Source organism: Panthera onca, chromosome E3, assembly GCF_046562875.1.
Source record: "Panthera onca isolate mPanOnc1 chromosome E3, mPanOnc1 haplotype 2, whole genome shotgun sequence".
NCBI lineage: Eukaryota > Metazoa > Chordata > Mammalia > Carnivora > Felidae > Panthera > Panthera onca.
In genome coordinates this window covers 11,848,506-11,992,684 of record NC_138354.1, presented here as the reverse complement: position 1 = coordinate 11,992,684, position 144,179 = coordinate 11,848,506, and the positions used below count along the sequence as shown (strand labels likewise).

The following is a 144,179-nucleotide window of genomic DNA, read 5'->3' as shown; positions in this document are numbered from 1 at the left end:
TCCGCCCCCATTATTTTGTTCTCAGCTTTATCGAGGTACGACTTACAAACGACAAAATGCACGCACACTGAGCCTACCGTTTGGTGAGTTCTGGCAAGTTCATGGCCTGTGAAACCACCACCACCGTCAGGATGGAGAACATTGCCACAGTCACCCCAGAAGTACCCTTGCGGCCCCTGACAGCCGCCCCTCGTCCACACACAACCCCAGACCCATGCCGATCTGCTTTCTGTCACCATAGACGCGTTTGCTTTCTCTAGAACTTGATCTATACGGCACACTCAGTTCATATTCTTTTGTGTCTGGGTGTTTCCCTCCCCCCCCCTTTTTCACCGGATGTGTTTTCAAAATGCATCCACACTTTCTGTGCATGGGTATTGTGTTCTTCGCCGGGGCTGAATAGCTTTGGGCTCGATGGACGCCGCACAATTGGCTTCTTCGTTCACTTGTCGACGGATGCTTAGGTTCATTTCTGGCTCCAAAGCTGCTGTGAGCAGCTCAAGCACAAATCTTTGAGTGGACCTGTTTGTATTTCGTCGGGGTAACTAGCCAAGAGTGGAATTCTGGGTCGCGTCGCAAGGATATGTCTCACTGTGAAAGAAACGGCCCAAATGGCTTCCAGAATGGCTGTACCATTTTGCAACCCCACAGGCAACGCAGGAAAGCCCCATTTGCTTTGCCCCTTCACCAATACTTGGTATTGTCGACCTTTTTCATTTCTGCCACTCTTTTGGTTTACTTCTTTTTATTATTTTTATTTATTTGTTTTTAGTTTTCTTTGCAATAATTTATTTTTGAGAGACTCAGAGAGACAGAGCATGGGGGGGGGTGGGGAACGGGTGCAGAGAGAGAGGGAGACGCAGGATCCGAAGCAGGCTCCAAGCTCTGAGCTGTCGGCATAGAGCCCGACACGGGGCTCGAACCCACGGACTGTGAGATCATGACCTGGGCAGAAGTCGGACGCTTAACCGACTGAGCCACCCAGGTGCCCCTGTTTCTGCCATTCTAAGTGGATACGGAGTGGTAGGAACAAATTGCTTTTTTAAAAAAAATTTTTTTAAGTTTATTTTTTATTTTTGAGAGAGAGAGAGAGAGAGAGAGAGCACAAGCCAAGGAAGGGCAGAGAGAGAAGGAGACACAGAATCCGAAGCAGGCTTCAGGCTCTGAGCTGTGAGCACAGAGCCCCATACGGGGCTCGAACCCACAAACTGTGAGATGATAACCTGAGCCGAAGTCCGACGCTCGACCGTCGGAGCCACCCAGGCGCCCCTGAGCAAATCGCTTTGAACTTCCTCACACTCGCCTGCCCTCAGTCCTTCCAAAAGGAAATGCTCAAAGAGCTTTTTTTATAGATGACACGAGAAAGCATATCGTGGGTCGGGCCTGGCATACAATAGATGCTCAATAAATATCAGCCCCCCTTCTCCTGGCCGCAGTTCGCAAGCCAGCTGCACATCCCCTCCACCGGGGAGCTTTTAGAAGGCCCATCAGCCAAATTAGAATCTCTGGGGAGGCCTGAGAGGGGCCGCTGTGTTGGGGGAACAAAGCCTTGTCGGCCCCGGCACCGGGCCCGGCCTGGGTCCGGCCACTCGTAAGTAGCAGCTGGTGACCGCCGCGACCCCGAGTGTTTGAGGTTTGCATGTGTGCGAGCGAGTGAACTAGTGGTCAGAGCCTGCCAAGCCGCCTCAGTGGCCTTCGAAGGCAGGCCGGCCAGAGACAGGCATGTTTGCAATTTCCGAGGAATCTGCAGGGTGGAGAGGGAATGTGCAAGAAGAACGTCTCCAGCCCAGCAGGCCGTGGCAGCAGGCGGAGTGGGGATCACGGGCAATCAGGCACAGCCGCCTGGAGAGGCAGCCGTAACCCACTCTGTCGCTCCTTAGGCCGGCTTTGTGTGGTTTAACAAGGCTTTTCCAGTCTCTCCTCCGCAGCCAGCTGGCAAAGCCGTGGGATCAGCCAGAGGGTGCTGCCGAGGTGCCCTTCTGAGGACGGCAGTTATGCCCAGAGCCCCTCCGCTGTCCTGACAGCGTGATGCACGGGGAGGGGGCAGCCTCCCCCGCCCCCTCCAAAATAAGACACCCCTGCTTTCCGCACGCCCCGAAAGCCTCTTCTGCTCCCGTGACTGTAGTTTCTGGAAGGGCTTTCCTGCCTGTCGTTCTCAACAGCTGAGTCACTTTCCAGAGAGTTAGAGCAGGGAGAAGGACTCTTCCCCAGACGGGAGGTCATACACAGTCTTTGTCTCAGCCTTGTCTTTCCTCCCACACCAGACCGCCTGTTTACTAGCTGCCGGGTACCTGGTCGGTGACTAGAACTAGGCTGAAGCCAGAATTTCTGGAGGATTTGGATATTTCACACTCAGGGGCTGAACGGAGCCCATGGCACCCAGAATACGGGTAGAGGACCCCCCTCCCTCCATTCCACACACCACGGCTGTGAAGGCGACCACCCCAAATGCAGTGACGCAAGATCACAGCCTTTCCCTGTGCTAACAGATTCCGTGGGGCGGGAATTTGGACAGATACGGTGAGGACGGCTTGTTTCTCCACTTCATGAGGTCTAGGACCGCAGCTGAGAGTTGTCAATGGCTGAGGGGCACTGCAGAGGTCGGGGACCGGAGTAATCTAGAAGCTTCTGTACTCATCAGGCTGGTGCCTGGGGTAGGACGACTCGGAAGCTGGGCCCAGTGGAGACCATCAACCAGAGCATACGGCCTACGGGTGGCCTCTCTATGTGACTTGGGTTCCCTTACAAAGTGGTGGCCTCGTGGCGGTCAGGCTTCTTACATGGAGTCAGAGTCCTAAGAGGAAGTCAAGGGCATCAGAAGACACGTCAGGTCACCTTTGTCATACGTTATGAGTCAAAGCAATCATTAGTCCTCGTAGATTCAAAGCGGAGGGACGTTTATCCCACCTGTCAACAGAAAGGAGCCTCATGTATTCTGTGTTAGAGTAATCTGTGCTTTGATTTGAAATATTTTTTTGATGTTTATTAATTTATTTATTTTGAGAGAGAGAGAGAGAGAGGGCGCGAGCAAACAGGGGAGGGGCAGAGAGAAAGAATCCTAAGCAGGCTCTGAGCCGTCAGTCGAGAGCCTGATGTGGGGTTTGACCCTCGAACCGTGAGAACATGACCTGAGTTGAAATCAAGAGTCGGACGCTGGGGGCCCCGGGGTGGCTCCGTCGGTTAAGCATCCGACTTCGGACCGAGTCATGATCTCATCGCTCGTGAGTTCAAGCCCCGTGTCGGGCTCCGTGCTGACAGCTCGGAGCCCGGAGCCTCCTTCGGATTCTGTGTCTCCCTCTCTCTCTGCCCCTCCCCCGCTCATGCTCCGTCTCCGTCTCTCTCTGGGAAGCCGAGGAGGGCTGGGATGGAGAAGGAGCAACTCCAGGCTCCCGTGAGTCACTCCGATCCCTTCTGGACGCCTCCCCGGGATCCCTCACGGGCGGCTCCCACTCCCTGTGCTGCTGGATTTCAAGGGGAGTCAAACAGTTGGGCCTCAAATCCCACCCTGAAGGCTTTTCAGTTTGCTCCTCTCCTTGGCCCCCGGAAAGGCCTCACGGGGCCAGCTCTCAGGAGAACACTGTTCCAGGAGGATCAGAAAGGTGGTGGCGAGCTGGGTGGAAAGGGGAGGGGACCTGCGGGCGGGGCGACCCACGAGGCGAGCGGGCTAAGGCTGCACGGAGGGGAGAGGAGGGCCGTACCTCCGAGACCAACGAGCAAGATTTGGGAGGAAGGGGAGGGGGCCGCGGCCACTTTCCAGAAAGACCATCCGCTAGATCAAACACACGGCCACACTCCACGTCAGGCTACTGAGTACGTGCAGATACGGTTCCTCCCGCCAAATGGCTTTGAATGACTCTAGCATCCCAAGCCCGTAAAAATCACATCAAAAACTGAGTCAGCTGTTCTGAGCTTCCTATTCCTCATGGGCCCCCCGAGTGTGGGTGCGGGTGTGGGGGGATGGGGGTTCCTCACCCCCCCGCCCCCCCACGCCTTCGTTGCACAGGAAACGTATGAATTTTTAAACCTGCAGGGAGCACATTGTTTGTGATTACCCTAGACCTTGACAAGGAAGCGCGACCATAAATTTTGAGATGAACGGCCGAGTGCTGGAAGCCTGCCTCTCTGCTTGACTTCAGTAACTTATCTCAATGAATCCCCAGCAGAAAGCATCTTCTATACTTCAGTTCTTGAGAAGATGAGACGTGAGTGCTGGGGAATTATAAGACAGAGGGGCTTTATTGCAACAGTGAACAAGCTGAAAATTACAAGGTAATGGAATCTCAGTAGGAGGTCCCCGTACCCTGCCATTAGCTAACTCAGACAATGATTGCGGCAGAATAGACGGAAGGGTCTAGAAGCCCCGTGCGGGCTTCTGCACTTTGCAGCCCGGATGGAGTCGCGCTTGAAGGCCCAGAGGGTACACCTGGTTGCCGGGGGCTTTGGCCCCGGCAAGGGTTTGCTTTCAGTCCCCGGCGGGGAGAGCACACGGGGTCAAAGCTCCCTTCCGGTCTCCAGGATCACCTGCCTTGAGGATCCTTCCTCCCGTCGGAGATGGGTTCGCTCGGAGCCCCGGCGATGCACGGAGGCTTAAAGAGTGTTCGGAAGAGGTAAAGCATCTGGGCCAGACCTAGAGGAGATACTGATCTCCGGGGACATAGCTCTGCAGGTGCTACCTCCCGCGCCACTTGTGGGCTCACTGAACCATGGGACAGCCCGAGAAGGGACCCGGGTCCGGAGCCACGAAGGCTCCAAGGCTGTGACGGAAATACGGGGGCCAAGGTGTGTGCCCTGATGGTGGGGCGGTGAGAATGCGATCACACCGCATGGAATTTGTATACCAGGTGCCTGGCTGGTGTCCGACACACCTTTTCTCTGACCCTTGCCACGACCCCTCGGATCTTACCCCCATTCTGCACGAGAGAGAGACGTTTGTCCTCTTAGCGCACCACAAATTTGGATAGCTTCATCCCAGGAAATACTGTTTACCAAAAGGTGGCTCTTTGGGGATCATCTTTATGACTTCGGCCCTCTCCGTGTATTTCGACTCAGTGCGCCCAGCTTGCCCACGCTTAGCTTAGGTGAATGCAGCAGAGGGGTGGGGCGCAGCCTGGGAAGAGCCAGGCACTGGACCAGGCCGTGTCCCTCTCGCCTGACCCAGCTAAGAAAAGTAGCAGGTGCAGCGGCGGGCCGCAGCTTCTGGAATCCAACAGGAGGCAGGAGAAGGCGGCAGACCTCACAGAAGGGGGAGGGAGGAAGGGAGGGAGGGACACAGCCTGGGCAGTGGGGCATTCTGTGGGCGTCCTGCAGCTGGCTGGGGTGGGGAGGGGGGAGTAACCCACAGCAATCGACACCCTCGGCTGCGACGTGTCACTGGGGACTTCCCGTCCCTGGGAGGGGCTGCTGACCAGAGCCCAGCAAGGGCACGCTCAGGGAGACCGGCTGGTAGCACAGAGCGAGGGTAGACTCTGTTTCTAGAGCTGAAACCGAGGCAGAGAAATGAGGCTGGAGCTCTCTACAAACGCCCCATGTGTGGGGGGCTGGAGGGCAGGCTCCTGACTGCAGAGCCAGCATGCCTGCAGGGGGGCTGGAGGGGCCGGTGGACGTCCATCTGTCCGCCTGTCCGCCTGTCCGCAGCCCCAGCGGCAGGGAGAGGAAGGCCGGGGGGCGGGGGGCTGGGCACCGCGCCTAGCAAGCCCCGCCCCCAGGGCCAGCGGCCGGTGCTTTATGTTAAGACGACAAAGGTTTGCTTTCAGTCCCAGCGGGGAAAGCACGCAGGTCAAGTGTCTGCACAAATGAGCCAACAGCGCCGCTGAACAGCCTCCGTTGAGCCCACCTTTGTCTGAAACTCCTGAGTGCATGCTAATGAGAACCGTTTCCAGCTTGGGTTTGTAAGCGCCTGCAAACAAGGGCCGGGCTGTCATCCCCAGTCAGAGGTAAAAATGCGGCTAATTATGTAAAATGGGATGGAGCGCTAAGCCTAGAACCGCTGAAGGGGGAAGAGAGGAGGAGAGGGTGGCTTGCCATTGGGGGAGGCTCTCTGCAACTTGGGGGCCTTTGGTGTTCCTTTTTCACTTTGTTCCGAGAAGGCTTGGCTGATGCCCCGGGTGTGGCATTCAATTCAGTTCACCCACCATTTCCTAGGAGAAGTGTACCTTGGAAGAAAACAAGAAGAAAGGAAGGAAGGAAGGAAAAGGGAAAGAGGGAGGAAGGAAACATGGAAGGAAGGGAAGGAAAGAAGGAGGGAGGGGGAGAAGGGAAGGAAGGAGGGAAGGAAGGAGAGAAGGAAGTGAGGGAGGGAGAGAAGGAAGGAGAGAAGGAGGGAGAGAAGGAAGGAGGGAAGGAAGGAAGGAAGGGGAAGGAAGGAAGGAAGGAAGGAAGGAAGGAAGGAAGGAAGGAAAGGGGGAAGGAAGGAAGGAAGGAAGGGGGGAAGGAAGGAAGGAAGGGGGGAAGGAAGGAAGGAAGGGGGGAAGGAAGGAAGGAAGGAGGGAGGGGGAGAAGGGAAGGAAGGAGGGAAGGAAGAAGAGAAGGAAGGAAGTGAGGGAGGGAGAGAAGGAGGAAGAGAAGGAAGGAGGGAAGGAAGGAAGGAAGGGGAAGGAAGGAAGGAAGGAAGGAAGGAAGGAAGGAAGGAAGGGGGGAAGGAAGGGAGGGAGGGAGGGAAGAAAGGAGGGAAGGAGGGAGAGAAGAAAGGAGGGAAAGAAGGAAGGAAAGAAGGAAGGAAGGGGGGAAGGAAGGAAGGAAGGAAGGAAGGAAGGAAGGAAGAGACCCAAACAAGCAAACCCTCAAACAGACATTCTCCCCACTAATTTGGATATCATGCTGTGCACACACTTTGTGTGCACACTTTGTTTTCCTGAGTGTACCTGCCTAGTCACCAGGACGGAGTGACCTGTGTTCCAATGTGTGCTGTGAGTGATCTAGAAAGAAGTGTCCCTCCTCCCCATTAAAATAATAATAATAATAATGAAGACTGCCTATTCAGAGCCAGGAACTGTAACAGAGTTTGTCGTGTGTCACCTTGTTTGGCTCTGGAATCACACAGGAGGAGCTATGCCGGCCCTGCGGTCATTTCCAGACCTCACGGCAAGTGCATTTCCTGCTCAGATTACCCGCTCACTGTGTCCGCAGGTGGGGCTCTGCTTCTTGTGGGACCCATGCTGGCGGAACAGTCGCGATCTTGCCCGTCACTGGTGGCCGTTCTAGATAGAAAGGAAGCTCTGGAGAGCGCACCCCAGCAAGAGGGCTCTTGTCTGAAAGCGAGGGACGCTCCGTTCCGTTCGCAGCTCCTTCCATGGTCGTCGCACGGCCCCATCCTGCCCCAGGAGCGCCCGACGCACGATCCCACCTTGTGTCCAGAAGGCAGAGCGTGGGACATTCTCGGTCAAAAGCACCAATGGACACCAGTGGCCCCCACAGTCCTGAAAATAATACCGGACCCACGGCATCGGCGGGATCATCCTTCATTCTACGGATGAGGTTTCCAAAGCTGGGACAGCTTGATTCGCTGAGCCAAAATCAAGGGTTTTCATGGCTTCCTACAGTTTTGCTTTTAGTATCCGTGACTCTGTTGCCTGGAAAAAAGCCAACCTGTGGGTAGATCGACAAAACTGAGCGTCCCAACCTGAAAGCTGGTTCCCTTGCGGGGTCTTGCCCACGTGGCTGGCCACTTCGCTGGCCTCTTTCCTGTGAATGTCTTTTTACGACGCCGTTCCAACCAGCATGAGGTCTCCCAGACAAGGGTCCCATAGAATGTTAGTTCCATTCGATACCAAAAAGCGTCCCACTGGGGCGCCTGGGTGGCTCGGTGACTAGCAAATGATATTTACCAATAGCTTGAAGGCAGAGCCCGTACCTGTGTGAGTCTCTCCACCTGCCGTACCGAGAATATAGCATAAACTCGGTGTGTGATATAATGAATACCACCATCCCTGAATTTTCCTGTGCCGGAGCCACTGCAGGACAGGAGTTTATGGTCTGTATCGCTTAAAATGCAGTAAATATCAGTGCCACTCATTAACGTCTTGGTCCCGTGTGTCCTTGTTAAGATAGCATCCAGAAAACCAAAGCCGGTAGGTTTACGGCACGTCGTGTGCTATCAAATGCCGTTTGGTAATCACAAGGAGATTTTGGAGAATCTGTTTTGGAGAATCACAAGGCCTGTTGGCAGATTCAAGCCTTGAATGGAACGCTTTTTTTTTTTGAGTTTATTTATTAACTTTGAGATAGAGACAGGGCGAGTGGGGGAGGGGCAGAGGGACAGAAAGAATCCCAAGCAGCCTCCAGGCTGCCGGAGCCCGACGTGGGGCTCAAATCCCTGAACGGTGAGATCATGACCTGAGCCGAAATCAAGAGGAAGACGCCAACTCACTGAGCCCCCCAGGTGCCCAGGAAGGCAGTTTTTAAATCTCTAATGCCAGCCTGACCAGATAGTTCTCATCTTCATTTTCTAGATAACTACAAGTTAGATTAGCCTGCCTGGTCAAGATCACAATGCCGGTACGAGACTGAGCCTGGATCCCCACCTGGGCCCTTTCACTCCACTGCTTGGCTGCTCTCTGCCAGATCCCCTGCAGGAACCAAAATAGACCTCACAGGAGCATCGAGGGCACAGGCTTGCAAAGCTCAGGGTAGCCATAGTTTCACTCTTAAATGGGGCTTCCAGAGCTTTCTATCCACGCGATCTGTGCACGGAGGTCAGTGGTGCCCAACCTTGACCGGACAGCAGCAACACCCACGGAATGTCGTAGAATGCCCCTGTCAGTCTGTGCCCCCCACCCCAGTGAGATCAGAACTTCTGGGGTGGGTGCCCGGTATTCGGGGTTTTTTTTTTTTGAAGCCCCCCAGCGATTCCAATGTGGAGTCGAGATTGCGAACCAGCGGCATGGGGCACTTGCTTGGCCTGTGGGAAGGACCCGCTTCGCTCTGAGAAACTGTAGCCCTCACCTTCGCCTTGGAGCGTGAGATTACACCTTAAATATGTGTATTTAAGGGATTCCAAATCCTTCGGCAGGGGCCAGAACTTTGGGTTTGGACTCTCCAACGTTCTGCCCTTACGGCTGTCCAGCCTGGGGGACGACTGCATCTCTGGTCTACAGTGTTGTTTTGTTTTGCTTCGTTTTTGTAATTGAGTCTATAATCATGCCCTCTACACAGGCTGGTGTGCAGAGGAAGGGAAGGAAATGGACACACGTTCCTTGTTCCGTACTTGCTGTATAGCAGGTACTCAAACACGACGCTGTCCCTTTCTCTTCCTTCACAGGTCCCTCTTCTCCCCTAGGTCTAATTTAAAATGAATCAGTAATCTTAAGCATATTAAGAATTCCACGGCTGTGTTTAAAACTAAGGTTGGCGGAAATCCCGTGTTGGGACCAGGGAAGACCTAGAGTCAAGTGACGGCTTGTACCATTTTCCGTTGGCTCGGGCAACGTTATTAGTGGTGGTGCCATTACGATGGCCTTTGTTTAACTGGAGGAATCGGAGTCAAGTGTTCACTTAAATCAGTGAAGTTCAACGGAGACAAATATGTGTGTAGAGTCTCCATTCATAGATGCGCTAGTTGCTGGCCCGACTCGCTAAATTCTAATTAAAACCATCCCGCCAGATGATTTTATTTTATTCCTTTCAACTTGCAATTAAAGCATTTGCTGGCCAACTATCCGGAAGAAATGAGGAAAATCTGCTTAGGTGTTTGCAGAAGAAAATGGGATGAAGGCCCCTGAGGTGGTGACGGGTGCGTTGGTAGTTGAACAAGATTGACTCCTCGTTGGTTGGATACGACTCTGGGGGGAGGAGTTGGCTGTGCTCTGGGATATCGAGTTAGCTGGATGCCAGGTTAGTTCGAGAATTCGGTTCTTCACGGATGTATTGACTGCCCGTCCGTGCCCGGGAGCAGGACCCTGATGTGAATCACCGGTCTCGGAACGTGTGAATGGCAAACCCAAGCACGGGTGGGGACCCACACTCTCAGGACTTTCTCAGGATGCTGTACCGTGGCCTTTCCCCCTTTGCTCTCATTCTCCTGGTTGGGTTGGTTCCAATTTCCTTGTTGTGTTAATGATCCCTCACTTAATGACTGTAATCAAATGGGCACCCCCCCCAGAATTCTCTCAGATTCTATTTGCCCTGCACTTAGTGGCCCTCTCTTGTATCCTTCTAGATACCTGGGGGTAGGACTTAGCCAGATACTCACCTAGCGCTAGGTTAGCTATCACACAGACTATGGAGGTCACCATCCTTAATGCAGAGACCGCAGTTACAAACTTATAAGAAGAACGCTGAGGCCCCAGTAGATAAACAAAGACATAAATCCTTAACAACATGAAAATACGAATGACTCAGAAACAAAACAAATGAACAGAATAAAGAAGAAACAGACCAAAACGCCAGACTCAAATACAAAGAACAAACTCCCAGTTCCCCCGACAGGGGTTGGGGAGGGGAAGGGGATTAAGAATGAGGAGCGCTGAGTCGAGTATAGACCTGTTGAATTATGGCCTATTCATCGTATTATGTTGTATACCTGAAACTAATATAACATATCAATTCAACTGTACTTTAATTTAAAAAAAAAAAAAGCAAATGTTAACGATATGAATGACCAAACATGTTTAAAATACAGATGAAAACAAGCATGAGATACTATTTTTCACCTATTTAACAGCGGGATTATCGTACTTCAGAATGTTGGTGAAGGGGCACATTCAGATGGGCCGATAAGAGTAGATATGGGTATCAGGCCCTCCACCAACAAGCTCAGGGCCCAGAACAAGGGTCCAACTGGAGGCCCACATGTCATGTGTCTACACAGGTCAAAGTCACAAACAAAACTAATGAACTGTTAAATATTTTCAGTCTTCCCACCTTGACAAATAACGCCTTCCCAATGAGTTGGATGAACTTTAACTCCTGGATTCCCAAGACTTCTTTCAAGAACTTTGGATAGGGAGAGTGAGCCCTAGGCCCCCAGCCCTTGGCCTGTCCTCCATATTTTTCCCGCCCCAGCTCCATCTGCATTGTGAGGGGTTTTGTGTGAGTGTATGTGGACACCCTGAAAGCACCTTCAAGATCTTTCCAGGTGCCTACCCACCCCACAGACAGCAGGGCTAGGGGTATGGACATGGCAGTTGAGGTCTGCTCTTGAGAAAATGGCCCCAGGGAAGAGACGCCGGAGCCCTGGAAGCAGGCGTGAGAAACTGAGACAGGCATTTCTAGGACTCCTAGGAAGAGTCTAGGAGTCAAGGGTCATGATTCCCAATGCATTATCTCCTTGGCCCATGGAACCCTTAGTCAATGGGGAATACCATGACCCGAGGAAGGTCAAAGAAGGGCCCAGGAAAGTGTGGGACCAGGACAGGGACTCTTCTTGCCAGGGTCAATAGTGATGGTATTATCTCTCTAGGAAACAACTAAACAATACGCTTCCACAAATTAAAAATGTGAATAGTCTTTGATCCAGACACCCAATCTTTAATTAGAACTCTATACAGAACACTAAACAAAAAAGTGAATTAATACCGATATCTAAAATATTGTTTGGTAGTGTGATGTATCATTACCCCTCACCCCCCAAAAGAACCCCACAGCCTAAATGTCTAACAATAAGTCGGTTACTAAGTTATTCATGGCACCATCCAAATAAGTCCGACGATGTTCAGTGTCAAAAATAACAATAAATTATTTAATACATAATGTCAGGTGACAGATTTAAGTGAAGTGTTTTTGTACGTAATGGAGAGCGGTAATTAAAAAAAATAGATCAAGATGTGAAATTTTCCATACATCACTGGAGGTATAGAAAAAAATACGTATTTTTTTAAGTTTATTTACTTTGAGAGAGAGAGTGAATGCACGTGAGCCAGCGGGGGAGGGCGTAGAGAGAGGAGGAGAGAGAGAGAATCCCAAGCAGTTTCCGTGCTGTCAGCGCTTTGCCCAGTGTGGGGCTCAAACCCACGAACCCTGAGATCATGACCGGAGCTGAAATCAAGAGTCAGATGCTCAACTGACTGAGCCCCCCAGGCGCCCCAAAAAAACATTTAAACGTGAATTCGCCCGAGTAGAATATTAACTGCTGTTGATGAAGTAGGTAAGGGTGAGGGAATGAATTACAGGTAACATTTTTCTCTTAATGTTGGCCTTTGTTTGGAGAACGTTCTAAATAACAGCTTATTAATTTTGCTCTCAAAAAAAAGAATGTACAAATTATTTTCTATGTTTGGAAATGGAGCTGAAAAACGCAAGAGAAGTCATTGTCATGGATCTAGATTTTGGCTTGGGGATGGGTTCATAGGTGCTTACTGCATTGTTAAAAATAAATAAGTTAATATACAAACAAAGTAAGCAAGGACTTACTTGCGGGGAGCAATGATCAAGGTGTGTCGTAAGCCAGAATTATGATTAATCTATTCCTGGACAGCCGAGGTCCATGTAAATCCACATGAAATTTCATAAACTAAGGATAGAAATAGAAATACAGGGCCAAAAACAAAGGAGAAGTGAAGATTCGCTGCCTAGGAGGTAAACGCCGTTGATCCGAGGTTTTTCTCCCGAGCTTACTGGCAGGCACAACAAGGAAAGGCCACAACGGGCACTTCTTCCTGTTTGTAACCAGCACCTACTGAGGTATGTCACTTCGCATGATGCTGTGTTCATCTGTCGTTTGCGGGCGCACTGCCTTTCTAGAAGGCGTCCTTGTCTCTCCATTTCTGGTTCAGTTTCTGAGAGTGACGCAATAAAAAAAAAGGTTGGACTGAGCTCTTTCTGACATTTACTATACCTGCGTGTAAGCTGTTGAATCGAGACATTTCTCTGTCCTCCCAGGTCCCAAGGAGGCTCAGTGTTGCCCCGAACGGGCACTTTGCAGCAACCAGAGAGGAAAAAATGTTTGTCCCTGCTCTGAAGGTGGGTACGGAGAACAACTGACGGGACAGCCTGAATGGGGAAAATCGAGAAGACGTAGGATATCTGTGGGGCAAAGTTTGTGGGAGGAAATTTTCTGAACACAGGGCAGGAGACGGCGCTGAGTTCATGAGTCCCCAAGACGGCCATTACTTGTGACATGGAAGGCAAGTTCAGGGTCCCCCCAAGTCCACCCTAAGATTTGACCATTTGCTAGAAGGACTCATAGAGTCACTGACAGTCGCTAGATGCGATGTTACAGTTTATTATGGTAAAAAGATGACGATTAAAATCAGCCCAAGTGGCGGAGCATTCCACACGTGGGGCTTCCGGTCATCACCTTCCGCTGGAATCACAGCAGCACTGCCTTCTCCCAGCGACAACGTGTGACAATGCGCTCGGAGTATTGCCAACCAGGAAAGCTCACCCAAACCCTGAAGTCCAGAGTTTCCATCAGGGCTTCAGCACGTGGACATGTGTGACCACCCACGTGGCTTGACCACGGTCTGGGGCCCTTCTAGAGTTTGCCCTCATGCTGCCTGGCCCAAGGCCCTGCCCGTGAATCACATACAGTGACAGTGTGGCTCAAGGCCCCCACGTAAACAAAGATGCAGGTCATTCTAAGGTTTTAGAGATTACCTCCCCTATAGGGATTAGAGAAAAGGCCAGATCTCTCTTTGGGTAAAGTTAATTCTTTTTTTTTTTTAATGTTTATTTATTTTTGAAAGAGACAGAGTGCAAGTGAGGCAGGGGCAGAGAGAGAGAGGGAGACACAGAATCCGAAACAGGCTCCAGGCTCTGAGCCATCAGCACAGAGCCCGAGGCGGGACTTGAACTCACAAACCCAGAGATCGTGACCTGAGCGGAAGATGGGTGCTCAACCGACTGAGCCACCCAGGCACCCTGTTAATTCTTTTTTTTGTTTGTTTGTTTATTGATTTATTTTTTGAGCGAAAGAGAGAGGCAGAGAGGGAGAGAGAGAAATCCCAAGCAGGCAGAGCCTGACGCGGGGCTCAAACTCACGAACTGTGAGATCATGACCTGAGCCGAAACCCAAGAGTCGGACGCTTAACCAGCTGAGCCCCCCGGGTGCCCCTGGGGAAAGTTAATTCTTGACTACACAGACAGACATACTCAGATGCTCTAAAGCCAGCTGTACGTGCTGTCATTGGGTATGAAGGGATCATTTGGATTGTTGCATATTCAGGGACTGTACATCGCTGTCCCCCTTTCCCACCCCTTTCGAGTGCGAACAATCCAGACCCGAAAACAACACAGGCCTTGTGAAAGCAGCGTTTCGAAATAGTAGCGTTGCAAGCAGAGCTCCCCGGAGAGGAATTTCTGGAATGGAGTCAGATGTGCGCCATATTTATTAAGGGGTACCTGTGGGCAGGAGAATGTTAGCCCCACGAATGCCTACCTTAAGATCCCTGTAACCTGTGAATGTGTTACCTTGCACGGTAAAAGGGGCTTCGTAGCTGTGAATAAGCTAGGGATCTTGAGATGGGGAGGTTAGCCTGGATTATCTGGACGCGTCCGATACGATCACAAGGGCTCACACAGCAGGGAGGGTCAGAAGTCAGGAGGGGTGGGAAAACAAGAAGGAAGTGTAACGGTAGAAGCAGAGGTCTTCGGGGGGGAGGGGGTCTGAAGATGTTTGCGAAGTTGCCGGCTCTGAAGAGGAAGGAAGAAGCCAGGAGCCAACCAAGAAACCCGTCTCAAGAAGCCAGAAAAAGCAGAGATTCTCCCATAGAGCCTTCGGAAGGCCCGTAGCCCCGCCGGCATCTTAATTTTAGCCCAGGGAAGCTTCCAGAGCTATGTGTGCTGTTCGAAACCACCGCGTTGGTGGTCTTTGGGAGGGCGAGGAAGCAGGTGTGGGGCGAGAGGCAAGTCCCACAGTGATACTCAGGTCTCCAGGGCGGCCTTGACCGACTGTCGGGGGAACCCTGTGGTGAGCGAACCCTCCAGGGCTGTCTGTGATCAGGCCGGGCCTTCAGCCAATGCTGCCGCAGGGGCAATGGCCCCCCGGTAAGGCCTGCCCGCCGGCTGTGACCCCGGCTTACAGGAAGGGGCATCTGTGCGTTACAGCCCACAGGGCACTCAAGTTGGCATGAGAACCCCGTCCCACCCCCCGCTTGGGTCAGAAGGAACCGAAAGGAGACCTGTCCCCTTGTTCTCTTTTGGGGGCAAAAGCATGTTCGGGAAGGTTCCGGCAGACGTGAAGCCTTGCATTCGTGCAGACAGAGAAGAGGAAGGCTGTTTGGGGGGGGGGGGGGGTTGCTGTTGAAGCTTATGCCAAATTTGTGGCTCCTGGGTCTTTACATTTGCATAAAGGGGCTGGGGCGGTACCAGGATACAACCCTCAGAACAAGTCAGGGCAGTGGCTACAAGACGCTAAAATGCGAATAGTCTAAAATGCAAATAGTCGCAGCCCGCACGCACGCACCTCATTGTTGATTACTGAGACCCCTCCTGAGCGCTTTAGGGTTTTGCCACCCGGAGTGTGGGCTGCCCTCTACGCCCCTTGGGAGCTCATCAGAAATGCGGACCCTCAGGCTTCACCCCAGACCCCCCCACCCCAGGAAAGCCCATTTTAACGAGATCCCCAGGTACTTTACAAGCTCATTAAGGTTTGCAACGTACCGCCTTCCACATATTCACCCTTGACATTCTCACCGAAAGCCCTAGGAGGGAGGGGCCGTCGTTATTCCAGTTTTACAGATGATGACATTCGGGCACAGAGAGGTTATGTGATTTGTGGAAGGTCCCACAGCTGGGAGGGGGTGACTGGTTTTGTTGCAGCATCTGAGCTCTTTTTTTTTTTTTTTTAAGTTTATTTATCCATTCTGAGAGGGAGAGAGAGGATCCCAAGCGGGTTCCACGCTGACACAGGGCTCGAGCTCCCGAACCGTGAGGTCATGACCTGAGCCGAAATCAAGAGGCAGAGGCTTAAGTGACTGGGCCACCCAGGCACCCCCAGAATCTGAGCTCTTAAGCCTTCCAGCTCCCCAAAAAAAAGTGGCTTTGGAGTTGCGCAGAGCTGAGTTCATGTATCAGCTCCTTCTTCGTGGCTGTGTGCCTCCAGACAGGGTGCGGAACCTCTCTGAGCTGCTGTTCCCTCATCAGGAAAGGGGCTCAGGAATCGCACGTACTTCATAGAGCTTTTGTGGGCAGGATAAGAGAAGGCTTGTGAGGCATTTAGCAGTCAGTGTTCGTTTCTGTTACGACCGCTGGGACTGTCCCCATCTTGGCCACGATGCGGTCCGTGTTATCAGCACCCTCGTCATTGCCATCGTCGGCATCAGATTGCCAGGGTGAGGACCCAGGGTCACGGGGGACAGGACCTGCAGGAACTGAGCAGAAAGTCACCCGGGGTGGAGCGGCCACACGGGTGCTGACAGCCGCCTCGGGGCGCTGACCACAGAACCTGTTTCCTCAACTCCCCCTAAGGCCCGGCGAGGTTTGTGACTCGTGTTCTGGACCCTTTGCTGCCCACCCAGAGTTGCGAGCCCGGACTAAATATCTTCCTGGGATAGTGAACCGGAAGGCGGTGTTCTCCCCAAGGGGCGGTTGCTGTGGAAACAGGTGCCCCCCGGGGACCAGGACAATGCTGGCAGAGGCTTGACTCCTCATCTCCTAGAAAATAACTGTCCACTTCTGCCTGGGCCTGTTATTCCCAGGGGACGTTTGCCAAAAAAGGCACACGCCGTCTGGCCCGCATCCTCACCATCACCTCTTGGCTCTACGGCTGTCGGAAGGAGCGTGTCCTCTGGCTTGTATCTGTGACTTTGCAGCCGGTGCTCGCGGGCTGGGTTACGAGCGGCGCTGACTCTTTGAGGGTCGCTTTTTATCGATCTAGCCCTGCGTTTCCTTGCCGCTCCTTGCCAACACCCCCTTATTTTCTGGGCCTCCTCCAATGCGCACTGCCACCCTTATTTAAAAGAGAGCCAGAGTGTCCGAGGCTTTATTTAGCCCGGGAAGGAAACTCTCAGGGAAGGGAACAACGTGGGTCCAGATGGCTCTGTTTCCTGACGTTTGCCCTCCTAGCAGGTGGAGGGGTTCTGTTTGGATTCCTGCTGTTTCCACCGCCCTTCCTTCCCGAGGGCGTTCGCATCTTTTTTTAATCCATTGATGTGCGTGTGTGTGCGTGTGCACACGCACAGGGAAACAACTTTCCCTTGTTTTCCTTAGCACAGCCAGACAGGTTAAAAAGCACTTCACAAAACAGCGAGGAAAAGCAAAAGAGAAACAAAGAAAGTTATAGAAGCAGAGTACCCGTCCAGAGCTCCGGGACAGGTGCTTAACGCTCTCATCCCAGAGTTCTGGCTCCTTCTCTGGGTCCTTTACGCCTTCAGGGTCAGGCTTCCTCCCTCTGCTATGACCTCATCGTGAGGAGCTGGTTTCCCGGGGAAGCCTTGAGGCAGAGGCCAAGAGGAAGGGTTCTAACCCCGCTCTCCCCAGCCAACTCCCCAAAAAGAAAGAGACCATTCTGGAAGAGAGCGGGACATAAGAGGAAGTGTTGTGTCCAAGCCATCCTGGACCTAGAGGCCCCCTCTGAAATATTTCTACAGATGGGACTGCGCTTTGTGGTGAGTTGAGGTGAGCCATTGTCATGTCGTCTGGAATTTCTCCTGCTTCGAAATTAGCCAGACTTCCCCTGTCCCTCTCTCTTTCCCTTTCTTCCTTCTTTGCTTCCATTTATCTGTACAATAAATACCGAGTTTCAACTGTGTGTGAGGTGCCTTGGTATGGGGCCTTGATTGGAAAATGTCTGTTTAGGGGGCACCTGGAGGGGGGCTCAGTAGATTAAGCATCTGACTCTTGATTTCGGCTCAGGCCACGATCTCACGAAACGTGAGATCGAGCCCCGTATCGGGATCCGCCCTGTTGTGGAGCCTGCTTGGAATTCCCGGTCTTCCTCGCTCTCTGCCCCTCCCCCACTTGCACGCCCGTTTTCTCTCTCTCTCTCTCTCTCGAAATAACCACAGAAACTTGAAAAAAACGTTTACTTTCAACACGTTCTTTTTGTTTAGGCTCAATAACACTATACCTCGCAAATACTGACACATCTCTCCCTTTCTCGAGGACGTAACCTTCTGCAACTCCACACACGGATGCGTTCTCGCGGTCTGTGCGCCTCCGCGGGCTTGTGTTTGGGGAGACACACGCGCCAGAGTGCGTGTGCACGCGTGTGCCTGTGTTTGGAATCCACTTCTCTGTCCGCGTTCGCTTTAGGTCCACTGGCCCGCATGCTCTTTGGAGGCAGACTTGCCGAGCCTTCAGCAACTCAGTACCTGACCCACCCTGACCGCTCGACATGCCCTGTGCCATCACCCTGCGGGGAAACTTATACAGTTCTTAGGGGCCCCGGGAAAAGGAGCTGACCGGATACCTCAGGAGGGTGGAGCACAGCTGTTTCTCATGATTCAAGTTCCAGAACAAGCCGTGCACCGCGGGGAGCCCTCTCTCCACTAGGTAACCGGGGAGGGAGGTGGCAGATGGCATCTCTGTTTCTCCGCTGAACCCTCCCCCACACTAGAGCCCCACGTAGGCCTGCTTCTTATCTCCACTCACCGTTCTGGGGACTGTTCATATCAAACAAAGCTCTCCGCCAGGTTTCCCTTCCGAGCAGGAGGGGGCTCTCAATCAAGCAACCACCAGAAAACGGCCAGTCTGCTCTCTCCGTTCCCCAGCAGCCCACGTCGCCTCTCTGCATCCTTCTCCTTAACTGCTCTCCCAGGCGACATCCATCCCAGACATCTGCGACATCTACGGCACGAGCTGCCTGGATGCCAGGAGCGAAGAGCCCACGGGATAATGAGAACCATTTGCCTTTATGGAGTGCCTTTCTTTCGAGGATCTCCAAGTACCTTTCAGACACTTAAATGTTATCTTTGCAAATGGGGAAACTGAGGACTAAGTAAATTAAGCCTTTTCCTCCGAGACACATGGCTGAGGACGTGAAGAATCCAGCCCACCTGCTCCTCTCCTCTCAGTCCTTCCGAAAGAATGCAATTTACAAGCTGGGAAGTGAGGCTATCACAAAACCCCGGAGCTCATTTTCTTCTTCTCTCCTTGACTGCCCTTCTTCCCGTACCAGCTTCTCCTCCTCCTCCCAAGGGTCTGCATGCACTCAGCGTCCAAGGGTCCTGCCCTCGTGCAATTCCGGCAGAGAGCTGGGCTCCAGGAAAACAGGGGCAGGAAGGTCATTGTAGAGGCCAGGCAGGAAATGGCCTCCCCGAGATTTGTTCCTACCTTAGCTTAATCCATTCATCTTGCGTGTGTGTGCATGCTTGTTGGGACACATGAAACATCTTCCGTGGGTCTGACCCTACGGATACGACAGAAGACAACACACACGTGGCTTCTGTCCCCTGGAGCTGGCAGCAAGTCCCATGCTAATACCGTGCCCACCTCCATCTGTATACTGACACAACCAGAGGGGTCTCATTTTCTCTCTTGTAAACCAAAGCATTTAGTTACCACTTCCACCCACAGGAAAAGTGTGAGCCAAAGGGCCAGTAAGTTCCTGGGATTATAAAGAGCATTCCGTTTATGAAAAATACCTTTTTTGGGACAAGAAAGACCATTACAACCTTGATACATTTTTTCTAATAATGAGTCTACATAACAATAGTAATAAGTATTGAAGAAAATAGCCACTATTTTTATATATATGGGGTAAGTACTCAGTATTGAGCTACATTCTAAGCCCTGTATACACATGATCTCATTTACTCCTCATATCATTTTTCTGAGCCAGGACCTACTGCTATCCCCTTATATAGAGGAGGAAACTGAGGCACAGAAATGTTAAAAAGTTCTCCTGGGGAATTTCACCAGGTATGAGCTTAGGATTTTAAGTAATCTATCACAAATTCATTCTGCAACTCTGAGAGGTACTCAGCTTTCCATGATGAAAGGCAGGTTTAGGAAATTAAGCCCTTGTTAAGGCACACGGGTTGCGAGGAGACAACATAGGTGGAATCACGGCTGGCTGTCCCCACAGCTATGACTCTTAATACCAGTGTCCCCTCTGGACATCGAGAGGCCGCCTTTATGCTACCGTCCATGCAGTGCCTAGCATGGTGTTAACCCACAATACACATTCCATAAGCACCTGCTCATTAAAAAAAAATTTTTTTTAACATTTATTTATTTTAGAGAGACAGAGACAGACAGAGCGTGAGTGGGGGAGGGGCAGAGAGAGAGGGGGAGACACAGAATCCGAAGCAGGCTCCAGGCTCTGAGCTGTCAGCACAGAGCCCGACGCGGGGTCCGAACCCACAACCGTGAGATCATGACCTGAGCTGAAGTCCGATGCTCAACCGACTGAGCCACCCAGGGGCCCCCTCATTCTTTTTTATTGCGTTAGTAGATCCTAAATTAAATCCGGATTTCAAATTCCGTTATCCACATTCCTGGGAGTAATAACATGGGTAATTCAAAGGAGTGTATAGTTACTTAATCATGGATGCTTTGCTTTAAAAATGCATTTGTGGGGCGCCTGGGTGGCTCAGTTGGTTAAGGGTTAAGCTTCCGACTTCGGCTCAGGTCATGATCTCATAGTTGGTGAGTTCGAGCCCCACGTCGGGCTCTGTGCTGACAGCTCAGAGCCTGGAGCCTGCTTCGGAGTCTGTGTCTCCCTCTCTCCTTTCTCCTCCCCCACTCATGTGTCTCTATCTATCCCCAAAATAAATAGACATCTAAAAAATGCATTTGTGTATTTATGTTTGAGTATGGATTTGTTATTTATGGGATTCATGTCACTTCTTACAAAATAAGGAAGCTATGGCCTGATGGTCTGACTCAGGAGAAGCTGGGAGTAACTGTATCACTCCCTCCCCAGTGTCTTTCTGTTTCCAGCTCCCATGGGGGCACAGATGTCATCTCATACACTGAAGTCACAGATTGGCCATCCTGGCTGTCCTTGGCTTGTGAAGGGCTTCTGTTGACTTACAGGGTGAGTCTGCTAAGTGATTTTCTTCTTCCTTCCTTCCTTCCTTCCTTCCTCCCTCCCACCCTCCCCTCTGTCCTTCCCTCCCTTCCTCCCTTCTCTCCCTTCCTCCCTCCCTCCCTTTCTTTCCACAGCTTTTATTATCCTTGTCAACATTTCAAAAATGAGGAGATTATGTCTAGATGTCTGGTGTCTCCTGAAAAACTCTAATATCCGCCAACATAAGCCCCACACTTGCACTTGGCGGTTAGCTGGAGCGAATTAGGGAGCGGCTTCTCTCCTAGACGGGCCCGTGCCCTCCACGTGATCTCAATCTTCGCCACACACTCTATCGCCTCCCCGACACCAAGGCTGAGTGTCAGTTACCACCCATCCTCACGTCTATGCGCTTGTTTTCCTGACTCCCAGGCAGCGCCTCTCAGTCCTGTTATAGATCCAGCAGCCGAGGCGTCTGGGTGTGTGAGCCCCGTCTCCGATGATGCGGACCACCCGGGGCGGGAGGAAGAATGCGCGAGATGTCACTCCAGCCCGTCCCCAGGGTCCACCTGCCTCGTGCCTTCTCCCTGCCGGGGCACCAGTGAGCGCAGCATGAGATGGAAAGGCTCTGGGTCCCCTGTCAAGGCCATGGAACTTTCCAGCTTCTCTCAAGCAACCCAGGAAGAAGAAAATATTAACCTTGAAAGTTAACTGCCACAGGAGTCCCCTCTATGTTGAAACTTCTCAGGGGCGCTTGGGTGGCTCGGGTGGTTAAACGTCTGACTTCAGCTCAGGTCATGATCTCACCGTTTGTGAGTTCGAGCTCCGCGTCGGGCTCTGTGCCGACAGTTCGGAGCCTGGAGCCTGCTTCGGATTCTGTGTCTCCCTCTCTCTCTGCCCCTCCCCTGCTCACGCTCTGTCTCTCTCTCTCTCTCTCCCTCAAAAATAAATAAACATTTAAGTAAGTAAGTAAATCACTCAATCAATCAAACTTTTCAACTAAAATAACACCCCTTCTATTAAACCACTTAGGAGGGAGCCAGTAGTCCTCATCCAAATAATGTACGGAGCTTTTTTTTTTTTTTTTTTTTAACTCCGGTGTGCTTGCTAAGTGACTTATTCCTCTCCACGAGAGCAGTGAGTGACGTTTGGTTGGAGAAGAGAAGAATCCCATGCCTTATTGCATGCCAATGGCGTGTAAATGGGGTCACTGGTGCCACTGCTAACGAACCGGAGACAACTCTGTCTTGCCAAAGTGGCCACAAGTCAGCAGATCGGTCAAGTTGTGTCGAGACACCGACGGACGTTTCTGCCACGTTTGACAGAAGTTGGCTGCTTGTGTGGGTTTTTTTGTGGGAGGTTGAATTAGCGTTCCCAACTCTTCATTCTCAGAAGAGAATTTCTGTCTCCGTGCCTCTTTTCCTAGGACTTTGAAATACCTTCCACTAGAGTCCGGGGAGTCTATGCCAACTTTGGACTCGACCGTGCAATTCGCTTTCATAAGGCGCTGACAGTTAAAGAAGTTAGCAAATTTCCACCAGCCCTACTGAGCATCTGCCCTCTGTAGTGAGCAAAATAGATAGACATAGACCCCCGGAAGCTGTTGGTCCTTCAGCCTGGGTCTCGGGACGAACGTGTGGGGAACAAGCTCGGATCTAAGGTAGCCCCTCCGAGCCCAGCTAAGATCGGCCGAACCACAGCCAAACCTCAACCCCTAAGCTTGAAACAAATATCTGTTGGTGCGAGGCCCTGAGATTTGGTTGGTGGCTTACAACAGCTCACAGAAAAACAAAAACAAACACAAAACGAAACAAACAAAAAACCCCAAGCACACCTGGATAATACAGCCAGTAAATGGCGGGGGGGACGAGGTTACTGGTTCGACTCTGCAAATCATTGAGGATTTTGATTATGCCATACAGTGTATGGGCTACAATTTTATCATTTACTCCACAAGAGCACTTTTCCTAAGATTTTGTTTTGTTTTGTCCTGCCGTTTTCAGGGTGTTGCTGTGCTGGCACGTGCTGGTCACTTCACTGTGCGTTCCGCTAAACCGATACGTCTCCTGCGATAAGTGAAGGCGTCCTCCTCCGTGGAATCTCTTGACGGGAACCGCAAGTTTATCAGAAAGACGAGGAAGTGTGGCGGGACCCAGGAGAAAGAGCGGGTCGCGTAGGCATTTCGTAAGTTGTCCTGGGTAAGGTAAGCCCCTGATTTTTCTCACTAAGAGAACCCAAGGTGCTCCAATCCACCCAGCTTCACCAGCTCTGCTTTTCCGTCTACCTAATTCCGTCAGCCCCTGTTATCTTCATTCCATGGGCAGCTTCGAGAACGAGTCTCAGTGGTCCTCTTATCTGTTCATTTACAGTCATCTTGTTGGGGTCACAGATAAGTACCCAACTCATTAGGCGCTGACCCCTACTGGAGTAATCACCATAAACCACCTCCCAGTTCAATTGATGTGTAAACTATTTAAGGACAAGATGAAATGGACAGGAAAGATTTTCTGGTTTAGTTTAATTGCTTCTCAGGTGGCCTCTCATTTACCAAGCTCCGCTACAAGTATGAACCAGAACTACCCTAGTGAAACTAATATAAAAGACCCAAGTACTTCGGGGAATACAGCTTGATTCCACACGGCCCGGGGAACCTGCCTTTGCCAGATTGAAAGAAGGACTTTTTCAGCCTCCTTGGTTATGCCGGTGGTGGTCCTTCTCTCCTCCGCGCGGGCATGACACAGAATTGCACTCTCTTTGCATTTGATGAGCGGATTATGCTGCCCACAAATCCCTTGATCTTTCAACTATATATATAACACAAAAACAGATGGTGATGTTAAGCACGAGTCAGGTTGCCTCTGCTGGGATGTCTTCCCTGGGATGCAGTTGAGGCATCGAGGAAAAAATGACCTAAAAATATTGCCACGAGCGGGAAACAAGATTGGCGGAACTCTGATGGCTGCTGATGCAACATGGTGCTTCCGTGAATGGTTGCCTCTGCCTTTGTGTGTGTGTGTGTGTGTGTGTGTGTGTGTGTGTGAAGTTTTTCCTAATAAAGATGAAACGTTTGTAAATCTGCGGTCATATCAACTCCGATTTGAACCCAAATCTTATCTGGGGACTTACCCTGTGTCTCTTTGGGAGGTTTTTTTTTGTTTGTTTGTTTTTGTTTTTTTTTTTCTTGAACGAAAGAATGGCTGTTAGGAGACACCGTTTCACAAAGAACATTGGACCCTGGTGTTCTTACACTTTTGCTACTTTGTCAAGCCGTGGAAACAACTGTTTCAGGGTATGACTATCATGTATGTGCAAGTGAAATGCTCTTGCCTTTTAATCTTTGCTGTCGTCTTCCAATTGGTGGTTTTTTGTGGGGGAGGGGAGGCAGGATGGGTGCAGGGGGTCAAAAGGTACAAGCCTCCAGTTATAAAATAAGTAAGTCGTGGGGCACCTGGGTGGCTCAGTCCGTTGAGTGTCCGACTTCAGCTCAGGTCATGATCTCACAGTCTGTGGGTTCGAGCCCTGCATCAGGCTCTGTGCTGATGGCTCAGAGCCTGGAGCCTGCTTTGGATTCTACCTCTGTCTCTCTGCCCCCTGCCCCCTTCTCTCTCTCTCTCTGCCTCCCTGTCTCTCTCTCAAATATAAAAAATAAAACATAAAAAATTGTTTAAATAAGTAAGTCGTGAGGATGTAAGGTAGAGTGGGGTGACTACAGTTAATATTAATGGTATTGCCATGTTTAAAAGTTGTGAAGAGAGTAGATCTTGAAAGTCCTCATCAGAAGAAAAACAACAAAAAAAAAATCCTTTTGCAACTACGTTTGGTGACAGATGTTAGACTTATTATGGTGATCATTTTGCAATGCATACAAATATCCGATCATTATGTCGTGCACTTGAAATTAGTATACCTCAAAAATGAAAATTAAGTTTTAGAAGATGAAAAGCAGGGATCACGATATCAACTTGGTAGGGTTGACATGAAGACTAGATTATACGTAAAATGCATAACATGGTGAAATAGGTGAAGTGTGATGGGGCGCCTGGGTGGCTCAGTCAGTGGAGCATCCGACTTCGGCTCAGGTCACGATCTCACGGTCCGTGAGTTCGAGCCCCGCGTCGGGCTCTGGGCTGACCGCTCAGAGCCTGGAGCCTGCTTCCGATTCTGTGTTTCCCTCTCTCTCTGCCCCTCCCCTGCTCATGCTCTCTCTCTCTCTCTGTCTCAAAAAAATAAATAAAAACATTAAAAAAATTTTTAAAAATAGGTGAAGTGTGGAGTGATCCAAAGTGTTGATGGCCTCACACTGCCCAGGTGACCATCAGCATGGAAGAAGGGTCCAGAGCCCAAGGGCCTTGCTCCCATCCATCATGGAAAGTGTCAAGGGCCATTTCCCCATGAGAAAATACTCTAAGCTTTTGGATCGTTTTCGGGACAAGGCTGGGGGGTGTCCATTGAATCTGAAAATGCTATGCACGGTTTTGCCCGTGTGCCTCTGTGCATTTTTTCTGGAAAGATAGTCCATAGCTTATATCAGATACTCAAATGAGTCTGTCTTCATTCATTCATTCATTCATTCATTCAACAAATACTCTTTGAGTGTTTATTCGGGCCTAGGTGTAAAAAGTATACTAGTGAATAAAACAAGACAAAACACCTGCCTTTGTGGAGTCTAATTTCCAGTGGACCTGAAAAATTTTAAGAATCACTGATCTAAGCAAACCAGAAAGCCCACGGAATGGGGTTTTAATGTGCTAATAGCTCTCTTTTGGATGCATTGAGTTACAGACTCGAAACACCTGTCCGACTGGGTCAGATATGGTTTCCACAGCCATATATATTCAATATTGTGGACACCCCGGGAAAGAATTAATGAAAATTTACTGATTATATTTGAAGCCAGCAAGTTTCCTCTGAGTACCCCACTGTGGAACTACAGGACTAAAGGAAGGTATTAAATACGTGGTCAAGCAAAAAACAGCAACACAAACAAATGAAAGATGTGGGTGTTTGGGGATCAGAGGAGCCCGTGTTCAGATCTTCAGCTCCGTAACTACGAAAGATTGGACAAGATACACAAATTCTTAGGGAAACGGCGTCCCCTTGAACCAGAAATATTAATCGTGCAGGGCTGTCGTGCATATGAAATAACAAGACTGGTAGTCAGTAAACATTAATTCTCTAAGTCTAAGGTAATGATTTCTATAACGTTGGAATCACTGGCCTGTAAGTGTAAAACACACACACACACACACACGCACACACACACACACACACGCATGTGCGCGCATGCACATGTCTTTTAATGTTTATTTATTGTTGAGGGAGAAAGAGAGAGAGAGGGGGCATGAGAAGGGGAGGGGCAGAGGGAAAGGGGGACAGAAGATCCTAAGGTGGCTCTGTGCTGACAGCAGAGAGCCCGATGTGGGGCTCAAACTCACGAACCATGAAGTCATGGGATCAGGACCTGAAGCTTAACAGACCGAGCCACTCATGCAACCCCACACGTGTTTTTGATATTGACAAGCACGTGACAGACTTTTTTTTCCAAGTCAAAGGACTTATAAAACACAAATAAGCTCCAATGAAAGCACATACAAACACACGGCTATCGATTACCTTCTTTAACTTAATCAAGGGATTTTAATGTTTATTTACTTTTGAGAGAGACAGAGACAGAATGCGAGTGGGTTAGGGGCAGAAAGAGAGGGAGACGTGGAATCCGAAGCAGGCTCCAGGCTCTGAGCCGTCAGCCCAGAGCCCGATGCGGGGCTTGAACACACAAGCCGTGAGATCATGACCTGAGCCAAAGTCGAACACTTAACCGACTAAGCCACCCAGGCGCCCTTTTAATCAAAGGATTTTAAAAACAAAACAGTAAAGGGGCGCCTGGGTGGCGCAGTCGGTTAAGCGTCCGACTTCAGCCAGGTCACGATCTTGCGGTCCGTGAGTTCGAGCCCCGCGTCAGGCTCTGGGCTGATGGCTCAGAGCCTGGAGACTGTTTCCGATTCTGTGTCTCCCTCTCTCTCTGCCCCTCCCCCGTTCATGCTCTGTCTCTCTCTGTCCCAAAAAAAAAAAAAAAAAGTTGAAAAAAAAAATAAAAACAAAACAGTAAAAAAGTTTTAGTGTCACCATAAAACTTCTTGAAATGGAATACATTTTGCTTAAAAACATATATTAAAAACTCAATGTGTTAGAACTTACATAAATAAATGTGTCACAATATATTGTTACTTACAGAACAATATATAATCACAGGAACTTATAGAGTTAAAAACTCAATATATTTTCTTTACTTTGTCAATTCTTTTTTTAATATAATCTTTTAAAGTTTATTTATTCATTTAGAGAGAGAGAGGGAGAGTGCAAGCAGGGGGAAGGCAGAGAGAGAGAGAGAGAGAATCCCAAGCAGGCTCTGCACAGTCAGCACAGAGCCCAGTGTGGGGTTCGAACTCACAACCCGTGAGATCATGACCGGAGTCGAGATCGGGAGTCAGACGCTTCACTAGCTGAGCCCCCCAGGCGCCCCTTTATTTCCGCATTTAATTTGCTTCATCTCTGATGCTCACAGCCCTGGAAGAAGGGCAGGAAAGGGCTTTGGCTGCAATTTTCAGGAGCAGATCTGAGACTGGGAATGGGGCAGCGACCAGTCTTCTGTCCCTTTCCAGCCTTGCCGCAGGTCCTGGAAAGCAGGGACCTGCAGTCATCACCCACTAATCCTATTTCCTCTGGGTCAGCGGGAGGGAGGTTACAGCAGGCAGAACTTTGTAGACAGACAAAGCTGAGCCTCCCTGTGACTGCCGGAGCCTCGTAGCCGAAGCTGGATGGCCACCGGAGGGTATCTGCACCCCCTTTCCAAAAGCATCTCCGAAGACTTGAGGCTCAGACCTGCCAGCCCTTCCTTTTTCCCTGGAAAGAGATTACCCAAGCCCTCCAGTTGAACTCACATTCCATGGTGAATCAGGAGAGAGGATGAGACTGATTGATTGATTGATTGATTCATTCATTCATTCATTCATTTATCTTAAAAATTATTTTACTTAAAATGTAAATAGCAAATATTCTGTCACAATACATATAATTGTCCAAAAAAAATTATTTTACTTAAGTAATCTCTACCCCCGACGTGGGGCTCGAACTCACGACCCCGAGATCAGGCATCGCATGCTCTTCCCACTGAGCCAGCCAGGCGCCCCTAGCGGTTGGAATTTTGAATCGGATAGTCCTGGATTAGAATCCCAGCTGAATCTACCTGTATATGAACATAGCGCTTACTCTCTCCCAGCCATCTGCATGTGAGAAATGGAGACCGTGATTAAAACCTCCGAGCGTGTTGAGCATTAAGGGGGGTGACATGTGTAGGTGAAGTTCCTGATGTCTTTCTCCCAGGGCTGCCATGTACGGTTGTACAGGTTGGGCCTTGCTCAAAAAGGCTATTCCAGGGGGCCAAGTGGGGATGGAAATCCAGCCAGTGCCTGGATCCTGAGTCTCGTGCTCTGACGGGGGCTGCAGCCGGGGCCGGAGAAGCGTCTCACAGTAATTGGTACACTCAGAATGGACACCTCTTCCTGTCTTCGAAAGGCTCTGAACGCCGTAGGTGGGTCCTGCTTTCTTTTGAATCCCCTCCTTTTGATCATTTCCCCCTTAATGAACACGGGGCATAAAATCTACTACTCTGAGCCACTGACAAAGTTCCGGGGGCTGCTCCGCCTCCATGCACTGGACGGCACCTGCTTCTAAGCAAATGAGAGGAAGAAGATTTCTTGTTACCTCCAGGGCCCTGATAAGGATTGGTTCTGTCTCCAAATGAAATACCCTTTAAATGGCCCTTAAATTGCATTGCTTGTCTCCGTTAAGTGGAATCCTATGGACGATAAATCTGACTTGAGGGGCCTCAGTATAATTTGACTGAGATGCTACAAAGGGTTTACCAAAATGTAAAGCATTTGTCTATGGAAAATCGATGATGGCCCCCAATCCAGCTCACTCCTCATTTTCGGATAGCACGCGTGCACACACGCACACACACACACACACACACACACACACTTCGGGTGCGGTGGCCAGGGTCTCGTGTTGCAAGGACTCCATGGGCGTCGGGTGTGGCTTTTGTTGACGAATGATAAGCAAGTTCTCAACTGCAGCGATGCTAGCACCTTTCACGCGCTGTTTCTAGAATGCCAGCTCCTTCCAAGCCAGCCGCTGACCTGGAGAAAAGGGAGAAAAGAGCCAGGATTGTGCTCGAACCCGTGACCCTGAGATCAAGAGTCGCATGCTCTTCCCCTGGGGGAACTAAAGCTCTGAACGAACAGAAGGAAGCAAACCCGAGACCACGGCATGAATGGGCGGCTCGGAACATCCAATGGCCCAAAGGGCCAGTTGCCCCCTCACGTGGCTCCCTTCCTCTGGGGTCACAGCCTTGTTCCTCCAGGCAGGGAGACAACAGAGGATCCTTAAGACAATAGAGAAGCAGAAGAAAAAGTCTGGAAGTAAATACTATAGTTATCACTCGGTTCAAAGAAATCACTGGGAAACCAGAAGGTTCGAAGAGCCGGGAACGTGGCTCTGCCCTCCCAATGCCACCAGACAGCCAGGACTCAGGCTGCACAACACAGTCCAAGAACTAGCAGGGACCTATTTGAGAGGGGACACAGGCGATGGCTCTTTCTATGTGGCTCAGGATCCTGTACTCCTGTAATCTCCCAAGCCCTCCACGTCCCCTCTTAAGAGCCCCCCCCCCAGGGCCCCCCGGTACTCTGAAAAGATCAAAGGACAGAAATGAGGAGAGGGCAGTCCTCGCCGAGGCTGCGGGGAGGTTTGACTGACATAGTGTTTGCCACATTAAAGGAGAGGGTTTTTAATGGCATGAAAATGTCTTTAATCACACGAGCTAAACTGTGCTCAGTGCAGGTTCAAGGTGATAGAGATGTTCTTGTTCTACAACTGCATTTTCATCTCACTTAGATTAATTCATATTTTAATTGCTTCTCTCCCTGATTGAAGTGTGCGCGGAAAGGAGCGCTCTGATTCCTTTGATCTCGCTGTTCTCCCTGCAAGGCCAAGGTCAGGCAGGGGCCCTGGAGCAGAGCAGGAGGATTTCCAAGAAGGGCTCCCGGAGGCAGGCGCCGCCTTGTGAGCAGGGGCACGCTCCAGGGGGAGAAAAGGCTGGTGGGGACGGGATAGGGGCAGGGCTGGCCCCACCAGGCTAAAGCCGGGAGCACTGTGGCTTTTTCAACCAGCGAGGGGCAGCGGGCAAGAACAAATATGGTGACTTCGCCAAACCGAACCGTTGCTCAACACATTGCCCTGAGCCCTGTGGTTTGGACCCCTGCTTTGGGTTTGTCTTCAGGCCACGACATTAATAAGACTGTAGCTCACGCTAAACATCACCTGGCAGGGTCCCCGGGTCTTCTGGTCCCAAAGTGTCACCTTGCCCTCTAGTAGGAAAATGCAAAACAGCCCACCTGCAAAAGCTCTGGGGTTCCGGAGGGGCTACATGTCTGTGTCTTGTGGCCCCTCTTGTTCTGATATCCTGTCCCTGCTCCCATCTCAGGGTGGTGGCAGTAAAAAAACTTCCCAGGCCCTCCCCACCAGCAGGGACTGCCCATAGGCCAGCAGCCCTCCTGGTTCCCCAGCCATGTGTGCCCCCGTCTGGGCAGATCATTTCCTGTCTTCCTGCCTTCTTTTCCTATGTTTGCCTCTCAGGGGTGTTGGAACAAAGTGCCACGAACTGGGTGGCTTAAACAACAGAAATCTATTGTCTGTGCAAGTCCGAGATCAAGCTGTTCGCAGGGCCATGTTCCCTCTAAAACCTGCAGGGGAGAATCCCTCCTTGCCTCTGTCTAGCTTCGGTGGTGGCCGTCCATCTTTGGGGTCTCCTTGGCTTGTGGCTGCCACTCCAATCCAATGCCTCTGTCGTCACACGTCCACTGTGTGCCTCCTCTGGCTTCACATGCCCATCTTTCCTCTGTGTGTGTCGGTGCCCCCAATTTCCTTTGTCTTCTCAGGACACGAGTCATGGGACTAGTTCCCACCTTCATCCAACGTGACTTCATTTTGACTTGATTACATCTGCAAAGACCCCATTTCCAAATAGGGGCACATCCATCTGTATTGGGGGTTCATACCCACACCTATTTTTTTGAGGGTGCAACATTTCCTCTCTTCTGGAAGACTTTAAATCCTTCCTTCCTCATTGGGCCGAGAAGTTTAGTTTTGCATGTTTGTGCTCCAAGCCACTGGGGCCGAATGGACTATGTGATGGGGGTCAGGGGGGATTAAAGAAGGCAGGTGGCAGGACACGGGACATCCAAAAAGACCCTCCAGTATTTTCCCAAAGAAAATCTCTTCCCTCCCTAGGATGGGAATCTTGCTTAAAATAAGTTCAGTTTCCCACTTATCGATAGTCATTACTCTTTAATGAGCACCCGCCATGGGTCTGTTTTCTTTTCTCTTTCTGACTCTCGTATTTGTCACCGCAATGCTGAAAATGGGACATTATCATTTTCTTTTTTTTTTTCATTTTATTTTTTCTTAATGTTTATTTATTTTTGAGAGAGAAAGAGAGAGAGAGCGTGCACAGAAGCCAGAGAGGGGCAGAGAGACAGAGGGCGACACAGAATCCAAAGCAGGCTCTGGGGTCCAAGCTGTCAGCACAGAACCCGATGCAGGGCTCGAACCCTCAAGTGTGAAATCCTGACCCAAGCCGAAGTTGGACGCTCAACCGACTGAGCCACCCAGGCGCCCCGGGACATTATTATTTTCAAAGCTCGGGGACTAAGGCTCCGGGATGCCTAGCAATGAGCAGGTGGAAAGTGACAAAGCCAGGGTAGAACTCACTGCTGTTCAGCGCCAGGGCCAGTCCCTGTAAGGTGCGATTGATTCCGGCTCCCTCACCCGTTGGCGGACCGTGCCGTCCATCTCCCCTTCCCCTTCCCCATCCCTGGGCCCTGCAGTGACCGCCTATGTTAGCTTCCCGTGGCTGCTGTACCAAATCACCATATACTGGGTGGTTTAAGGCAATGCACGTTTGTTCTCTCACCGTTCTGGGGGCCAAATTCCGAAATCAGTTTCACCGCGCCAAAATCAAGATGTCGGCAGGGCTGTGCTCCCACTGGAGGCTCTAAGGAAGGATCGGTTCCCGGCTTCTTCCAGCTCCTAGTTGCCAAGGCTCCTTGGCTTGTGGTCACATCGTTCTAATATCTGCCTCTGTGGCTTTCCCTCTGTGTGTGTGTGTGTGTGTGTGTGTGTGTGCCCAGTATCTCTGCTTCCCTCTTATAAGGATACACATGATCACATTAGGGCCCACCGAGATAATCCCCATGTCTGCCTCCTTAGCTTAGCAAAGATCATTTTGTAGGAAACATTCGTGGGTTCTGGGGATCAAGACGTAGACTGAGCTTCAGGGACCATGATCTAGGGTACCCCCCTGTCCTTTATGGCTCTCTCCTGACTGCTTTGTGGCTTGCAGGCAATGGGTTTCTTGCCCTTCTGGCCCCTTCCAGCAGTGGGAGGTGGAGGGTGGGGGGGAGGGGGGAGGAAGGGAGAGGTTCTTGTGTGTGGCTTGCACCACAAAGAGGCATCAGGGAGCTCTCTCTGTCTGGGTTTTATAAAATGGTTGTAATAATGCTTGTTTGAAAAAGGGCTGGAGATCACGTCCTGAGGATGAACGTACAGGCTGTTTTGGATGGTAGATGGCTGCTTTGAGCCTCCAAGATCTCGTAAAATGGGGGTCTCGCAGAGCCGAGACGAGGAAATTATTGTCCTGCTGGGGAAAAGCGTTCTTCGGAGTGAGAAGGGGGCGGGAGGATGCCTGCATGGGGACCAGTGACGAGGCTGATGGCGTGGCCGCTACCGGAGGACAGACAGGCGGCGCCTCCCCACTTGCCACCTTACGGGACGACAGCCATCGTTGCAGATTGGTCGCCAGGGCTTGGGTTAAGAAATCCCCACACGGTCCTCCAGCTTTTCCGCAGCAATACCCGATCTTGCAACCTTTCTGTCACTTTTCTGTTTTAAACGTGTTTACCCTAAGCTGATGGCACATCCCCAGTGGTCTCAAAGCATAAAGCTTTTTTGGCCTGAGACGTTTTGGGATGTCGTGGTGCCATGAGTTTCGCAGCCTGGTGGCCAATGCCAGCTCTCTAAAGATAAGGCTCTGGAGGAATGAATTTGGGGCTCTTGATTTGAGATAATCAGTGGCTGTCTAAGTGCTCGGCAGGTGCATCTCTGGGTCAAATGAGGCGGGCTGGATGTGACTGGCTTCAGCTGAGAAAACAATAAAGAAAAAATGGGAAAGCGCCTTCACGGTAGAGACAGGATGTGCCCACTCTTCTGAGTCCCTGAGAAGGTTGACTGGGAATGGGCAGACATATTATTTCTGATCCACGCTGTGGTGCTTTTGAAAGTAGAGGAGACGGTTCTCATAATTCCGCTGGAATCCCAGGCGTCTGTCCAGACTGTCTCCATTTCCTGTCTGTGAAGAATGTGCGCTTCTGCACGGCTGGCCTTGGGCAAAGCCGGGAGGTAGATTTGCTTACATTATTCTCTTCCCGCTCGCTCTGTTCTCCTCTGCCTGGTGTTCCGAAAGCCATCCTTCTGGAACTCGACGGAAACCGTTTCTCACGTCTTATTTTACAATCCAGGAGGCTAAGAACCCAGGAGATGGCGACTTGTGGTTCCACGGTTAACATGGAGTGGGGTTAGGACTTGTCTCCTCAATCCAGAGGAGAAAACAGGTGCTCTTTCTGGCCGTGACCGGCCAGGGTCCGGCACTGCCTGCCCCGCGGAGCCCAGCTCAGCTCACTCGCTGGGCTTCTGTCCTCTGGCCTCCAAACTTTGGTGCTCAGGTGAGGTGACTGATGGGCAGCTGATGAATTAGCGAATGCTATCATGACATTGCCCTTTGGGGACGACCGCACATTTTCTCTAAAGGGCTTCCGTAGCGTGTCTCCGTGCAAAAGAACGGATCTTGAGCTTTGGCATTTCACCTCCTGGTGGCAGATTTAGCCAAGAGAACTTCAGATATGGGAGGATTTGGGGGGGACACACATACATAATTTCTGGTATTCGTGCGCAGAAGGAGACAGCAGGAGAGAGCCTAAGAGTGTATCCATGGTGGGGAAAAGGGAGGAAGGGTAGGGCATGTGAGACCGTGACCTGAGCCGAAGTCGGCCGCTCAACCGACTGAGCCACCCGGGCGCCCCCGGTTGCACTTTTGATCCTCCTTTGATACTGATTTCTTGCCCTCAGATTTCACTCAGATGTGTTATTCCTAGTTTAACTTCTTTCAGTCTCTATCCCACATGCCAAGTTGACCTGCTAAGACTCCCTACTCTAGGCGGTAACTTCCCAGGATTTCTTTTGCCCTGACTCTATTCCTTATCCTCACATGTATGGTCCCACCTGCATTCACGTTGACAGATACAGAATTCGGAATGCATTCCCGTGTCTTTCTTCTCCTTCTACGTCCCAAAGCCTGGCGCAAGTTCAATCAATATTCATCGAAATATACATATACACATATATTTGTATTATATATATACACACACACACACACACACGTATACACATATATATGTATTATATATGTGTATGTATTATTTTGTATGTGTATATGCACACATATATACACATATACGTGCATATACATATACATATATATATGATTTTTATATATGCTATTTGTATATATTAGTGTGTATATATACATACATATATATGCATTATGTATATGTGTATGATTATATATATACACACATACGTATATATACATGTATGTATATATACGTATTATTTTGTATGTGTATATGCACACATACATACACGTTTATGCACATATACATATATACGATTTATATATACACTATTTGTATATATTAGTGTATATATATACATGCATATATATGTATTATGTATATGTGTATTATTATGTATACACATACATATATACACACACATATATATTACATATGTATTATTCTATGTGTATATGCACACGTATATACACATATACACACATGTATTCACAGACATACACATACACACACATATATATACAATATACATACACATATATACATATGTATATATACAATATACATATGTATATATACAATATACATATACATATATACAATATACATATACATATATACAATATACATATGAATACATATATATTCAACATACATATATGAATATGTGAATCAATGGATTTCAGAGGGTCCATTTGTAGTGACTCTATTGCTGTTAGGTGTGGTGACAAGGTTTGACAAGCCCCATGTCAACATGGATGCTCTGGTCAATAAAAGTGCTTGCATTGGGAAAACAAGGCATGATTCTTGACACGAGGACTGCCTCGTACACTGAGGATGCAGGACTATAACTTTAAAGATAATCTTTCCTGTCGTGACCCGCCCCCCACCTCACCCCACCCCAGCTTGTCCAGCTTTAGATACATTTGCACATCCTGCCTTGATTTGATTAGCGACAGATGCTATTATCTGAGGAAATCTAAATTGCCTCTTCCTGCGCTAATGAACTACTGTACCAAGTACGTGGGCGATTTGAGAACGAGATAGATTTATTAATGAGCACCTAATTAAAGGGACAGTTACAGAGTTCAGGTGGGGGGGGGTTGGAGGTGTGGGGGGGGGAGCGTTTCTATTTCTTATAAAGATTGGCACTTTCCATGGCAAAATTACAATGCTCTACACCTAGTTTAAGGTTTTCAGTGCGACAACTTAGAAACCGAATGTAGAGTGAAGTTTAATTAAATGTGGTAGAACGTGACACCCTCCTTCCGGCTGGGGGTCAGGTCTATGGGACCTGGGAGCCTCTACACCTGCTACCGACCGTCTGCATCCCTGGGAGGCCTGCCATGGTGCCCATCAGAGGCCCATGATAACAAAGTGGAATGAGTGCTGCTTTTTGAGGCATCTGAGAGGGAAACCAAAGCCCGGAGAGGCTTGACCTCCATCAAGGCCACTAGAAGTTTACTCCAGTGCCACGAAGAAGGAGCATCGCAGAAAGGTCGGTTCGCATGGGGCAGTGGGCTGCAGGAGAGAAGCAAAAGGGAAATGAGGCCAGAGAAAAAGCAGATTTCTTCAATGAAGACAATCCATCCATTTAAAAAAGTCATTCCCTGAATTATCTTTCATATCCCAGCTGCCTTCCATTGCACGGAAAAGGGGTTCTGCGTTCTCTTCGCGCCTCCAGCCAGGAGGCAGACAGAGAGGCTGGGCGAGAGAAGCTAGTCCTTTAATTCTGTTAACCAAAGGTACTGTTTAAAATGACTGGTTCACAGGGCGCCTGGGTGGCTCAGTTGGTCGAGCGTCCGACTTCGGCTCAGGTCATGATCTCACGGTTCATGGGTTCAAGCTCCGCATCGGGCCCTGTGCTGCCAGCTCGGAGCCTGGCACCCGCTTCGGATTCTGTCTCCCTCTCTCTCTGCCCCTCTCCCGCTCATGCTCCGCCTCTCTGTGTCTCAAAAATAAATAACACGTTAAAAAAAAAAAAAAACTTAAAATGACTGGTTCACCTGCAGAGGCCCTAGAGTTCAACGTCCCTAGAAATATTTTCTTATTCTTCGAAGACTCACACAAGGATTTCTCAGAGAATGTTGTGGCTTGGGTTACGGTGTTTGCAACAGACGCAGAGAACAGGAGAGGCATGTTTTCCAGCCCTGTATGCGTGAGAATAATCTCATCCATTTATATAATGAATAGTAGTCTATTCCACGAGATTTCCCCAGTCGGTCCGCTATGTCTTATTTTATGAAATAAAGAGAGGTGCTCAGTGAAATCATCAGCTCCTTCGTTGCAGAAGCCGGTGGAGGTTTAAAATTGGTCTCCCCTGGTAAGAAATCATGACTGCCTTCTTACGCAGCTACAGCGGAGAAGTTACATAGCCGAGAGATGCCATATTTCTCCCGGGCTTACAAATAGCAACTACAACATCAGCATTCTGAGTTTAAAAAGGAGGGGAATAGATTGGCCCCAACCTAGCCAACAGGTTCCCCAGAGAGAGGGACCAACAGTCCACATGCGTGGTTTTAGCTCAGGCTCGTAAGAAACAGTGTCTGTATCTCCATCAGTTCTGTTGTAGCTGGTGGGCCTTTGAGACAGGGTCCTCTGTGCCGGGCAGCTATTTGGGGTGATGTCACGCAAGAGGCAGCATCTGCTTTGGACCAATAGACACGACCGGGGGTACAGGAAATAGTCTCACACCTCCTGGGGAGAAGGCCTGGTGAGAGGTGCCAGAAGATTGAGGTTCAGATCTGGGGTCGTCACAGTGGGAGACGTCCGCAAAACCCTCCCGGAAAGAGGGAAACAGACGGGCGACCAACTTCCCAGTGGACTAGAGTCTGGGAACCAAGCTGGGGTGGGTGAGAGTAGCTGTCCTGCCCATTCCACAGAAGGGTCAAGGGAGACTGAAAAGATAGTATCCGAAGGTGATTCTGGAGTTGAGATGCAACCAGACTAAACCGACCGAAGTCTTGGTTAGGGGGGAAAACCATTTCACGCGAGTCAATGGGAAAGCACAGATCCCTACCCTTCAGTGAGGTCAGTGTGGAGCCCTATCGTCAGAGGAGATAAACTCCGTCAAGCCTACTTTGAGAACCACTTCTCCAGGGATGTTTGTGCTGGGGAGGTCGGGGATACAAGTGTCCAAAGGTACTCTGGGGGATTTTGAGATGGCGTGGGATGGCTTCTCCGGAAAGAGCAGATTTCAGGCAGTCCTACGTGCCGACATCCCACAGATCCCCGACGTGCCAGGGCAGGACATATGACATCTCCCTGCCACCAAAGACACCGTGTCTCTACTAAGCTGCTGATGAGAGTTAAGAAACGCAAATCTCTCTTGGGGTGCCTAGGTGGCCCAGTTGGTTGAGCCTGATTTCAGCTCAGGTCGTGATTCCAAGATCATGGGATCGAGCCCCATGTTGGGCTCCACACTGAGCGTGAAGCCTGCTGAAGATTCTCTCTCTTTCTGCCCCCCTCCCCCACTCTCTCACTCTCTGTCTCTCTCTCCCAAATTAAAAACAAAGGCACTAAAAAAAGAAATGCAAACCTCTCTCCGTTCACTGACGTGAAGAGTCAGATCTTAGAATGCAGGTCTGCCAGAGGACAAGGGCTTTTCAACTCCGCTCTTGCAAAAGGGAGACCAGAGAGAGAAACTTATTTTCCCGGGAGGACCCGGTAGTGAGTGGAGGACGTGGGTTCAAATTCAATCTCTTAACACCCTGACTCTCAGTGAAAAAAAATTTCTGAAGAGAAAGGGTGTCCCATGTCATGCCGCATCCATCAAGAGCTCTATACATTCGCCAAAGGAGGAAAGTGAAATAACGGGGTGGAGTTTCCATGCCTGGATCCCGCGATCTGTCACTTCTCCACAGGATCCTAGATTTTCCTTTCTTTACGTCAAGAGGAAATGACTGCCTTTCAACCTGGGCATCCCAAGAAGGAGGCTTTCTGGTCTCACTCTTTTACCGGAAGCTGAGCACAGGGTCCTCTTCACGTCAAGCTGGAGTCAAGGTTCCAGGGCCAGCCCTTGAGTAACTGTCGCTTCCCTGTCATTGGAGGGGCAGGAGAGGCAGAATCAAAGAAAACTATCTCTTCTTCCACAACCACCGTCTGTTGTCATACTCTGCTCCTGAGTCAGGTACATAAGAGGACAAGGACGTAAAAGAACAAATTCTAACAGAAATCCAGAGGACTGGGGGGGGGACTAATAACACCCCACCAGCCCCCCTGGCACACGATACTACTTAAATCACAGATGGAATGATAAAAATTCTAACAGGAAAAAATGGGTAGATATGTCTTCATATAGGTCCTCCCCACTCGGGATGGAGAAGAGTTGTGTCTTAATAACTCATCTGAAAAGTGTTTTATCAGGAAGGTGGAGGACAGGACTCTAGCTAGGGCCCCCAAACCTCGCCTCACTGGACAGTTCCCCACTGCTGTTTTCTATGGTTGTCCTTATTGCATGGGGAAGATCTGACTGGAAACGCTTCAGGAAGAGCATCTTTCACATGTAGGACCCAGGTCACTTCCGCCCCCATGGAGCGTGTTCTCCATGGACTGGACTCCACGCAACACATGGGCTTGGTAAAGAGAGTGGCCCCTTCCTGAACTAAAGTTCCGGGTTCTTATTTTATATGGCCAGATTGGCCAGAGTTTTAATGAGTTGGGTGGAGGGATGTGATGGTGGTGGATGTGGGTTGGAGGTTTGAATCAGATCGTTACAAAGAAATGTCGTTATCACAGATTTTCAGCCTCACCATTATGATGAAATTGATTAATCATTTAGACAGCTTGTATTTATTGAGCCATTGAGCTGACTACAAATATGGCTGGTCCCTACACTCTTGGAATATTAGAGACTCCCTGGGAGACAGAGAAGAGACCAATATTATACTTAAAAGTTGACGCACTGGGATGAGTGCCACACGGAAGAACGCCATGGTTCTCCAAGAGCATGGTTACGTGAAGCCAGCGTATGGGTTGTCCAAGAGCATGGGTACGAATCCAGTCTATGCAGGAACCGGACAAGACTTTCTGCCTCACTGTTTTTCACTGCTCTTCTCAATGAGCGGATTACTCAACCCAAGCTTTGAACCCTAACAGTATTTTGGTTTTGCAGAGTATGTGTGCCTGGGATGGCATCATTTTTAGCACATACTTGTCATTATTGAAGGGATGGGGGTTCCAGTGACTGAGGGCAAGACCTTAAAGGTACAGTGTCTGCTTCTTCCCAGAGCAGGAGACTATAGTTAATGGTTAAGTTTAGTGCCATTCCACTGAGACCTGTATTAGGCAGGCTTTCCAGAAAAACAGAACCAATGGGATATATGTAATTATATAATTCTTTATATGATATTATAATATAGATATAATAATATATTGATATTATAATTATGTTATAAAATAAAATATTGTGTAATGTTGATAAATATTAATAGTTGAATATGTATTAATATACAGAGTTGTTAATTATAAATAATTATAATTAATAATAAGAAATATATTTATATATATAATATACAGAGAGAGAGAGAAAGAAGAGAGAGAGAGAAAGAAAGAAAGAGATTGATTTTAAAGAATTGGCTCATGCTATTATGGAGGCTGGCAAGTCCAAAATCTGCAGGAGAGACCCAGGTAAGAGATGACATTGTAGTTCAAGTCCAAAGACCACGTGCCTTGGAATTCCCTCTTGTTCCAGGGCAATCGGTCTTGGTTGCATTCAGACCTTCAACTGATTGGATGAGGCCCACCCACGTGAGGAAGGGCAACCTGCTTTCCAAAGTTCACAGATTTAAATGTTAATCTCATCCAAAAAAACATCCTCACAGAAATATCCAGGGTAATGTTTGACCACATATCTGGGCACGGTGGCCCAGCCAGGTGGACACATAAAATTAACGAACACAGCACCCTTCGAATAAGCTCAAATATTGCGTGAAGAGGGAAAAGTCGAGGGGCTCTGTGGTGTTTGGAGAAGCTCTTGGAGGAGACGGGAGTGAAGCTGAGTGTCATTAGAACAGGAAGAATTAAGGAGGAAAGCAGTGAACACGGTGAGGACAGAATGCTCATTTTCCAGCGTTTCTTAAATCGAGAACATCTGGCACGGAGACTAAGACACAATCAACACGTTCACTACAAACCATAACCCTGGGGCAGGAGTGGGTGTGTGAGGGAACACAGGGCCCTGGAATATTCCTTACTGGCCCACTCCCACCTCCTGAACCTTTAAAGCTCTTTGCGAGTGGAATAATGAACAGCGAAAAACACTGGTCGTGTCTCAGTGCTCTTCTATATCTGCCAGAACTATAGGGAAAATCATGACACTTCTCAGAATATAGTCTCAGTTTCTGTTCGCCTGTCTCATAACACACACATTAGTGGTTTAAACCCTCATGGCCCCAAACCCTGCCTTACTTACCCCTGTGCTTCCAAAGCCCAGCACGGTTATGTCCTGGTTATGTGACAGATGGGCATGTCCCCTCGGGAAGAAAAGAGGGGCTGAAAAAGTGAGTGGCCGTCCCCCCAAACTCACCCACTTAGGTTCTCCACGATCATTTCCCATTTCCCCAAGTCCAGCAGGAAAAGAATGCCTCACTTTCTCTCCCGTCCCCAGCCTCCCACCAGCTACTCCAGCGACGTGCAGATTAGTATTGAATTCCTACCATCCTGCGGATCCCTGCAGCTGAATTCCGCTTTATTTGATGTCATAAAACGCGGCAACCTTGCATTTCAGCGCGCCAACCGAAGAGACCCTTACGCCCACGGGTATATTTCCACAGACCCCACACAATAGGCCTAATTGCGTGGGTTTGCGGTGTAAGTGGAGGTCGTTTGATTACTAGCTGTTTTGTACCAGGAAAGTGCACATTAATTATTTAAAAGATGGACTTATAATTATTGTAAGCCTTAAGTAATTACCTATAATTTTAGCAAGGGTTAGAAAAACGGATAGTCTAGCAAATTCAGGTTTTAGTCGTTAGTACGATCATAATTACATTTAAATTGCAAAATGAAAATTATGCAATTTATCTCCCCAATAATGCATAAACATTACAGTGATTGTAGGTTTTAATGGACTATAAAAACTAGAGTAGCAATGGGCAGTCAGGGGCACTCTCAGACCCTTGTTACTATTTTATATTTTAACTGCTTCCTCCATACCCCTGCGCTATCCTCTCCTTGGGTTAGCAGTGTGGCGCTCTAGAATTTCTTTCGACACGAACGCAGGGAGCACTTTGCAGGAGACGAAGGACGCGAGGCTCTTTTTGGTAAATCTTAAAAGAACACTGGAGTGATTGCACCAGAGCGAAGGAAAGGAGGAAACTACTTAGGGTCTATCCCAGAGCCGCAAAATCCTTTCAAACTTGAATTCGAATTGGAAGGGGATTATCACACCTGTTTTGCAGGTGGGGCCACTCAGGCTCAGAGAGGGGACCAGCTGTTCTGGCAGCTGTATGGCCTGGGACCAGAGCCTCGCATGTCATGTCGATGCGTTGTAGCTGGCTGTCACTCGCTCCTATGTGCCCTCTTCAGGGTCAGGACCCATTCAGTTGCACGTAAGGCATTAGATGGGCTGGTTTTGCTGGGCGAACACAGCCATGCTCTACTGAGGCATAAAATCATGACATTTTCGCCCGACACCCTTCGCCTGAAGTCTCTTCTCCTCTGGGCGGCCAGTGCACCTGCCAAACGAAGCTCAGATACCGCCTCCTGCGCGAAGCGCTTGCTGGAGCAGAAGCCCTCACCCCCTTGCTTTGTTCCCATATTGACCTGATCAATGTCGGCCTGATAAATGTCTCCGTCGCAATTCGCGTTCATGAGCGACAAGCTGTAATACAATACGACCATCTCCCTCGCTGCGCTGAGAGCCTTCAAGAAATCATCCTAGTTCATGTATCGTTGGCAGCCGGCGGAAGCTGAGGAAATGTTTATTAACTGAGTCAATCAACTAATCAATCACGTATTATTTGTCCAGTCTGCTTATTGTCTTACGTTCCAGGCAGTGCTGGTTTTCATGGAAGGGAATGACAGGATCTCGAGATACCGCGATCCAGCAAAGAGAAACAAACAGCGGATGACAGACAAAATGACAATGCCAACATATGTATCGTCACTGAGCAAACGGCGCTAGACTTGGAAGTGTTTGCTCAGATCAGTTATCAATTTTTCCTCTGCCGGAAGGCCACAGGAGTTGCCCAGACACCTATCTGCCTTGCTTAATCAGGTTCAGTTTTACCTCGATGCAAGAAGGTAAATATTTCCCGTTGTCATCGTCTAATTACGGGATGATACCAACAATAAATATTGACTGAGAACCTAATCTGTGTCAGGCTCCACGCTGGGAAGTAGGACGCCAAAAAGAACGGGCTCCAGCCTGTGTGTTACTCAGGGAGACAGACTCGGGCAGCGCAAATGCAAAGCGAAACAGATGTATGCCTTTCATCAGTAAGCACTACAAGAGTGGGGAATGGGGGTACGTGGAGGGGTGGGTGATGGTGAAATGCCCCAGGTGGTGGGGACAGAGAGAGAGAGCCTAAGGGAGACGTGGGTTTGGAGACCACCCCGAAAGAGAGGAACGATTTCAGTAGTCCAGGAAGAAGGATCGGAACGGTCGTTCCAAGACTAGGTAACACAACAGCTCAAGGCGTGAGCTGCCGAGCTCCTGGGGGGGCTCAGTAGGTTAAGCATCTGACTCTTGATTTCAGCTCAGGTCGTGATCTCATGGTCATGAGATCGAGCCTCGCATCGGGCTCTGTGCTGACAGAGCTCATTGCCTGCCTGGGAATCTCTCTCTCTCTTCTCTCCCCCACTCTGGCTGACCCTCTCCCGCACTCGCGGTCACGTGCTTTCTCTCTCTCACAATAAGTAGACATTTAAAAAATAAAATAAAATAAAATAAAATAAAATAAAATAAAATAAAAGCATGAGCTGTGTTCAAACTGCACCGCCGATGTTCCAAAGCTTGCAATCTTGATGAGCTCTTAGGGTAGCAACTCCTATAGAGTCCTGATTCTTGTTTCCCTATCCTAGGCTGATCCTATGCTCTGATCCTGGCTCCAACTTTCCTGAGGGTTACTATTTGGACGGCCAACTGCCACCATCATCCCATCATCATAGTGGCTCAAAATGAAGGGAGGTCCCCTTAGGTAATGGTGCTTTGCGGAAATGGTATGTTTGCATGCCTGTTTTTTTTTTTTTAAGTTTATTTATATTGAGAGAGACAGAGCCAGCGTGAGTTGGGAAGGAGCAGAGAGAGTGGGAGACAGAGAATCCTAAATAAGATCCACCCTGTCAGCATGGAGCCTGATATGGGGCTCGATCTCAGGCAACCGTGAGCGGATGACCTGTGCCCAAACCAAGAAATCAGACGCCTCACCGACTGAGCCAGCCAGGCGCCCTTTCGTATCTGTTTTGAGCAAAGAGAGTCTGTAGGTCAAGCGGTCTTGGGGTGGGCAAAGTTCTGGGAGCTTGAAACTCACGCTTAGAACACAGTGTTGTCGGAGGGAATTTGCTTGATTAGGAAATGCAACTGCTTCCAGAACTCGGCTCCCAGGCCCGGAAGAATCAGACGTAGATACAACTCGAAAAGAAAAGAAAAGGACAGAAAGCTAAGGGAGTATTTCTTCTCACGTGACTGTCCAGTGCTGAATATTATGAGGATTAGCAAACCAGTGGTCGCACAATCTCTGCCCTCAGGGAACTTTGCAACTAATGGAAGATAAGGGGGGGGGGGATCAGACAAGTACATACATGGCTTTATTATATGGGAGGTTATAATGGCCATGAAGATATGGTAAGTATAGTAGGGCAGGGAGAGTGTGGTCGCTTCAGCTGAGAATATCAGCTGCCATTTTTGATTAAGGTTTTGGCATTTAAACTTGGTCTTGAAAGAAAGGTAGGCTTCTGTGTGTTAGACATAAGGGAATGTGATTCGCAGAGGAAGCAGCACCTACCAAGGCAGGCGGATGGGCGAAAAAGCACCTATCACCTGTGCTCGTTGGGATTATCTTGGGTGCAAGTGACTGAAAAATCCAGTTGCCACAGCTCAGGTAAAATGGAGATTAGCAGTGAGGCTCACAAAGTTGTGAGACTGGCAGGAGAATAGCTAGTCGCGGGGGGCAAGTGGGACAAGGGGCCTGAAAATCACCAGGACTCACTGTGACCACCTCCGTCTCTGATTCTCTCAGCTTGTCATTTGTATTCTTCTAGACTCTCTGTCTCCTCCTGGTGGGAACCGTGGTGCCACTCTCCCGTTAGCATACCTGCCGGATTCTGGTTCAAGTTCTAAAGTCCTATGAGAGAGGCCAGTTCAGGTTGAACGTCCGCTCCCATACCAACAGTGAGGGCCGTGAAGGGGGTAAGGGGTCATATGAAAACACGGAATTTGTAAGAATAAGGATATCACTTCTGAATCTGCCTTCCGGACTTGGGAAAGAGCATTTGTGCTAAGAAGGGGAGGGGTGGGGATAAAATATGAAGCCTATTTCCCAGAAGAAAATAAGAAAAGTGCGGACCTAGAAAGTAAGAGGTGCCTCAAAATACAAAATATGAGTGCGGAAGTCATGGTTGGAAACGTTGGGCCAGAGACGGATCACGGCGCACGTTGAACGGTGGGCATCGACGGACGATCTCTGGGCTTGAGACAATATTTAGCACTGGTGAGTTTTGAGTTGACACTTTTTTATCATATCGTTTTACCTGGCTTTTCACGAGCTCCCCATTAAATCAGGCCACTGATGGATTAGATTGAAAGGCAGCTTATCGGATAGAAAAAAAAGTTGAGCTTTTATCACAAAGACTAGGCAGATAAACCAGGCAGGGTAGGGATAATAATATAAGGCGCCCATTTGAAAGCCTTTTACGTACAAGAGAATGGCTAATTTTAATCGTGAGTGCCTGTGTTGAGTAGGCATCCAGGAAGCTGAGATGGTCACGTCCCCTGGAGTCAGTTTCCCGGAACTGTGCCCTGCTGGTCTCCTGACCCCACAGGGCTGGCTCATCAGACCCACCTCGGAGAACTGGAGCTTCCAAGCCTGTAGATCCACGCAGCTGATGGCCAACTTCTAGACCTCGTTTAATAGAATACACCCGCTGCGGAGAGTATGAAAGATGTTGACCCCATGGGGACTCGAATTGTAGTTTTCTTTCGGAGAACGAACACAAGGTCTTCTTTCCAAAGACATGGGGCTTCCCCACGCATTCGGCTGGAGGGCCTTGTGGGATTTCTGAACTATCCTGGCCAAAGAGAAAGCGTTATTTAGATGATCTCCCACAGACGAAGTGTTCCTAAGCTCTGCCCTGCCCTTCTTCCATTAGTTTTAGTTGAGCTGGACGTACTTACGAGGGAACCGGACGACTGTGTTTCTTCCACTGAAAAGTAGCTTCCTTTCTTGTGTGGGGTGGAGTTTTCTGCATTCGGGCGAGCAGTAACAAGGCCAGCGCTGAAACGCTAACTTCTCAAGAAATGATGGCAGGTGGACTGAGTGGGGAGTTTGACTGCAACAAATGAGTTCGGCAGACCGTCAGTTATCCTTGCCAAAGGCTGGCTTCCGATGTCCCGGCCGGAGGGTGGATAGTCCCCATTCCAGGCACGGTGAAGGCTGTCTCCTTCTTGGGCAGGGATTAGGTCTGGGATTGCTTAGAGATGAGCCTGCCCCCCACCCCCGTGAAATCTTGGAGGGCTTGCTGCCTCTGTGTTCATCCACGGAACAGGAGATCCATGGATTGTCTGTGCCTGGGGTCAATACCGAAGACCAGGCTGGATCAGATTGTGTGCCCATCATCCTGCACACCCCTTAGTCGTTCTCCCCAGATCTTGACACGTATCCATAAAGATTCACGGGTGCACGCGGCATGCCTGGGATGGGGGGCCACGGAGGGTCACGAGGGAAGAGGGGCGGCCAAGATTGATCACCAGGCCGCCCTCGGAAGTCACAGAGGCTGAGCCGACGTCAGAAGTGTGCCCCAGACGCTGTGACACGGTGTTTAAAGGCGATGGCGGGCTCAGCTGCGGTTGAGCAGGCATCTGTACGGGCAGCACCTGTACCAGCTTCCGCGAGAGGGGGCATGATGTACACGGAAGGCCAGGTTCTTTTGTCCCAAGCGCCACTAGACACTGAGACCGAGGCCGCCGAGGGGCATTCTGGCTCCATCAGACCCAGAGCTACCTTAGCTTCCCCTGCGGTGCCCCTCAGTACACCAGGTGGTTGGGGCTGAGGAACACCAGCACAGGGAGGTGACTGTGGGCCTGACCCTGTCTTGGAGACATTTTCTAATTAGCTCCAGAAGGCTAGTAACGGCAAAAGACAATTCCCCTGACTCTGGCCTACTGGAGTTTCCTTTGGAAGGATCCTCATCTGTCACAGGTGCTACAAGAGGATTCTTGATGACCTAAAATGTCACTTCCAAGTCCAAGACTATCATTTCCTTATTCCATTCTACCAAAGGCCTTTGGTTTATAGTTACAGTAGCTTCTCGTTTTGTCTTACGAATGTAATACACGCGGATCGTGGAACATGTAGAAAAATGTTAATCAAAAAAAGTAACATTTTCGGAAGATGACTACAGTCTCGGAAGGATAAAGAGCTAAAATTGGCGAGTGAAGTAAGACCTTAAAACTCTCATGGTTATTTTTTCCCTGGGGTATTGGTGCTGTTTGGCCGTCGCTTATGGATATGCAGAGGTGATCTTTCCATTAACGCATGCAAGACAGGCAAGCGAGGGCATAGAGGATACAAAATGGGAGAAGCCAAAAAAAAACCCTCTTCTTTTTGATTTTTACATGCATTTTCATGCTTCCATTTGAGCAGAGACTTGTCTGGTGTATTTGAAAATTCACTTCAAAGGAAATAATAAAATCTCGGTGTAAGAGAAATTGAGACACTTTCCAATTTCCCGACTTCAATAAAATGCTCCCCAGCACGTCTCTGAAAGTCACTCTGCACAGGAAATTGACAACCATGGTTCATTTCCAAGGTGATGAGGGAGGGAACAGGGAGGACAGCACAGGGACAGGGAGACACTGGCCTCACCAGCCTTCGGTGCCAAGCTTTCAAGACTTCACGTGCAAAGAACATGGCCAGTGGTGGTCTAGGTGCAGTCTTGAAAGATCTGAGGAAGGGGTATGTGGCTCCTGAAGCTTGTGGCGGGCGGTCAAAATGATAGACCCAGGAGAACCACTCCAGTGGAGACAATGGGGGTTTATTGTATCTGGGCGCTTAAATGGATCCAGATTATCCATGTGACTCAGTATAGAGAGAACAAGGCCAGCTGAGAGCAACATGTCCCTTCTCCCTCTGGCATGTATCTTCATTGCCCTCCCAGGAGCCCATCGTCCTGCACATGCCTTACTCATTCTCCCCGGATCTTGAGTCCTTCGGCCATTCTTGGGCTTCTGCTACTGACCTCAGACTTACTTCGCTTTCATGGTAGTCTGGATTTCATAGCTGTCAGGATATTTGTCTGCCCAGCCTGACTCTTTCCAGGTATAAGCTTCTTCATTCACATCTTCATTCACTCTGATCCTTGGAGACCCTTCCAAGAAAGCGAACTCCAATAAAGAACGGCAATCAAGGTTTAATCCTCTGTTGGTTGGATGGAAAAGCTTTATTGGAATTAGGTCAAAAGGACAAGACCACAGGCAACTAGACTGGATTCAGGGCTGAGAGCTCTGTCCATTGGGAAAACGAAGGCTAAATCCATTCCAGAGAGAAAGGCAAGGCTCCACACATAGACCACAGTCGGTAGGTTGGACTCCCGCGAGAGCCCACCTGAATATTTTGCGGTCTGTGAAGTCGGTGGTTAATTTAACTACCACCCACCCAGCCTACATGCCATGTGAGGCAAACAAAAGAGGAAAGAGAAGGGACATTGTTTAAAATACAAAAATGCATATATGACATCAGCCATGCACCTTATCTGTACGCACCGTATCGATCTCCAATTGTAGGTTCTGTACGTCTGCCTTTCGGTGTCCAAAGTGACTCTTGATCTGTCCCCACAACCTGCACAATTTTTCTATTTTTGTGGGTCTGGCCAGAAGCCTTGGGGACATCCTTGACCCCCTCTCTTTTTCTCATTCTATATCACTCTGTCTGTAAGTCTCACTGGTTTTACTTTCAAAAATACATATGGAATCCATGGGGTGCCTGGGTGGCTCAGTCGGTTAAGCGTCCAACTCTGGGTTTCGGCTCAGGTCATGATCTTGCGGTTCATGGGTTCGAGCCCCACATGGGCCTCCTTGAGATTCTCTCTGCTTCTCCCCTGCTCACAGTTTTTCTCTCCCTCAAAAATAAACAAATAAACTTAAAAAAATACATGTATGGAATCCAAGCCCTCCACCTCCTTTCCCTGTTACAAAATCCTGTTTCAAACATCACCGGCTCTTGCTAGGTTTACTGCCATAGCCTCCTGACTAGCCTGCCTCTTCCTCTTCTTGCCCTGCTCTCCTCTATTCTTAACACAGCGGCCAGGGTGAACCTGTTGAAAGGTTGTCAGATCAATATGCACCAGCTTGCCCTAACGCCCAGTGGCCTCCGGTATGTTCTACAAGAAACCAGACTCCTCAGCATGCCTGCGGGACATCCATGATCTGGACCCCATGACTCCCTGACCTCGTGGCCCGATCCCTCACACTTACCCTACTCCAACCACCCTGGCCTCTTCAGTCATCCCCCAATATGGCTGGCTTGTCCCCACCATAGCACGCGTGCACCTGGCACCCCTCCTACTTGGAAATCTCCACACGCGGCTTGTGCATCTGCAAGCCCTTGGTGTCCTTATTCAAGTGTCACCTTTTCAGGGAGGCCGGCCCTGACCCCAAGGCCTACGTCCTCCTCCAACGTGCGGTTCGGTTTCTCTGTGTCTATTTGCCTGTGTATTTCTTATCACCTTCTAGCATGATATACATTTCGTTTCTTTATGGGATTTGTCACTTACACAGACTCCATGAAGAAAGGGAATTTTATCTGCTTCATTCATTACTTTGCCCCTTGGCCCAGACAGTGCTTGGCACATAGGAGATGCTCAATAAACGCTTGTGGAATGAATGAATGAATGAATGAATGAACGAACGAACGAACGAACGAATGAATGTTTGAACTGCTCATGGGGCAGTAGCTGATGTCCCGCCAATCTAGAATGCTTCCCTCTTCTAGAACCCATTCCACTTTCCCTCCCCTTTTCCCAGGACCTCCGCCAACGGGGGGCCCTTCGACAGGTTACAAAGACCCAACTCTGCGTCCTGACGGCTCTTAGCCTGTGGTGTATCTGCCTGTGCAGAGTTATTGCCATTTCCCGTGAACCTTTGCCCCAGGTCAGAGAGGTGTGACTGTCTCAGACAAAGCTCTGTCTGTACTTTGCCTCCTCGCCACTGGTACCAGCGGCCCCATTTCCCTTTGCTACTCTAGTTGATCGTCCCCGCCAACGGGGTGACCACCTTCGTGCCAGTAAAATGAGTAGCAGGAAATAGCTGGGTGGGCAGTCTCTGCTTCCAATTCCACTCTCTGTCCTAAGAGAGTCAGAATCAAGGATATCGGAAGAAACACATTTACAAATGGGTCTTCAGGTACGTCCGGGCGGGGTGCCCTTGGCGCTTTCCCCTCCGCATTCCTGGGCCCGTGCGCTCTAGATGCCACGTTCTGGACCCTGGTGCCCAACCTGCGGAAAGACGGCCTCCAACTTAGAAGGTATTGTCTTCCAGCCGGCACTGTAATTGAGCTATCCGGGAGCCTTTCCACCAAGCTGTAAAGTCAGATGCTTCTGGGTGATAGGATTCATGATAAGAGTGGATCGCATAGGCATCAGCTCATTGCCTTTCTTCTCTGCCCCCGGGAGTACATTCTTTGGTCAGAAGCAATGTTGTGTGAGACAGTGAATAATGTATTCGGTGACTTGACAGATGACAGGGCTGGCAGAGGCCTGACAGGCCAGGAAGAAGAAACAAAATCAAACCCAGAATGAAGGTCCGTTCCATCAGGACAAATTGCAGAGGCCCCGGTGACAGGAGTGGCTCGGTGTAATTAACCTGCCGCCAGGTAGCTGGATGACCTCCTCGAGGTATTTTATCATATTGATGTCCCTCATGTCTATGGTTGGTTACAAATATCAGCATCCCGGTCAGTCTAGAGTGGCAGCAGGTGACAAGAGAGCTTTGGTGAGAAGAAGTCCATACCGCTGAGCCTTTTCCTCCCCTCCCTCCCTAGTCCCGTAGCTGCCGCTTTGGCCACCGGCTTTTCTCAGTGGTACTTGGCTATTTGCAGAGGAGGGGGATTGAGACTGAAGGAAGAGTCCATCGGTCCATCCTCAGTGAAAGGGGCCTTTCGGTGAGCGTTTACACTGGCTACAAATACTCTCAGGCTCTGGCCCGTGGAAAAGTCCCCCAACCGCTTTGTCCTCAATGCCCCGGTCTTGCTCCTTCCAAGTCCCTGTTTGTCGGAGCCACCCTAGCCTCCCGTCCTTGACTTCTTTGCATACTTTATAGTGTCTGTATTAGCAGCCAGCCTGATTGGCCCCCGGGGATTGTGAGATTCTAGATGGTCGTGGACAATAGCATCATTAGCTGCTTTAGCTTATTGTTTATGGCGATTTGGAGGAAGGAGAGCTCCAAGAAGTGAAGGGAATATTGAAGAGTGAGGACCAAGGGCACTCGAGGGTCTAGGTAGCATGGATTTTGCTGGTCCCACCAGAGCCCAGCTGCTGGAGTAACCGAGCGGGTATCATCTTCATGCCCACCGTCACTGCTCAAGACTCACGTTCTATTGCGAAGCGTCTGATTGATCCAGCTCAGATGTGCGTCCCTGCTTCCTGGCTGTCTCGCGGGAGGGGAGCGGTTTCCCCAAAGGAAACCAAGACGCCATATCAAAAGAGCCCCAAACTCCACAAATGTCCACGATGCCGGACTCCCTGGTCTAAGGATCTTCAAGAGGTTCAGGGTCTTTTAGTGGCGATGGTCGTGGCGATCAGGCGGGGAGGGAGTGACCAGTATCCGTAAGCTGATTTGGAGAGCTGATGGATGATACATGCTAGATTCTTCTTCCCACCCAAGTCTCTCTTTCCTCTGTTCATTCCCGAGCCGTCCCCCCCCCCTTCCCCCCACCTCTGTCCACAGTCTAAACTCATGCTTTTCTTGTTGGATATATGATCACCAGCCACAATCATCTCAGAGATGACCTTTGCCCTGGTGACCTGCGTTCCATCTTTTTTTTTTTGTTTGAAGTTTATTTTATTTTGAGAGAGAGCACGAGTTGGGGAGGGGCAGAGAGAGAAAGATTCCCAAGCAGGCTCTGTCAGCACAGAGCCCGACGTGGGGCTCGAACCCGTGAACCTCGAGATCGTGACCTGAGCCGGCGTCGGTCGCTTAGCCCGCTGGGCCACCCAGGCGTCCCAGCCTGCTCTTTTTAAGGACCGCCCCGATCTCACGCAGGTACGTCAGACCACACAGCCCACTGGAGGCTGCAGCCGCCCCGGCCTGCTGGCCCCAGCCTCCACCCCTGGACTTTCTGCACATAGGATCCTATAAAAGGCTGCCACAAAGGAAAGAGAGAAGCAGCTCCTGAGCGCCTGCGCTCAGCCTCACGACAGGTTTTCTTTAGCTCTCGATGACGTTTGGGCCAGCAGTCCCCGAGGACCCCCAGAAGAGGCACGCCATTCCTGCACTCAGGTGTCAGATCCAGAACTAAGGCTTGGGCTGGGGACGAGGAAGGGCCGTGGGGAGAGCGGCGGAGGTGTTCTAGAGCGCTGCACCCGTCCGACCCCCTCCCGGCGTGGTTCTCGGCCCAACCCCAACCTCCTGACAGGGCTCCCAGAGAAGGAACCCGGGCACCTCCAGGTCTGGCAGCCTGCGGGCTTTGTCGCTGGCGCATGTCCCCTCCGAGCCTCCGTTTCCCCTTTCCGGGGAGCGCGGGGAGGAACCGCGTCTGGATCAGCGTGGGCGCGCCCGCGCCTGTAGATTTCTCCCTCGCGCAAGCGCGCTGCACCCAGGGATGCATTTTCTCTACGCGGTTTTCCTTCAGAGCCGCGTCTAGTCTTTGGGCTCGAATGCTACCAAACGGTATGGTCTCGACGAGAAAGCTGGCTCACGGAAGGAATTCATTTCTAGACGCTCTGGCATCAGAATCAGCCGGGCAAGATCAGACCCGAATACCTGCGCTGCCTCTCTACCTACGCGGTGAGCATCTGGGGCGGAGCGGCCACTCCATAATCATCGCTGTGCTGTTTGAGCATATATGCTCAGTGTCCGGGCCCATGAGTGTAGACGGCTCCACGCACGCGGGCCTAGCTGCCGTGAGCAACATTTCGGCAGTGCTAGCCGCTGAGATCATTTTCATATGCTAATAGGAATTAATAATTCATGCTCCGTAATCTGCCCGCTGTTTTTTTTTTTTTTTTTCCATCCTCGCGTCTCACCGGGGGGCCCAAAGCGGACCAGACACGATGCCTCCTGGAGGGAGGGCCAGGCTGTCTGCAGAGCGAGCTCCTTGGAGGGCGAGGTGGGCCTGAGTCTCTTCTGCTGAAGGTAGGGAAATGACTGAGGCGGGGGGATTAGAGGAGAGGCCAGTCTTTCCTTTAGGGACCCCTTCGTGCTCCGTGCTGGCAGCCGGGGAGCCGCAGGGAGCGGCCTCCGCCTGCCCTGGGAATGTTCTCTGCTCCCGAGCATTGCTACATTTTCTGACTCTTGGCAGCGATCGCTTTAAATTAGGTGCCCTGTGACTTTCTGGACTTTGTGGAGCCCCAGTAAACCCTCCTTGGAAAGCAGGCCTAGCAGGCCACGAGGGCTTTTCCTATTTAGGCTAACGTCTGTGTCACCCTCAAGCTTGGAGGAATTTTCCAAGCCGCTAATTTGTACTTTGCCAGGAGACAAGAGTGATGAGTGGTATTATTTTAGGCTTTCTAAATTGGAGCACCGCTTCTGGGTACTAGATGTTCTCAATTTCGTATTTCCTTCAACTCCGAGATCTGGCAGGTTTTGTTGTGTTCTTTCAAAGGGCAGTTGGGTTTTTCAGAGAAGTATTTCTGGCTCCTTTCCTCGGTGTGCTAAATGATTGCTTTCGGTTCTGCAATTGAATTCAACAAATATTTATCATGTGCTTATTAGATGCCAGGCTCAGAGCTAAGTGCTACAGAGGGTGTAAAGATTGATGACCCCTGTGCTTATTCATGCATTTGTCGGGTCATTCGTACAACGTTTTTGAGGACCTGCTATTGACCAGTTACTGGCAGGTGCAGAACTGGAGCTTTATGTCAATTAAGACTGGTTACTGGTTCCAGTAACAACAAACCTAACAAAAGTGCCTTGAATAAACAAGGGCTTTTTTTTCCCCTTATATATCAAGAAGCCCGGAGTCAGATACTTACGGTATTAGCTTATAGGCTGTATGATGTTTGGGCTGATACGTCTGCTATCACTAAGCCTCTTCCTCACGCTCTCAAGGTGGCTGCTGCACTTCCAGCCATCACTTCTCCTTCAAGGCAGGAGGAAGGAAATGCCAAGCGTGCTGTTGGGATCTTTTCCTCAAGAAAGCATAAACTTCCCCACGTCACTTTCTCTCCGCCAAATTCCCTTTAGGTCTCATTGGCCAAGACATAGAGGGCCTGGTCGGGCCCGGAGGTACAAGGGGACCCGGACAGGGGACAGAGCTGCCGTGATCAGCTTTGTCATGATACGTTGTGGAGTGCCCTCTTGGGCTTCTGTTCGTAAGGAAGAAAGATTGGATGCACAACAGTATTTGCAAAAGTCCTAAATGAAAGAGGATACTTGCCTTCAGGAATTTGTCATCTAGAGGCAGAGGCAGAGGGAGGGGGGTGGGGGGGGCACTGGTGGAGGGAAACACCACGGTCGCAAAGCACCTCACGTGCAGGGGTTCATTTGGTTCTTAATGTAAACCTGTGATGTGGGGAGGACAGAAATCATTAGTCTCACTTTATAGATGTCCCTGTCTATGACATAAAAACACCAAGGATGCTATTTGGGGGCCCCAGGGTAAGGAACCATATTTCAGGGAACAAACTGTAGGTCTGCTGACTCTTATCGGTGCTCCCATCGTATCCTTTTTTTTAATTGTTTATTTCTTTATCTTGGGGGGGGTGCAGAGAGAAAGAGGGTGTAAGCAGGGGAGGGGCAGAGAGAGAGAGAGGCAAACAGAGAATCCCAAGCAGGCTCCTCGCTGACCGTGGTGCAGATCCCGATGCGGGGCTCGATCCCAGGAACCGTGGGATCGTGACCTGAGCCGAAGTCGGACGCTCAGCCAACTGAGCCACCCAGGCGCCCCAAAAGTCAAATATTTTTAAAGGGAATGCAAACTAGATGGCCATAGGCCAGTTTTAATCGCTTTTTCTTTATGCTCATATTCCTTTGGATGTCCTGCACAAATCCCACGGTGCTGGCTCTCCTACCGGGATGAAATGCCACGTTCCCGACCTCCCGTACTGTGTACCTTTCAGAAATGAAAGGTCTCACGTTAACTTGCCCAAGAAAGCCAGCCGGATGGGGAAGCATAGTCCCAAAATGCCTGGCTGGGGCTAAACATTTCCCAGTTTACCGTATAAGTGTCGTTATCTCCGTATAACAGATAAGGACCTCCCAGCCCAGAAAAGGTAAGCAACTTGGCCCAGGGTCACACAGCTAATATGAGCGGGACAGAGTCGCAATTTCAACTCAGGCTCGCCTGATTCCGAACATTTGCTCTTAAGCCCTGGACAAAATACAAATCTCGGCTGCGGTCCTCACTAGGGCTTTCCAGCGGCCCTTTTTGCGACGGTGGGCATATTATACGCCCGTGCTGTCTCGTTCGGTAACCACCAGCCACTTAAAATGCAGCTGGGGCAGCAGAGGAAATGGATTTTTAATTTCATTACGTTTTGATTAATTTAAATAGCCACGCGAGGCCAGTGGCTACTCTGTTGGACAGCAAGGCTCTAGAACATTTGCAAAACCGAGGCCAGATGAAATGACTGATGTCCCCCCTCCGTGGCAGACCTGAAGGGCTCCTGGCTCGCAACACAAAGGACTAAGTACTTAGGAATGAAAAGTGCACGGAAACGGTTGACCCCATATTCGCTACTTGGAAATAAATGTCTAAATTTGAGGCTTGCGGCTCGTTGGCATTGGTCAGGCAATCAAAAAACTGCTGTCGGTATTTTAGGCAGGATGGCACTCAACTCAGGAGATTCATCCGGAACCCCCACCCCCAGCCTCACCGCTAGAGTTGCCTCAATGAATTGTTATTGAGTTGTTCATTGAGTTCAATTCATTGAGTTGTTATCAATGAATTTGATATTGATAACGCCGACTCCGCCTTTTGTAAATGCGAGAATCCCGAACAGACACGCTTTGGCGGGGAATGGGGTGGGGGGGACGGTTAACGAAAAGATCATCTGGTGGGGGGTTACCGATTCTCCTCCACGGCACATTGTAGGGAAGCGGTCACTGTTCATGTTCAATTCATGATTATTTAAGAGTCTAAGAATAGAGGAAGCAGAGGGTGGCAGAGAGCACTGAGAAGAGACGTTTTTGAGAAACAAAGGGGTCTCATTGCTGTTGTGTGAGCGGATAAGTAAGGAGAATTGGGGGCAGTCAGGCCAACGGGTCCTACCAAACATGGGGGGGCGGGGCCAGGGCGGAGCTGAAGATACTGACACGCTAGACCCTGGGGCGGGAGCCTGCAGTCACTTCCCTGGGAGCCTTCCAGGTTAGGCCAACCTTATTCCCTACGATTCGGAAGTTAAAGCACCTAGGGGCACCTGGGTGGCTCAGTGGGTTGGGTGTCCGGCTTCGACTCAGGTCATGATCTCCTGGTTCGTGGGTTGGAGCCCCGCATCGGGCTCTGTGCTGACAGCTCGGAGCCTGGAGCCCGCTTCCAATTCTGTGCCTCCCTCTCTCCCTGCCCTTACCCCCCCCCCCCCCCCCCCATTATTAAAGCGTTCTCTGCAGTCTTCCAGCCAGGAGGCAAGACATTAATCTGATGGAATCAGGGCGCCACCCTTATGACCTCATTCAACCTTAATTACTTCCTCAAAAGCCCCGTTTCCAAAAAAAGCAGCCTCACTGACGGCTTCAGCATTTGAATGTTGGAGGATCACAAACATTCAGTCCTTAACAATAGGCTTCTCCTTCCTTCTAGGAAGGCAAGAGCTCAAAGCCTTATTCTCTGTGTTTGCCATGAAAGATTGTAAGAGTCTCATAAAGGGACAGACCAGACAGCATACAGGCGGTGTTCGTGTCTATCCATGAAAATAGTCTTCCCCGCCGCTCTATGAGCACACGTACTTCAAGCACGGAGGTGGTCCTAAAGGTTTATTACTAAATGAATATGTGGCATTCAGCCCATAACATTGTTCGGGTTGTCAAGGCACAAATGAGTGGTAAATAAACTCGGATTTTTTGGTGATACAACCCCAGAGCCTGGACAGAATTGACAGTCAATTGAGAAGTGTTTCGTATCACGCGCCTCATAAAGGTTTAGCCAGGGGAGACATTCTCCATACCCACCTGCACTTTGCACATTTGAAAAGGGGGCAATCGTTTTCTGACCAAACGAGGAAGAATGTGCAAAGCAGAGTAGTTGTCTCCAATTCGTGTTGATTTTATAATCGTATCTGTGATTGAGAACATGGGTCCCTTGTCATTAACTGTGAGCGTCCGATTAAAATGTAAAATACACAAATTGTTCTTTCCTAACATCAAAACCTGACTTCTTCAATCCCCCCCCCCATTATTAAAGACTAATAAGGGAATATGGATTCATCGAGAAGGATTCAGCTGTCCGAAGCGGCAGTGGGAAACTTTGTATTGAACCACCATGCCATCATTTGCTATTTTCACGACTCTGGCCAAGGAATTTAATTTCTATGAGACTCGTTTTGTAAAAGCTGCTGCCCCGCTGGGTTGTGGTAAGGATCGAATCAGATCACATTTCTACAGTACTTAGCATCATGTCTGGGACTTCATAAGCAACCTGTAAATGTGTGCCTTATCTGAATATGTAATAACACAAATCATTTGAACATGCTTTTCAAAACCTGACCGTCAACGTGGAGCAAATGGAAATGATAACAGAGGAATTGGCATCTCAGACGCTCAGTGGGAACGTTTGTCCCCAAATGTCTTCTTTCCAAACAAATCAGTTAGTGTCAGTCCAAGCGATATGGTCAGATACGGGTTTGCTGTTGTGATTTTAGGCAGAGACACGGAAACCACTCCAGATACTGTCAGGAAGGGATTGAATGCAGGGAATTGGGTGCTGAAGAGTAAAAACGCAGTCCTTCCTCCTGCGTGTCCTTTATTCTCATGTCACTGCCACACTTACGGCACTTCTGACCCCCCATGTGCGGAGCTGTCCTCTACCGGGCAATTCTCTGAAACACCAGCTGGGTGTCCTTTGATTTCCCTCGACTCTGTCACCATCTACCTGAAGGTAGCGTCGGATTCCTCGTGTTAAGGGCTCCGTCCTCCAAGACCAGCCTCCCCTTCAGAAGTCAATTTCATGTCCCGGTTGTTACCTGTCCTGACTGATGGGCTCTAGGTCACAGGTTCCCGGGACCCCCTCCTCAGATTCGATTCATTTGCTAGAGTGGCTCATGGAACTCATGAGAAGTTACTTAAGTTTACCCGTTCATTAAAGGAAATGAGAAAGGATACCGATGAACAGCCGAATGAGGAGTTGCATAGGGCAGGCTCTGGGAGCGTCCCAAGCACAGGAGGGTCTGTCCCTACTGGCGTGGATGTGGTCGTTGACCTAGAAGCTCTCTGAACCCAGCACTATTGGGATTTTCACAGAGGCACGATCGATTATTAATTCCATTTCCAGCTCTTCTCCCCTCCCTGGAGAATGGAAGGTGGGGCTGAAAATTCCAAGCTTGGACCCCTGGCTTGGTCTTTCCGGGGACCAGCCCCCATCCCAGAGCTCACCCAGAGCCACCACGTTAGAATGAAAGATGCCCCTCGCGTTCATATCACTTAGGACTTGACCAAAGTTTTCAGGAGCTCTGTGTCAGGGATGAAATCAAATATATATTTTATTATAAATCACAATATCACAGGTGCTCCAGAGAACTTGTGGCAAAGCGGGAGCTACGCACATCAGGGGAAATCATCAGTGATGCCCATCAGCAGGATATCGGGCCATTGGAGGAATTGTAAGCAACGGTCACCCAAGGCAGGTGATTCACAGGAAAATGGAACCACAGGAAATTGGCAAGCTTCATAAAACGTCACATAGCCTTCTGCTGAAACCCACACACCTGCCCACCTACGTCCAAGGATTATAACTGTCCCTGCTTCTCTCCCACCTTCCACATCCGATGCGAGTTCCTGCCTCTGGCGGAATCGAAATAATAATCCGGCGGACGAGGAAGCCTGCAAAATATCGTTCTCGGGCTCCTTACAGCCAACGTACAGAGGAAAGCTTAGAAGCAGGAAGGTGCCAGCGGTCCCACTGGTCCTCACGGACCGTGGATTCTGTATTTGCAAATTCACCCACTCACTCTCTAAAATGTATTTGTAACCCCCAGGGCAGTATTCAAATACATTCACGGTCACTTGCTGGTGTGTGCAGAGAAGCAAAAACGTTGGTTCCCCCATGCACAGCTCAGGCTGTGTATTCACCCAGGGTCCCAGCTCCGGCTGAACAAGGGGACACTCCGCCTCCTTGTTTCAGACCTCAGGCCATTTTTCAGGGTCTGTTGAGTGCCATTTTTTTTTTTCTTCGCGTTTTTGGTTGGTTTTTTTGTTGGTGGTGGTGGTGACGGTAATTTTGTTACTTGAAATGGTTCCCGAGCACAGTGTCAGGGAGCCGTCTAGAAGAAGGTTGTGATGTGTTAGACAGCCTTGGTGAAGGCAGGAGTTATAGCACTGTCCAGTGGTAGTGAATAAACAATATAGACCAACCGAGGTGTCTTTAAACAGAAACACGCATAAAACAAAGAGGCTCACAGAAACCTAACTGTGTGTATTCTAATATTTTTTAACATTTGTTTATTTTTGAGACACAGAGACCGAGCATGAGCAGGGGAGGGGCAGAGGGAGAGGGAGACACAGAATCCGAAGCGGGCTCCGGGCTCCGAGCTGTCAGCCCAGAGCCCGACCCGGGGCTCGAACTCACGAACCGTGAGATCATGACCTGAGCCGAAGTTGGACGCTCAACCGACTGAGCCACCCAGGCGCCCCAGACTCTGTGTGTATTTTTTGTAGAAGCAGCGATCCAGGATTGGCTAATTCAGTGTTTACTGCCACTTAATGGCATGTAACTCCTTTGAATGGGGAGAATTAACTGTAATATTTAGTACAGGATCAGAGACGCTGCAAATGCATCTGTGATATGTTTCTTAGCTTCTGGTCCTCGTCCCTGAGTGGTGGGGACAAGAGGCTCATGCTTTGATATCTCGGGATCTCTGTGTGAGGATATCCAGTTAAGAAGAGACGTGGTTCAGGACCCTCTGACATACTCAGGGTCACCCCCAAGGTCACAAGCAGGAGCCAGCTTCAAAATCGGGACTCTAGGAATTCCGGTATGGTTTTTCCAAGTCCGTTCATCTTCTTTTGTAGATTTGGTGTGTGCGTGCGTGAGTGTGTGTGTGTGTGTGTGTGTGTGTGTGAGAGAGAGAGAGAGAGAGAGAGAGAGAGATGATTTATAAGATAAGTAACCTCTGTTCTGAACCTCGAATGTTCTTCAAACTTTATAAGGAGGAAGATACAAGAATTCATGCTGTTACCTTGGTGAGGGAAGGGAGATTTCGGGTTTAGCCCACTGTCCGCAGGCAGTTTTCTCTTGTTTTACATATAAAACACCTGAAACCCACGAAGTTTAAGAGGTTAGCCTGAGGCCACCATGAGGTCAGAAAACCTGCCTCCTACTTGACTCTCTTCTTGCTTTTTTGCTTGGTTGCATTCAGATGCAATCCGGATTGCTTATAGAACGAGGAATTTGAACTAGCTGATCTCTGAAGTCCCTTGCAAATCTAAAATCCCATGACTTTGGCGCCTGGGTGGCTCCGACTTCAGGCGTGGTCTCCAGGTTTGTGAGTTCGAGCCCCGCATCAGGTTCTGTGCTGACAGCTCAGAGCCTGGAGCCCGCTTCACGGTCTGTGTTTCCATCCCTCTCTGCCTCTCCGCCGCTCTCACGCCCTCTCTCTCTCAAACATAAATAAGACATTAAAATAAACAAATAAAATTCCACGCCCGTGACTCTCATTCACTGAAGGCTTAAGACCGTTCAGCACTATGCTGGAGGCTGGAGGTAAGCTGGTGAGAAAAGATATAAGAGAACACACTGAATATTCCACAGAGAGGTTATATGTGTGCAAACAGATCACAGAGACGTAAAAATGTGTATAATGGTACATGGTACCCTTCGTGCCTTTGATCAAATGACACCTCCTTCGGGAAGCCAGCCTTGATTACGTGTGTAAGAGTTTCACACTGTGGCTTTAATTTTCATTTCCCCGATGACTGGTATATTGAACATATTTTCACATGCTGACTTGCCAGCCTTACATATTCTTTGAAGTGTCTGTTCAGAACTTTTGCCAATTTTTTGTTTGTTTTCTTTTAATTGAATGTCAAGAGTTCTCTCCATATCCTGGATGCACGCACTTTATCGTGTCTGTGTTTGGCAAAGATTTCCTCCCGGTCTGTGCCTTTTCTTAACAGCACCTTTTGACGAGCAGGACTTTTTAATTTTGATCAAAGCCAAAGTATTTAATTTGTTCTTTTATAGGTGGTGCTTTTGGTATGATCCCTGAGAAGTCTTTTGTAACCCAAGCTCATTGCAGTGAATTTCTCTGATGTTTTCGTCGAAATCTTACACAGTTTTAGGTTTGGCGTTTAGTTGCATGATCCCCTTTGAGTTGTTTTTCTATACATTGAAAAGGATGGATAGACATCTGTGTGTGTGTGTGTGTGTGTGTGTGTGTGTGTGTGTGTGTGGTTATGAACTTGTTCCATCATCGTCTGTTGAAAAGACTGTCATTTTCCCACTGCATTGCTTGGCACCCTGTTGAAAACCACTTTTCCATATAAATGTGGGTCAGTTACTGGATTCTCGTGTACCGTTGGTCTAGTTGCCTGTTCTGACACAAATACCGTACTATCTTGATTACCGTAGCTTTCAAAGAAGTCTCAAAATCAACTAATGCTTTCTCGTTCTTTTTCATCGTGGTTCTGCCATTCTAGGCGCTTTGCTTTAACATATGAATTTCAGAATCTGTCAGTTTCTACACATGGCTCACGGAGGTTTCAATTGGGATCGTATTGAACGCACATAGATAGATCAGTTTGGGAACGGGCGTCTTAACCGTATGGAGTCTTCTGACCCACGAACACAGCAGTTCCTCCATGTATTTAATTCTGTGACGCTTCTCAGTGTTTTGTACTCTTGGTCTATGGGTCTTTTCTTTTGTCATATGTTCTCTGAGGACTTAGCATTTTTTTCATGCTTGGTAAAAGGTATTTTAATTTCAAGGTACCATTGTTCAATTACGGCACATAATATTACGATGATTTTTGTAAATTGATCTCGTATCCTGCCACCATGTGATGTCACTTATTAAGTTTTTGGAGATTTTATCCTCTTTTCTACATCATTCATTGTAGGGGAGGGAAAGGTTTTCCTCTACCTCCTTAGGTTCTGTACGTGGGGGCAGTGAATTAAACTGATAAAAGAAAGATTAATAGGGGAAAAAATGAATACAAATTTAATTACGTTGTTAATTCTGCATGCAAGGAGGATACACAGAAGAGAAGTAAAAACCCAAAGAGGCACTTGGACTCAAAAGCTTATGTACCGTTTTAACAAAATGTGATAAGAAGTAGGTGGACAAAGCAAAGGGGAGTGTGGGCTTCTGGGGGCAGTAAATTGTGGGAAGGCAAACCTGTGGGGTAACTAAAGGAAGAGAAAGGTTACTTTAGTAGGGCTTGTTTGTACAGACTCATCGCAATGCCCATTTTGTGTCTTCTTCATGGCCATACACATCTCCTGGAGAGGGGATTTCTAGCAGCTTCCTTTCTCAGAAGTTTCTGGTTTTAGTCAGACAAGGGAAGCTTCAGGAAGGCTCCTTTATGCATCTGTCGGTTCTAAGTTGCCTTCAGCTCAAAATAACCTGCATGCCAAAGTGACATACTTTTGGGTCGCCTACTCTGATCTCCTTTACTGTCACATCATCTGTAATAAGGGCAATTTTACTTCATTCTTTCCAATCTGAGTGCCTTCTCTCTCTCTCCTTTTTTCCTTCCTTCCTTCCTTCCTTCCTTCCTTCCTTCCTTTCTTCTTCCTTCCTTCCTTCTTTCCTTCCTTCCTTCCTTTCTTCCTTCCTTCCTTCCTCGCTTCCTTCCTTCCTTCCTTCCTTCCTTCCCTTCCTCCTTTCCTTTCCTTTCCTTCCTTCCTTCTTCCTTCCTTCCTTCCTTCCTCCTCCCTCCCTCCTTCCTTCCTTCCTTCCTTCCTTTCTCCTTCCTTCCTTCCTTCCGTTCCTTCTCCTTCCTTCCTTCCTTCCTTCCTTCCTTCCTTCCTTCCTTCCTTTCTCCTTCCTTCCTTCCTTCCTTCCTTCCTTCTTTCTTTCTTTCTTCTCCCCCCAACACCCCCCCCCCCAATCTCTTGCCAATCTCTTTCTTGTCCTGTCCCTAATCCCAGGGAGGAAATATTCAGCTTTTCACCATTCAGAATGATGATAGCTACAGGTTTTGCTTAAATGTCCTTACCAAGTTAAGGAAATCTCCCTCTATTCTTAAGTGGTTGAGAGTTTTTATTCACAGTGGATGTTGGGTTTTGTTAAACGCTTTCTCTGCATCTGTTGGGATGTTTGTGTGGTTTCTCTTGTGGAGTTTGTTACTATGGTAAATACATCGATTGATTTGCTAGTGTTAGAGCCCAGGAAAGACTTCCCTCAAAAGTCTTTGTGTGTTACCAAGACAGGGAATCATCTCTTCCCTCCATTTCCCGAGGAGGGAGGAGGAAAGTGAATCAGAGCAAGTGTGGGTGGTCTGAAAGGTGAAAAACAGGCCGACTTCACCTGTCAGTCCTGAGACACGTTCTGCACTGAGACAATTCAAAGAAGTTGATTGATGGAGTTTGACTGGAGGGTACAAAGATCTCCGAGGAGAGCTTCGTGGCTTTTGGAGGAGAGACAGGAGAAGCCTCCGAGCGATGGACAGAGGTGGGGCTCTGGGCACTTTAGTGACACTTTTCGCAGGCCATTGCCATTTCACTTATCGATGGAAGGGAAAATACAGCTGAAAAGTGAGAACTTCCCCACTACTGCAAGGATTCCACCGGCCCTTAGCACATGACGCATCACCTCCTTTTAGCTCTTTGCTCCAACTGCTACCTGAGTGATTAGCTTAAATATCCAAATATGGCCATGTCTCTAACCGGACTATAAAATGTCTGTCCCATTAGCATGACTTACAAGGCCCTTTACATTCTCCCCCCGACCCCTGCCCCCCCCATCCCCGACTGCTTCCACTGCCCTCCAGGCACACTCAATGCAGCAGAAGGGCCAACATTTCTGATATTCAGGAAGCAACACACTTCCTCTCTCCCAAGCCCCATCCCCTTTGTCCGAAATGCCTTTCCTCAATTTTCAGTCTGTTTCTGCCTCTCTCCTTTTATGGGCTCAGGTTCAGAGTGATGTTAATCTCGGTTTTATTTTTATTGTTTTTCTTTCAAAGTAAATAAATAAGGGCATGTATTTATTTTGGCAGTGAAAGGGTGCGAGTTGGGGAGGGGCGGGCGGGGGGAGAGAATCCCAAGCAGGCTCCGTGCTGTCAGCACACGGCTCACTTATCCCCGATCCCACGACCACGAGATCGCGACCGGAGCCAAAGATCAAGAGTCGGACACAACCGACTGAGCCACCCTGGCGCCCCTTCATCTCAGTCTTAGTTCCTTGCACACTATCATCTGTCCACGGGGTTACCTCTGACCCCCAGAACCCAAATAATGCTGCAGTGGCGTTGTATGAGAATTTCCCTGGGAGACAGACGCTCAGAAGTACAAGTCCTTGCTGGAGAGCATTCACGTACCTAATTTCACTAAATATTGAGAGACTGTTCTGCAGAACGATCTATATCCTCTGAGGTTCAGGAACACTTGGCATCATCCAGCTTTCCAGATTTCCCTGATAGGAATTCATTACCATGCTTTTGAACATATCATCATGTTCTTGGCTTTGACATTGTGATCTGTCAATTTCCCATTTGTATCTTTTGCCCCTCTTTGCTGCTGCCTTTTGCTTCCTTCTTCATGTAAGAGTCCCTTCTACAGTCCTCGTGTGGGACTCAGTTCAAACACCACTACGTCTCTGAAATCTTTCCAGACAGATTTGAAATTTCCCCCTTCTGGGTGTCTATGGCACTTTGCTTATACCACGTACAGATGGTCCCCAACTTAGGATGCACATTTCAACTTACGAGTTTTTGACTTTACCATGGTGTGAAAGCACTATGCGGTCAGTAGAAACCCGATTTCAGATCTTGAATTTGGGGCTTCTTAGGGGCTGGTGACAACGCAATACAACCCTCTCTCGTGATGCTGGGCCCTGAGCAAGCCACAGCGCTCCCCCCCTCCCCCCCGTCAGCTACGCAATCATGGAGCTACAGAACCAATATACTTAACAACCGTTCTGTACCCACACAACCATTCTGGTTTTCCGCGGCCAGTAAAGTTGTCACCACATTCCATGAGGCATTCAACACTGTAGTATAAAATGGGTTTTGTGGCAGATGGTGGTGCCCAAATGTAGGCCAATGGAAGTGCTCTGGGCACGTTTAAGAGTTGTTAGGCTAAGCGATTATGTTTGGTAGGTTAGATGTATTACATGCATTTGTGACTTACCATATTTTCAACCTACCATGGGTTTATTAGGATGTAATGGCGCCCTAAGCGGAGGAAGATCTCTCTCTCTATATCGTAAGATGCTGTCAGCATTCACTTCCTGTTTTGTTTTCTCTACTAGAAAACGAAACAGACATAGATAATAACACTCTTCCTTTATCACCAGATGTAACACAGGGCTTGGCACAAAGCTGGATCCCAGTCACGTTTGACGAAACGAAAGGGAGAATTGCACATATTTTCCATGGGCAACAGGATTAAAAGTAGTCCTAGGAGGGGCGCCTGGGTGGCCCAGTCGGTTGAGCGTCCGACCTCGGCTCCGGTCACGATCTCACGGTCTGTGGGTTCGAGCCCCCGCGTCGGGCTCCGTGCTGACAGCTCGGAGCCTGGAGCCTGCTTCGGATTCTGCGTCTCCCTCTCTCTCTGCCCCTCCCCTGCTCATGCTCACTCACTCGCTCGCTCTCTCTCTGCCTCAAAATGAAATAAGCATTAAAAAAATTTTTTTTCAATAGTCATAGGATAAGTCAATCTATGAAATCGAAGAGAACGCAACATAGAAATGCAGGTTCTCCAACAGCATGACACACGTTGGAAAGAGGGCAGTTCCCTTTGGAGGACAATCCCATGTCTAATTCTTAATGCAAACATCCATTTCTTTCGATCGACTTCTTAACAAGCTGGGCAAACTCACTGCTCTAACAACCACATGCATTCGCAGTGTTTTGTTGACACTGGGCCAAAAGGCATCACACTGAATTCAGATGATTGGAAGGACAGATGCGTTAACTCAGCCTCTCAAGACACTGCCAAGCACATTCACATCAATTTGCAAAGCTACCATCGCAGTTAGAGGCGTCATCTTGAGGGGTCGCACTCGGAGCCCCGGAACTGTTCAAAACGAAACAAACACGGGGCTTAAATGCCACGGGGTGGCAAAGGCAAGTGGGCTTTGGCTGGCAGAGAGGAAAGATGTTTCTATTCCCAATACCCAGTGAGTATGGTCGGGGTCGCCCTTCGAGCTGCATCAGTAAGGATAATACTAAGCTTCAGGGTTTGTATGAGAGTGGTCCTAGTTTCTACGGTTGGACAGGCCTGCCCAGAAGACATAAATCCAGTCTGCTGTTTCGCAACCCTGGGGTGGTGAGGGCTCTAGACCCTGAGATTGGCCAGGTCTTCCCAGAGTGATTCTGAGGCTTGGCCGCCACACCAGGGCTGAATGTGCAAGTCGGGGCATCCCTACCCCGGCTGCTGCCTAAGGTTTGAGGAGGTGGCATTTGAATGAGCAGATCACCACCGTTGAGCGGGCAGCCAGCAACTTCTGCTGACACCACGTTTGTTTAGGTTCGTCCGTGTGAGATGCCACGACGGTGACAAAAGGAGCAGAAATAGGGACGCAAGGGAGTCACTCGCCCAGTGAATATTAAGTACGGGTTTACCGTGTGCCGATCCCTTTGAAGCCTTCAGAGATATGTCAGAGAATGGGACAAAATGGGTCCCTGAATGCTTCAAGTGCACACACCTAGTTATCAAAGATCCTCTGTCGTTAGAGCCATGATGAAGTCCCTGAAAGAGAAAAGAACGACAGCCTGGGGGGGTATAGGACAGGGATTCCAGGCCAGGCCAGCAGAGGTAGTGAGCTTGTCCTGGAAGGAATGGCCTCTCTGGGGAAGAAACGGTTCAGCTGAGATCAGATGAGCCAAGGCAGGTGGGGAGGTTTTGAAGAGCATTGAAGGCTGGGGGAACAGCATGTGCCCGGGCCCTGAGGGATAAGAACTCTGCACATTGAAAGAACGGAAGGGCTGGTGTCGTGGCTGCGCGTGTAGGACAGGGAGAAAGAGATCGCTGTCAGCCAGACCCCGCAAGGGCATGGAATCTGTACTGAGAATGTTCCGTTGGCCCTCCGGCCAACGGGAGGATGTTAAGGAACAATCGAGAAGGGGATGGCATTATCTAATCCGTGTTTATAAAAGCTCGCTCCGGAGAATGGGTGATGGCGGCCGGAGGCCATTGCAATGGTCCAGTTGAGAGATGTGCGTGGCTTGGATTGGGGTGAAGGTAGGAGTGACGGTCGCAAGCGAATACATTCCAGATGGGGCGGGACAAGGGACAAATAAAAAGACAAAGGGGAATGGATGCCCAAGAAGGTAAGAGCGGGTGTGTTTAGTCGTCTGCCTGCAGGGCGGTGCTCAGGAGTAAATGGTGGTCAAGGTGGGCGGGTCCTGGCATCTCCTGTGACTGTCACCTCCCCGTGGCTCGGCTTGTCACTCTTGCAACTGCTGCCATGGTGACTGGTAGATGGGTGCTCTGGGGATATCAGTGGGAGGGGACCAGCCAGAGAGACGGCCGGGAGCAGAGCAGACCTGGTTGGAGAAAGGAGCTGCCAATCCAGATCTCTCTTCAGTGGTAGAACTTCATTTCGGGTCACCTCGTAAGGGGCAAACAACATATCCACTCCCCCGCCCCACCCCAGGCCGCCATGGACGAGGCAGTGTTCTTTGGAGGAGAGAAGAGGAGAGGTAGAGAAGATCTACAGCCCCCATCGCCACCCAGGAGTAACGTCCACCTCTTCTCCCCAGGCTCGAATACCTCCATTTATTAAATCAAAAAGTAGAGAAGTATTTCTTTGTTTTAATTTTTGTAATGTTTCTATTTATTTTTTGAGAAAGAGAGAGAGAGAGCAGGGGAGGAGCAGAGAGAGAGGGAGACATAGAATCCGAACCAGGGTCCAGGCTCTGAGCTGTCAGCACAGAGCCTGACGCCGGGCTCGAACCCACGAACCGCAAGATCCTGACCTGAGCTGAAGTCGGGCGCTTAGCCGAGTGAGTCACCCAGGCGCCCCGAGAAGTATCTCTTTGGCCGCTGCCGTGATAGCTACAGAAATCATCGTCGTCCTTGTCCAGAGTCAGAGCAAGAGAAGCCATCAGGCGGTTATTCTTTGAAAAGCAGCAAAAACAGGAACGTGGGTTTGTTTAGGATTGCCCCGTTCCCAGGATCCTGTTTATTTCATTTTTCCAGGGATTCTGGGAGGAGCAGCGCTTGGAAGACAAGAGCACTGGGACTGGGGGTTTGTGTCACCTGCCTCAACGTCACTTCGTGGAGAAATGGCGGATCCAGGGTTTCCCTCCAGCTCTTCCAAATCAAGCAAGCTTCATGGTTGACTGTCCTCTCCAGCAAAAGTCCTTGAGGCTCAGAGTGTCAGCCCCGTGATTCTGTGACTGCAGCATGTGGGGTCGGTGGGTCCGCAGCTGAGGGCACAGCCGGCGAGCTTAGTGTGTGTCTGGAGCCCCGGGCCCCCCAGCTCTCACCCCCTCGTGCTCCCAGGGAGAAGATTCTGGAAAGCGTCTTCTCTCCTTTAGAGGAACTGAAGCAGCAGCCCTGCCACCCGCTTGTGCCCCCACACACTCACACACACGCGGGGAGGAAGACGGGGGACGTTTCCTCACTGCGTCCTTGTGCAGGAAGAAGGTCCTCTGAGCTGTTAATAGATCCTGTCTCACTGGGGCTCTAATGAGCCCAGTGGGGGACGGTGTGTGCTGCACGGGGCCCCCCCAGCTGTCCTCTCACCGGTCACCTGATGTCACCTGATGTTTCAGCTTCAGCATTCGGGAGTCCCCGAGGGCTCCGACTGTCCAGGCTGCTTCCCAGACACAGGGCGGAACCGCTGGGCAAGCACCCACCTGTCCGTGCCGGGGAGAGAGGGATTGCAACGGACTGGGGTCAGGTTTCTATTATGTGACAGACCCTTCCTACCATGTGACGCCCAGCTCTTGGTCCCTCCGGGACCTCAGAGCCTGCCTCGGCTTCCCTGACCTGCATTGTCCGTGGGGCCCCGGGCTGCAGCCTGCAGTCTCCCAGGCTTTATCTGGGTCCAGCCAGGGGGGTGGGGGCGGAATCGGTGTGAAGCTGAAGGCAGGGCGTTTGCAGAAACCGGAATACGGCTCTGCTCCCACTGGACCCCGGCCGCCTCTCTAACATCAGCTCCCTCCCCTGCTCTGGCTCTGACTCTGCTCTCCCTTCCCCTCTCCCCCTCTTTCTCACCCTCCCCCTTCTATTTATGGAAAACCTGACTATTTCACCCTTAGGACCACCAACAAAATGCGGCCACTTCACAAGGCTAACTTTGCTTATTTGGCAAGCAAGCAACTTCCTGGTTTTGCCAGATCCCTTAGAGATCACTCACTGTGGCATTCAACGCTCTGTCCCATTTGGGGATGGTGTTGGCCTGTGCTGGGCCTTCTTCCTCAGACTAATTAATAACGTGCCGTGCTTGGGGCGTTGGGCCGGCAAAGCAATGGTTTCCTTCGCAAACTCGGGGACGCTGCATGTTGCAGCCTAACACCTCGCTGTGAAATGAGCCCAGGTTTTGAACCGACGGGCTTGTCCTGAGGGCCTTGCGATTCCTTCCGATTCCAGATGCAACCCCGAAGTACTCTCAGGAAGTGGGTTTTTATTGTTGTCGCTGTTCTGCTTGCCCGTTGGCTTGTTCTCCTTCCGGGACCCAACACTCGCGGACCTGCGCTCAAGATTGTCCGCTGATAATACCCACGGTGCTGTGACATCCACCTTGAACGCACGTGTACAACGGGGAGCTCCTTGTCCAGAAGCCATTTCTAGGGTCAAAAAGAAACCACAGAAAATCTACGTGCACGATTTAAAACCTGTAGGGAGGAAATGGAGTATTTATCCCTGAAAACGCTCTGATTTGGAAGAGCGGGGTTTTGTGGCCAATGTGGGATTCCGTAGGACGCTCGATGGCTTGCTGCGCACCTGCTGGGCGTCAGTCAGCATGGTGGGTGCTGGAATCCAGCCTTTCGTGAGCCTCAGCTTGTCCCTCAAGCGTGTCTAGACAGTTGAAATACACGTGAAATCTTTTGCTGCCGAATCACGAACTCAGACTTAGCAAGCCGAGGAGGGGGGGCGTCACAGAAGGGAATGAGGCGGGAGACAGACCTGGCTCACGGGACGTCCTTGGCCATGGTCGTTGACTGAATACCATCACTCTGCTATTCAGACGTGGAACACTTTTTTTTTATTTTGTTTTCACATCTATTCATTTTTGAGACACAGAGCGACAGAGCACGAGCGGGAGAGGGGCAGAGAGAGAGGGAGACACAGAATCCGAAGCAGGTTCCAGGCTCCGAGCTGTCGGCACAGAGCCCGACGGGGGGACTCGAACCCATGAACTCTGAGGTCGCTCAACCGACTGAGCCACCCAGGCGCCCCTGGAGCGTTTGATTCAACACCAGAAGCACCTTTCTTTCCTTTCTCCCTTCACTTGGCGCGAAGGCACTTACGGAAGGCACCCCTGTGCCTTCTGCTGTCCTAGGCCCTGGATGTAAAATAGTTTGTACTAACCGAGAGCCAGTTCTCATGGGGGAGCCAGTAGAGGAAATCAACAGGTACGAAGAATGTGCTAAGAGCTGTCCCTGCATGAGGGCTCAGAGCACAGACTCTGCCCAGGATGTGAGGGCTAAGAAATTCCACAGGGGGGCGGGGGCGGGGGTCCTACGGAAGGTAAAATTCTCGCTCGCTTGTTACGTTCACAATTGAGAAAAAAGCGTGTGTGTGTGTGTGTGTGTGTGTGTGTGTGTGTTTTCTGCTAATAAGAGGTAGAACGAACAAAAAATGCATTTCACCTATGGCTTTTGAAATCAACTCTGAGCCATGCTGCGCCCCCCTCCGAACCCGGAGACCCCAAAGATGTCAAAGTAACGGTAATATGGGAATTTCTTTGGGGGATGCTGTGGGAGGAGGAGAGGAAAGGTTAGTTCTGAAAACAGGTAGTGGAAGAATTTGACACGTGGCGAGCACAGTAGAGCTGTGTCCGTGGAGTGTGCGTATGCTTTTGTTCTAAAATGTATCGCCTTTTCTTCGGCGGGGGCCTGAAGGATCAGAAGCAAGGGGTTGATTTGAAAATAAAGGTTATGAAAAATGGTAAGGCCCTGGAGGCCCTGGAGACACTTTACATGAATTTCCAAAGCCAAGAGATTGTCAGCTGGGGCCGTGGGGTCGGCACTAGCCTTCCAGGGAGAAACGTGCTCATTTTTTTGTTTTTGTTTTTGTTTTTGTGGGGTTTTTTTTTTTTTTTTTTGGCCAAGTAGAACCGGGAATTGCATTCTATTTCCTGAGCTGAAGCAGTTCAAGTCACGGGTGAGATCTCATTTGCCCATCAAGTCCTGGTGGCCGGCTGTGAAAATGTGAAAACCAGATTCAAGACAGCTCTGTTTATGGAGTGCCAAGGAACGGAGCCTGGCTTTCCTGCCAACTAAAATCCAAAAGTTCGCCGCACTTCTGTGGCCTGAGTTTTCTTTGTTGTCCCCAGATTTCACACGTTGAAACCCTAACTCCCATTGTGGTGGCCGGTAGATGGGGCCTTTGGGGGGTAATTAGGACTCATGAGGGTAGAGCCATAATGGGATTCATACACTTGAGCTTCCTGTCTGTCTCTTCCCCTCCGCCATTTACAAAGGGAAGGAAAAGCCATGTGAGGACACAGCCAGAGGGCAGATGTCTACAAGACAGAAGTCTCACCAGGAAACCAATCTGCCAGCTCCTTGATCGTGGACGTCCCAGCCTCTAGAACTATGAGAGATACATGTCTGTTGTTCAAGCTGCCTCGTCTCTGGCATTGTTGTTACCACAGGCTGAGCTGCTTCAGACACAACCTAAATGTTTCAAAACGCGCCCCAAACTCAATGTGACCGGCGTGCTTCCTTTATCACCTCCCGTCCTCGTCTTTCTTAGGGGACAGAATCACCCACTTACTTGCCCAGCCTAGAGACCGCTGAGTTACATGTGGCCTTTCCTCATCAGACACGTTTCTCCGGGACCAGGTCCAAGAGACGCCGGCTCCATCCGGGCACCCCATGAGTGCGGCTTCCAACCAGGCTTATCCTAGCTTTGGTTTTCCTCCCCAAGCCGTTTTCCCATAGCACTTTATCACAGGGAGCCTTTAAAAACAACCTTGAACTTGAAGACTGTATTTGTTCCCTCTTTGTCTATGGTCACCAGTCAAAGATCCTCAGCACGGCCTAGAAGACCCTTCCCCATTTGGCTACAGCCCACACTTCTAGGCTTATCTTCTGCTCCCCTCCCCTCACCCTCCTACGTTCCTGGATGTAACTGAAAGGACTCACTTCTTCTTCTCTAGCTACACCTGCTTTCATGTTCCTGGTCCTTGGAGCACGTTGCTCTGAATGCGTAGAAGAGTTTATCCGTCCCTCTTTGCTTGTAATGTATGACCAGCACTCAAGGCCAGGACCAAGGCAAAGCAAGCGAGGCAGCTATGGCTCAACCACAAGCTGCCAACTCTTGAGGTCACGTAAATGTGTGAGAACAAGGGCCTCCTTCCTTCTCTTCCCTAGACCCTCAGGCTCCTCCCCGCTTGTCCCAGCCCCATCCACCTCCTCATTATGCTGGTGGGCTTTGCACCCAAGTCTGGTCCAACAGGTAGTCGATTCGACCCATTGGGCATTTATTGAGGATTTGCCATGTTGTACGAATAAACTCAGAGCGCTTTGGCCATTTTGCTTTTACTCGTGAAACCTCCCACTGCAGCTTTTTGGATTGAGTGCGGAGTGCTGATGATTGGATGATACCCGCATCGGTGTAGGTTTCTTAATCCACTGGCATCAGACTTGGTCTCTGCATCTGTGACAGTCGCCCGTTGTAGAGGAAGAGCAAGATCCTGAAACACAGACAAGGCTAATTTTGCAAGTCCCCGAAAACTCATTCTTTCATTACCGGGTGAAGAGATACGAGAGAGTCAACTATTCGGAAGGTAATGTATGAAGATTAGGGGATAATCTCCCTTTCTAATCATACAAATTATTGGTTATGCCAAGTCCCCCAAAACATCAATGATAGGCAAGTAGGGAGCTCCTTGAAATGCGCCTGGCTCTAGGCTCCATGTATGTAAATCGTGGGGGAAGAGGATTAATATTCCTATACGTCATCCCATAGCCATGGACATGGACTAAATAATCTGGGGGAAAAGGTAAAGAATTCTTCTAAGGGGAGCAGCTGAGAGGAAGCAGCGGACAGTTGAGAGCACACCCTCGGGGGCCTACTAACATGTCATGTGGAAATTAGAGGGCACAATGTTTTCGTGAACAATATCCATCAATTGTGAAGAGTTGAAGGCAACTCTCTATATCATTTCTGGTGTATGAGTTTGCAAGGATTTTCATGGTTGAAGAAAATGGGTCAGAAATTAGAAACCAACTCATTTCGCAGATACATCTTATTTCAACCAATAGGGGGGATTATTTGGAAAACAAATCGGCTTGCTACTTGGGTTCATTAGGGCTCTTTTGGCTGAAAAGAACAGTAACCAAAAAAGCGTTCTTTTTTTTTTTTTTTTAATTTTGCTTTATTTTTGGCTGAATGATTAAAAGGACAGAGTGTATATGGCTACAGGCATGTCTGAATCCAGATGGATAAAATAATGACATCAGAAACACATCTAGATCTTTCTGTTCTGCTTTTTCTGTGTTGCTCTCACCATTAAATAGGCAAGGATGGCCACTGGTAGACACAGGTGCACATTTTATCACCTTCGAAACTTGTGAGAAAAGGGCTTCTCTTCTCCAGCATTCTAGCAAAAGTATTGTCTCTGACTCATATTAGTAGAGTTTGGGTAATACGTTTCTTTTTTTTTATGTTTTTTATTTTTGAGACAGAGAGAGACAGAGCATGAGTGGGAGAGGGGCAGAGAGAGAGGGAGACGCGGAATCCAAGGCAGGCTCCGGGCTCCGAGCTGTCCACACAGAGCCTGACACGGGGCTCAAACTCACGGAGCACGAGATCATGACCTGAGCCGAAGTCGGGCGCTTAACCGACTGAGCCACCCAGGCGCCCCTGGGTAATATGTTTCTTAACCAGTCACTGTAGTGAGGGATAAACTGTGCTCTGACTGCCCATATTTGGGTAACGTGCCCCGTTTTGGAGCCAGAAGTGGGGTTATGCTCACCATCACGCTGTGTGAACTGAAAATGGCGGATGGTAGTTCTTTAAATGGTTTCCAGTAAGGACAAAGTATTCACTAATCCCATTGATCCATTTTTCTGAGATGGTTGGTTCATTCGTTTATTTGCTCATTCATCCTGTTTTTAAATCCTGTCTGATATTCATTACTTTTCAATCTGAGGATTTTGTTTATTTACATTTAGTGTGTTCATTGATCTATGGTTATATTTAGGTCAGTTATGTCACTGTTTTATATTTGTCCCATCTGGTTTTAGTTCCCTCTCTCCTGACCTCTTTGACTTGACCAAATATTCTTGATATTCCATTTAAATTCACTAATAGCCTCTTAAGCTAGTTCTTTTTTCATATCAGTCTTCTAGTGGGTACTCTAAGGATTATAATATGCAACCTTATTATATTCTACTTAGATTTAATATTATATCACTTCACATAAAATGCAAGAACAAGCCACCAGTACAATATCATTCTGTTCACTGTTTCCCTACGTACTGGACTTTACATCTACTTATTTTATAAAGCCACAAAACAGTATTAACATTCTTGCACTAAATAGTCATGTGTCTTTAAAGAAGCTAATAAGAAATGATTGATGACTCTATTCATATACGGCTGATATTCCATTATTCGTGGTAATATTCTGTCAAGTTGCTATCGAGTGAGTGAGTGAATACTGAGCTTTCGTTCCTTCGGGAAATACGGGGTTAGGTTCCTGCGAGACTCTGGTCACAACATTTTCGTCCAGTCATCAATACCTAACCTTGTTTTATGTGGGTTTATGTTTAAGGACACCTTAGTTCATACATATTGTTGATTCGTTAACATTGACTATGGCCAACAGTGCTGTGACTCATGCCTGAACAGAGCTTACCCCCACACACATTTTCTCATGGCATAGCCCGCTTACACTTAGGAACACCGGACAGCTCTTGAGTGCTACACTTAAGGGGCCATTTGAAATGGCAAAATCCCCGAGAAAGAGCAAAGACGTGAAAAACGTGGCGGTAAATAAAACATACAGAGATCGTTTGTTTGTACGTTGAGAGCTGAAACAAGAAAGCAGAGAGTCACCACAGCCGGGAACATGCATATCAGGCAACTCACACTTTCTGCCACTCTGCACATGTCCCTGAAGGACTGCAAAGGAGCCGCAAGGGTTTGTTTTTGGATCACACATACATTTTAGTGAATGGGTCAATTCACATGCATGAATTCTGCGAATAGTAAGGACTGACTCGACTTACCATTTCTGGTGTTCTTTGTTCCTTTCTATACTATTTAGTTTCTATCTGGTTTCCCTTATTTTTCGGCTGAAGAAACTTCTTTAACATTCTTTTAAAATACAGCTGTTTGACTATGAATTCTCTCATATTTTGTTTACCTGAAATGTCTTTATTTTGCTTTCACATTCAAAGAATATTTTTACTAGATGCAGAGTTCTAGGTAGACATTCCTTTGTCTCCTGATCCCTATTGTTCCAAAAGAGAAGTCATTTATAAATAGTATCATTGTTCCCCTGTACATCATGTGTCACATCTCTCTGGCTGCCTTGAAGACATTTTTTTTTATTCTGTTTGGTTTCCAGAAGTGGAACTATGATGACCTACTTTGGTTTTCTTTTTTTTTTTAATTTTTAATGTTTATTTATTTTAGAGAGAGACACAGTGTGAGCACAGGAGAGGCAGAGAGAGAGGGAGACACAGAATCCGAGGCAGGCTCCAGGCTCCGAGCTGTCAGCATAGAACCTGACGCAGGGCTTGAACTCACAAACTGTGAGATTGTGACCTGAGCTGAAGTTGGACATTTAACCAACTGAACCACCCAGGTGCCCCTGGTTTTCTTTATATTTAGCCTACTAAAGTTTCATGGAGTTTCTTGGATGTGTAAGTTAATGGTTTTCACCAAAAATTATAAAGTCAACAATTACTTCATATATTTTTCCAGTCCTTTTTAAAAAAATCCCCTTTAGGGATGGCAATTACACGTATTTTCAAGTATTTTCTATTTTCCCATATGTTTCTGAGAACTTCTTGAGTTTTTCCCCAGTTTTTTTTTTTCTGTTTCAAGTTTCTAGCCACTTTCTTGTATGTTTTTAATCTGCTACTTAGTCCGTCCGGTAAATTTTTCATTTCAAATGTTATCTTTAAAGTTCTAGAATTTAATTTTGGTTCTTTTCTTATGGTTCCTGTTTCTCCGTTGGTATTCCTCTTCCATTCACCAATTATAACTATCTTTTACTTTCAATTCCTGACCATATATGTAATTACTGCTTCAAAGTCTGTGTTTGTTAATAACAACATAGTTATGTATGCTCTTAGTCTATTGATTGAGTTTTCTCCTGACTATGAATCACACTGCATTGCCCTTCCCATGTCCAGTAATTGTTTATTGTGTATGGGACATTGTAGATGTTGCAGAAACTCTGGATTCTGGTATATTCCTTGGATGAGTTGATTTTTGCTCTACCAGGTGATCTAATTTCTTACTAATTTACTTGAACTTGTGGATGTTTTGTTTTATCCTTTGTTAGTGTGGGTCACTTCTAGTTTTTCTTTTAGTCTTTGGTTGGAGCCTTAGTTCTGGGAAATAGTTGTTTAAAGCGTTACCCTTAGAAATCAGCAGAAATCTGAGATGTTTACCAAAACTCTGTAACTTGATGGGACTCAAACTCTGAACTCCACTGCTCCTCAGGTAGGTCACAGCTGAAATCTCTGCTCAAGTTTTTCAGCTTTCCATCCTTTGCTTTCTCTTGAGGGTCTTGGCAACACCACTCCCCCCTCACATGTACGTAATTCAGACGACATTAGGATTTGGGGGGAGTTTACATGTAAATTGGGGCACTCCTCTTTCTGTAGATCGTTCCTTTTAAACATTCTCCTCTCCCTAAATTTGTAGCTACTCTGGAACCCCCCAAATCCTTCCCTCTGATACTTCAGGCTGAAAGGCTGGATATTTTTGTTTGAGTTCTAGGCAACCTACATTGAGCATACTGGGGTAGTCCTCAGGGGAAAAACTATATAAACATAGCTCTCACCCAGCGCATTTTCTTTCATTCAAGGGTTGACTCCATTCCAATTTCTGCCTGCTTTTGATCATTCTCCGGTGCCAACAGAAACATCATCCGTTGCCTTTTTGTTTTGTTTTGTTCTGTTTGTCCCAGTTTCATTATTGTTTTCTGCATGAAATTTAATCAGATAAAAGCCATTTCACAGTTACAAGAATTGAAACTTGCATCGATTCTGCCTTTAATCCATTTGTTTAATGAAAGACTTCCAACCTGTGGTCTGAGTCTGCCAACGTGGTATGGGCAGCCCCGTGGAGAAATGAGGGAGTGGAATGTTTGGAGACCCTCCATAGATGGCTGGAGAAGGCATTTTCTGAACAGGAATGCAAATTGAGTAGCAAATATTCAAGGAGAGAACCAAGATTTCCTCTTGGCAAAGTGCGCATGTGAAGTTGTTCCGCGAGAGAGCAAAATGATTCTGCATAACTCTGGGGTGACCGGTGTGGGTCCTGGTGGGGTGTAAGTTTGATGAAAGTCTACAGATTGGTTTGTTTTCTCCCTTTCGTCCTGGTTTTGAGCAGCGTTGGTGTGGAGAAAAGGAGGGGGTTGGAATAACAAAATCAAGCTTACTTCAGTGGTTCGATTGTCTCTGAAACTCTTCCCATTCTATGTGTTGTTTCTCGCACCTGAGAACCTGACATCAAGTTATGTGCAATTTGAGCTATCTGCCGTCGCCCGGGTTCCCCCAGGAGCGTACCTGGAGACGGGATTTGGATACGTACGGTTTGTTTGCAAGGTGATCCCAGGAAGCGGTGGTAAAGACAAGAAGTGGAAATACGAGGCAGGGAAGAGAGGGAAGGGAATATGGGCACATTCATGAGTTTTGAACTGGGCACAACTCACAGTGGTTAATCCCACTGGAGACCCTGGCGAGCCTCTCCGGAACATCCTAACCTAAGGGATGAGGAAGCTGGTGTCCTGACTCTCCAACTCCCATTTGTCATTTAGCTGTTCCCAGTGCTCTGCACTCTGGCCTGCTATGTGCTCAGATTCCCGTAGAGAATCACTAGAGACCACAGTAGAAAGTGGTAGGTCCCGAAATGATGAGCGTCAAGATCCAGGCAGAGCGCCAAAGCATCTGTTACTCTACCAACTACGAACTGGCTATTCACTGGCCCACCACCATAGGATATGCACAGCAACCATCTCCCATCAAGTTGGAACGTTATGAAAGAGCTCCGGGTTAAGCAGGTCCAAAAGGGAGGTAAGTTGAGTGAACAGGAGGCCCAGATTCCTATGCCATCGATTCCCGCTGCAGAGCCTACTTTCCCTCGATCCACATCTATGGCCTCCAAGATGACTGGTTTACTGAAAACAAAACAAAACAAAACAAAACAAAACAAAACAAAACAAAATGTCTGGATCCGGGTCACAGATTTCTCTGCACAGTGTGCTGCCACCAATGTGAAATGAACGGCTGTGGTGTGCCAGCTCTGATCAGGAATATTCTGGAAAGATACCCGATAAAGGCCAATCTTCTGCAACGGCAAAGCTTGGGGCAGTTGTCCGTCCACTTTGATTGGACCGAGCGATCGGCAATGTGGATACATCCTGATTCACGTGCAGTAGCGAAGTGTCTGGCCGGCTGGTCAGGAATCAGAAGGTATAGAATTGGAAGACTGGCAACAAAACGTCTGGGGAAAAGGTATTGGGTGAGTACAGTGTGGAAACATATTTCTGTTGCATGTGCATGCAAAGCAAAGGCCGTGCACCGCAGGGAAGGCTCTCGATAATCCCATGGGCAAGATGACACATTCTACAGATGACGGTCAGATGTACAAAGTGCCCATGAGGACACAGACAAAGGCTGTGTATTGGCTCACCAATATGGTCTGAGGACTTAAGCTTCCAACGGCAAAGGCTAGTGTGGAACCCTGCTTTGGTGCCTTTCTCCCGGTTGACCAGATAGCCACTTGGTGACAGACCACCTGCACTGATCTCCTTCCAGTAGGAAGAAGGCGGTGATTTGTAGGATAGTTACACATGTGCCTTCTCTTCCGTCAATGCTCGTGCCACCACCAAAACCCATGGACTTGTTAAATGCCTTATTCTCAGTCACCGTGTGCCACACAGCGTTGCTGCCGAAGGAAGAACCTATTTCACGGCAAGATAAGTGTGCCCGTGGATTCACGCCCGTGGAATTTACGAGTCTTACCATGTATCCCATTACACTGAAGCCGTTGGTCAGATAGATGGGGAAATGGCTTGCTGAAGAGTTGATTATACCGCCAGTTGGGAGAGAGAACTCTGAAAACCTGACATTAAAGACACTTTCAAGAAACGACCGATGTCTGGTGCCATTACTCTCATAGCCTGAATGCAGGGGTCTGTGAATTAACACCCCAGATGATCAACTTGCAGATATTTGTTTCCATCCTTGACAGTTGATGCTTAATTCCCAGCAGAGGAATGCTTCCCACAAGGTACACAGCTATGGTTCCATTAAGTAGCAAGTTTAGTCCACTGCCTGGCCATTTGGGGCTCCTCGTGCCATTGAATGAATGGACAACGAAGGCTGCTATTCTGTCCGCTGAAGTGACAGATCTTGATTTTTTTTAGGGTTGCAGCTACATAAAAGTGACATTCCAGGTCATGCTTCGCCCTTGGGATTCTCTGGAGAAGCCACTTCTCAGTTTCACGCTCAGTAGAAAACTCTACCAATCAAATAAGGGCAGGGCCACTCAATATTCAGACCCTTCAGGAACAAAGGCTCACAGCATCACATGAGGTCGGTTTGGGATCTGATTGAAGACAGAGGGAGCGTGGAATGGTAGTGAAGAGGAAAGTTATAAATATCAACAGTGGCTAGTTACAGAAATGTAACTGCTTTCCTGCCTGGACAGAAGTAATACATCCATGAAGAAACGGATATGGGCTTTTTAGCCATGTGTACGTTTTGCATAAACTTCTAACAATCTCTACCAGGCTTTCTAGGGACAATGGTTCTTATCTTCCTTAGTGATCACGGTGGTCTTGAATTTGGGCATGGCTCCTTCCAAAATCAGCATCGCTTGGCATTAAGACATGTTTTGACGCCTACCACGGACCGAGACACCTGCGACGTTCTGGGATTTCCTTTCCTCTCCAGATAGGGAGATACGGCTCCAGTGTTGCTAGAAACGTGTCTCAGCTTACGTTCTGCTCCCTGGTCAATAGCCATGCCTCTCCTGAAACCAGAGTACAAACTTAGTCTATGATTCTAAGTCCTTCAAAATGGCAGCGACCATGGTCCCTACAGTCCCCAGCCATGCCCTCTCCCGATTTCTGACAGCAACAACAAGAGTTGAAAACTTGGGTTTTGTGAAGTTTTCCAGCATTCTGTAGAATGCAGAGAGCTGGAAGGTTGAGTGCCTGCGGAGGGACAGAGCAGAGTCCGGCAGAAGATAAGAAAGGACAGGGGACGCCAGCTGTCAGTAAGCTCAAAACCATGACTTACCACGTGAACTTGTAGTGGAATATGGAAGCTGCTGATTCAGGAGCAGCCACTGATGCATCACACCCAGGCCCCCGGCCATGGGATGTTTTTTGGGGGGGGAGGCAGTTATTATCTGTCGGGGAGATGATCTTACTTGGGGTGAACAAAAGACAACACTAAGGCACGGCGTGCCGCCCTGGGCTGGAGCCTCGGGGCTGAGCCATGCCGCTAAGAGCTGCAGCTAGATGGAGGTCACGGCTAAATCTTTGGGCCTGAAATGGCAAACCGTGGCCTTTTCTCTCCCTCTGAATGACCACCTTGAAGGCAAATCAACAGGAGTGACGGGGGGGGGGGGGGGGGGAGAGCCCCGCGGGGGGGGGAGAGCCCCGCAGCTGAGCTGTCTGCCCGCCAGAAGGGAGAATTCAATAGTGCTCCCCTCCGAACTGAGCCCCGAGTCAGCCCTTCTGCAATCCGAGTGACATTTCTGCCCGTGAGTGAATGGAAACACACGCCTTTCATTCCGGAGTCGAGCGGTGGCGTTTCGGCTGCGGTCTCCTTGCTCTCCTGGCCTGATTGTTTGCTGAGGGGGGGGGGGGGGGGCGGGGGGGGGGAAACAATTAAATCTTCCATTCAATTATGGCCTGTTTGGGTCTGAAGAGCTGTTTAAAACCAGAGAGCCTTATATTAATGAGCATTGCTGCAAAGACGAATACCTGAGAAAGAGATTCCCTGGGGAACTGAGGAACAGCGCTGAGAATATTAGGATGTTATGATCTGCCCTTGATGGAAAACTACTGATAAAATGGCACATTACCCCCAGAGACAGGGACTTTTGTGTTAAATAGGCATGAAAGTGAACATATATATTTCGCAGAGCCTGATAGCACAAACTTGGATGAGACACACACACACACACACACACACACACACACACACACACACACAGCCACAACTAATTATCTGCCTAATATCGTGGGGGACCCGGCGCTGGCGATGTCTATGGGGGAAGGGTCAGAATCGGGAAAGTGGGAGTAAGAGGGGCAGAGGGGTAAGCCGGCTCAGACTGGTCAAGGTCTGTTTGCGTCAAATTCAAGGGCAAAAGCAAAGTTCAAGCCCACGAGTCAGGCTCTGTGCTGACAGCTCGGAGCCTGGAGCCCAGTTTGGATTGTGTGTCTCCCGCTCTCTCTGCCCCTCCCCCACTCATGCTCTGTCTGTCTGTCTGTCTCTCTCACAAATCAATAGACATTTTTTAAAAACCCACTCATTAGCTCAAAATGGAATGTGGTCAGTGCTTCACAAGCATGGAGTGACTGTGGAGAATGCAAGCTGATTGGTGTGATGTTTTAATTTGGGGGTATTTTGACCCGCGCTTCATCTGCCATCATTCGCTCAGTACAATTATTTTGATTTCTCCGTGATGGTGCCTTTATGAGTAGCTCGTTCCTGTTGATTGCTGCTTAGTACTTCACTGTAAGGACATACTACCTTCTGTGTATCCGCTCACCCCTGAGTGCACATTTGGGTTGTTTCCAGGGTTGAACTCTTACAAATAAGGCTGCTCGGAATATCCACGTGTACGTCTTTGAAAGGACACGGGCTCTTACTTCTTTGGGGGAAATACTTGGGAGAGGAATGACTGGCTCGTATGGCAAGGGTATGTTTGACTTTTAAAGAAACTGCCAAACTGGGGCGCATGGGTGGCTCAGTCGGTTGGGCGTCCGACTTCGGCTCAGGTCACGATCTCGCGGTCCGTGGGTTCGAGCCCCGCGTCGGGCTCTGTGCTGACAGCTCAGAGCCTGGAGCCTGCTTCGGATTCTGTGTCTCCCTCTCTCTGCCCCTTCTCTGCTCATGCTCTCTGTCTCTCAAAGATGAATAAACGTTAAAATTTTTTTTTTTTTTTAAAGAAACTGCCAACTGCTTTCCAAAGCAGTTGTTCTGTTTCAGGTGCCAGCAGGCAGGGTATGCGAGTTCCAGGGGCTGAACATGTCCACTGGCATTGGCATTGTCAGTATTTTTTATGTTCACCAATGTAATAAGCATCTCTTCATGGCTTAATTTATATTTTGTGAATGGCTGATGCTACTTAACACGTTTTCCTATTTATGCCTATTTCCTGTTTATCATATATATATCTGTTTATATTATATTATATTATATTATATTATATTATATTATATTATATATTATACACTATGTAATGATATTATATATTATAATTAATTATATATTATATATACTTATATATTTTGCTTATATTTAATTATATATTTATTATATATTATATGTTATATATTATATATTTTATTATTATAATCCACTATATATAATATATGTATTATATAATATATATTATATTAATTGAATATAAATTTATATTTATATACAAATAAATATACATGATATAAATATTACATATTTGGTTAGAAAGATATTTTCTCCTAGTTCATGGCTTGTTGATTTTATTTCCACTTTTTTCTTAATGTTTATTTATTTTTGAGAGAGAAAGAGACAGCGTGAGATCAAGGGAGGTGCAGAGAGTGAGGGAGGTGCAGAGAGAGAGGGAGGGAGGTGCAGAGAGAAAGGAAAGGCACACAGAATCTGAAGCGGGCTCCAGGCTCTGAGCTGACAGCACAGAGCCCGAGGCAGAGCTCGAATGCACAGACGGCGAGATCATGACCTGAACCGAACCAACTGGGCCACCCAGGGGCCCCTTTCATTGGTGTCTTTTGAAGAGCAAAATGTTTCCGTTTGTATGAACTCCGATTTATCCATTTCCTTTTCTTTTAACGGATCATGCTTTTTAGGGTCCTATTTAAGATATGGGGTGCAAAGTTAAAAATATTTTTTTTTACGTTTCGTTCTAAAAACTTTATAGCTTTAGATTTTTTACGATATAACTTTCCATTTACCTATTTCTTTTTTAAATTCTCTTGGTGCTTCTCTGAGAAAACAGCAAATGGCAGATGATGCCAGTGGGCCCGGGGATCCTGGAACGGGGGGCCTCGGCGGCTTCCGCAGAGGCTTCCGTAGAGGCATCCTGGGCCGGGGCTGTGGCTGGGGTCAGGGCAGGGGCCGGGGCCAGGGCCCGGGACCTCGCGGGGGCAAGGCCGAGGACAAAGAGTCGATGCCCAACACCAAGCTGGGCTGCCTGGTCGAGGACATGAATATCAAGTCCCTGGAGGAGATCGATCTCTTCTCCCTGCCCATCAAGGAATCTGAGATCATCGACTTTTTCCTGGGGGCGTCCCTCAGGGACGAGGTTTCGAAGATGATGCCTGTGCAAGACCAAACCCGCGCTGGCCAGCTGACCAGGTTGAAGGCATTTGCTGCCATTGGAGATGACAGTGGGCACGTCGGTCTGGGAGTTAAGTGCTCCGAGGAGGTAGCCACTGCCATCCGTGGGGCCATCATCCTGGCCAAGCTTTCCATCTTCCCCGTGCGGCGAGGCTACTGGGGGATCAAGATTGCCAAGACCCCATGCTGTCCCGTGCAAGGTGACCGGCCACTGTGGCTCTGTCCTGGTGTGCCTCATCCCTGCCCCCGGAGGCACTGGCATTGCCTGAACCCCTGTGCCTGAGAAGCTACTGATGTTGGCTGGTATTGACGATGTCTACACCGCAGCCAGGGGGGCTGTACTGCCCGCCCCCCCAGGGAAACTTCACCAAAGCCACTTTGATACTGTTTCCAAGACCTACAGCTCTCTCACCCCTGATCTTCAGAAAGAGACTGTGTTCACTAAGTCTCCCCATCGGAAAATCATACCAGAGTGTCCATGCAGAGGACCCAGGCTCCAGCTGTGGCCATCACATAGGTTTGCACCAGAAAAATAAAGTGCATTAAAGCTTGTTTAAAAAAGATAATAATACGTAAAAGAATAAAATAAAATAAATTCTCTGGGCAATATTTGGTGGCTGTCAATGTACAAGCCTCGCACACTTTTTGTCCTACTTTTTCCTAAATAATTCGTACTTTGATGCTATTTTAAATGGTATTGCTTCCTTCATTTCAGTGTTATGATTGCTCATATAGAAATATGATGTATCGTCGTATATCGACCTTCGATTCCGCAATTTTTCACTTTTTAGATCTAGAAGCATCTTTTGTAGATTCTATTGGATTTTCTACATAGGCTATCATGTGGTCGGAGAATAAATACTATTCTACCTTCTTTCTTTACAATCTGGATGCATTTTAATTCTTTTTTTTTCTCTCCCTGATTGCACCTGCTACAACCCAAAACACAATGTGGTGTGGAAATGATGAGAGAAGTTACCTTTGTCTAATCCTCCTCTTAGAAGCAAAGTTTTTAGTCTTTTACCAGCAAGTAAGGTGATAGCTGCAGGGTTTTTTGGTACCTGTTTTTATTTGATTGAGGAAGTTCCCTTCTATTCCTGTTGAGAGGTGTATTTTAAATGTAGAGTAGATACTGTATTTTAATGGTTTTTTGCCTATTTAGATGTTCAGAAGACTTTCTTTTTTTTTTCTTTATTATACAGTGAATTGATCTTGATTGCCTTGCTAATGTTAAACCAAAATCATACTATTGAGATCAACTTCACTTGCTCCTGAGGTCTTATTTTTATTTTTACATTTAATTTGCTAAAATTTGGCTTTGAATTTTTGCATCAGTGTTCATAAGGGACATTGGTACGTACTTTTCCCTTCTTGCAATATCCGTATCTGGTTTTGAAGTAAGTATAATACGAGCCTCATTGAATGAGTCAGGAGGTAATCCCTCCTCCTCAATTTTCTAGAGGAGTTTGTGTTGCGTTAGAATTATTTCCTCCTTAAATGTTTGGTAGAATTTCCACTGCAGTAATCTGGGCCTGGAGTTTTGTTTGCGGGGAGGACTTAAACTACAAATTCCGTTTCTTTCTTTTTTATGTTTTATTTATTTTTGAGAGAGAGAGAGAGCACGAGCAAGGGAGGGACAGAGAGAGAGGGAGACACAGAATCCAAAGCGGGCTCCAGGCTCTGAGCTGTCAGCGCAGAACCCGACGCGGGGCTCGAACCCACGAACCATGAGGTCGTGACCTGAGGCGAAGTCGGACGCTCAACCGACCGAGCCACCCAGGCACCCCTACAAATTCCGTGTCTATAATAGATACAGGACTCTTCAGATTATCTCTTCTTGAGTACCTTTTGGAGAATTGGCCCTTGTTACCCACATTGCTGAAATTATTGACTTACCTTTTATTTTCTGTAGAATCTGGAATGATATTACCTCTTTCATTCATGGTGTGGATAATTTGTCTTCTCTCTCTCTCTCTCTCTCTCTCTCTCTTCCCTTCTTTCTTCTTTCCTCTGCTCTCTTCATCCTTCCTTCCCTCCTTTCTTTCTCTCTATGTGCCTGTCTCTGTATCTCTCTGAATCTGCCTAGAAGTTTATCAATTATATTGACTTTATATCAATTATATTGATCTATCTTATGGTTTCGTTTATTTTCTCCATTGTTTTCCTGTTTTTTTGTTCTTGTTTTTGTTTTTACTTTACCAATTTCCTCCTTGATCTGTATTATTTCCCTTCTTGTCTGCAACATAGGTTTAATTCGCTCCTCGTTTTCCAGTTTCTTAAGGTAGAGGTTAAGGGTATTGATGTCAGATCTTTCTCCTCTTCTAAAATAGAAGTTTAATGCTATTAACTTCCCTGTGAGTACCGTTTTTTGTATCATCTTATATCTTCTGATATGTGTTTTTATTCTCATTCAGTTCAATAATGCTTTGATTTCCTTTTTGTTCCCTTTTCTTTCTTTTTGTGGTTTTGTTTCGATTTTATTTGTTCGTTTATTTTTTGGAGTCCTAAGTAATTTAGAATGGTGTGGTTAGTTTCCAAATATTTGGGGAATTTTTTGAAGTTCGTGTAGCTGTGGATTTCTAACTTAATCTCATCGTGGTCAGAGAACGTGGTTTGTATCACTTGACTCCTTCTAAATTTATTAAGACCTGTTTTGTGGCCCATAATACGGTCTATTTTGTTGACTGTATTGTGTGCACTTAAAAAGAATGTGTATTCTGCTGTTATTGGGTGAAGCATTCTGTAAATGTTAATTAGGTCGAGATGTTTGACCGTACTGTTCACGTTTTCTATATCCTTACTGTTCTTATTTGTTTGTTCCATCAATTATGGAGAGAAGGGAATTGAAATATCTGCCTATAATTGTGGATTTGTATATTTCTCCTTGCAATTAGGTCAGCTTTTGTAATCATATACTTTGAAGGTGTACTATTAAGGGCAAAAATATTTGCCCTGTGTCTTCTCAATGAATTGACCTCATGTATCACTATGCAATAAGTTTCTTTATCCACGATAATATTTTTTGCTCGAAATTTACTACATAGGTAAATATAGCTATGTCAACTTTCTGTGTTTATTTTTTTAATGTTTATTATATTTATTTTTAATTTTTTTTTTAATTTTTGAGAGAGAGAGAGAGAGAGAGAGACAGAGCATGAGCTGGGGAGGGTTAGAGAGAGGGAGACACAGAATCTGAAGCAGGCTCCAGGCTCCGAGCTGTCAGCACAGAGCCTGACATGGGGCTTGAACTCACAGACTGTGAGATTGTGACCTGAACCAAAGCGAGACATTTACCTGACTGAGCCACCCAGGTGCCCCCTATTATATTTATTTTTGAGAGAGACAGAACAAGAGTGGGGGAGAGGCAGAGAGAGAGGGAGACAGAATCTGAAGCAGGCTCCAGGCTCTGAACTGTCAGCACAGAGCCTGATATGGGGCTCGAACCCACAAACCACGAGATCATGACCTGAGCCAAAGTCAGACGCTTAACCAAGCAAGCCACCCGGGTGCCCCTAGCTATGGTAGCTTTCTTCTGATCAACTTTCTCTTGATTTTACCATGTTATGTCACTTTTCCTTTTTATTTATGCCTTTTTTACTTAGAGTGAGTCTCTTGTAGGCAATTTACAGTTGGATCTGGCTCCCCCAAACCCAAATCTAATAATCTTTGTCTTTTAATCATATTTAGACCATTTACATTTAATGTGATCATTGATAACTAGTTTAAACCCATCATGTCACCATTTTTTCTTTCTGTTTTTCCTATCTGTTCTTTACTTCCTTCTCCCTCTTTTTTTCTGTCTTCTTTGGGACAGAACTAAAATTTTTCTATGATTTGTTTTAATCTTCTTTGTTGTGCACATTCTTTTCAAGTGAACATAAGACATTTGCCATAACAGACAATAGTCTGGACCACAAAATAAGTATCAATAAATTTACAAAGTGTCAAGTCATACAAGGTATGTTGCTAGAGCTTGATCTCTGATTATATTGGTATGTGTTTGTATAGTGCTATCTTAGAGCATCATAATTGGATTCCCATGGTCCATTCAATGCCATTAACATGTACACATAGAGCAGATGCCTGGAGTCCCTTTGACCTAGATATAGAAATGGGAAACAACCAGAAGGCAGAGGGGATTAGGAAGGGTGACTGAAAGGAGACATGAGCAGATCTGGGTTTCTTTGATCCCCTGAAACACTAGTCCTGGAATGATTTTCTGCCAGTTAAGTATCAAGCTTTCAGGGAAGAATATAGAGCAGATTAGAACTAGATGGAAAAGCCAAAGGAAACATCATGATTCAAGTCTACTAAATCCCCACGGATATGAGAAGGATTGCTTGGATTGCCCACCAGACCCCTGAAAAGTAGAACTATTTCTGCACTCTGCCTGTCTTTTAAATATAAATACTGCAAAATAATAAGTTAGAACAAATAAGATGAGGCTTAGATTTCTATTTCACTCAGTATGAAGTTGAAGCTTTTTTGAATAAGTGGATGGATGAAAAGATGTCTTGCCAGGAAGAAATGATAGCACAGATCCAGAGCCTAGACTCGACTATGGAGTGACTCATGAAGTTAAGGGTGATTAATATATACAGATTCTGAGCTGGATGTCCACTGATGTGACCTAATGAGACAGCCCTGATGGAAAGACAGACAATGTGATTCCGTGCGTGATTTTGGAGCTCATTCAGAAATCTTTGTGGCCAATCTGCCTCAAGGGGAGGCGGATGTAACCTGTGAACACTTTTGATTTCAGTGACTAAATTAGATTTAGTCGCTTAGTAGAAGCAAAGGAAATACAAATATCGCTCCTGGGAAGGTGGTAATACCACACGCCCCACTCCCTTGGCTTTATATAGACGACACTACTTGAAATAGGTGACATAACTGCCAAGCACAGAGGCATGCCCGCTCCTTTTGCCGGTGTCTTGGCTCTCTATCCCAGCTCCTAAGAGGTCTAGAGCACGACGACAGGGAGGCAACCACCTTTTGCGTAGCTGACAGCAAGAGGACACTTCATACAAGTCCTACGAGTTTCAGTTCAGTGGGGATCTACTCTCAGTAGCTTTGGATTCTTTTCCATAGTTCATTGCTTTCTAATCAGTCGCGCCCCTTGTCAGAAAGAGCTCCTCTTAGACTCCCAGAGTAGAACAAATCCATAAGTCAGACACAATGAAATTTTGTTACTGTTTTCTCTTTGGTTTTTTTTTTCTCCCTCCTCCTATCTGCACATCTCCGTTGGCTCAGAGAACAGACGCGATGTAGTTTCCAGGATAGCACAAAACACATGTCTGGAAACATTTTTAACTACTATTATGGACAAGCCTTGGGCCCAGAGAATTCTGCCCTTTCACTGCAGTCCGTTATCTTATTTATTTTTGAGCAAACTCTCACGGATATTTTATCAACCAGGCCTTCGACCACACCGTGAAGACTGGCATCAGAGGCTGGTTGCATAACATAGACACAGAAGCTATGGAACATAGGATTTCTGGGCCTGATACATGCAGCCTGTCTCCTCTCATTAGCATCCCTATTTCCAGATAAAGCCGATTGGCCTACAAAAAAAAAAAAAGTGTTTCTCCGCAAATTAATTATATAAACACAAACCCCAGGAGAATGATTAAACTACTTAGGAAAACCAAGTACTTAGGAAACCCAACTCTTCGTGCTCTCCAGAAATGCCTTCTTCTTCTTACTCTTTTTTTAAAGTCACGCTTATCACAGACGTGCTACCTACTCATTAAAGCAGGTCCCCTAAGGGTTTTTGTTGGACAATGTTGTGTTGACCCAACTGTAATTACCCTATGCATTTGGAAGAAACAAAATTACATTTATTTTGAGACAGTCTATCATCCATAGGCCCAGAATACTGATTTTATTGAGTTGGTTTCGACATTATAGCCTCAACTTTTATTGAGAGATGCTATTGAGAAATAGCTTTATTATTTCCCGTCAAGATTTTGTTCCAAGCATCATCTACTTATTCCTCATTGTCGCAGAGATGATCAATTTATTTTAGAATTAATTGAGGGCAAAAACTTAGCTCCCCTAAGAGATTTATATGAAATGTCCTTAGCAACAATGGAAGGTATGTAACTGGCATGCTTTCCGTTTTGCTCTGTTCACAGGTAATTTGAAAACCAATTTCACAGCTAAACTTTCTAGCTAAGCAGGCCCTCCAGGTGATTCCGATTCATGCTAAAGTTTGAGAAAGCCGTGCTCTGCATTATTTCCAACGTATTGCTCTTCCTGGGGTAGTTTCTTTACTCCTCTTGGGGGAAATAACTTGGCAATTCAAATCTCGTGCACTCACGCCGTTATTTTCCGATTCTCCATGCTATGGGATTGATGTCTGTGACCCCCTACAACGTGTACGTTAAAACCCTAGCCCTGTGCTGGGGCCGTCTTTGGAGATGGGGCCTCTGAGGAAGTAACTAAGGTCACCTGAGGTCCTAAGGCTGGAACCCCGATCTTGTAAGATTAGAATTAGTGTCATTTTTAGAACAGAACACAGAGAGCACACTGTCTTCTGCTCCCTTCCTCTGCCCTTCCCTCCCTCTCTCTCTGTCTTTCTCCCTTTCTCTCTGCGTATGCACAAAGAAGAGATCACAGGACCACACTGTGAAATGGTGGTTACTGACAGGCTAAGAGAAGAAGCCCCAGGCTGCGACTTACCTTGCGGGCTCCTTGCTGTCGATCGCTCAACCTCCAGAACCGTAAGAAATACATTTCTGTTGCTTACGTCTCGCAGTCTGTGGGTTTTTCGGTCCCGGCGGCCCGAGCTGATGAATGGCAGTACTTTAATTCCATTCCACCCTGGACAGTAACAAGGTAAGTGTTAACGTATGAGGATTTTCTTTTTAGTTCAATTACTACCTTGCTGTTTAACCTGCAACCGATTTTTCCACCTCACTCCCCACAGTGATTTGCACGATATCCGAATGAGACAGTAACTTTAATGAGCCTTCTCTCTTTCGAGTCTGCGGATTCTTCAGGGTTGGAGGAGAGCTTAGTAATCATCCGGTGAGAAACGTTTTATTTTATAAATGAGAAAATGCAAGTTCAGAGAGCTCATTGGTCTTAGGACCAAAATGAAAGCCAATATCCCTGGATCCTCAATCGTGTTGATTGTTTCCGGAGGCCAACACATGGCACCAACTCCAAGTTCCCGATTGCCTGTAAGCCAGCTGGTTAGAATACAGCTCTCTTGATCCCCATTTCATCATTCAGCGTAACTTGTCTTACGGGGAAAGCTAGCCACAGTGAAATTACACTCTGATTTATATTTTTCAAAGACACGGGAAGCCACACAGACTTACGTTCAAATTTGGCATTGCCCCATGCTAACAGCGTGACCAGGGCAAGTGCCTAACTTCTAACGAAGCTCAGTTTCTGATCCGTAATAGAACACGACACCTTTGTCATGAGCTGCTCATGGGAAGTCAGTGGATCGTTCATGTGGGACACCCAGCATAGTGTTGGGAATGTGCCATAGATGTAGGTTCTCTGGACTTTGTATATTCTTCTCCCACACGATCGACCACTTGCAAGGGGTAAATTTTTACTTGAGTTCCCAGCTGGCTTCCTTCTTTGCCATCAGTGTAGTTTCGAAGGCACTACCTGATAGGTCCCAGGAGAAGTAAAAGTAAGACCGAGAATACAAGATGGCCCCGCCAATGACCGTAGCAGTTAAGAATGGCCAGTAGGGGACAATCACAGGGAGCAGGAAGGAGGGGAATTGACAGGCAGAATGGGAAACTTCTGGGCAACATGAACTCATATGGTGTCTGGAGGTCGGCAGCTTACATGGAAAAAGAACAGTCACAGGAAGATGAATTTCTCTGAAGTGATGGGCTCTAGGTACGCTTTATGAGAGACATGAGACGGAGGGTTATTTGAGAAGCTATCTGCAGCGTGCCTTAGACCTTCAATGAAGACGTCTCCGGAAAAACACGTGACTCATACATGCTAGGAGTAAAGCATGACAGTCACTACTGCGTTTTTCCGAATTTACACAAATTCGAGCCACGTGCAAAATTTTAAGACTCACATTTGGTCGGAAGCACATCAATCTGTCATCTTGAGGAGATTCACAATTTCCCAGGAGAAAATGTAATTCTTGAACTTTTTTTTTCATTTGCCAGAAGGATCTTTGAATTTTTTTTCATGCAGATTTGAATCACATTAGTAGATGCCTATGTAAAAAAAAATCAGAGGTCAGAAGTTCTTTGGCAAAAAAGTAACCGCCTTCTCCTTCTGATCCCCATTCTCAGCCACAGAAGCTAGAACTTTCAAGTCCTTCTGTATTTCTCTCGCTTCCAGATAACATGCTTATGGCAGTGTTTCATAATTTATTGTTTGTAAAGCATATATACTGACTGATAACGTAAAAGAGGAACTTACCCTACTCTCAGGGTCACGGTATTTACGCTACGTAGAATACAGCAAGAACCTCTTCAGTCCTGAATTTTTATATTTACGATTTGGATTTTTTTCCCCGTGGTGATGCTCACAGTTTTATTCTATTCTATTCTATTCTATTCTATTCTATTCTATTCTATTCTATTCTATTATTATTTTGAAAGAGAGGGCACAAGCGAGCGAAGGGCAGTGAGAGAGAGAGATGGGGAAAGAGAGAGAGAATCCCACAAGGGGCAGAGAGAGAGAAGCGGGGCTCGCCCAAAGCGGGCCTTGTGCTCATCCGACACAGGGTTTGAACTCACCCACCCTAAGATCATGACCTGAGCCTAAGTCTGATGCTTAACCGACTGAGCCATCCAGATGCCCCAATGCTTACCACTTTAAATAGTATATTTAAACTTCTGAAGCTTCTTGAATAAACATTATAGCAGATGCCTGACTTCACGCCATCGAAGTGGAGTCTTTTACTCATGTTGGCCTTTTCACCGCTTCTTCTCCTTCCTGCCTCCCTGCCTCCATTCTCCCACCTGTCAACTTAACATCACTTGTATGAGATCAAGACTGAAAACGCAATCATGGTGTCCCACAACCCAAATGAGGGCTTGTTAACTTTTCCTATAGATTCATTCTAAAACTTGAAAAAACAATTCACCCTAACGTAACTATGTGAAATTTTTAGTCTACAGAGCCATAGTGGAGATCAGGATTATATTGTCTTCTTGGGAATAATACCCACTCCAGAGAAAAGATTTCTAACATGTAGATTGAGTAGAATTTCTCTCTCCTTTTTTTGAATACTCTGTTAATGACTCAGAAACATTTCCATTTTATTTTGCTTTATATTTGGATCCTGAGTTTCTTTCCCCCAATTGGAGGTCCTTCCTTCCTTCTTTCCTTCCTTCCTTCTTTCCTTCTTTGCTTCCTTCCTTCTTTCCTTCTTTCCTTCCTTCGTTCCTTCCTTCCTCTCCTTCCCCTTCCTTCCTTCCTTCCTTCCTTCCTCTTCCTTCTTTCCTTCCTTCCTTCTTCTCCTTCCTTCCTACTTTCCTTTCCTTCCTTCCCCCATCCCCCTCTCCCTCCCTCCCTCCCTCCCTCCTTCCCTCTTGTCTGCTGATAAAACAATACTGTGTCTTCCCCACGTCCTCAAAAATGCACAGTCTGTCCTCGATTCCACTTATAAAAGCACCCGGTTTCTTTACTGCAAACACACTTCCTGGATCCTCCCAAACTGCCTTTTCTATCTCAATCCAGCTGCTTCTTGGCTTCTGTCCCAGAACATCTCGCAGTTCTCCGTTCCGTTCCATAAGGACGGGCGTCGAGGGAAGGGTTAACGGCCTAGCTGTTCTGAGGACAAACAACTGTTCAGTGAAGTTCTTTGCCTCTGCTCCCTCTGTTTCTGCCTGCCTCTATTTTCCCAGACCTCTGGTCTAGAGTCTGTCCCAAACTCTTCCCAGAAGACCAGCTTCTCCACCATCATATCCCTTCCTCAGCCTATTCTGAGCTAAGGGCCTTCACTTTTATCCATCAACCCACCTTTATCGGGCTTTTGTCTTCTTTCAGTGTCTTGCGATCTCTCAACCACCAATGACAGTGACCCCCTCCCATGTTCCTTCCCTCTGTTTGAGCGGCCATTCTGCTTATTTCATTCAGATTCCTCTGGGGTTTCATGGGCAGACTTGGTGATGGTCAGTTTGTCCCCCTGGATGAGGAGAAAGCAGAAGGCTTTGGCAGGTGTGGAGCAGAAGTGAACGAGCCCGGCAGATGAGAATCGGGTAGCATCCTGCTTCTCTCATGGATTCCGAGTTCTCTTGCTGTTTCTGTCTTGTCCCCAGGCCCCCACTGGCCACTTTTCTACTCACTTGGTCACGAAGCAGGTGGAACAGGAAGGGGGAAAAACTTGGGGAACCCCGTCTTCCATGGTTGTTCTTATTCTGTCCTGTCTTCAAAGTTAACAGTCCACTGAAGACGGTGACTGATAAAAACCATGCCTGCCTTGCGAGAGTACTTAAACATTTGTACTAATTTAGCCACTCAGAGACCCTTGAAAAAGCGGGTCTTTTTGTTGCTTTGCATGGCAATGCGTAGAGCGTGGGTTTAGAGACTATCACCCGACAACAAGCGTCAATGTATATGAAGGTCATACACAGGAGGGAGAAGGGAGAGGTGGGCGGGCTGACCAGGGCTGCTTGGCTGTGCTGACTCCTGAGAATCACACGGAAGATTTGCCTGTGGGGGAGACACCAAGAGAACCCTAAGGAAGAGGTCCATAGTGAGAAATACAGGCGTCTCAGGTAGGGGTTTGTGTGGCTCCCTCCCATGAGCCTATTCAAAAACATAGGAGTCCATGCACAACAGTAAGTTCCAAGGTCCTGGGGCCTCTGACTAGGTTTTGTTCTTTGGTCCCTTCCTGCCTCACTATGCCTTGTGTTCCCTCTTGACAAAGTAAGGAGGGAACATCTTACAGGGAACAGAATAATTCAGGCTTTGGACACTTGACCTTTGTTAGCTGCCTCCATCTTGGGCAACTTACATACATTCTCTGTGCCTCAGGTCCCTCCTCTGTGGCACAAGAGATAGGGAGGAAATGTTGACAAATGGGGGGCAGATGCTCACCATTAAAAATGGCAGCCGCCACTCAAGAAGCGTCTTGTTAGAGGGGCGCCTGGGCGGCTCAGTCAGCTGAGCGTCTTACTCTTCATTTTGGTTCAGGTCACAATCCCAGGGTCGTTGGATTGAGCCCCACGTCAAGCTCTATGCTGAGCATGGAGCCTGATTAAGATTCTCTCCCTCTTTCTCTCTCTGTCTCTGCCTCTCTTCCCCACTCATGCTCTCTCTCTCTAAAATAAATTAAATTAAAATAAAATAAAATAAAATAAAGTAAAATAAAATAAAAAATAAAACAAAATAAAATAAAAATTAAATTAAAACATTAAAAAAAAGGATTTTGTTAGAGTAGGGGAAGAAAAATAAAGAGAAAAGAAAAATACGGTCTACATTCAAAGGGGAAAAAAAACCACTCCGCAAGATGCTCCGCAGCTCAATTTTTAAGAGTGACCTTCTTGTCACCTCTGGCCTGCCTTTCGCTGCTGGGTTTGGGAATCCGTGAGGCCGGGTTGGCTGTAGGCAGTAGATCGGAACTTGCCCTCTGGAATTCTCTTCTTGAGCCATTAGCCAGCGTGAGACGGTCTTTGTTCAGCCATACCTTCAGGACGATGGAGTCACATCATGCCGACCGCCGGCCTTTCTCTCTCTCCCTCACGTGGCCCTCAGCCGTGGGAGGCATACAGGGGACAAAGCGTAAGGAGGCGCTCATTCAGAGAGTCCCGCCCTAGTCCAGGCCCATGTGGCCCTACTGGGGTCCCCAGATCCCCTCCTCGTCAGCACACGCAAATATGACCCAGGATACTGACGTCGAACATCAGTGCACGGCGCTCACAAACACGCAGAACTGCCTGCATTACGACCCCACCTCCCGTTTTATTTATTTATTTATTTTTTTTTTTTTAATTTTTTTTTCAACGTTTTTTATTTATTTTTGGGACAGAGAGAGACAGAGCATGAACGGGGGAGGGGCAGAGAGAGAGAGGGAGACACAGAATTGGAAACAGGCTCCAGGCTCCGAGCCATCAGCCCAGAGCCTGACGCGGGGCTCGAACTCACGGACCGCGAGATCGTGACCTGGCTGAAGTCGGACGCTTAACCGACTACGCCACCCAGGCGCCCCCCGTTTTATTTTTTTTTAAGCTTATTTATTTGTCTTGAGACAGAGAGAGGCAGAGAAAGAGAGAGAGAGAGCGCGCATGAGTGGAGGAGGGGCACAGAGGGAGAGAGAGAATTCCATGCTCGGAGCGGAGCCCCACGTGGGGCTCCATCCGACAGCCCTGAGATCACGACCTGAACCGAAACCGAGAACCGGACGCTCAACTGACTGAGCCACCCAGGTGCCCTCAACCTCCCGTTTTAGAGCTAGGTTTTTAATCCCGACACGTACAATTAGCAGGTGACTTCCTGTGACCTCACGGAGAACAAACTGCACAGCAGAGGAGGGAGGGCAATGGCATTCTTGCCCGGATGCTGTGTCGCGCAGAGTACCTGGAGGCTTCCTTGCGCCATTTTGTTTTCTCCTCACAAGCGGTCAGCCTGACCCTTCTGATGAGGAGCTCAGGTTTTAAGAAGTGATCCGGACCTTCGAGACCTCAGTTCACAGAGCCGGAGGCACGGATGGATGAGGAACCGGCCAGGGTTGCGAGGGCCTACCCGTGTGTTTGGTTGTGCCGGCCGGACCAATTTCCTGGGTCACATATTGGAAACTGGACCATTGAATGAGCCTGGGGAGCAGCAATTCTGGTTAGAGGGATGAGGGAAAATATCTCCCAACTTTGCCATTAAGGGACATCCGCTTTTGCAGACCGTATGGTCCAGGATGGATGGCCTCTTTCCTATAGGACCGAGGCAAGCTCTACGTGCAAATCAGACATTTGTGTGCACAACTGTGTGTGCGTGTGTGTGTGTGTGAGAGAGAGAGAGAGAGGGAGGGAGGGAGGGAGGGAGGGAGGGAGGGATGGAGAGGTGAGTCATTAAAGAAGCAGTTCAGCTAAATAAAGGATCTCATTATGTGAGCTATTTTTATTCCTCGAATGTCTGCCTTCCTCTCCCCCCCTCCTTGAGGTTCCTACTGAAATCTGACAATCAGGGTTGAACTTCACTGTCAGCTTCCATTAGGCAAATCAAGCAGGAAAAAAGGGAGCGTGCGTCTGGCCTTGGCGGGGAGCTGAGTCAGCAGTGATAATCTGCTCGAGCTGGTGGGGGCCAGCTACCAAAGGCTTTAATTAGTCAGCCGAGGTGTCGTCGCCACCCCCCGCCCGCCCCCCTTCCTGTCCCCTCACCCACCAGGCTCTGAGATGAGTCCCTTCCCCTGCCTTCTCTGCCTCTAATTCCTGGGAACGCAGCTGGAACGGTGCATACCCAGGGCCGGGCCCCTTGAGCACGCTGCCCCTGTCAAGGGCATTTCCTCCCTGTCGAACTGATGCGCCCCGATGCACCTGCCCTGGCCGTCTCGCCCCCTCCCTCTCTTGGCTCACCCACTGTGAGCAAGCCTGGACCCCTCCTGGGAAAATGAGACCAAAGCCTCATCGATTTCTTTCCCAGAGGACTCAAAAGCACCCCATCTCCCTCCCTGACCCAGCCTCCCTCTCGCCTTTATCACGCATGCAGCCATTCATTCAAAACAAGATCACCCTATGGGCTCAGGCTGGGTGGATTGGGAGAGGAGGTCTCTTGATCTAAAAAGAGATGTTCAATGTAAAGGGGACAGAGGGACACAGGACAGGTGGCTGTGGTCTAGAAAAATTAATTGGAGCAAATGGAACACAGCCAGCCAAAGTACAGGACGGAAGATATTATGCACAATAAGGTTAAGAGCTCTGGGAGCTCCGGGAGTTCAGAGGATGACCCATTTCTAGAAAAGAATGCTTCAGGGAGTGTCCTTGGAGCTGGGTTTTAAAGGTTGAATATGGTATAGGGACGCTGGGGTGGCGTCTGACTCTTCTTTTAAAAAATATTTTTCAATGTTTACTTATTTTTGAGAGAAAGACAGAGTATGAGCGGGGTAGGGGCAGAGAGAGAGGGAGACACAGAATCTGAAGCAGGTTCTGTGCTGTCAGCACAGAGCCCGATGCGGGGCTCGAACTTATGGACCGCGAGATCATGACCTGAGCTGAAGTTGGACGCTCAACCGACCGAGCCACCCAGGTGCCCCAAGTGTACTTACTCTTGATCTTGGCTCAGGTGGTTCATGAGTTCAAGCCCCGCATCGGGCCCTGCGATGACAGTGAGGAGCCTGCTTGGGATTCTGTCTCTCCCTCTCTCTGCCCCTTCCCCTCTAGCACTCTCTCTCAAAAAATAAATAAATCAGCTTTTAAAAACAAAGTTTGAGTAAGATATAATCAAGTAAGACAGGGGACCTGCTGGTCTCCAGTGAGTGGGGGTCCCTCGGGCATCATCTGAGAGGGCCCCCCACTCCATCATGCTCCTCGGGACTCAGTCCTGCCTCCTGTTCTGTGGACTGCGGGACGCTGCCATCATGGCTCTCATCTCCCCACCCTTGCCCACGCTGGGTCACATGATGGCTGCTACCACCACGGAGGCTAAACTGATGTCACTTCCACATGCTTCTGGCAGCTTCTCCATGCCAACTGTCCACACTGGGGTTGAGTACGGCCCTCTCTACGGGGTTGAGTACGGGCCTCTCTACGGGGTTGAGTATGGCCCTCTCTATGGGGTTGAGTATGGCCTCTCTGTGGGGTTGAGTATGGCCTCTCTGTGGAGTGGAATATGGCCTCTCTGTGGGGTTGAGTATGACCTCTCTGTGGGGTTGAGTATGACCTCTCTGTGGGGTTGAGTATGGCCTCTCTGTGGGGTTGAGTATGGCCTCTCTGTGGAGTGGAGTATGGCCTCTCTGTGGGGTTGAGTATGGCCTCTCTGAGTATGGCCTCTCTGTGGAGTTGAGTGTGGCCTCTCTGTGGGGTTGAGTATGGCCTCTCTGTGGAGTTGAGTGTGGCCTCTCTATGGGGTTGAGTATGGCCTCTCTGTGGAGTTGAGTGTGGCCTCTCTCTGGGGTTGAGTATGGCCTCTCTATGGGGTTGAGTATGGCCTCTCTGTGGAGTTGAGTGTGGCCTCTCTATGGGGTTGAGTGTGGCCTCTCTGTGGAGTTGAGTATGGCCTCTCTGTGGGGTTGAGTATGGCCTCTCTGTGGGGTTGAGTATGGCCTCTCTGTGGGGTTGAGTATGGCCTCTCTGTGGGGTTGAGTATGGCCTCTCTGTGGGGTTGAGTGTGGCCTCTCTGTGGAGTTGAGTATGGCCTCTCTATGGGGTTGAGTATGGCCTCTCTGTGGAGTGGAGTATGGCCTCTCTGTGGGGTTGAGTGTGGCCTCTCTGTGGGGTTGAGTGTGACCATGGCTAGGCCATGTCTCCTTTTAGCCATTGGCCCTTGATGGTTCTGTTTACTCAGTTTCTTGGAATACCAAGGTTTCCAGAGTCTGGCAGTCACTCTCTTTAGGATCTTGGATGGATTCCCTTAAGATGAGGCTCAAAGATAGTCAGTGTGGCACCAGCTTAAATGCTTCCACCTTGCTACCAACAACCGTCCACGCGGCTCTGTGCCCCATACCTAGTACCTTTATTATGTGGTCCAGGGGAGCAAGGGGGCCAGGGTGCTGCTCCCCAGTGGGTTTGGGAATCTCAGTCTTGGGCGATCATCATCCCGTGGACTTTCCTCACACTGAGTCGATGACACCGTCAGACAAATAGCACCGTTGGTAGCCGGTTGCTTTGTCGGCCACTCTGGTTCTCACCATACGCCCTGCTCAGGGCTCCTGTCTCTGTATTTAACTGAATCTAACTGAGCTAGAGGGTGACTCAATTCATCAGAGACCCATTCAGAGGCTGGATTCTCTTACTCCTCGTATGCTTTCGGGAAAACGCACACACACATGCACACGTAAAACAAGGCTGCTGTGTCCCCCTCTTGGCAATAGTCAGATTTTCAAAGGCAGCAGTCATTGCTTTCCAGTTCTGCCTCCTCAATCCCAAGCCACTCATTCCAATTCCTGCCGGGTGAAGTCATGAGCCCATGCGCGCAGGTGGGAGGGTGGGGTACCTCGACGCCCCTCCGTTCTTCCAGATCTCTTCCCTATGGGGCCACGCTGCTGGCTTGTTCTCTGCGGGGCTCAGTCCCTGTCTCCAGAAGCTGGGGATACTGACCTAGCCCTGCAGTTCTTGTAGTCGTGAGCATTGAGATATGATATCATGGAGAGTTCCGGAAACCCAAAGCTCTAACACCCGTGAGGCTTTGGTGTCCCATTATACACTTGGCACTCTTCCGGAGGGAGGGCTCCTCCAAGAGATTTCGACCTCAGGAAACCAGAACCGTGCCTTTGAGTGGATTTTGACCCCGAGTTCGCCCTGTCACTAGCAATGCAGAGGGAAGAGCCCGGCCTTGGGCAGAACGCCATCCATGCTGCTGGCATCGATGTCCCTGTCCGTAAACTCGGGACAAGGGGACCACCTCCCAGGGCGCTTCGTGAGGCGCTTCAAGGAAGAGATGTGTGAACACGCTTGGCACAGAGCAATTGAGTGACTGCCAGGCTGTACTGGAGATTGAGCTCCGTTCTCAGCAGCCCAACGACGAAGGGGAGGGAGAGGACAAAACCCCACATACAGCCCTGCCCGTGCTCCCCGAGTGACCGCTGAACCCAGGGCGCCAATCAGGCGAGCAAGGCTCTGGTAGATCTTTCGTCTCAAATAAGAGGCTGAGACGTAAGGATGCCGTTATCACGCGCTGTTTCGTGGGTAAATATAACAGATCTCGATGAGCGTGTCTCGGAGGAGGACGCCCCAGCAGCACAGGCAGTATAGACGAGGCAGTAGAAGCGGGTCACTCGATGCAGCCGCCTGCACCTGGGCCGAGGCGGCCAGACATTCCCATTTGCTTTCCCTGCACGAGCCCAGATTTGGGCCGCCCCGGGCAAGCGTGCAGGGCCGGGGACAGAGGGGCTGGACGGGCTAGTGGGAGCCAGGGACGGTTGTACCCTGCCGTCCCATCCTCTGCTCTGGCTGCACAAAATGAGGGTGCATTACGGAAGCCCGCTGAGCCTTTGATTTCCCCCAGCGGCCAGCCCGACGGCCACTTTCCTGGAAATGGAGTGTAGGTTTCAGCTGCTGGCAGAGGGGAGAAGGGTTCCACGTTCGCCGGACACCGTGCCGCCGGTGGTCTGTCCCTTTCTCCCCTACCCTGTCCCCAGTTTCCCCAGCAGCCCCTTCAAAGGCTGCCCACCTCCCTCCGCAGGAAACTGGCCGGGATCCGAAGCCTTCCAGTTAGAGATACTGCGTCTCACAGCACCTCGGTGGAAGAAAGCAGTCAGGGGGGAGGCTGTGTATTTGTCCCACAATACACCTGCTCTCCATCCTTCCTCCCCTTCCCTCTCTCCCTTCCTCCCCCCCCCCCTTTTTCTTGTTGCAAAATGAAACAAAACAAAAACAAAACCCAACAAAATCAGAAGACTTTTTCCCCCCCTCTACCAACAAAGCGATCTCAAGAAAGCGACTCTTCTGGAATTGAAACGTGCGGAGGAAGCACCCGGGGGATCTTGGTGAAATGCAGATTCAGATTCAGTGCCTCTGGGGTCTGACCTCAGCTTCTCTGGCTCTTGCAAGCGCTCAGGTAACGCCGATGTTGCGTGAACCACCCGGTCCATGGACCAAACTTTGGAGCGGCAAGTGTCTAATGGCCGACACATCGGGTCACACCCCCTCTCGAAACCTGAGGTGGCTCCCTATGCAGTAAACTCGAGACTCTGGAAATCACACAGGAACTTTCAGCTTCTGGTCATTCATCCATTCATTCCTTCAGTTCATCAGCAAATGTTCGTCAAGTGCTTCCTAATGGCTAGAGCCCTACTGTTCCTTTCCAGATGCATCTCTTACCAGCCCTTTCCATGGCAGCTCGGAGCCTGGAAGCTGCTTCGGATTCTGTGTCTCCCTCTCTCTCTCTCTCTCTCTCTCTCTCTCTCTCTCTGCCCCTCCTCCGCCCACACTCTGTCTCAGTTAGTTTTGTGACATCAACTTTTACTTTGGAAAAGTTGCAGATTTACAGAAAAGTTATAAAGATAGCACCAGAGCATTCCCAAGTTTTCCTATGTCCTCTAGAACTGTCACCCTATATTAGGATGGTACCTTGGTGGGAAGCCTGGGTGGCTCAGTCAGTTAAGCGACTGACTCTTGGTTTCAGCTCATGTCATTATCCCACGGATCGTGAGATCGAGCCCCACGTCGGGCTCTGCACTGGCAGCACAGAGCCTGCTTGGGATTCTCTCCCTTCCTCTCTCTCTGCCCCTCCCTGTGCTCTCTCTTTCTCTCTCAAAATAAATAAACTTAAAAAAAAAAAGGATGCTACTTTGTCCTAATTCATGAATGAATATTGCTATGTCGTGATGCCTTAAATTCTACACTTTATTCAGATTTCCTTACTTTTTTTTTCATTTCTTTTCTTTAACATTTATTCATTCCTGAGAGTAAGAGAGACAGAGCATGAGCAGGGGAAGGGCAGAGAGAGAGGAAGACACAGAATCCGAAGCAGGCTCCAGGCTCGGAGCTGTCAGCCCAGAGCCCGACGCGGGGCTCAAACTCACGGGCTGCGAGATCATGACCTGAGCCGAAGTCAGACGCTCAACCGACTGAGCCACCCAGGCGCCCCAAGATTTCCTTACTTTTTGCTTAACGCCCTTTTCTTTCTTTGTTGCTTCAGGATCCCATCGTAATGATCAACCTTGATCACCTGTAGTTGACTATTTGACGTCTTGGAGTCATGAGTCCGAATCCTTACCGCGCCTACCACCCCTGGGGGGTTGCAGGGGTCACATTTCACCCCTTCCAACCACAGATCCCAACATCCGTGCTTTGCTTCCTGCCCCACAGGGAACGTCCGTGACTGAAAACTTGCCACCGCTCCAGAAGGAAGACTCTTGTCGGCGATTCCCTCTCACTCCGGCTCTGACCGACCCTGGTGCCTCCTCTTGTGGCCCCTGTGTGACGTGACATCCCCCCTCCTCTTGGGAATGGTAAGTGGTAAACTCTTCTCTCGAGGCAGTCGTCTCCGTGTCCGTCGTCTTACCATACCTGATTAGAGCAAACCCCAGGTACATTTCAAAATGATTGGTGTGGCCAGCTGGGTGGCTAGGTGACGGACCGTGATGACGTGCCTCTCCACTGCTCTTGGCTTACTAATCGAATTCAAAGAATGGCATGCATGGCCTGGAAAGGCACCATGGGCTGTTGACCCGCTTACCCTTAGCTGCCACTGCCTTCTGCTCAGCTCTGCCTTGGTTTGCTGCCCTAAGTAATTGTGGGACCTGAAGGAGAAATCCCTACATAGCTTAGGGTAGCCGTGTCTGGACGACAGTCCCCAGTCTACATACCCCACGGACGCTTAAGATGTGTCTAGTGTCTGGGCAAAGGGCACAGGGGACACCAAGGGTAATTGGCTAGCTTACAAGGCTAAGGCTGGAAAGGCTTCCTAAAGGTTAAGGGGGGTGAATGTGACCTACATTCTGAGCAGCACCTGGGCCCCCTCATGGAAATTCTAGAGGCTGGGCTTTGTATCTACTCTTTTTCAAACTGTCTTAGGTTAGCGTCTCCCCTCCCCATCCTCCTTATTGGGGTTGCCTCACACATCTGTAATTTAGAGGGCTTTGGGGGTCACATTCTGTGTTCCATCCTGGGATCCCCCGAATTCCTACCTGACTCCTTTTATTTGCCCACGTGAAGCTTCGCCCTTTGTGTTGTAAAGCTCTACGGCTTTTAACCGATATCGAGCGCATGTCATGTATCTGCCATCACAGAATCACTCAGATTGCTTTGGCCACCTTCTAAAACCCCACGTGCCTCCTCTCTTCAGCCCCCACTCCCTTCCCCGAATCCTGTGGCAACCACTGATCTGTCTGCAATCTCTATAGTTTGGTCTATTCTAGAACATCATAGGGAGGGCATCGTTCATATGTAGCCCTTTCAGACTGGCTTCTTTCACCTAGCAATGTGTGTTTAAGATGCATCCGTGCCTTTTTGTGGCTTGCCCATTTGCTCCTGTTTATCGTTGCGTAGTATTTTCCTGTATAGACATACCACAGTTTATTTATTCACCTGTAGAAGAGCATCGTGGCCGCCTCCAGTTTTCAGTGATTACAAATAAAGCTGCCACGAACATTTGCATGTCGGTTTTTGCGTGCATGTAAGTTTTCCAATTACTTGTGTATCAGACTTAATTTTACCCAATGAACATTTAGCGGGGAAGGGGTCAACATTTAAACAATTTCCTTGGAGCTGCTCTTAGGGGGTTGTGTAAGTGAACAGAATCCCAAATCACCTCGTCGCCACATCCCCCCCCAAGAGTGAAATGATAGATCCAACAGTTGTCCCAGGAGGGAGAACTAAGTTACATACGTTATGTGGGAGAGCTTGGTCTTGAAGACCGAGGTGAACACTACAGTTTAATTCAACAATCACCTGTTTTTGATTTGTTTTGTTTTGTTTTCCAGATGAGGGAAGGGGAGGGGGAGAGAGAGAGAGAGAGAGAGAGAGAGAGAGAATCTTAAGCAGGCCCTACGCCCAGTGCGGAGCCTGACGTGGGGCTCAATCCCACAACCTTTGGACCATGACCTGAGCGGAAATCAAGAGTCAGACGCCCAACTGGCTGAGCCACCCAGGCGCTTCTCCCCTGGTTATTTTGAAAGCAGCTGCTTAACAAGTAGATTTGAGGGGAGGTGAAATCTAGCACTTGATTCTAAAAGCAGTGGTTTCCAGCTACACAATCTGGTTTGGAAATTGGCAGCTGACTTCAGCCATTTTCAAATAATACGGCTCCTTGCCGCCTGTCTGATTTCCTCTGCAGCCGGGCTTCTCCGCGTCCTGTAAATACAGTCCTCCCTTCCGAGTATTCATCCACCTGCTATGTATGCTCTTCTCCTCTTCCCTCACAAATCCAAATCTGACCGAATCCTTTGGGATTCGGTCCCTTCCCCCCACTTTCGGTCATCAAATCATCTTAGGCGGTCTTATTTCCAACGTTTCCACTTTACCTCCCGCCGAGGTTGGCCCTTCTGTCGAATAATTAATGGAATACTTAAACACGTATTCAGAATCCACTCTATCCCCGACTTTTTGCTCGGCTTTAGTTGATGGGGAATGTTTTCCAAAGGGGCCTGTGCTCACTTTCACTCTTCACCCCTGTTACCTTGCCCTTTAATCTTCTTCTCCAATGAAATAATAGGATATGCCCACGGATAAGGATGTCTTTTTCTCCTGCATCCTTAAAAATACCCCTAACGGGAATGGGTGCATTACAATAATGGCTACCGTTGACGGAGAGCTTACAAGGCGTTGACGTCGTTCTCAGTGCTTTGCTGATGGCCGTCTGGAGATGTCTTCATATCCTCTCGGGACTGGCTCCACAGGTTAGGAGCCTAAGGCAGACACAATTAGGTAGTTTGGCCCAGCCATTAAATGGCATGACCAGGATTGGAGCCGCAGGAGGAGGACACAGGGCATTTGCTGGTCCCCATTCCCACCCCCACCTGCACATACACAAACTGCTTTAACCACTATGCCCTCCCGTCTCTCTGGTAAGCAAGTGCTCAAAGACTTGATGCTTTTTTAATTTACACTTCTTCATGGAATGAGCCAGGCACCAGCCCCCTTGTGACTTGCACCCAACAACTCAAGAAAATAACATGCTCGAGAGACTGAGAAGACAAGCCACAGGCTGGGAGAAAATACTGGCAAAAGACACAACCGCGAAGAGCCTGGTACCCAAAATATACCAAGAACGCTGACAGGCCAACGGTAAAGAAACAGCTCAATTAAAAAATAGGCTAGGGGCACCCGGGTGGCTCGGTCGGTTGAGTGGCTGACTTCAGGGCAGGTCACGATCTCACAGTTGGTGAGTTCGAGCCCCGCGTCGGGCTCACTGCTGTCAGCTCAGAACCCGCTTCGGATCCTCTGTCCCCCTCTCTCTCTGCCCCTCTCCCGCTCATGCTCTCGCTGTAAAAAAAAAAAAAAATGAATAAACATTAAAAAAAAAAGTAGGCCAAAGACCTTAACAGACAGCTCACCAATGAAGATCCACATACGGCAAATGCACATATGGAAATATGCTCCACGTCATATGCCATCAGGAAGATGCAAGTCAAAACAGCTATGAGAAAGCCCCGCTCATCTATAAGAAGGGCCAAAATCCAACGCAACAACAACACCAAATGCTGGTGAGCATTGGAGAACAACGGGAAGTCTCGTTTGCTGCTGGTGGGAACGCAAAAGGGAGCAGCCACTTTGGAAGACAGGCTGACAGTTTCTTAGCACATAATCTAACCATCGCACTCCGGTTTTTGAAAGGAGTTGAAAACCGTGTCCGCACAAGAGCCAGAACACGGGTGTTTATAGCCGCGGTACCCATAATCGTCAAAACTCGGACGCAACTAAGATGTCCTTCGGCAAGTGAATGGATAAACAAAACTGGCACATCCAGACGATGGAATATTATTCTGCGCTAAAAAGAAATGAGCTATCGAGCCGTGACAAGTCACGGAGGAAACTTAAATGCGTGTTACTGAGGGAAAGCAGCCTTTTGAAAGGACTACATGCTTTATGATTTCAACCATACGACAGTCTCGAGAAGGCAAACCTGCAGAGACAGGAAAATGATCGTTGGATGCCAGGGGTAGGAGGGGAGGATGGGATGAATACACAGAGCGAGGAGGGCAGTGAAATTTTTTTCCCCGATACTCTAACAGTGGATAGCCATCTTTTATTCTTTTGTCAACCCCCCCCCCCCCAGAATGTGCAACCCCAGGAGTGAACCCTAAAGGAAACTGTGGACTTTGGGCGACTGTGACGTGTCCACGTAGGCTTGTCAATTGCAACAAACGTAACGCTCCGGAGGTGGATGTTGGTAAATGGGGGAGGCTGTGCATGTGTGGGGACGGGGGGTGTGTATGCGGGAATTCTCTTACCTTCCTCTTAATTTTGCTGTAACCCTAAAACAGCTCTAAAACAGCCTCTTAAAAAATAAACAAGGTATCCATCGGATTTCAAAGTCTCCCCCCCAATGGGTCCTGCCTCCTCTCTTTGAGATGTGCTTGACTCTAGCACAGATGGGTGGGTGTCCCACTTTACCGTGCCCCCGGAAGGATTTTTTCTGCAGCTTTGGGGTAATTCTCAAGCCTTTCTTAGAACTTTCCCCCGGAGAATATTCCATGTCCGGGATGCCGGAGTGGGCGGACACGCATGCCTTTATTTATCGATTCAAACATGCCCGATTTATTTAAGTTGTAGGGACAGTCCTGTGGCCTCGGGGAATGTGAGTAATTTTCAGAGGCCGTGTCGAAACCAAATCCAACTGACAAATGTATCTTTAAGTAACAACTTACAGATCTTATAGCCAAGGAAGGCTGCCCTGAACAGAGATGGCTGTACATCTATTATTCTAAGTATCCTTTGTCCTGACACAATTTTTCCCTAAAGCCTTTGAAATGTTAAATTTCTGGCAGGCAGGCCCACGTGAATTCCAACAACTGGCTTGATGGATTTTTTTTTTTTTTCAGTTTTTTCCGTGAATCATGTCACATGCCAGAAATACCCTGTGACAAGCAGGCCGCCGGTATGGTGAGCCTTGCTAAGCCAGGTAGCACGAATCCCAGAATCTGAGGATAGTGTGAGGTCTAGCTTGATGTGGGACAGCCAAGGTTAGGCGGTGGGAGAGTCTAGTATGAGGGTATTGATAAGGGGTGGGGTGGGGTTATTGTGTTCTTGCGCTCAGAGGTGCCTACCTGTGGTACAAAAATATCTTTCGGAGCCTATGTAGGGAACAAGCCAGAAGAGCTGATGGTTATATCAGAAGTGCTGTCCGGTTGTGGGCCGTCACAGTGCGGAGCTCAGCAAGGTCGTTAAGGGATTCTCCTGGCATTCACAGTTGAACCTCTCTCCTAGCAGGCCACAAGGGAAAATCAGGAACGGAGGTCAAAGACGTCACGATGGGGATGAGGTAGGGAGGCCATCAGCCTTCTTAATCTTGTCCAGAGCTGACACCAGGTTAGGGAGGGCTGGTCTAATTCCAGAAGCCAGCCAACCAGAGCGGGGGGTCTGTCTGTCTACACAGGCATTGTTCCAGCACGGATCCTGCAGGTGGAATGGAAGGGGAGGGCCTCAGCATCCAGAGGAGCAGCCAGAACTGGCAGAAATAAGCCACTGCTCTGGTTTCAAGGAGGTTTCAACTCATGCTCTCATGGAAGGAAAGGCATATGACAGAGATCTCTTGGAAATTCGTCTCTTAGTAGTCGGCATCTGAAGATTCACACCGAGAACTGGTATTCCCAGAAGATCAGAGGCTTCTTTGTGAGATTAGTTATTGGGATTTCCCAAAGCCCACGTGTGAGCTGGGCTCAGTAAGGGCTGTTCCCCTGTTCTGAATAGTGTGGCATAGAAGGAGGCCACCACCTGGCCTCCAGTGCCCACTAGACAGTAGGAGCCAATGACTGCCGTGTCTACCCTCAGCTTTGCCCCCCCTTCTTCACCCAACATGGCGGGGGGGGAGCTTTTCCCAAGTGGCGGTACCAGACTACTCTCCCACTAGCAGACTAGGAAAATTCTAGTGGCCCAAGTTCTCACCAATGTGTGGCATTGCCAGTTTTTTCCCTTGACTTTAACCATGCTCATTTTGTGTGTTTGTAATGGTATCTTATCGTTCTAATAGCAAAACCTTGGGTTGAGAGCGTAATTCATTCCGGAAACACGCTTCTAGTCCAAAGCACCGTATTACCAAGCGAATTTCGAGAATCGTTGGCTCGGTGGCGATCACGTGATGCTTGGTGTCACATCCTACTCATACCCCAAGACATCACTCGTTTATTAAGCTAAAATTTATTAGAGAATTTTGACACTCACAGAACAAGTTACTCACACGCCAGGGTTTTTAACTGCATACATCTCCCCGTCAACCAGTAATGTTGAGCCACTTTTCATTTCTTTACCGGCCATTTGGGCATCTTCTTTTATAAAGTACCGTATCCAGACTTTTGCAATGGCAGTTGGTAGGGCATGTGACTCTTGATCGTGGGGTCATGAGTCTGAGCCGCACATTAGGCCTCGAGATTACTTTTTTAAAAATTAACATTTGTATAAAAAAAAGAATTTTGCAATATCCCATTTGTTATATATCAGGCAACAAATGCGTGTGGTACTCCATCGATCTGGTTTGGGTCGAACCTTGGGCCCGAAACCAAGTGTATTCTTTAAGGGAGATACAATCGACATACAACATTATATAAGTTTAAGATATACAAAGTATTGATTTGATACATTGATATGTTGTGATTTGATGACCATAATAGCTTTGGCCAGCTCCTCTAATGCATCACATAATTATAATTTCCTTTTTTGTGGTGAGAACACTTGGGATCTAGTGGCTTAGCAACCTTGAAGCGTATAGTACAGTACTGTTGACTGTTATCACTATTTGCTGTGCATTAGATTTCTAGAACTTACTCATCTTCCCGGTGCAAGCTTCTCCCCTGTAATGACACATCCCCAGCTGTCCTCACCACTGGTAACCACCCTTCTTCTCTCTTTCTCTACGAGATTTGGATTTTGCAGATTGAGAACTAGCATACAAAAAATTCAGTTTTCTGACATACTTACCCTTTCCAGTATTCTTTTCTTAACACTTTGCTGCATAATTGTGCTTCTATACGGACCCATTTAATACCTGCTTACACAACTCTTTCCAGAAAAAAATTTCTTTAGTGAACATTTGCTGGGTACAAATTTTGTCAACCTTTGCTTGACTGAAAATGTCTTTATATCACATTTCCTATGAAAGAATATTCTCATTGAGTATATGATTCTTGGGTTAGAAATAATTTTGGGCGGAACTTTGGTAGGCACATTTTATCATTTTCTGACTCACATAATTTCTGTAGGAAAATATATCTCTTACACTTTTAAAAATAATAATTATCGTTGTTGTTGTGCCTTTGAAGACAATGTGTCTTTTTTTTTGATGACTTCTTTCTAGAGTTTCTATATGGCTTTCGAAATTTTTATTATGATGTGCCTTTGTAGGACATTCTCTGTATTTAAGCGTTTTGAATGTGTGACTTTGTATACTTTATCAGTTTGGGGAATTTTTCAGCCCATGTCCTGAAAATAGTATTTCTGTCTCATCCCAGCTTTTCCTCCTTCTAGGAATCTAATTCTAAGTATGTTAGCCTCCTGACTATGCCTTAGATGTCTTACATGTTCTATTCTAGAATTTTCCTTGTTATTTCTCTGTGCCCATTCTATATATATGTGTATGTGTGTGTGTCTGTGTGTGTATATATATATATATATATATATATATATATATATATGTATGTATTTTTAAATTTCCATTTATTATTGAGAGAGAGAGAGAGAGACAGAGCATGAACATGAGAGGGAGAGAGAGAGAGGGAGACACAGAATCCAAAGCAGGCTCCAGGCTCTGAGCTGTCAGCACAGAGCCCAACATGGGGCTCGAACTCACAAACCGGGAGATCATGACCTGAGCCAAAGTCGGATATTTAACTGACTGAGCCACCCAGGTGCCCCAATCACTCTGAATATTTTTGTATAAGCTACTTTCCAATGTATGAATCCCTTTCTCTGCTATGTCTAAGCTACTATTAAACCATTAATTTTTCATTTAGCCATTACTATCATTTTTTGGTTCTGGGATTTCCATTTGGTTATTTTTTATAGTCACTAATTCTTTGTTGAAATTTTCCACCTTAGCTAGTTTCTTAAACATCTTAATCATGGTTAAAGTTAATATGTGTATCACCTGCAGGTCTGTTTCTTTCTTCTGTTTTACTTTTTCTCTTGGCTTTTCGGTACTTACCCCCAACTCCTGGCATGCAGGGTGATTTTTTATTGAATGCCAGACATTTTGTATGAAAAGTGGTTGGGTAATGGTTAATTTCATGTTCTTCCAGAGAAGACTTAAAGCTTTTCTGGCTCTCAGGTACATTCGTCATCTAATAAGGGGCTGAAATGATTGAGGACCAGATTTAAGGTTCCCCAGGGGCTTGTCTATTTTTTGGTCCATCCTTACTCCTGGCGCATAGCCTGTTATGGGTCTCAGTTAAACTCACCCATGAGTGCTTAACCAACTTCTTGGCTCTTTCTGAAGTTCAATTTTGTTTCCTTAGCACCACAAGATGGCTAAAAGCTCTGATTATAGATTTTTCCCCCCACATTGCTATATTATGCTTTGCTTATCAGCTTTTTGTCCAGCTCAGCTATGGGTTCAGCAAATGCCATGAGGGAAAAAGTGGCATAGAATGTCTCTGCAGGCTCTTTTCTCCAGGATCTTGATTTCTCAAATCCTGGAAGCCTTTGAAGCCCTGAACTCTCATTTCTATCCTATCCCCATGATAGTTCTGAAAGCTGTAGTCTGACACTGTCTCTGATGGCCATCTGGGCTTTAGGCTGGGACTCAACAAATGCCCGGAGGCAGGGAAGGCACTGCTCACATGACTTCCCAAGACTTGGTTGCCTTGGTTACGCCTTGATGACGTCAAAACGACTTTTAAAATTTTCTTGTTTCTGTATTTCATTAAGAATTCGTCATGGCTTTCAATGAGATGACAGTTCTAAGAGAAGATGCCCGTTATCACTAGAAGCAGAAGCCGTCGATGATTTAGATTTCAGCCACCAGAAGTGAGGATGGGAAATAACTCTGTAGTGTGGAGAGTAGCTTAAGTTATAAGCAGTGGTATCCCGGCCAATACGTAACAAGAGGCTCTCATTTGCGGTGCTTGCCCATTGCGATGGTATACGCACTCTAGTATGGGAAATTTCAGGCCACCAACCTGACATCCCTTTACACAGGGTTGGAAAAGACGTGCATAAGTGACTACTGGTAGCTGGTGTGACCGGGCTCTCGCATATAGGGCACTCTTCTTCATTGAGTCCAACGGCCCACTGTTGGCAACCCAACTACACTGGGCCCCCTCCATCCATGAAGGCCAGCAATTCATCCTTACAGGGCTATGTATCTAGACCAGCAGTGAGTTTTGTGTATTTGTTTTCTCCCCACAGAGTCTACACATGCCTGATCCGTACCTATAGAATCCCATACAACATAGCCTTCAGCCAAGGGCCCACCTGATAGTACAATTTGAGCATGGGCATATCGTCCACCGCGGTCAAGTGATAACACTACGCCATCCAGAAATAAATGGCCCCCCAAATGCTTACGTAGCCTTCTAAATGTACAGCTGAACTATCATCTTGAAGGCGATACCCTGAAAGTATAGAATGACCTCTTTCAAGGTGCAGCATATACTTTAAATCAGAGACCTTTATCTGATACTGTGCCCATTATAGGAAGACCCCATATAGGGTCTTGGAACAGTGGGGTGAAGGCAGGTTCATCCCTAATTATCATCACAACCAATGAGCCCTACCCCCCCCCCCCACCCCGGGACACTTTGTATTTTCTATTCCTGAAATCCTGGGTTCCATTGGTTGGACCCCAAAGGGGATATACTTACTAGAAGACACAACAGGGTCCCATCAAACTACAAGCTATAAGTGCTTCCAAGACACTTTGGACTCCTTGTGTCCAAGCATCAGCAGAGAAGTCAGGGAGTTACCAGCTTGGCTGCAGGTGAGAAGAGGGGTCTCTAACTTGGCACCAGAAATGGTCTGGAGTCCACATTGTATGGCTGATGAAAGATAACTCCCTGGGATGCAGCCTCCTGGACGGAGCTCAGCACGCAAGGAGATTATCAGGGAGTGCTCTCGGAAAAGAGGAAGCAGGGAGTGCCAGTGGAAAGGAAGGAGAGCAGCAATGCTGGGCAGAAGGAGACGTTGAAACTTTGATGCAGTCTTCGCAGAAACCTCGCCCAGCCTCTGGGGATTTCTCAAGAGGGCATGACCCTTCAGAGCTGCCCCAAGTTGGGGTGAGAAGACTCAGCTTTCACTCCCCCATGCCCATCCGTTACTGGATGTGGGTCGTTCCAGGAAGCGGCTGGAGGCTAGGGCTCTCTGCTGTTAAAGCCATACCCAGAGGTAGCTGAGAGCTGCTGACGGTCTACGGACAGCACTCCCAGCAGCGGGGTCAAGAAGTACTCTATTCGGGGATTGCAACATCCACTACAGATCTAAAACTCAGAGGAGACCCGAGAAAGTGGAGGGTCACCTCCTTCTCTGGATTCAAGAGGGACAGTGTTGTATTTAGTTACCAGAACTGGTTCCCTAGGAAGGGTCCAGGGTGATGTACATAGGATCCTGGATGATCTTGAGAGCCTTGTTGAAGCAGAATGTCAATCATCTCCTGAGAGTGGAGACTGGGACACAAGTGGGACATTGCCGCCTTGGGGACAACAGGCAGGGCTTCACATCGCACCCATAGCATCCTGATGACCCCCTAAACCAACCCACCCATTGTACAGATGAGGACACTCGAGCTCAAAGAAGTTGGATGAGTTGTCTCATCCAACATACGGCTGATCCCTGTAGGTCAAGAACCAGCATCAAAACTCCCCGCTCGCTCCGGGGCTCTCCTGCTCTCTACAACACCAGGGAACCTCTATGCTGTCCCATCCACCATTTTTACCTTGCAATCCAGAAGCCCAGAGTTTTAATACAAATCGCACTGACTCACACGGAAGCTGGTGAGTCATACGTCGTACAGCCCCTAATGAGTGTGAACCAATTAAAGTATTATGTTGAAATAATTTATGGGCTGTGTCAAGGCAAAAAAATGAGAAATTCGATTTGCTTACAGCACTATTGATTAGCATGCCGTATCATCACTCGAAACGCCATTCAGGATGGGGTTCAAGGAATCCTGAGATGAGAGAGAGAGAGACACACACACGGTGCACAGAACGTCTCTATTTGTGAGCCAAGTAAACCATATCACCAACCCCAGCTGCCTCGGTCACCCCTCCCTGTTCCCCCAGCACTACAGCACTGACAGATCTAAATACGAAGAAGAAAAATGTCTCCGGCAGGCTGTTATTTTGCTGCCTGAATTGTGTCAGGGAAGTGTAAATATAATCACATTTTATCCGCCAATCTGAAATGGATTTCAGAGGAAAGGATCACAATGTTAGGAGAAATCTTTTTCGTTGGAGCACGCTTTGATTGAAAATAACTCCCTTGTTACCATCAGTAATGTGTTCAAGGTAGAAAAAAGCAGTGCAGTTCATGACAGAATTACTAGGCAATTCAATCAAACCCCCATGCCTTGCTTTTCAGGTTATAAGGGAGACAGGTAAGCCCAAGATTTGCCTCAAGAGTACATTGATCGTTCTGAAAATCTTCACGGAAACATCTGTATCTCCAGTGGTTATACTGACGACCACTGCGGAAACACTGGCTTCTCCCAATGCGGCCATTCAGTCTGTTGGCTTGGCCAGTCCTGTGCCCATTCAGCAGACTCTGAATTCCAGGGCTGCGTGAACGGGCCCCTCTTGTTCCCCCTGAGACGCTAACACACTGCATTTATAACCTGATCATTAATCACTCGGCTCTTACTTTTTTATCGAATGAATATATATATATACACACACATGATTGCCAACGAGACCTTCTTTTCAACATTGGGTAGTCAGGAGGGGTGGAAATAACTCGATCCCCAAACAGAGGCAGCTGATATTTTTGACTGTGGAGCCTTGAGTGTGTGTGTGTGTGTGTGTATACATACATATGCATATGTCCATTTAACTTTTAAAATATTTAGGGGCACCTGGGTAGCTCAGTCGGTTAAGCAGCCGACTTCGGCTCGGGTCATGATCTCGCGGTTCGTGGGTTTGAGCCCTGCGTCAGGCTCTGTGCTGACAGCTCGGAGCCCGGAGCCTGCTTCGGATTCTGTGTCTCCCTCTCTCTCTGCCCCTCCCGGGCTCATGCTCTGTCTGTCTGTCTCTCTCTCTCTCCCTCTCTCTCTCTCAAAAATAAATAAGGATTAAAATTTTTTTAAATAAAATAAAATATTTAAAATCAGCCCTACGCACACCCACAGCCTCCCATGCCTTCTCTGTTGCTATGGCTCTTCGAGCATATAAACTAATCCCCCCCTCCCCGCAGCCCCCCGCTCCCAGAGAATAAGCACCCCTTGAAGGATGATAAAATGCATGAAGGACCTTTCAGACTGTCCTTGCGGCAGCCGGCTCCCAGAGATCAAGCCGTGTGTTCCAGACCACTCCCTGTTGTCACGGCACATGTAATGTTGCTTGAATTACTTGCAGGGAAAAGCAGCAAAGATCACCTTAGGCGTCTGCCAACAATGTGACTTGACATTTTAAGCGGGTCTCCCCTTACTTTTGCTTTTTTCCCCTGAGAAATATCCACAGGACACCTTCTCGAAATCGTCAAGGCACAAATGTAGCCCTAGTCCTCCCCCCACTCAGGCATTAGACCAGAAGGAAAACCAGGAGTATTCACCCCCCTCGCGTTCTCGGATAAAATTACTGATCTAATTTTAGAACTAGGCCAGGCTTTGAGGCTTGCCCTCCATTCGAGGTCCAACGCGCGAATTTTCCAGGCTCGCTTGGACGGGGGCGTTTAACCCAATTTGATCTCCAGTCCCTGCATCGGGAGCCGATTCTCTGCCGCTGGGAGAACCACACTGCCCGCCCTGCAGTCTCTCCACACTTTGAGAAGGATTCTTTTTGATGTCAGTGGGAGCTCCATTTCCAAAAAAGAAGCAGTGACACAGGCACCTGCGTCTAGAAACGGAGAGCCAGGGACGCTGTCTCAGAAAATCTCTTTCCAAAATCGCCAGCCGGTAACACCCACCGTGTCCAGGGCCGTGCCTATCACATCGTACCCACGGCGCTGGGAGGGGATTGGCGAGGCGACGTTCTCTTATCACGAGAGAAGTAAGGTTGGGATATTCAGTCTATTTTAAGGCAAAGCCTCTTTCAACAAAGAACAATGAGCAAAACCATCACTTGAGGCCGGGTTGATTTTTCTACGATCTCAGCTACTACTCTGATGAAAAAAAGGACAACTCCCCGAAGCGCACAGCCATGTATGTGGTCCATCCGTAGGAGAGAGTGAGTTGGAATCTCAAACATCTTCTCTCCCACCCTGGGCCATCCCCTCGGCCCAAACCACTCTTCTCCCCCCACTGTCAACACGGCCCTCCGTGAACCACTGCTCGTCCTTGACAAAGTCATTGTTAAGCAACCCCCCCTTCCCCATAACTCCATGTTTCCTTCCGCTGTGGGAGGTTGTACCGATTAGCTGTTGCTGTGTTAAAAAGGAAAAAGCCTCTAAATCGGTGGCTTAAAATGCCATCATTTCTAGCTCACGTTGGGTGGGCAGTTTGGGCCGAGCGTAGCCGGGCACTTGCCCTGCGGTTGTGGGTTGGGCTCACTACATGTTTGCGGTGAGCAAGCCTTCACCCACATGACTGGTGGTTGGCCGGCCATTGGCTACAGGACCGAGTAACTGGGCCCCACACCCTCGTCATCCAGCAGGCTAACCCTGGCTGATTCACACCGAGGTGGTTGCAGGATGCCCAAGAACAGCAAGGTCTCGCGAAACCGGGGTCGGAATGTGAGCGGGGCCATTTCTACCGCATTCGAGCAAGTCAGAAGGCCAGCCGGGATCTGAAAGGAGGATAAATGGACTCTACTCTTTGATAGAGAAGCGGCAAAACGCGGTGGCTGGCTTTGCAAGCTACCACCCAAGGTTTGCCGAGGTTACAGTTTTCATACTGCGTCCTGCAGCTTGGAGTGGCCCGTGGGCAGGGACCACATTGAATTTGAGCTTCTGTCTCTGGGGGCTTACCTCGACCGGCAGAAAATAAAGGATTGAACAAGGGAATGATGTTGAATGAAAGCAAGTGGCGAGTTTTAAAATCTACATCTTTCCGGGGCGCCTGGGTGGCTCAGTCGGTTAAGCATCCGACTTCAGCTCGGCTCATGATCTCACGGTTCGTGGGTTCGAGCCCCGCGTCGGGCTCTGCGCCGACAGCCCAGAGCCTGGAGCCTGCTTCGGATTCTGTGTCTCCCTCTGTCTCTCTGCCCCTCCCCTGCTCGTGCTCTCTCTCTCTCTCCCTCTCTCAAAAATAAATAAACATTAAAAAAATAAATAAATAAAATAATAGATCTTTCCCTAATGACCTAGTGCCAGTAAAATAAACACAGAAGGTGCCACGGGATCAGGTGAGATCAGGACAATCTCGCTCACTCGGGCTGAGCGAGAGAGAGAGAGATTCACTGGCCCTTATTGGGGTCCTTCTGTCCCCCCAGCTCTGCCTCCTATTTTTCCTCCATTCATTTTATGTCAAACTTTCTCATTTTTTGAGAATTTGTGGGAGTCTGCCCCCTCGAGTTTTTAGCTCTCAGCAAGGATAACATCGCGGTGATTTATGCCTTAATGGGTTTAGCTAACTGTGCCACCTTTTCAGAGGGATATGCCGTATTCCCATGTTAAATCTGATCTCTAATAGAAAATATAAGCCTTTATTGCCTGTGAAATAAAAGTACAGAATCGCTTTAGATAGTGTGAAGTATCTACAAAAGATATAAATTAGTTTGGGATGGAAAACGAACTGCACTTAAAAAAAAAAATGTGAGGGGATGCCTGGGTGGCTCTGTTGGTTAAGCATCCAGCTCTTGACTTCAGCTCAGGTCACGATGTCTTATCTCGTGGGTTCAAGCCCCGCGTAGTGTTCTGCTCTGATGCCGTGGAGCCTGCTTGGGTCTCTCTCTGCCCCTCCCCGACTTGCACTCTCTCTCTCAAAATAAATAAATTAACTTGAAAAATAAAATAATTTTTGAAAAGCGTGAGTACAGAGAGTTAGGGGACCACTTGGAATGGGGATCTTTCTCTATCCTTCATCAAATTGAATGCTCTGGTCCATTGGTCATTTGCCTCTGACTGAGGTCACCCCGAGGGTTTGTGACCTTCCAAACTGACTCCTTGTCTAGCCCAAACTGCTCCTGTCCCTACATTCTTTTGTCCAGATCCCGAGCAGGAGTCTTGCAACATTTGCCTGTGGTTCCAAGGTGAGAGCCTTGGACTCTTTCCAGAATCATCGTGTCCCCAAGGATCCCAGCCACCTCCCCCGGCTGTATTTGGGGCACTTTCTGAAGCTGAAACTCCTGCTGAGGTTGGGGGAGCCCAGAGCCTTTACAGCCTGTCCCAGAGGGACATTCAGTGACCACAGAGAGGACAACAGGAAATCTTTGCGACGAAGACGGTATTAAGCCCACAAAGCCAACAGCCAAACCCACAGAAGCTCCTTCAGTTAAACTTAGGCCGGTGTCTTCACCGCCCCCTGTACGTGTGCCACGCTTTCTCTGTTTGTTATAGAAAGGAGGCCTGGCAGAAAGCTGCAAGGGATAGGCAAAGTGGACCGAGTCGCCATGGACTTTGCCCCTCAATGCACCCATGGAAGGGCGTGATGCTTCTCCTGGTGAGCAAAACTCACTGTTCTGCTCTGTTCACAGGCTCAGAGTGAGCTAAGGGGTGCAAGGCACCCTGGGTCGGCCTGACTCCCCCATCCGGTCACTGCCCCCCGTTCGCCTCCTTGACAGGTTACAAAAATGCAGGTGTTACGAAGGAGAGGAAATTAGCCCTGGAAAAGGGGTGGGCGCTATCTGGTTCAATTCCCTTGGTTTTAAAGGTTAACATAACATCCCGGTGGGCAAATGGGCATGTTAGTTTCCTGCTGCTGCCGTAAAAAATTAAAGCCATAAACGCTTAGTGGCTGAAAACGGCGCAGAATTATTATGTTGTGGTTCTAGAGGCCATTAAGTCCAAAATAGGCTCAAATCAAGTGCCGGCAGGGATGTGTTCATTTCTGGAGGTCTTCGAGAAGGATCCATCTTCTTGCCTTTGCCAGTTTCTGCATTCTGTGGCTCACGGCCCCCTTCCAGCTTCAAAGCCAGCAAAGGCTAGCTGACTCCTCCTCAGGTGACATTATTCTGACGCTGATCTTCTCCCTCCTCCTTTCCCATTAAAACACTTTTATTTTTTAACAATTGGACCCCCAAGCAACTTTTAACTTTGGGCCCCCTCTGAGGATTCAGTATGATCTACTTATCTCAAGGTCAACTGATTAGAAACCTTAATTTCATTTGCAACCTTAATTCCCTCTCTGCCACGTGATCTAACACGATTACAGGATCCCAACGCGATTAGACCACGGACGTCACGGAGGGGGCTGATTCTGTGTGCCACAGCTGGCCAGCTTGAGGTCACGCTGGCATGTAGGATAGCTAAAACCTAGATGATGCCTTCACCCACTTCCAGTGTTTCTCTATGAATGGAAAGCAAGATAATTTCTAAGCCCAAAGCGCCCTCACATCTGAATTTCAAAAGGTCTGGGTCTCCCTGAGCCAAGATTGATTTCTTTCCTCTGATATCCCTAGTTGGCCCTAAATGTTAACACAGCCAAAGGGAAGTTTACAGTGCACATTGGGGAAGTTATAGAATCATGCAAGATGAAGTAATCTTAGGTGGAGTCATCAATATATATCCAGAGGAAGGATAAGAGGAAGGACAGACAGACAGAAAAAAGAAAAGAAAGATGATAGAAGGAAAAAGGGAAGGAAAGGAAAGGAAAGGAAAGGAAAGGAAAGGAAAGGAAAGAAGGAAGGAAGGATGATAGAAGGAAGAAGGGAAGGGAAAGGAAAGGAAAGGAAAGAAGGAAGGAAGGATGATAGAAGGAAGAAGGGAGGGGAAGGGAAGAGAAGGGAAGGAAAGGAAAGGAAAGGAAAGAAGGAAGGATGATGGAAGAAGGGAAGGGAAGGAAGGGAAAGGAAATGAAAGGAAAGAAGGAAGGATGATAGGAGGAAGAAGGGAGGGGAAGGAAAGGAAAGAAGGAAGGAAGGAAGGAAGGATGATAGAAGGAAGAAGGGAAGGGAAGGAAGGGAAAGGAAAGGAAAGAAGGAAGGAAGGATGATAGAAGGAAGAAGGGAAGGGAAGGAAAGGAAAGGAAAGAAGGAAGGATGATGGAAGAAGGGAAGGGAAGGAAGGGAAAGGAAATGAAAGGAAAGAAGGAAGGAAGGAAGGATGATAGGAGGAAGAAGGGAGGGGAAGGAAAGGAAAGAAGGAAGGAAGGATGATAGAAGGAACAAGGGAAGGGAAGGAAGGGAAAGGAAAGGAAAGAAGGAAGGAAGGATGATAGGAGGAAGAAAGGAGGGGAAGGAAAGGAAAGGAAAGAAGGATGATAGAAGGAAGAAGGGAAGGGAAGGAAGGGAAAGGAAATGAAAGGAAAGAAGGAAGGAAGGATGATGGAAGAAGGGAGGGGAAGGGAAGGAAAGGAAAGGAAAGAAGGAAGGAAGGATGATAGGAGGAAGAAGGGAGGGGAAGGAAGTTAAGGAAGGAAGGAAGGAAGGATGATAGAAGGAAGAAGGGAAGGGAAGGAAGGGAAAGGAAAGGAAAGGAGGAAGGAAGGGAGGGAGGGAGGGAAAGAGGGAGGGAGGATAGTAGGATACTAATACTCTGTTCCACATGGTGAGACAAGATTATTTATTTATTTATGTAACAAATGTCTAATTGAACTCCTTTTTGACTAATACCATGTATCAGAGTCTAGGTTCTGGGGATACAGCCCTAAAGGAGGCATACAAAGAGGTATACATTCTTGCCCCTGAAGAGTAGTGGAGGAAAAAGGCAATAAGCAAATACGCAAACCCATAATGCCATACGGTGACAAATGCCATGAACATATTAAGGAGGGCCGTGAGATAGCAAGTGACGGAAGACAGATGACACTGCATCATTGCCCCCATGACTCTGAAGGCAAATGTCCCTTTCACCAAGGCTCAGTGTGCTCGACAGGGGTAGGTGCAATGAGAAGCACCATATGATTCTAGCAACGCCTCTGAGCGCCGCACGGTCTTTTGTACATGAAAATCCCTACACACGGTACGTCTGCCCCCACTGCCGGCCCACGGACAAATTCTGATGGCCTCAAAAGCAGGACAGCTTTACCTTGAACGTGCTGCCATCTCCAGTGAGCTCACGGAAGCCCGCCTCTCTGGTATCATCATTGAAACTGAAGACATCCTCACGTGCAGGGACAGGGGCATGCAAATAAATGGGCTCGGGACCTTAAGTCACCCTCTACTCGTGCATCCTGTTTACATCTCCGGACTTACCAGATCTATGAGAGCCCTCTGGGGAGCCGGTTCGAAGAATCAGTAGCAGCCCCCTCAAGGGACAGAAGGGCAGTCCATACAAAAGAATGCAGAGGTGGTTTAAGGCCACTGCAAAGGGGAAAGTCAGGCCATCTGTCATGGCTCTGAGTCTCCCCCGGAGTCATAAGGAAAATGAGTAGTCATAGCTCCTCAATGGGGAAAGACCACCAGGTTTCTCTGCTGCCCTCCAGCCAGCCTTCTTTTCCAGGTGTTTTGCAGCCCAGGGGTAATGGATAGTTCCTAATTCTCCACTCTCCTTTCCACAGTCATTGCCGCGTGAGTTACAGTCCCTCCTTGCTCCATTAGCGGTGGGGTGGGCTCTACTTCCTGTCTCAATGGTATTGGGCTTGACCACATAGAGTGCTCTGGCCAATGTGATTGTAGCAGACACATGCAAACAAAGGCCTGAAACATGCATGTGTAGCGGGACATTCTTCCTCTTGCATTTCTACCACTGCAACGAAAACAACTGGCTGGTCCAACAAAAGTGAAAAGTAGGTGTTGCCACAGAAGGAAATTTACAACCTGGAGCCAAGGCCAACCAGGCCGAGTCCAGATCAGCTGAACCCCAGCCGAGTCCAGGCACTTGAAAGAGAATAAATAATCATTGCCTTAAGCCACAGAGTTTTTTTAATTTTTTTTTTCAACGTTTTTTATTTATTTTTGGGACAGAGAGAGACAGAGCATGAACGGGGGAGGGGCAGAGAGAGAGGGAGACACAGAATCGGAAACAGGCTCCAGGCTCCGAGCCATCAGCCCAGAGCCTGACGCGGGGCTCGAACTCACGGACCGTGAGATCGTGACCTGGCTGAAGTCGGACGCTTAACCGACTGCGCCACCCAGGCGCCCCAAGCCACAGAGTTTTGACGTGGTTTCTTACACAGCATCACTGTTGCAATTAGCTGACTGATACACAGGGGAGCAGAGCGTCCCCTGGTACGAATCTTGAGCGCAGTAACTAATATTCAGATGAGAGCTTTGAAGACGTGGAGGGAGTTTTTGTTGCTGCTGTTGTTGTTGTTTTTGAGAGCAGCAGCTGAACACAGAGCCAACTCAGCCCTGAAACATCAGCATAAGAACTGCGCCGAAGAAGTCTTATTAACTAGAAAACACCAGAGCTGACTCACTTGACGACGCCGAGGACCCGGGGTCATGCTTTTCCCAAAGCCGGCAGGTCTGCTCTGCGTTTGACCCCTGCTGGACTGAGTTATTTTGGATCCGTTCTTGTGACTCTGGGGCTTAAAATAGTCGCTGCTGAGCCATCTGTCTTGGGATCCATCTAACTTGTGAAACGTGTCGCAGCTGTGGCTGAATTGAAAGCAGCTCCTGTTAAGAAAGTGAACAATCTCTCGGCTTTTCTCCATCCTATGAGTGTGCCCTGGGGAGGAAATAAAATAGAGGGCATTTGGCTGCCAGAGAAGGATAAGAGCTTCAGAAGGTAACTGGGGAGATGCCGGGCAGATAGAAAACGAGAATTGGGACAGCTGCCAGAGGACCTGGAAAGGAGCCAGGTTATATAAAGTTCAGACAAAGACGCTGCCAGCTGGGGGTGCAGGAGTAGAGCCCAATGGTGCAGAGTGTGGCTCTGGGAGAGGCAGAGCTACGAGGCGTGCCGGAAAGGGCACGGGGCCAGGGGCCAGAAACCCCAAGCCAAAGACCCCACTCCACCACCAAAGTTGTCACCATGTGACAGGTCCCTGCACCTCCCAGCCTGAGCTTACCCACCCTTAAAATGGGGTTAATGATGCCTAGCTCAGGTTCCGAGGGTTCATCCGAATAATGTGGACAAGGACTAAACTATAGACCTGAGCAACACAGACTCCATCACATAGAGGTCTAGATGGTCATTTCACCGAGGCAGGAACAGGTCCGTCCTTTTCACTGTTTTTTTTTATGTTTATCCATTCTGAGAGAGAGAGAGAGAGAGAGAGAGAGAGAGAGCGAGCATGGGAGTGAACACAAGCTGGGGAGGGTCAGAGACAGAGGGAAAGAAAGAATCCCAAGCAGGCTGCACACCAGCTCCCTTGTGGGGCTTGAACTCACAAACCGTGAGATCATGACCTGAACTGAGATCAAGAGTCGGACGCTTAACCGACCGAGCCACCCAGGTGCCCCTCTTTTCACTGTTTTATGGTGTATTTCCAGGACTTAGCTCAATGTCTCGTATATACACCGACACACCACACACACGCGTGTGCACTCAGTAATGTCTGAGGTTCCTAAATGCCCTTAACACAAGGGCTAAAATATATTACTCAAATTCCAGGCCAAGGAAGAAAAAGCTGTTGTCTGTAGCTTTCTGGAAGTTACATGCCAAGGCAGGATAGCCACGCAGGGCAGCCACGTCAGAGCCCCAAGAGCAGTCGTTACCCTGAGCAGTATTCCAGCCCACGTGGAGCTGGTGAAATCCGGGGGGCGGGGGGGGGGGTGGGAGCTTGTAATAAGGAAGAAGGTGCAGGCTGCTGGGAAAACCCCCCGTCTTCCACGTCACTCTTCCTAACGCGAACGTCGTCATCGTTTGCAGGGATTTCGGCGCAGAATTGACACGGGCACTGGACTCAGACGCACCCTGGGTTGCCACCCCCAACCTGTGTGATGTTTGGAAATTAATCTCTTCGCCAGGCTTCCTTTTCTCCATCGTAGAAGAAGTACTAATAACACACTCCGACGGGTTGTTTAGAGCGAGGGGCAGGCACGCTACAGCCCGCCGGCCAAGACTACCCTGCTGAATGTGTGTTTAAATAAAGTTTTATTGGGACCAAGCCAGGCCCGCTCACGGACATGTTGTTTATAACGTTTATGGGAACACAGCCGGGATCGTTTGTTTCCACGCTCTCTGCGGTTGTTTTTGTGCTTTGAGGGTTGAGTGGCCACCACAATGCTCCTAAAACTTAAACAAGTTCATACCTGGCTCTTTGCAGTTTGCTAACTTCCTGACTTGAGGAGGAATCGAGGTGACAAATGGAAAAATACCGAGTCTGGGACGTGGAACAGTCATGGAATGTTGTTGGTACAATGAGGATAAATAGAGCTGCTTTCAAGGGTTTGAAGAGAAGGGCTGTTGACAGAAACAAGTCGGGTTTGGGGCTTGGACCACAGGCTCCACAAGAGTCAACGGATGCCCAAGGAGACCCCAGTCACGTTGACACAGGCTGGCGTCCGCATCAAAGGCAGAGAAGGGGGCTCTTGAGGCTCCAGGAGAGAGCGACCAAAGGCAAAAAAAAAAAGGGGGGGCTCAAAAGCATGACACGGAGTTGAGAGATAGAGGCTGGCAGGTGCTTCCGCGAGGGTTTGCTCCCGAGTGAGAGCTCTTGGGAGAGGCGTTCAGTCATTACGTAAGAACATTTTCAAGGAACGGCAGGGGGAAAAGAGTGCTCTCCCAGTTGGAAAGCTTGATCCTCTGCGGTGAAAGGGGATTCCACCGTGAAGTAAGCATTGCTAAAAGTCCCTCACAATAGGCTCAGGGGGAAACTGAGGAAGCTACGCATAGGCACATCTCCCGTTTCAGTGCTTGGAACACCACGGACTTTTGACTTCTGTCCATTGCAACTCGTCGGTTGCCACACAGCCACCTCCTAGGACACATCCTGCTCCTCGGGGCTGAGAAAGAGACAGTGTGACATCTGTCAGCCCAAGAGCAACGGTGTGGTAGGTGGTTTACCTCCCGTCAGCACCGAGCACGATTCTTTCCAAACAAGTCGTGTAACCTCTCTCAGGGTGTACTGCCTTCAGTCTCCGGGGACTCTCTGTCTCCTGGATTGCACGCCCTAGGACCTCACGTAAACATTTTGGTTGCTTTACAGCCTCTTTTTGCTCGACACCTGAAAAGCTGCTCACTCAACAGCAGCTCCGAAGACCCCTCAGGGGCCACCCTCTACACTCACGTATAATTTTCTCTCTCTCCCGCTCCACAACAATTTATCTTTTTAACACCCTCTGTTAGTAATGCCGGGCTTTGCCCGCTCAGGTGTTTCCAGCGTTGCCTTAAAAAATGTCAGTGGCTCACTCGACAAACCTTTTCAAAGGAACACAGAAAAAGAGAAGCAGACGAATATTTAAGGAGGCTGGCGGCCAGGCGAAAGGGAGTGGAGCGGTAGAGGCGGAACCTTCAAGAGTCTTTGTCCAGTTGTAGTGTTGATGAGAATCGGATCGTGCAGGCATTCTGAAACGAGCTGGGTATTAAGTTTTCTTACTCTAATTGCTACCAATTTTTTTTTTTAAACTTCCTGGACTTCAAGTAGTTTGGGGATGAACTGCCCATCAACCCCCAACCACTGACTCCTATTCAAGAATTATTTTTTCTTTATGAGATAGGACATCTTAGTGGCGAACTGCCGTACTTAACTCTTTTATTGTAGAAATAGACTATCTGTTGAAGTCGTGCTGTGTGCCCAGCATTGTGCAAAAGGCTTTCACATGTAAAGCATCATTTGAGTCCTCAGAATGAACCTCCAGGCTGTAGAGACAGCCACGCGGAGAAGCAGCACCCCTAGGGGATATGGTCAGTGCAGCCAGAATTCGAACCAAGTCTGTTGGATTCTAATCTCCGTGTTCTTCCACGTTCATGAGAGGCCACGTTCCAAAAGACAGCATCTGCAGAGTTGTCCAGAACTCAGCAAGAGCGAGTGGCTCTCCTCATGGAGTAGAGGCTTCCCAGAAGCAGCACTTAATTCTGGGGCATTGTAGCATGCCAGACTTGGCCGCCTACCCCGCCTTTCTGGAAGAGTAGCCCCCAGGAATGAGTCTGACCATGCCCTGCTTATCAGTAAAAACGGGCCTTGTCACTATGTTTCCAATCAATACCCCTGACCCCGTTTCCAGCTTAAGTCAAATCATCTCCCAAATGACGCTGTAGGTTGACATTATTTCATGGGTTAGCTCGGGGGCAAGGGGCGGACCAGCAGACCTTTTAGAGAAAACAAACCAAAAGCACACTGCAATTTTGTACACTTAGCAGAGGCTCCTTGAAATCAATCTGCCCTTTAGCCATGTTTTCCACGGGACTCGATTTAATAGTGTTTATGTATTTTCAACCGGCTTGCCCAGTGAAACTTACACCGTATAGGTAAATGTCCCAATAATGCTATGTGGCCGCACCGAAAGTGTCCCATGCACCTGCTGTGCAATTCTCCAAAGTGAAACTCCACCCGCCTCCACTTGGGTGATTTCTGTAGGACTCCTACAGGAACGTTCGATACAAGTGGTAATTCTCCTTGAGGTTGTGGGGGCAGGTCATGGAGAAGACACGACCGCTGGCTGACCCGTGAGCAGGACCCAAGCCACGGGGGCCTCCCCGCCCCCTGCCCTGTCCTGGGAATGTGCGTTCTGCCTGCCTTTCCCACTCCCAGAGGCTGCTCCCGGGACACAGCCTTGAGATAGTGATGTGGTGTTGAGCCAGCGAACCCAGTTAAGGCTTCTATATGAACCTTTAAAAACCTTTTAACTACTGGGGCACCTGGGTGGCCCGGTTGCTTAAGCGTCTGGCTCTTGATTTCGACTCAGGTCATGATCACACAGTTCGTGAGTTCAAGTCCCGCGTGGGGCTCTGTGCTGACAGCACGGAGCCTGCTTGGGATTCTCTCTCTATACCTCTCTCTCTACCCCAACCCCACTTGTGATCTTGCTCACTCTCTCTCTCAAAAATAAATAAACTTAAAGTTTTTTTGCTTTTAATTTTTATTTTTTTAATTTTTTTTAACGTTTATTTATTTTTCAGACAGAGAGAGACACAGCATGAACGGGGGAGGGGCAGAGAGAGGGGGAAACACAGAATCGGAAGCAGGCTCCAGGCTCTGAGCCATCAGCCAAGAGCCCGATGCGGGGCTCGAACCCGCGGACCGCGAGATCGTGACCTGAGCCGAAGTCGGACGCTTAACCGACTGAGCCACCCAGGCGCCCCTTTAATTTTTATTTTTAATAGTAGTATAGCTGACATGTAATATTATATTAGTTTCTGATGTACAACATAGTGATTCAACAATTTATTACTAACTTCTCACCACAGCAAACGTAGTTACCACCTGTCACCATACCATGTTATTAGGGTATTATTGACCTAGGGAATATCTAGGCCATAGGCTGATGCAGAGACCTATTTGTCCTGTGGCTACCCAAGACAAGCCTGGTAGGTGAGGAAACCCCTGGGTCCTGAATGTCGCCTCATTCTTGGGATTCCTGAACCCATCCCTCCGGGGGCACCGCGATCTTCCAATCTACTCTTCCAAGTTCTGGTCTAAGTGTGGACTCGAGTCCCTCCCCTTGATTTCCTTTTTAAAAAGAATATGGAGAACAATATGAAATTCACAGAAGGCCATTCGAGAAGCACAGCTTACCACGTACGGGTTTCCGCTGACTTCTGCCTCCCGTTTCCTGTTGTAACTTGTACAGAGACGCATAGATTGCGATCACGCCGCAACTTTGTTCTGTCCGTCATTGTGCCTTTAAACGTTAGCTCACAGGGTCGTTTTACACCCCGTGTGATGATTCTCCTAGCCTGCAAAGTCTTTGCTTTCTCTGCCACTCTCAGCTAAGAGGACGTCTAGAAGTTGCGTGAGATCACAAACACACATTGATTCAGAAACTTGAATGCTCACACCGTAATTTAAGTAGAGACTCTGGACTTGGCTGGAAGCCTGCAGTAGGAGAGGAGAAGAGGGGCCAGTGGTTTCCAACTTCCCTTCTTCGGAACCACCCCCCACCCCACCCCCCCGCACCCCCTGCCCCTACAGCATCAGCCTCTGGGGGCTGCACGGAGGAGGAGGAAAGGGCAGGAAAGTTGTTCCTTGAACTAGCTCTGTGTTTACCTGGCTTTTTGTTCTCTGTGTCTGTTCACATTTTAAGGTTGTTGCTTCTTGGGGCACCTGGGTGGCTCAGTCAGTTGAGCGTCCAACTTCAGCTTCAGCTCATGATCTCGCGGTTCGCAAGTTCGGGCCCCGCGTCAGGCTCCCTTCTGTCAGCCTGTCAGCGCAGAGCTGGCTTCAGCTTTGGATCCTCTGTCCCCCTCTCCCCGGCCCTCCACCAACTGTGCTTTCCTTACCCCGCCCCCCCAAAAGTTTTTGGTTTTTCGCTTTGGGTGCTTTAGAAGATTGTGTGGTTCCCTTGGCCTGGGGCCTGGGGTGATGTCTCTATTTCAGGTCACGACTTCCCACCTTTCTTCACCCCTGGGCACCCAGCCATGGTCCTCTGGCCTCTTTCTGCTGGGATTCCTTGCTGCTCTGGGCAGCCTGAGGAACAAAGATGGCCCCACAGTTGCCTTCTCTGCAGTGTTGCCCAGGTCCATTCCACGGGAACACTCACATCCCCCATACCCCTGCAGACCCTTTGCTGGCCAGTCCCAATGCCATTGACTCCAGGCTCTGCCACCAAAGCAAGTGGCCAGCCATCCCCCCCACCTCCAGTTGGAAATCTGACCCAGTCTGTGACCCATGTTCCTGTTCTCAGGCATCAGTCTCCTGTGCCTCCTGAAAGAAGGAACATATTTGGAAGCTCTTAATGGTGCTTTAAAGCCCCCTTCCCCTCGTGTCCTCTGGGGAGGAGACTCAGCTCCACAGCCCTTTGTCAGGCTTTGTCTCCAGAGTATCCCCTGTCACACCTCCCTCTGCCTCTTTGGGTACCCTGGCTCTGAAAAGCCTTAGGACACCTTCCTCTGGCTTCCTTTTAAATAGCTGCATGGGCAGATTCACCTCAGCTCAGTTTAGAATGGAAGGCTACCAACTGTTACAAAGTGGAAACTGAGGCAGGAATGTCATTCCCTTATCCTGGGAAAGTTGCCACCTTGCCTTGCGGGATGAGGAGTCGTCTAGACACTCAGTCCTAGACACTGAAAAGAAGATTCTAGTCTAAGTCCTAGCCAGGCCCCTCCGCAGCAACACACTTTCTGATCCGTGCTGCAGATCGGAACCCCCTGTGAATCTGGGGGTTGGTGTCGCGGAACCCCCCGTCTTTTGTGGAGATTCTGCCTCCTTGCCTCCACTGGGGGTAGACCGTATCATGGGGGTGGAATGCAACGTGTAGTTTTAGGAGAGGTCCTGAAACAGTCTACAGATGGGAAAGCCACAGAAGCTCGCTTGCCGGAAGGAGAAGGGCAGACAAAATGGCACCAAGGAAGGAGTCCGTTGGGAGAGTCCAACTGGACCATCGGGGTCTAGGGTACCTGGGAAAGAATTGTTGCAGGGGAACATAGGACCCAGAATCTCCAACAGTGCCACTCAACCATGGGTCTTACCTACCCCCCATCTCTGCACGCCCAGCACCGAAATGAAGAAACAACAACAAAAAAGGAAACCTTTCCCGGCAAGCAAATGAGGAAAGTCCATGTTGGAGATCTGGAGGTGGGTGGAGGTTAGGAGTTGGTGTTGCCACAGCCAGAAAATCCGGAGCTGAGGGGCAGATTGATACCCCCTTGTCGATGGCCCAAATGGGGGTGGTGAGCCAGCTGGAGGTACAGGATGTGGCAGGAGTCCTATATGAGGCAAATATCCCCTCTCCTCCCGTGGGTCCCAGAAAAATGCAAGAGGGAGTGATAAGGCCATATCCCTTGACAAGTGAGGCTTATTATTCCGGCAGACTCAGGGACAAACAATGAAAGTGACCTCAATTAGCATCCAGAAGCACGTAGGGCCTAGCAGAATAAACATGTTGCAACCCCAACACAACATCTACAAATGCATCATTCATTTGATGAGAAATACACACGTAAAGTAATACAAGGGTGGGGGCAGGGGTCAGGAATGGGAGCTAGCTCAGCTACTCAGTGGTTGAGGACCTTATTCAGTGGTTCTCAAATCTGAAAGCAACGTCCTGAAATAGAAATGTGCCCCGGGCCCCATTTCTGGAGTTCCGATTCACTGGTTTGGGATGAGTCCCGGGCAGAGAGAGGTGATAAAATGTATGCAAATGACACGCATCCGCACCCCCCAGTTGAGAGCCACGGGATGACGTCTTGGACAGGTTTACATTTACCTCTGTTTCTGTCTCGTGTGTGACCATTTGATTTTCTTTTAACAAGTCAGTAAGAGAAGGCTGGGGAACAGAAGAAGCTAAAAGCGGAGGCTTACGCTTAGATTATTGTTAAGTGGTTCGGGTGAAGTTTCAGTAGCCGAGCACACGGAGGTCAGTGATTCCAGACCTGGGTGTTGTGGGCGCATGTCCATAGTGCATTTACCAAATAGAACCACAAGTGTGACCCCATGACTGAAAAAAATCAAAAAAGGTTGGGGCGCCTGGGTGGCTCAGTCGGTTGGGCGACCGACTTCGGCTCACGTCATGATCCCATGGTTCGTGGGTTCGAGCCCCGCGTTGGGCTCTGTGCTGGCAGCTCGGAGCCTGGAGCCTGCTTCGGATTCTGTGTCTCCCTCTCTCTCTGCCCATCCCCTGCTCATGCTCTGTCTCTCTCTCTCCTTCAAAAATAAATTTAAAAAAACATTCAAAAATTTTTTTAAAAATCACAGAGGCAGAGGGGCGCCTGGGTGGCTCAGTCGGTTAAGCGTCCAACTTTGGCTCAGGTCACAATCTCACTGTCCGTGAGTTCGAGCCCCGTGTTGGGCTCTGTGCTGACTGCTCAGAGCCTGGAGCTTGTTTCAGATTCTGTGTCTCCCTCTCTTTCTGCCCCTCCCCTGCTCGCGCTCTGTCTCTCTCCGTCTCAAAAATAAATAAACGTTAATAGAAATTTTAAAACACGTACAAAAAGAAAAAGTTAAAAAGCGTTGAATTAAAACAACCACACTATTCTGAAATGCCATTTGATGAATAATGAGTTGCTCAATACTTCAGAAAGGAGGGGGTATGCACACTCTTTCTTCCTCCATCACATTTCTACAAGTAGAGATATTCCAGGAGTTTTCTCGAATTGGAGCGTGGATAACGAGATTTGCCTTTTGGTTTTGCAAGGTAGGGGTTGTTCAGGAAGCGGGCCAGCAAGGTAGGGGTTGCTCAGGAAGTGGGCCAGCAAGCCATTTTGGAAAAGCAGGCATGGACTTGGATTATGAGTACCATATCCACAAGGACATCTCCACAAGTCCGGACAGCACTTGGCACTTGGCCTGGAAATCTGTGCCACATCAGAGTGACAAAGGCCCGCTTCTGGGTGTCACAAGGCACCTTGCCAACTGGCTTCTCCAGAGAGACCAAGCATTAGGCTCCGTGAATTCACGAGAAGCAAGCAGACCAAAGAGACAAATGGGATGCCCTGTGTTCCGTGTTCAGACAGACCATGATTCACTTCCTTACACCTGGCTCACTGACTTAACCAAGGGCCTCAGTTTCCCTTGTGAGAAACCCGTTCACCAAACCTGCATGCTTCTCTGAGGCAGTTGGTTGGCCTCCCTCCATCCCATTCCCTTTGATTTCAGGCAGGGCCAAGTGGCATGGTGGTGACGTCACTTCTGGACGGGAGCTACCGGCCAGGTTGCGATTCACCCCGTTCCTTCTCTGTGCCCCCTGAGACTGGCAAAGGTGGCCACTCTGTTGTCTGGATCCGAGGGGGTGAGGAAATCTGGGAGCAAAACTGCCAGCTGAATGATTAGGCATGCAGTGTGAGTGAGTAAGAAACCAATACAAGCCACTAAGACAGGTGGGATGTTTGTTACGGTAACATAACCTAGCCAATCCTGACTGATACAGGGTCTGCTCGTTTTCGTGGGTGTACAAAATTACAAGAGACAAAGCTGCTCGTGTGGTGTTGGGTGTATAGCAGGTGATTCATTTATTTAATCTGAAAAATAAATAAATAAACCTAACAAAGAGCTAACATCACATTGGAGTTGAGTGCATGGCCAGCTGGGCTGGCAGCTCGGAGCCTGGAGCCCGCTTCAGATTCTGTCTCTCTCTCTCTCTCTCTCTCTCTCTCTCTCTGTCTCTCTTCTGCTCACACTCTCTCTCTCTCAAAAATCAATAAACATAAAAAAAAAACTTTTAAAAGAAAGAAAAGAAAAATAGGCTTGAGATTCAACAGTGACCTCTTGGACAAAAATGTTATCTCACACAGGTTGCCGTTAGTTTGGTGGGGTGTGTTTTCTGTGCATGCTTTGCTCTTGTTGCTGGAACCCACCCCCTTGTCAGTCTTGGCAAACGGGTCTATGCACAAAGGCCGAGGATGGCTCTGGATGTTGTGCTCGTCGGCCCTGGGGGAAAAACTTGGCCTTGGTCAAATTCCCTTGAGGCTGGCTGCCTAGATCACAACGGGGAAGGCGACTCTCTGAAGCCCTGGAGAGTTCAATAAAGCTGTTGCTGTTTCCAGCCCCTCTGCCTCCCAGGTGTCTGGAATGCCCCCATTCAAGAGCCCGGAGCCAGATGGATGCCAGGAGATGCTCCTGATGCCAAGAGATGCTCCCGATGCTATTTGGGCCACGGACAGGGGCTGTCAAAGCCTCGTCTCCTTGAGATCCAGTGTCCTCTGTACTGGGTGGCTTCATTCTGGGGGAAAGACAGCCACCAGCAGGTTTCTAGACACATTATTTTTTTTTTCCTCGCTTGACTGACAGGAGCGAGGTGACAGGAACAGTGGGCTTTCACAGGAGACGATGCCTCTGCCTCCATGTTACTCCAACAGGAGAGCACTGCACTCACAATAACTCATCATGTCCAAAACAGAGCTCATTATCTCTCCCCGCAAGCCGCCTCCTTCCCTCCCCACGCTCCCTCTCTCAGTTAATAGCATCACCCTACACTGAGTCACCCTGGCTGGAGAGCTAATAAGTAGGCAGGAAGGAGAGGAAAAGCCCTGGGATGATGTGGAATTAGAAGAACATGATTTAATCGGCATTTTCAAGATGGAGGGACTTTGGGCAACTGACCTAACCCCTCAGAGCTCCAGTCGCCTCCTGCATGGGAGTTACGTGGTTGTAGTAATAATCTGGATGTGTAGGATCTCCCCTCTGCCCAGCCTTGCTTCGGGGTTTTTTTTCCTGCTTCACCTGGTGATTTCTTTCACTGGAGTGGCCCATTTTGCCTCGCCAGGTCTGAGCCCTCTGGCCCCCTCAGTTGACCTGTCCTTAGCTATTAGTCTGGTGCACTTGAAAGGGACCGGCTGGTAGACCCACCTCCTTAACTCACCTTTGTTCTTTCATCCTGCTGCAGCCGTGTGAACCTTCTTTTTCTAATACAATGCATTTCCGGATTATAGAGATAATATACATTTCTGTTAAAAACACAACAACAAGACTACAGGAGAGTAGAAAAGAACAGAATAAAAGCACCACACAGCACAGTATGTCGGAGAGAACCACAGGCGCTATTTTTTTAGACTCCCTTTCTGGATATGCTCATGAGCACTTAAAAATTGTCAACACTGGCACAGGTGTGCCCCAGTTGCAGGAAGTAGGCCAGGCGGTCAAGAGGAATTGTACCGAGAGCAGGCTTCCATCAGCTGAAGGCAGTTGGGGTCTGCTCACATGGGCACAGAGGAGCCCTGGACACGTCAGCAGGGAAAATTCCTTCGGACCTGAATAGTGGCCCCTGCCCTTCCCAACACAGATCCTTACACAGATGGTACCTCCAGAAAAACTGTACCAGGAAAGGGACCAAGACGGGAACTGTATGGACACGGAACAGGGAAATGAGAGGCGATAAGCAAAAGAAAATGGCCCATGAGAAACCCGCAGAGGAAGAACACGGTCTTCGAACAGAAGAGTGTCACTGTAGTTTCGTTCGCGGAGGAAGATTTCGAGGGAGCGTTTTGAAAAAATAAAGCTCGAGGCAGAAAGATAAGCGCACAGAGAATATACGGCAAGGCGACAGAACGAGATGAAACATAAGCTGGCAGAAAGAAGCGAACAAGGAGGAAGTAGAAGAGAATAATAAAAAACCGAAATTTACAAGCTACATTAGAGACAGGACAAAAAGGAATTCGTGTGGTTAAATGCCACCAGGGGTTATTATGGAGGAAGGAGTTGAGACCATCTGTATATCATCTATCTATAACATTGTCTATGTCTTATCTATCCATCCATCCACCTACTGTCTATCTATCCATCTATTCATCCATCTCTCAATCTATCATCTATTATCTAACTCTGCATATCGATGTAGAGAACAAAGTCAAAAGAGTTCCAACCTGCCATAATTGTCATCCCCAAGAGACTGAAATAATTAAACAACAACAACAACAAAAAAAACGTATCTTAAGATTTAGCATTTAAGAAAACTCTCTATGAAATAAAGATCAAACCTACATAATGAAACCACAACATGCTTTCCGGAAAACCTGACATGGGACCATTTGCACCAAGATGTATTCTAAGAAACAGTGAACATTTAGATAAGCGGTCCTTTTGGTGTTGGCTCTGAGGCTAAAAATCACTCATCAGACCTCAGCCTTCTCTATACTCAGTGCTGGAGTCGACTGAATTACACCCCAAAATCTTCAGAGTAAGAAATGATAACTCCAATCATTTTACACCCAGCAGAACTTTTGTTCAAGTATAAAGGCCAAAGGAAACCATTTTAGTCCTGGCATAAGGTAGACATATAGATCAATGGAATAGAATTGAGGATCTAAAAATATGCCATCACATTTACATGCAATTGATTTTTTTAATATGAAATTTATTGTCAAATTGGTTTCCATACAGCATCCAGGATCATCCCAACAGGTTCCCTCCTCAATGCCCATCATCCACCCTCCCCCGCCTCCCACCCCCCATCAACCCTCAGTTTATTCTCACTTTTTAAGAGCCTCTTATGGTTTGGTTCCCTCCCTAACTTTTTTTTTTCCTTCCCCTCCCCCTTGGTCTTCTGTTAAGTTTCTCAGGATCCACATAAGAGTGAAAACATTTGGTATCTGTCTTTCTCTGTAGGACTCATTTCACTTAGCATCACACTCTCCAGTTCCATCCACGTTGCTACAAAAGGCCAGATTTCATTCTTTCTCATTGCCGCATAGTATTCCGTTGTGTATATAAACCACAATTTCTTTATCCATTCATCAGTGGATGGACATTTCGGCTCTTTCCATCATTTGCCTATTGTTGAAAGCGCGGCTATAAACATGCAATTGATTTTTGACAAAGGTACCAAAACAGTTCAATAGCAGAAAGAGTAGTCCTTTGAGCAAATGGTGTTGGGAAAACAGGATATTCGCACGCAAAAAAAAATGAATTAGTTCCCTACCCCATAGCATATATAACAATTAATTCAAAACCATCAAACGCTTAAAAGTAATAGCTTTATAGATTATGAAACTTTTTTCAGAAAACATAGAAGTAAATCTTCATGATCTTGGACCGGGCAAGAATTTCTTAGATATGGCATCAAAAGGGCACACAACACAGAGAAACATGGCGAAATTGGGCTGTATCCAAAATAAAAAGGACGGTGTTTCAAAGGGAGCAAAAACACAACCTACAAATGGGAGAAAATATTTGCAAATCATATATCTCACAAGGGAATTCTCACTAGAATATATAAAGAATGTTAGTAACACAACAATAAAATGATGCATGACCCAGTTTAAAAATAAGCAAAGGGTATGAGTAGAGATTCTTCCAAAGAAGAGATACGAATGGCCAACAAGCCCGCGAAAAAGGACGCAACGTCGTCAGCCACCATTTGCCTAATGGTAAACACAGAGTTCCCATACAGCCCAGCAATTCCGCTCCTGCGTGGACCAAAGGTCCATGAAAATGTATGTCCACACAAAGACTATGTGAACGTTCATAGCAGCATTTTTCAGAAAAACCGAAAGTGGAATTACTTGTTCAATGCCCGCCACCAGATGAATGGATAAACAACATGTGGTGTTTCCATACCTTGGAATATTTTTCAGGGTAAAAGGAATGTACTGCAATGTGGAGGAACCTTGAAAACAATATGCTGAGTGAAAGAAGACCAGTCACAAAGGACCCCATATATTGTATGATTCCATTTATGTGAGAAATGTCCCCAAAAGGTCAAGCTATATAGACAGAGAACACATTGGCTTTTGTCAAGCACCAGAGAGGATAGGGGGGAAAATGGAGGGTGGTTACCAGATTCCTTTTGAGAGTGATAAAAATGTTTTAAACTTAATTGTGGTAATAGTTACACAACTCTGTGGATATACTAAAAACCATTGAATTGTGCAAAGTGAATGAATTGCATGGTATATGAAATATAACTCAATAAAGCTGCTATGGGGGTAAAAAAAAACATTTTAGGGTTAGAGAATAGAAATCCCATAGGGTCTTGTTAAAGAAATTCTAGATGATAAACTTCAGCCAACCGAGAAATGCAACCTAGAAATAGTAAACAGATTGGCTGTAAACATTGAGTCCATCTAACTGTGTAAGACTCAGCTAAAAAAAAAAATCGTGATTTCAGAACAGCGTGTAAGTATCATGGATTATAATATAGTGCGGAAAATAAGAAGGTCTGGGTCCGTACCTAGGTACATAAACAAATGGAGAAGGCAGAACTCTGCATTATAGTAAAATCAAACTAATAAGTAATAGGAATGTTAGAAATGGAAGGTCACCGTCTGGCAGCCATCATAGTGGTCGTTGGATATGGTAGACCTGTGGTCATTGATCCGGGCTGGAGTTGATTCGGGCGCGCAAAGGTAGGTGGGTGGCAGTTTGAGGATGTACATAATGACACGATCTCACACTATACCCCCGTGGAATGATAATGGGTTACAAGGAGGAAAATGATGCCATTACGGTGGAGAAACCTGGCACACACCAGCATGACCGGTTGATCAAGGTTAATATCAGCATTGGTGGGAAGTATGGGCTGACATCATGTATGTTTAGAGGTGATGTGCTGAGAAGGGCACGGCATCATTCCCGTGATGCCCCTATCAAGAACGCGTGATCTGGAGCTGGTCCCGGGGAGACCACCCTGAGGGGCATCTGACAGCGTGTGAGGCCAGTGCTCTAAAATGGTTGGGGACAGGAGAGGCGGGAAAGACAAAGAGTTGTTCTAGGTTGGAGGGCATAGCATGCTTCACCGCAAAATGCAGCCCAGGTTGCCGGGTGGCATGCTAGACCATGTCGAACAAAGACACACGGTTGGGACAACTGGCAAAATGGAAATGGCATCTATGGATGGGATGGTAACATTGGAAAGATGTTGTCTTCCTGACTCGTAGGCTTGGAGAGTGGTTATCTCTGTTTTAGAGAATATATACTAGAATATTTACAAATGAAGGCAGATCATGTCTATGGCTTGCTCGCAAATGGTGAAGGAAAAAGATTGTGTGTGTGTGTGTGTGTGTGTGTGTGTGTGTGTGTGTGAGAGAGAGAGAGACAGACAGAGACAGAGAGAGAAAGAGAGGAAAGGAAAGAGGGAGGGAGAGGATGAGGGAGGGAAGATATGAAGTAAGGCAAGGAGACAGCAGCTGGGAAATATGGGTGAATGAGAGATTTTTTAACTCTCCTTCATCGTCAACACTTCCATCCTTTCAACTCTCCCGTACGTTGGCGATTATTTCAAAATAAACTGTTTTTCAAAAGCAATAGCGGGGAGGGCCCTGGGTGGCCCAGTCGGTGAAGCGTCTGACTCTTGATTTCGGCTCAGGACGCGATCTCACGGTTCCGCGGGTTCGAGCCCCGCGTGGGGCTCTGTGCTGGCAGCGCGGACAGAGCCTGCTTGGGATTCTCCCTCTCCCTCTCCCTCTCCGCCCCTCCCCTGCTGGTGCTGCCTCTGCCTCTCTCAAAATAAATAAACTTAAAGATTCAGAAAAACATTACGAGTAGAATGTAAATGTCACAAACCCTGAACATGTGCAAGCCTTGTCAGTATCGAAACCGAAAAGTTGCTCTGAGTCTCTGAGCCTGTCATTCCCCTCCCACTAGAATGCTCTCGCTCCACATTTTAAATTTATTATTTTTTTTAACGTTTATTTATTTTTGAGGCAGAGAGAGACAGAGCATGAATGGGGGAGGGGCAGAGAGCGAGGGAGACACAGAATCGGAAGGAGGCTCCAGGCTCTGAGCCATCAGCCCAGAGCCTGACACGGGGCTCGAACTCATGGATGGTGAGATCATGACCTGAGCTGAAGTCAGACGCTTAACCGACTGAGCCACCCAGGCGCCCCTCTCGCTCCACATTTTAAAACCCTGGGCTCTCTGGGGTCATTCGTGTCCCTGCCCAGCTGTCCTCAACAGGGGACATCTCTGGCCACCGTCATCCCTGCTTTCTTTAGGGCCCTCGACACCAGCCGGCCTCCTCCTAGCTGCTTGGATATGAAGCCCTCGCTCTGATAGACTCATTGTTGTACTTTGCCTCCTTCTTCATTTATGGTCCAGATGCTGCCGGGAACAGGCCTTGCATCCGGCTGTCGTGACTCCTTCATCTCCTTCCAATTTTGGCACCTAAAAAAAGTGTCTGGCATATGGTAGGTGCTCGTTAAATATCCTTTATTGTTGAAAAGCTGAGTGGGGACGGAGGAGAGGAACCGGTAACCTTTAGAGAGCACACCGCTAAATGGGCTGCGTCCTCTGTAGCCATTTGTGTACGAAAGGTCAAGAAGTAGGAGGGGATCCCTGTACATGTGGGCTGTGAAGGTCCAGTGCCTCTCCAGGATTATTTCTGACTGTAAAAGGCGGGGACACTCCCTTTACCCCCCCCCCCCCCCACACACACACTCTCTAGTATCAAAGAGACTGTCTTGGCTGGCCCCGTCCAATTCGAGGGCAGAGGATCGCAGTTGTGAAACTCATAGGTCCCAGAATCAGCCCACCTCATTCAAATCCCGGCTCAGCCATTCGTTAGCCGAGCGATGCCGGGAAAATTTACCCAAGCCCGCTCTCCCTTGGTGTGTTCATCTGTGAAATGGGCACCGTAGCAGAACCTGGCTCCTGAAGCGTGAAGAGTAAGTAAAAACGTAACGTGCCTACTGGAGAACTTGGTGCACCATAAGGGTTGGCTCTCGTTATTGTCAAAAGACTCGGATCTTGTGGTTAATCTCTGCTGATCGAACCGTGATGGGATCAGTGACTTCCAAATATCAGACAGACCCCGTTATTTCCCCTGGCCAGGCAATCATCCCAAGATCTGCAAAAGAACTATGAGCCGCTGTCCTATGTGTCCTGCGACATCGGTCATTCAGAGACCACTGTATGCCCATTCTCCTTTTTCTCCTGAGCCCATAGGGAGGGGCGAGTGGCTGCGTTCTGGACCATGGGATGTGCACAGAATGATGCACACTGCGCGATGTTCCGTGCGTCTTTCTGGACATCATGTCTGGCGAGCTGCAGAATAGCCACTGGAAAACTCTGGCCTCCAAAGGGCTGATAGCGTCCAGGTTTCAGAATGATCCCCAGCTGCCGTATCAAGCTGCAGTCTGAGAAAGGAATACCCTTTCAAGGGCTTAAGCCACGAAGTTTGAAAACTTGTTTGCTAGAGACCTTAGCTGGCCTAGCTGAGCAATGCATATTTAGGCAAAGGAAGGAGTTGAAGGAAGACAGTGGAAGGAAGGGGATTGGAGTTAGGAGGGTCAGCCTCGGACAAAGGAAGTTCAGACTGACTGAAACAGACCAGAGACCCAAGAACCCAGGATAAAACCTTTGCAATAGTTTAGTTCCGACAGCTGGGCTTGGGCAACTGGAGGTGAAAAGGAGGGGAGTATGTTCGTCTATGCCCGCAAATACTTATCGACCACTTTCCGGGTGAGAGGCAAGGCTCCGGGTACTTGGAGGAAACAGAAAAAGCATGAGAAGCATTTCTGGCGAAGCTTGTGGGGGTCACACAGCAAGGACAATAGTTTGCATTTCTTATCAGGGAGGGGCCCTCTGGATCGTGCCCACCACAAGAGTGTGGGAGATTAGAACAGGCTGCTTTCACTGCTCGTTCGGAGCTAAGCCTTCCCAGATGAATAGTTGGGAGGAGGTTGGAAATGGGCAGGCACCCCTGTCCCAATCTCTTTGGGACAGGTAACTATTTATTCATAGAAAAATGCAGGCTTCCCTTGGGATTTATTAATTCGCCGACAGGACGCCTGGGTGGCTCGGTCGCTTAAGCTTCCGACATCGGCTCAGGGTAGGATCTCCCGGTTTGTGAGTTCGAGCCCTGCGTGCAACTCTGAGCTGCCTGGAGCCTGTTTCAGATTCTGTGTCTCCCTTTATCTCTGCGCGTGCACTCTCTCTCTCCCTCTCTCCCTCTCTCTCTCTCTCTCAAAAATACATAGCCATTAAAAAAAAAGGAACTACAGGCCTAAAACGGGGTCACTTCTGAGAGGACAAGTCTCCAAACTGGGGCCGAATGCCTAACCTCACTGAGGTTGCAGCCTTCCCCAGAAATGTTGTCTTCACGGGCCAGTCAGGAATTTTCTGGTCTGCACCCATGAGGTCATCTGTCACATGGGCTCTCTCCATCCCCTAAAGAAAGGTGAGGTGACCCACCTACTAAGACCCCCTGCCCTTCCCCTGTGATCCGTGCCCGAAACAATCCTTTCTTGTCTTTTGCCAGTAACGTCTTGTCCCACCCTCCTTTCTAGAAAAACCTTCCACTTGAGACAAGTCTTTGGAGCTGCCTTCTGTTGGCCAGGTGACTCCTGATCCGTGGATCGTTTCCTAAAGCCGGTTAGATCTTCAGATTTACTCCGTGGAACCTTTGTTCTTTAACATAAAGCAGGGAGAAAAAAGAGAACCAGGGTGAAGCGGGTAAAAATGCCTACAACTAGTAAAGGATCATTTAAATAGTGATAGAACAAGGCAGGGAACAAAGTGGGCGGTTAATCGTATGAGGAAGTTAGGCTCTGCAGAGCTCTGCAGTGGAGTAGGAAATTGCAGTCCGAGCTTCCCGACAACCAACGGAAAAAGCAAAATGTGGCAAATTAAGCGTATTATGTGATTATGATGTGTATATATATATACACACACATAATATAATACACACATATACACATATAATATACATAATGTACATAATATACACATATAATTAATGTATAATATACATAATATACATAATATAATATACACATATAATACATACGTATAATATACATAATATACATAATATAATATACACATATAATTAATGTATAATATACATAATATAATATACACATATACATAATATAATATACACATATAATTAATGTATAATATACATGATATAATATACACATATAATTAATGTATAATATACATAATATACACATAATATATACATATAATATACATAATATACATAATATAATATACACATATAATATACATAATATAATATACACATATAATTAATGTATAATATACATAATATAATATACATATATAATATATACACATATAATATACATAATATAATATATACACATATAATATACATAATATAATATATACAATTTTTTTCAGATAAAATGTTTTTCCAGCACCAAACCCCAAAAGGAACTTCTCTCAATAATCCTTTCCAATAGCTTAAGTTCAGACACTGGAAAAGTCATTAACGTTCAGAATCGTAGGCCGAGAATTTATGGATGAGGTGGGACCGAAAGTGGTGACGTCCTCGGGGGACAGGTGGGGACTTCTCGCAGTGTTGACCCAGCCCCCACCAGCCTCTCTCTCTGCCTCAGTGACCTCCCGCGATTTCCTCCCCTTCCTAATACGCAGGCTGTTAAGCCCTATTGTGCTGCTCTGACATCTGGAACAAATCCTTTTGTCATACGCCATCAGACTTTAAACAAATAAGGGCTAATGAGTTATCCAGGCGCCACGATTTTGCCTCCACCAGTAATTACTTTGTTCACTCGAGGGTAGTAAGAAGGTAACCGGCAGGAAGATCTCTCCTCTCTCACCTCACATTAGGATCCATTTGCTTTGACAAATATCTGACTTGGCTGATGTTTACAGTGTAACATGTTCATTTTTCCAGGTCTGCCCTGCGTGTCATCCTGTCTGGAAGCTCCAACCGGAACGGCATGGGAAGCGCTCCGTGGAAGCCCAGCCCAGGCGAGTCTCAGCCCCTGGCCTCTCGATCCCTGTGTGAGGGAACAAGGACGAGCCGGGGACCCTTTTTGGGCCTCAGTGTCCTCACCTACACACCGGAGGGAACAGCACGTACCCCATAGCGTGGGATTACATGACAGCCCGACAGCATGTCTGAGACATAGTGGGGCATCCATAAACATTGGTTCACACCGCTTGCAATCAGTGTGCCCTTTGAGGACATGGTCAATCGGTTTTTAAAAGCTAGGACGTACCTAGGTAAGTGCACCTTGAGGGCATTAGTTCTAGTCTAAAGACAGTTAACGAGGGTGATCTTCTTCCCTCTGCGTGATGCCTCTCCAAAGTCTTCTGACCCTAGGGCACATCAGGAGGATGTATTGGCAGCCTGGCATAGCGGAAAGTTGACAAAATGGAGAAAGGACTATTGGGGATAACAGAGTGCGCACGCTGCCTCTCAGGCTGGCTCCCGGGGGGGCATGAGGCCAATGGACGATAGCTGAGCGTCCAGTCCCTGGGAGTAAAGAGCATGGGGAGGGTAAGACCATGGCTCCAGGAATTTCTGTAGATGACCCCCACTCCATCCAGCCAAGCGGGCCTACCACCAGCTGCAACAGCCACAGCTTCCGGAAGCTATTGGCACCCCTTTGAGAGGAAGTAAACCGAGGACGAAGCACCCGGTTTGGGAGGGATGTCAGAACATTTCCTGTCCTCAGAAGGAACTCTGAGACCGAGATCTGGAGGTACTCAGTACAGAGTGGAGCGTGTAGGGAAGTCAGAGGTGATGGGGCCAGGGGGTATCAGCACGAGCTGAAGCCAGCAAGAGAGAGACGTGGCATCTGTGGCCAGTGTATGAACTGCCCAGACCAGCTGCCGTGGGCGATGGCTCAAGGGCTTTTTTTTTTTCAACTTGCTTTTAATAAATTCATTAAATGTACATTTTATATGGGAAACTACACGAAACAAATCTGCAGTAAAACCTTGCATTGTGAGTAACTTGCCCTACGAATGTTCCGCACGACGAGCAAACATTTCTAACGCATTTTAACTTGATAAACGAGTGATGTCTGGCAAGACAAGCAAGATGTGATGCCGAATGTCACATGATCACAACCGAGCCAATGGGTCTTGAAATTCGCTTTGATGCACGAGTGCTTTGGACCGCAAGCCTGTGTCTGGAACGAATTATGCTTACAGTCCAAGGTTTTACTGTATGTAACAGTGATGCGTCAAAATGCAAAACCCTCAAAAACATGCTCTAAAAGCCAGAGCCCCAGAAACTTCTCTTGGGTCCTTGTGTAACTACTCCCCCTTCGTCTCTCCGGGAAAGTAACCCATATCTTAACTAGGATGTCGAGTATCCTAAAAACTTTCTTGTTTTTCTTTATAGTCTTACTACGTAAGCAGGCATCCTCAAATATAATGGACCGGTTTGCCTATTTCTTGAACTTAATATAGTCATACATGTGTTTTTGGTATCTGGTTTGTTTTGCCCAACATGATGTATGTAAGATCCCGTTCATGTCATGACAGATCATTTATTTCAATGCTGTGGAGAATTCCATTGTATGAATGTTCCGTGACGGACTTATTCATTCTAATTCTTTTTTCTTTTAATTTTTTAATGTTTATTTTTGAGAGAGAGAGAGAGAGAGAGAGCGCGCGCATGAGTGGGGGAGGGGCAGAGAAAGAGGGAGACACAGAATCCAAAGCAGGCTCCAGGCTCTGAGCCGTCAGCCCAGGGCCCGACGCGGGGCGCAAACTCATGAACCGCGAGATCGTGATCTGAGCTGAAGCCCGACGCGTAACCGACGGAGCCACCCAGGCGCCCCTGGATTTACTCATTCTAATGCTGATAAACAGTTAGATTGTTTACAGTTTGGGCTTACGACCCCAAATGCAGCTATGAGCATTCTTACGTACATCTGTTGGTGCACGAGAACACATCTCTATTGTTCACGCACATCAGCACACCCATGTGTGAAGTCCCGTGGAATCTACCGATCTACCAAATACCCCTCCCCCAACCCCCAACCCGAGCCAAGGTGAGGAAACAACAGAAAACGCAGGAAACAAAGGTTGTTCCTCCACACCAAACCCAGACAAGGCTTCTTTGGGTTCAGTCGAGCTTTGCCTGTACAGCAGGAGGAGTTGTGTCCAACCCCCCAGACCAAACACTCAGGAGTTTGGAGTCACCCCTCCACCAGACTGGCTCTTGGCCCGAGACAAA

The 144,179-nt window shown here is 48.3% G+C and overlaps 1 long non-coding RNA gene and 1 pseudogene across 1 annotated transcript; both read left to right on the top strand.

Annotated features, from left to right (window-relative positions):
- The first annotated feature begins 52,339 nt into the window (after positions 1-52,339).
- On the top strand, positions 52,340-123,835 carry LOC132689417 (uncharacterized). The gene is made up of 4 exons (XR_009614996.2): positions 52,340-52,513; positions 52,767-52,861; positions 102,826-102,968; positions 123,613-123,835. It is a non-coding gene; the product is annotated as an uncharacterized LOC132689417 (long non-coding RNA).
- Positions 83,589-84,443, top strand: LOC132689415 (small ribosomal subunit protein uS5 pseudogene; annotated as a pseudogene).
- Positions 123,836-144,179: the final 20,344 nt, after the last annotated feature.